Genomic DNA, 144,179 nt, shown 5'->3' with positions numbered 1-144,179 from the left:
CATACAATGTAAAAGTGATGAGCCACGTTTGGTACAAAAATGTCAACCTTGGATCATCATATTCATCAGTGCTTTATGATGCAGTCATAGGCTTGTTTATCAGACCAAAGTTTGTTAAAACATTTGCCAACTTCAGTTATTAACTTTTTTACGACTCTCACTCTGCTGTATGTGCACAGCCACTATTGTATAATTAAAGTTGGGCGAAGATGGTGGTTTTCGTTAAATGTTAATGAAGTAAACACACAATGTCTCCAGTTCCAAATCACCGTTTTAATATTTAACCAAGACCCTAAAGTGCTCCGAGTGCCTGAACATAAAGTTGTTTAAAAGATGTCCTGGTCCAGGTTTCACAAGTAATGAAACAAATGAAACATATTGTCAGAGGATATTTTACTGGTATGTTTAATATCATCAGTTTGTGCCTTTCATGAATAAAGAGTTAAATGTGATCCTCCTGCTAATTTCCCCACTTCTTAAAACACATTTAGTAAATGAGTCATGTATGGTACGAGTAGTTTTCTGTGTGTGATGGCACTGTGTACTTTTGTTTAGCAGCTCGGCTCAGAGCCGACATGTGGCTTTATTGCCTGAAATAATACCAGCAGTTTTGGGTCTCACAGTGCTGCGCTCTGTCCAAACTGCCATCGGCGAGACCCGACTCAACGTCCCGCTGCGATGCTCAGAGCCACCAGGAAATCAGTCAGAGACTTTTTTGCAGCTGGCTGGAGAAGAAAGACAAAGTTTCCTGAGCATGCTGTTCTCTCTGCGGTCTCCTGCTACACATTGATCCGGACACAACATGGAGCAGTCACAGTCCAGCGGCATGTCACTGGTGGTCTGTGCACAGCTGCGGGGTTAGCTTGGGGAGACCTGTTTTTGTGCTGCAGTTTTCCTTTTTCTCCCTAACCGTGGTGCTCCTACTTTCCTTTCACCTTGACGCATCGGGCCACCGAGATGAAAATATCTTTCTTCTTCTTACTTTCTAATTTATGAGAGGGAAAGACTGAAGGTCAAGTAAACCATGTGTTTGACTTCCTTGTGTCAAACGCCGGACTTAGTTATATGTAAATATATGGACAGGGGGTGGAGCGGGTCGTCAAGCAATCCGAAGGTCACTGGTTCGAATCCCCAGCTCCCCCAGCAGCATGTTGAAGGTACAGGTACATTTTAGGTGTCAGCTGAATGCAGCAACAGGCTCTCTGTCTCTCTCTCTCTCTCTCCATCTCACTCTTTGCAATGTGATCTTTAAATTATTACTGCGATTCTTCCTCGTCTACATGCTAATGGACAGATGGACTCACAGATTTATACACTTAGAGCCAGGCTGTGTGTGTGTGTGTGTGTGTGTGTGTGTGTGTGTGTGTGTGTGTGTGTGCGTGTGTGTGTGTGTGTGTACGTGCGTGTGTGCGTGTCTGTTTCTGAGATGAGGAAAGACATCGTCAGGTACAGATGACAAACTGGGCCTGAAGCAGTTATTGTCAGATGATCATCTTCCTGTCAGCTCAGTGAAAACTCTTCACTCGGCTGTCTGTCCATCCTCCTGTTTCCTTCGCACCTCATAGCACTTGTGGCAAATTTCACCACAGCTTTTCACTGTGAAAGGAGTTGGCAGTGGATCCTTTGAGTCCTGTGGGTTGCGAAGTGAGGCCCTCCGTGGATCTGATTGGTTCCGTCATGTCCCGCAGATGCTCGATTGGATTGGGATCTGGGGGATTTGGAGGCCAGTGCGATGCCTTGAGCTCTTTGCCGCGTTCCTCGGGCCGTTTCTGAGCAGTTCTTGAACCGAGAGCCGAACTACTTCTCTTTTACAGTGAAAAAGGTTGGTTGGGTATCAAATAAAGTCGTCGCTTTGGTGCTTAAGCTTTCATTCAACCCATATATTTGGCATGAGCCGATTTAAAAAAGGTACAAAAATGTAGAATAAACTTTAATGAACTAGATCCAGTTTTGGGTGAGGCCTACTTATGTTGAGGGCTGGGAGTCAAAGCTCTCTCCTCAAGAGGGTATCATGCTGACTGCGAGGAAGCCCTGAAATAGATTCAAACTCAGTGGAGAGCTTTTATTTCCCAGCAGACCTGGGTGCATGTCGAGATCTCCCAGGAGGAGCTACAGTAAAGGAAGGAAGTGCTGGAGAGATCAACCAGAGAGCTCCTCCACCTGCTCGGCTCGATGGTGTCACAATCATGAATCTATTATTTAATAAGTGGATGAAATGATCTTTCTATGCACTGTTGAACTGGTCAATTGGAATTTGAGATTAAAAGAGGCACCCTCTTTAAACCACCCTCATTCAGATCCGTGTTGAACGAGGAGCGCTGAGGGCGGAGGGCTTTCGTACATCTCATTTTGCTTCTGCTGCTTGATTAATGTGGCCCTTCACTTCAGATTGGGTTTTTCACCAAGAATTCTGATGAGACAGTCAGATTTCCACTGTAACATTATTCCTACAGCACGCTGAATAAATGCTCTTTTCACAGGGCCCATTGTTTTAATGATGGATTGCATGCCGTGTCTTGAGAAAATTGAATACATTAGAGATCAAGTTTTAACGGGATCATTGCAGTTTTGCAAGCTCTGCTTTTCTACAAACACCATGACAGTTGGAGAACATTAAGCCGCTACCCTTGGATTTTTATGAAGCCTAATAACGTTGAATTAAGTGACTCTAATGTCAAAGTGTCACACAACAGTTGTGCTTAAGCCACTAAGAATAAATAGCTTGCTTTGGCATTTGCCATTGAGCTTGTACTGCACAGTTGGTGGCCAAAGAAAGTGGAAGATATAACTACATATGAACCAAACATGTTCCTCATGAGTTTGTGGAGACTGGAGACGATGCTGCCAAGCAGCTTTAAACATTCTAGCCCTTGAGGCTAACGCTAGCTAGCATACTACTGTTGACAGAAACTTAAAATCTCTCCTCCAGTTCATGCTGAAGTATAGAAAACCTGTGTTGACAGCATCTCCTCTCTCATCCAGGCTCGTTTAACCGTCTGTTTTTGTTTTGTTTTTTTGGTTGCACCACGCTAATCTCCGTTTTGTTTATGTCTGCTTCCCCACGAGATCACGTGAGAGGGAACATGTGTGCAGCTTCAGTGTGCAGAGCCACGAAGCCAGAGCGCTGAGGTCACGCCACCCGCTGCTGCACAGGATGTGGCCGAAAGATTCAGAAATAAAGAAGCAAAGTGGCCTTTTCTCCGTCTGCAGTTGGAAGCCCGACACAGCGAGTTTAATATGGAGGCAATACATTGTGACAGGTTGAGTTTGAATGTAGTGGTTTGGTTCACAATGGACATGACAAGCTGTCCTTATATACATTATTGTAGTCACTGAATACAAACCCGGTAGAGAAAATACCACTTTGCCTTGCGTCATGATGTTCTTACCTGCTGAGTCTGTCATTTTCTATATCAGGACACCTCCTGCTGTATCCATTATACATATCAATCTTTCATGCAGGGCGTAAATGCAGAGTTAGCGTAGCTTTAATGCAAGCGCCGACATTTCGGTTTACGTGCTCGCTATGAGAAACAAACAGGAAAAAAAGGGCTTAAAAGCTTTCTTAAAAACCTGCAGAGAAAAAAGAAGCAGCTCTGCAGAATGTAACGCGTTTGAAGATGGAGCAATTTACGAGTGAATAGAAAGTGTATTCTTTATCAGAACAGCCAGCTGTGGCCCTGTGTGAAACACTGCCAGCCCGGGGAGCAACAGCTGGCAGGGGAAAGTGTTCAGCTCCTGATTTCCCTGATAAGCACCTTTAATCACAGGGGGACAGCTAATCAGTGAAATCACCTGTGTGGTGATTGGTTTGTATGCAACCGTGCAGACTCTCCGCTCTCCACAGGCTTTACACAATGAGATCTCTTCAGAAAATAAAGCTCTTCGAGGACCTGCTTTGTTCACATCGAGATTGATATGTACCAAACTGGGTCAGGCATTCATATACTGTCCTAAAATCTTACAGTGACACATTTTCTTTCGGTTTGTGCAGAAAGTGCAGACATTTGGCTTAAAGCTTCAGGGGGTTCACATCTATATTGGGTGTACAGTGACTTGTAGCCCTTTTGATGCACAGTCCACCAACAATCCTCAACATACAGAAACAAAGAAAAAGAGATTTCATGGCCAAACAAACACAAGATAAAAAGCTCATTACAAGTGAGGCAGAGCGTGAGCGGGGAAGATAACAATGTGTGCTGATGTGAGTTGGGAGAACTTAAACACTTATTGATTGTAAAAGATTTAACATCAAACACTAAATAGTCCTCGTGCAATTCATTACCGACACGCACATTTATTAGCAACAATCTGGTGACCTGAAATGAGGTAATCATATGTGAAAAGGACTATAATGGTCATAATGGTCATAATGGTCCACAGGCTTTGTGAAAGAAAGTAAGTTGCGTGTGATAAAATGTCAAAAGTTATGTGAACATTTTCATTCATATATGAAAAAGCCAATCAACTGAAAATATCCAGTTCACATGTGACTTGATATTTATTTTCACACCTTTTGATTTTTAGTCTACATGTGAGCAGTGAGGGAGTTATTTTGTCATGCTGTGTGGCGTCTCGTTTTCCCTTCTGATTGTCCTAATTAATTTCACCTGTCGCTGATTAACCTCCTGTGAATTTTAGTCCATGTGCTTCCCTCTTTTTGTCAGTTTCCCAGTGTTTGCTCCGTGTTCCTGTCTGAGCCGCCCATCCTTCACTCTGTTTGAATGTGGTTGAGTTTTTCAAATGTTCTGTTTCCCCTTGGTTCGTCCTTTTTTTTCTGTTTTTGAATCAGCTTTTCATTAAAGCTTGCTCTTTGTTCCACCATTTACCTGCCAGGAGTCTGCCTCTGCCTCCTTTTTCGCTGCAACTTAACATTCATATGTGAAAACATTTAAGAATATTATATAGAATATAAGTCCACGTGTGAAATTGTGTTTTTCTCCTGTGAAAAGGCTTTTAATGGACTGGGTGATGTTTTTTCTTCAGTTGTCCAGTCGCAGAGATCACACCTTTACTTAATTCTTCCCATATTGTTCTTGTGAATGTGTGGAAACCTCCATGTTTCTCTCCGCAATTCATAAATCTGCAAACTGAGATGCCATTTTGTACATTTATATCTATATATTCCTTTCCTCAAACCTCAAATCTGGACTCTCAAAACCTCCATGTTGAACTAAAGTTTCTGAGAGTAGAACTTGCTCATATGGTATTTTTTTATCATGTTTAAAGTTGCTCGTGTACGTCCCCCCTCCATCTGTAACTGTCACATTAAAACAAAATGGTAATTGTGGAACCAGAACACAGCTTTATTAAAAATTCTGTATTGTGAGGCGTCAGCTTTGTGCCGCTTCTGTCAGCCGCAGCAGCTTTTAAAGGCTGCGATAGAGTCGACCAATCAGCAGAGGAGCGTCTGACCTAATGTCAAGCTGACAATTTGATTAATTAAATGCAGATTCCCGCCGCTTTATGACTGATAAGACTCATTTCGCAGCCGCTGCTGAATAGACGCTTTGATGCAGGTTTTGAATTTCTGCTTTTAGTGCATCATGATTTAGTCGGAGTGTGTGTGTGTGTGTGTGTGTGTGTGTGTGTGTGTGTGTGTGTGTGTGTGTGTGTGTGTGATAGATTTGTGCCCAATTAAATTTCTCTATCAATTTATTTTTCAATTAACCAAAGTTAATTGATCAGAACTTAATGAAAGTTCTCGGCACACCTGGGGGGGGAAAATAGTTGCGAGGGGCTCCCAGTTTTTGGATCAGAGCAAATAGATTTTGGAGAGTGGGACGAGTTTTAATTCCCCATCCGCCACAATCAAAGCTTGTGAAACGAGGCGGGCTGATGGAACGGCTGAAGAACAATGACGGGCTGTCTCTCGCGTTAGAAAAGAAAGAGGCATCTCATCAAGTTCTCAATTAAAATTTCACCTCAAGGGAAAATCTCTGCATTATTTGCAGGAGACGTATGAAACGGACTGCTTGTTTTAATAAATTAAACAAAAGCAGGAACAGTCGTTGCAATTTGCTGCGTTGGAAACGTTCTAGATCTTGAAAATTACATTTACATGCTCCTAACTTACCACACCAAACTGTTTGAGGGAGAAATGTCTGTTAAAAGTCCGTAATCACCAAGTCGCAACCTAAATCCTCCTCACCCAACTCAACCTGCAGTTGAACAAACAGCCTGACTTTAACTTCAACAAACTAACAAATGTGTCTGTAAATGACGACAAAGCTTCCATTTTTCGCCGGATGTGTTCTCAAAAGATACCAGACACTGCTCCCCTTGCTCTGCATCACTATGTGATCATCATACATTCATTTTGGACCTTTTGACCCGTCAAACCTGGAAAAGCACAGGTGGAATTTCTAACATTAACGATGGCTGCATTCCATTCAGGTGAGCTCGTTCCAGGGCGCTGGTTCTGTGCGTGTTCGCTCACTGACATGGCGTACTGGGTCACCCGTGCTTTTTCCTGCTTTGACAAGTCAAAATGTCTGCCTCGACAATGGTCTGTTCTCACAACAACGCCTGTTGGAGTGACGTGTGCTGAATCTCACATTATATTCCTCATGTTAGAAAAAGAAAATAGGAAAAGGTTGTTAGCAGTGTACGTGTCTGCAAACCACAGGTATGTTTCAACTTTACCTTCCTTTAGTTTACATTTCCAGTTTTATCTTGGGACGATGCTGTGCTTATGGTCTGGTTAAGTTTAGGAAAAGGAAAACCTATTATGGCACCCAAGAAATCATCTAGAGATGGTCCACATTCACGTAAAAAACAGCTGGTTTTGGTCACCAAAAATGCAGAAAGAGCCAATAGATTTCTTGTTTTCTCCAGAGGGGGAAGGTGACGGGCTGTTATTCTCTCACACATACCTGTATGAACTCGGCACACAGCAGAAGGACACCAGCTGCCCTCCCCTCGTGCACCGTGACCTTAAGTCGGGACTCTCCCGGTTGTCCGTCTCTAATGGAGTCAACACGACGGCCATCTGTCAGACAGCCTGTGAGCTGTGATGTTGTGTGGGTGGAGAAGCCCGGCTGGTGTAATGAGCCATAAAAGCGGTGACAGAGGAGAAGCCGTGTGGAGGGAGTCTTGCATCCATCTCTGTCTGCAACAGGTCACCTGGTGACCTTCACGGGGCCCAACCCTGAAATTTCATGCGCTAAAAGACTTTCCAAAAGAGCGCGCTCAAGATGAGTGTATGTCGTCATATTTACCTGTAAACGAGATAGTCAGGGCGCTGCCTCAAATAGATCATTTTCAGCGTTTTCGAGTGTCCTTCAAGCCTACAGTAGCAGATCAGAGATTGTGGTTGACTGTGCAACAGATGAAGTGTGGGATGCACTCACCATTATAAACTTTATGAAGCACCTGTCACCATGGATACGGATGGAAAGCTGAGTACTGTTTAACTGTAAATGATAAAAAACAATCAGTATTATGCTACAAAAGTTTGGAAACAGCTTCACGTGAACATCCACAGTTTCTCCAGGAGCTTTAAACCACATCTCAGAGGCTTAATCAGCACACGGAGTTGACTCCATTAGCGTGTGACGCACAGGAGCTTCTGTCACATAAAAACAGAGGTTCATATGGAGAAACCTTGTCTCTGTTAAGAGATTTTATTTATTTAACCAGGAAGCCTCTGGAGATACAATATCTATTTTACAAGAGAGACCTGGTCAAATGGTGACTACACTGAGTCACATTAAACATTTATTCCAGTAATGGATAAAAAGCACAATAACATAGATCTTGCGAGGCACGAAGGAGGAAGTGTGAGTGATTAAAACATGGTGGATGGTCTCCTGACATCCAGACTACTGATCGATGACAGTGGGATTATTCATGTTTTCAGTGTTCACATTATTTGCATATTTGGTGGTTAATACTTATTAACTCTGCCGTCGTCTCAGGCAGGTAGTCAGTTCATTCCCCACACCTGGTATCCCCACGCCCATCTCCTCACCTGTGGCTCATTCTCTCAGTCAACAGAGAAAAAAAATAAAAAATCTCCAGACGACCATATTAGAAATCATCTCCGCCCACACAACACTCCTGAAAACGCATACACCATAAGACGGACATGCTCGTGCCGTTGTCATGAGGAAGCAGATTGAATACTTTGGTCGGTTGCTTGGTTACAGAAAACACAATGAACGAGGTCGTGAAATACGACTGCTCTCCAGGGGATCTTCAAAGTGGAGTAATGTTCTCCGGGATAATGCTTTTTTGATTCAAATGTGTCAGCAGCTGTTTTTGTCTCTCTCTTCCATCGTTGTAATTTAAAAGTTGTACTCCAGGTCACATTTGACACTGATGCGACACTGATAACACCCAGTCAGGGAGAGAACGGTAGGTGAAAGGTGAGTTTTTGAATGTCTTTTTCAGTGACCTAAAACTGTGTTTACATGTTTGCAAGAGGGCCTGAGTTTGATTTTATTGTTACATGTTATATCACTGACCTTTCATTTCAGATCCAGGCAATCAGCGCCCCACACCTGGTTTCCCACACCAATCTCCTCACCTGTGGCTCATTCCTTTGTTAGTCCCTCAGCGTATATACTCGTCCGCTTTCACCTAATTCCCGTCAGACTGTCTCCAGCATGTCGCTATTCAGCGTGTCTTATCCCTTTCTTAGTCTGTTCTGACGCGCCCGCTCCTCTTTAGATTACCTGCCTTTGACCTCGGCTGAAGTCTTTTTCAATCAGCTGAGCTATCCTCGCTACTCTGACTGCGTCATGAGTGCCGGTGACCTTTAACCCTCAGTCCTCACTGGCTGGAGGATGTTTTTAATATATTTCTACCCTGTATACAGTCACAAAAACACACAAACAACCCCAGCGAGATCCCACCCACACTCACACGGGACTCCCTGCACCTTCCTGACCTCTCTCTGTCTTTGCATGGCCTTGCCTGGAGGCAGGCAGACACACACCGTGCATTCATTTCACCAGAGCAGGCTGTATTCAATGCAGAGCAGGGAGCAGAGCGATATGAGGCGGTATCATTATCCCTGAAGGCATATTCTGCTGCAGAGTCTTTGGGGCTTTATTGGGAGTTCATAATCTGCTGCTACTGCTTCGAGGCTTTTCTCACTGTCATGTAAAGAAAGTAGTTACTTTCTTCTTTCCCCTCTTCATTTCCTGGGAAAGCAAAGCGGCAACCTTTGGGTCTCGCACTTGTTTCGGCCTTTCACCATATCGCTCTCCTTGTTAGCACGGCTGCAGCTTCATTTCATCTCTCAAAAATACTTCAAGCATACAAAAAGCTTCATCACATGTTTATGATGATCACTTCAGATGGAAAAAATGGCCAAAAGTGACCAATTGGAAGCTGTTATATTATTTTGGTGAAGATGGAACAAACAGGATACAGACAGACATTTAACAGACTGCAGATGTGGTTTAAGTACTTTTTTCTTTACCCCTTCACACTTCCTCTGGTTTACCGTTGTAATCAACTGTAACTGCTGTGTATCCAAGCAACTCTCAGGTCTGCATGTAGAGAGGGTTTGGTTTTTGTCTCCAGTAGATGATTAAAGATGAACAGTCTCTCAAATGTGTGCTGACTTACATCTCCTACAACATTCATAGTTTTTCTTTCAAATTTAGTTAAAGACTTGATTTGAAAAATAAGAGGAAGAGATGGAAGTATGTTCAATAGTGAATTTGGAGCAACAAATAATTTATCCTGTTTTGAAATGTGCCATGAAATACACGTTTGCCAAGGATTTTACAACTCGAGAGTAGCAGTTTATCAAAGATCTGAAGTTAAGGAGTGAAAATATAAGGCAACACACCCAACAGTCACATAAGTGACATGGTCTTACTTGACTTGAAAATTGTCTTTTAATTTGATAAAAATCGTTGATAATTCATGGCTGTTTTCAGGAATGCAAGCTTGATTGACAGGCGTCTCGCTAAACTGGTGTTTGTTTGTTCTAGTTCCACTAAATGAAAAGGGAAACACCAACCCAATCGCCAGAATGAATGTTCGCTATATACGTTTCTGCAAAACTACAGATAAGTTAAGTCTGAACGTGTATTTATGTTGCATCTTTGTTTGTTTGGGTTTCATTTTCTATTTGTCTCTCGTCACAACACTGTGCATATGCTCTGTTTAGGTTGAGGCACAAGAACCACTTGGTTAGGAAAAGTTAAAGGTTTGGCTTGAAATACCTGTTATGGTCGCCACGATCACAGGTTTAGGGCACAGATGGAGATGGTCCCGGGAAAGAGAGCCTGTTTTGGTCGCCACAAAAATGTCTGGTAATGTCTCCACGTGTCGTTACAAATATCCAGAGGTCAGCCGTTCGGCAGCCTTGTGGGCTGTAATAACTCCGCCAACATACCGTCCACCTCCTGATGTCAAAGTCCGGAAAGTAAAAGTCAATCGTGGACGTATCTGTGGTCTGCAGAAACGTTACCTGCTAACATTATATCCTGGGGATGGGCTGCACAGTCACCAGCTGTAAGATGAGTATTGCTGAAGGTTTCGGGGTAAATGAGTTTTCAGAAGCAGTCCAGCCTTCAATGGGAATCAGCGGTATTTAATAAGAAAGGATGACTGACAGCACTTCTTGACTCTTGAATGTCACTGATGTGCGGTTGCCCTCATGCAAACTGATTAAGATAAAATCAATCATGATTTTCATTTCATAAGACTTTGAAAAGTTTGCGGCACAGTGCTTCACAGCAGGGGGCAGATAAGCAGCTTCAGCGTGTGATATTTTCTGTTGTAATGGTCTTTCTCGGCTCTAATATCATCTTTCTGGATCCAGATTTGATGGAATGTGAAGCATCCGTATAACTCGAGCTGAAAAACAAGAAGCTTTTCCTCATTTATTATTTAGTCTCTCTCTCTCTCCTCGCTCGCAGCTGCTTTCAAGTTTAGCAACACTGGCGGGCTGTGTTTACGTTCAGCTCCAGTCTATTATTTATGCAAGATAATCGAGTGTGTGAGTGAGCGGGTGGGTCGACACAATAGACTATGCATGTGCTGCGTGGCTGTGGACGTGTATTACTCGTGTTGCAGGGACACGCGCACGCTCACATTGACACTCTGACATTTGTGTTTTCTGCAGGTTATCCAGAGGCAGGAGGAGGGAAGGTGTTTTATCTTGATGAGGTTTGTCAGCGGCACATGCACTGAGGTCGACCCTGACACATCACAGTCGGCCGCCTGCTCTCTGGTAGTCCATAAAGGCCACTCTCCTTTCAGTCCATCAAAAAAAAGACCTGAAGTGTGAATGTACTCGTTATAAATGGTGTTGTTTAGACACTGGCTAGCACTGAGAGACCTGTGGAAGAAAAGATATTAGTTTTATTATTTATTCACTCTCCTGGTTTCAGGTGGTTCTACTTGTACTGTTTCTCCTATGTGCCTTTGAGGAGATGTCTGGTTCTTGTAGAGGCGTACACATCATATTGTACCCAAGAAAGTTTGTGTATCCAGCCCACTGCAACAGGTGGAGCGCTACATGAACAACCTATCGCTCAAATCAATGTTTACCTTGCCGACATGTCAAATACCTCGCCTAGCTTGGTCAGAGGCAGAACGCTTCAAAGTCTGAATGTCGGTGTTCGCTCTCGTACACAACATATTTCAATCTTCAACCCATCAAGATTTTGGCCTAGTCCCCGGCCTCCCTCATACAAACATGATGCGAAGGGTGTCGCTGAACCAGCCATTTATAAGGATATCATGAAACTTAACACAGTTGACCTTTGCTGATTTGAAACAGTGCTATACCAGGCTTCAATTGCCAACCTTGAAATTCATCAGTCTTTACATAAAAAATCACATTTACCTGAATAATCTGTGGATTTGATGTTGTTAATCCAATTGAGATGTTAATAGCCATTTTAAATGAATTAATAAATGTAATTAAAAAATAATTAATTGAGAGGGTGTAGTCAGTGGTGTAGTGGTCACTGGAGAAGTGGGTATACTCTCAATTTTTTCCCTTTTTTTAACGCAGCCCAGAAAAACGGCCTGTTTTAGCAACAGTGACATGTAAGACTACTCTATTTAGCTTACCCTAAAATCCATCAGTAGTATTTGCTTATTGTCACATAATTTCTGCTGCTTGATCTCAGGGAGGAAGGATTATGAAATTACTTAACCAATACTGGCCCACAGACTAGTGAGAGACAACTATGCATTTTGAGTGAACTATTCCTTATTCCTTAGTCCATCCACACTGTGGATGGACCAAGGAAGGTAGTTGACGTCTTCAGCCAGGAGGATGATCTGAACAGCTGTTCTATTTGCACTTAAAATGTTTTTTGTCTTTTCAATGTAATTTTCAATCTATGAAATCAATCTGTTTCTTTATTTTTGCCAAGCTTCTCTCAAGTTTCACTCTTTCAAATAATCAACCATCTACAGAGCTTTTCAGTACGCTATTTTTCTACTTCTTCTCATCATCATTATTATTATTAAAAATAATATTGTTTACAGTGAGCCTCTTATCGTTTAACAGAAAAATACATCATACAAGCAGCAACTTTTGCAGCCTTGTCAGTCTGATGGCGAGTTATCACTTTCTGTCATCACTAACATACTGTTAATAATCAAAGAAGCTCTGAGGCTTTGTTCTATATGTTATAATACAAGATTTCAGCATTGAGCTACAATCAGGCAACATTCATGACTCTGTACAGTCAAACTAACCAAAAGCTTATTATTGATCATCAGTATAAAGTTTCAGGGCGCTCCTGTAACCATGGTAACTCACAGTGCCAGAGGGGAGGGAGAGACGCTGAATGAAGCCGTTTACACAGATACACTGCAGACAAAGTCCAGACTATAGTTGTTGTTTCACACATGTAGCACACAACAGGAGACTCTCCGTGTCAGACGAGTTCTCCCGTGCTGACTAAACTCAACTGATAACGTAGCAGCGCGACGAGTCCTTGCTAGCTAAGCAGCTAAACTTTAGCGCCGCTCCGTGTTGAGATCCCGCCCTGTGTGGGTCTCTACACTGTCATTGGTCAGGCGAGCACGCTGTTAACGATACCATTGGCTGTAGAGTGTGACAATCTGTCAATAAACATCAGCCAACTGTTCTCCGATCTACATTGATCTCACAATCGTACTGCCATGCTGCTATTACTAGCAGCAGATCTAACGTTTGCCTCGCCATAATCACTTTGAGTGCGCTTAAAAAACGTGGAAATGAAATTAACTTGACTTTCAGGGGGGTCCCCCCCCCTCCCCTATACAACGGTAGGGGAAACACGGGGGATTTAGAAGTGGGTATACGCAATGCTGACTGAAAAATAAGTGGATATACGCCGTATACCCGCGTATACCCTGGACTACACCTCTGGGTGTAGTCCTTTTGCAGCCACTCAGTTCAAGGTTATACAATAATGAGATTGTCCATGACCTCAAGATTTCTTTCTCTTAATGTTACAAAGATTTTTGATAAATCACCAAAGAGTAAAGCTGTCAGCCAGCCCCCCGTTTCCCTTTTTTCAGAGCAAGAGATTGGGATTTATTCAGAGTTTGATGTTTTATGAACTGACTAAGAAATGACACGCTTTCACAACAGAGAAGCCGTTCTATTAAAACCACCACATCACTTTTTAAGGTATTCTTTTTCAAACCAGATTTAAACTTAGATGTCCTCCTCCTCCTCCTCCTCCTGTAAAGCTTGACAGAACAGAGTGTTGACAGGCAGCTTGATATTACACTGAGTCTTGTCAGGGAGGACCGTACCTGTGAGGTGTAAAAAAAAATCAGTGCCTGAGTCAGTGTGACTGCAGCTCTGATCCTGGAAACCCAACAGGTACCAATCAACCGTGTCTGAACAGCTATCGATCCTCACGGCCCCAAAACTGTCAGTGATATTTGGTCTTAATTTTAGGCACACTTCTGCATTGCCCCATGAACTTTGGGCCCAGAGAGCTTCTACCACTGATTCGACTAGATAATCCCCAAGTGTGTTCAGGCATGCTCTGCTGCCTCGAGGTTTCTCGGCTTGGACAGTTTCCAGTCTGAGCTTCTTCCTGCACTGCTGACAATGTTTTCCCCTTTTCGAAGGTTTGTTGTTTGAGATTTGTTTTTGTTTTTCATGTTAGTTTTCCATGTTGTAATCATTAATAATTCATGTTCTATTTTATTATACTGCAGAGAAAGAAGAGGAAAGCTTTATTCCAGAGATCCACATTGCAGCACTGTTTTTTTTTTCTACTCAAAGTCATTTCACAAGAACAAGATATAACAAATTCTAGCAGATGACACTGCGGAAAATGCAATTTGTGGGTTTGTTGTCTCCACTCAACTGTAAAGGATTCTTTAATTTGAATATGTTACTTGAATGTTCGCCTTACATTCGACTGAAACATTTCCTCCAGGCCATCGACTACTAATCCCTGATCATCGTAACATCGTGATTCAAAAGGCTCCCACCAGAGAGCACAAGTACAGTAAGTGGCGTGTCCCCTCAGAGTTGCCGTAGGGCAAGAGTTGTTGTTTGTGATATGTGGGGAGAGGAAATGAAAAGAAGTGTGTTGCTGCTCAGTGCACTAACCTTCTGTCTTCATGTCTCGTTTATTATTTTCTTATTAAACCAACTCAGTTAGACGAACCCAAGACACTGGGTTAAATTTGTGGCAGTGTCGCGCGGGCCGCTGTTTCTCTCAGTCATGCTGCTGTTAAACAAGGTTTTCTTAGCTTAGCTTCCTTGGCTAGTTGGCCAACGATGTTTTATGTGGAACAAAGCTATGTGGAGACAAGGACACTTTTAAACCTGGCTCAGGGATGTATGTCGGTGGCAACGGGAGATGGTTCCCTCTGCAGGGTGAGACAGTTGGAGATTCGTGTCAGAGCGACGTATCCAAATGCACAAAAGCCTGATTTCCACTCCCAAAATCGTCCGTAAATGGATGAAGAGATGTTTTGTGTAAGTATGCCAGAATGTGAAACTGAGAAGGATCGCTGAGGAAGTGAAATGAAATGCTTTTATTTTGTGGCCATTGTTCCACCGACACAATGAAAACTATTGAATGTCAACATGTGACAGAAGCTATCATCTCTGTCAGGTCCGAGCCAGAGAACATAAAGAAGATTTCTGTGATCAGAACACACAACAACAGTATGAGGGCTTCAGGTGGAAGACCCTGAACCTGCAGCTCTTTGTACAGCTGATGGATGTTCAGCAACTCTGCTGGGGAAAAAAGACATTGTGTGGAATTGCTTCATTTTCTGGATGAAAGAAAAACATACAGAGTTTAAATCTTGTGTTGAATTGTATTTTCCAACCACAACCGGCTCGAAGTACCTTATTGAGATTGAAAGTGAAGAGGCTGCTTCCAGTGTTCAGTCTGCACCATCCTCCGCCCCCACTGCCCCTCCACCAACGCATGTCCTCATAGCTGCTGTGCCACAGAGTCACAGAGGGACATTAATTGATGCAGCTCAGCACAACGATGGAGCTGAGAGTCGCTAATACTTTTGCAGCAATAGTTTTTCGACTAAAAGACTGTCGTATGGCACAAATACTGTATATAACTGAGAAGCCAATCATCCAGATCAACTGCTGTCCTTTGACTTGTGAATTATGGCTGTAGCCCGGCCGTTAAGGGACTATATATTTTCTTTAAATACCTTTTTAAGACATTATGAAAATGACGATGTAAACAGAAATCTGATGCACCCGATATTTGTAATAGTAATACCCTGTAGTATGACACATCTGTAGTCAGGGATATGCAGGACTCATTCATCAACATCAGGAATAGTAAGGATTTGTCATGGTTTGGGTTTTTGTAGATTATATCCTCATGTCTTTGTCTTTTCCCGCCCTTTTCTTCTTCTCCTTGTGTTTTTCCTGTGTTTCCTGCCTTGTGTTATTCTGATTGTACTTATTTTAGTTTGTTGCTCTTGGATCGGTTCTGTTACGTTGCCAGACATTTGTTTTTACCTGCCTTTGAGGCTTGCGTTTTTGAATTTTGGATTGATGCACGGCAGCTTCTGATCATTAAAGCTCGCTTTTTAGCTTTTCTACCTGCTTGCCTTGGTGTTTTGCATTTTGGTCCTTTTTTAATATAAAACCTGACAGGATTGTGTTGTTTCTTTGTTTGGCACATTAAAACCGTGTTAAGGAGAACGTGTATCTTTTAGGACAGACAACCACAACACCATTTAAAAAAATATATATATTTGTTCACATCTGAAGGCACAAATACAGACACACTATATTGTGCACCCTCCCTTCACGTCAAACAGGAGAGAAATTGGTAAAAATCATTGGTTGCCAAAGTGGGGACACATCCAACCAGTACACAAACTGGGTCAAATCCACGTCTGTTTTTGCTTCTGCGGCTACTGAGCGAGGTCTTTTCACTGTAAATGCACAGATCACCAGCTGAGGAAACTGTTAGGTGCCCTTTCAGTTTTATTTTATGACTGAATGTCATAAAATGATGATTGCATTTCTTCTCTAAAGAGACGACCGGCCGTGTGCATGTGTGTTCAATGCTTCATAACTCTTAATTCACACTCCTGAGATCAGAGTACGTCAAGTGTTGTGAAATGACAGACATTTCAAGGAGTGAGTCTGAGATGTGTAATGAATACTGTCACAGAGGTTTGAGAATGTGGGTGAGAAACACAGTGCTGCAGTTTGATTTCCAGACAAAGAAACAAATAATTTCATGGGATTAGTGGTTTGCTCAAGAACACTTGAACAGGACACACACACACACACACACACACACACACACACACACACACACACACACACACACACACACACACTGGCTGAACCAGGTTGCAGTAATGATCTCTCACTGGGAGTCTCTTCCTCACTAAACATGCCGACAGCTTTTTTGAAAAGCAACGCTGATGTGAGAATCCATCTTAAATTCATGAGGACTAGTGCTAATATTTAATATTTCAGAGCGTAAAAACAGGAGACAGCTTGTGCTGTGAGCTGTTTGTATATTTGTAAACACAGTTTATGGAAAGAAAAGCCTCGATGTGACAGATTATTAAAAATCTGTCAGACTGTCACGAGATGCATCTACTTGCACCTATTTGGGCATCTATTTTTCATCCCAGAGAGGATCAACAAACCCTCCAAACACACCGTCTTCTCTCCAACAATGCATCACATGAAACCTGATAGAAGTTTACGTGTTTTTGAGGGTTACTCCTGGGCAATTTTAACTTTCATCCATCACAGTTTCTCTCCTTCCTGTTATACATTTGAGGCCATTACTGGAGCAGCTGGAACAAAGGAAATTGCACCAAGTTTGTGCAGAAAAGTCATTCGGTGTAGCGCAGTTATTGACTTCATAAGACCAAGTGGAGCGACCCCATTGTCCTTCAGCACCTCCTACAGCCAAATTGAAGTGATGTCAGTGTGAGACGAATGGTCAGATACGACTTCTAGCTCGGGAAATGTCGAGTTAATGAACAGAACCAATTTCCAGCAAATTAAAATTCATTTGCATGAGGCTCAAGTGCATCTGGCGGATACATTTCCATAAGCCAGACAGGGCTTAGGGGCAGCACTTGAGGCGTTACTGCGCTTGTAATAACTGAATTAAAATTTTATTAGAAGCAGCTAATTTCAAGTGAAGAAAATTACTCTGACAAGTCGGACGGTTTTCGGGACACTGAAGGGAGGGGAGGCGGGCACATTAGAGAGGCTCTTCACTCTTCACGCTTCTTTATGTGACAGATTCATGCTGACGAACATAGAGTGAAGGTTACACTGTGTGTGTGTGTGTGTGTGTGTGTGTGTGTGTGTGTGTGTGTGTGTGTGAGAGAGAGGTTTTTAGTTTTTGATTTAATGTCTGCTATGAAAATTGCTCCATGAAGGATTAATGAAATTTTATGGGCTGCATGAAACTGAACTAAGTAGGTCATGTTTACAATATATAAAGTCTGAGGATTAACACGCAGCCAACATTTCCAAGGGAAGCTCACTGGGATCGCAGATGGGAAAGAAGTTGGCTCAATTTGGGAAATTTAAATCGGCACGCATCAGTATTTTTTGATCTAAACGTTGAATCAAATGTATCTATGATGTAAAAACTCATGGGGGAGAAATCAGAGAGAATCATCATCGACTTTTTCCCAGATTACCGAGCTTTTTAGCCTCATTTAACTCAATCATGTTTAGGTTTGGTTCAGTCTGTTTTCTCATCAACCTCATGAGAAGCTCTGGAACTCATTCAAACACGACCTGCCCGACACCAAAATGGCAACGTATGAATGTATAATTTAGTGGACAGAGCCGCTGAAGAGCCAAAATGAAGCCCAACGTGGATCGTGCTGGGTGTCGCCATCTTGGCAGCACCTGACTCCGCGTTACTCGATGCTAATTAGAACTGGGCACAGAGGTGGAGCGTGGGTGGAGCTAAAGCAAGCCTAGATAGTTAAACAAGCCCACCATGGTAGCGAATTTCCATCACTCTGCTCTCCTCGACGGATGTTTATTCCTCCAGAAGCTCCGACCACGCCCCTAATTACATATAACTTTAAGCCTTAATATAATTTAAATGAGTGAGTTGTATATATGTTCACACTAGTACAACTGTCATGAGCACGGAGACCAAAACCGTTTTTTGTACCAGGCTGTAAACATGTTTATTTCTGCTGTAAAGTTCGGGCATTTCAACACTGGTTCTCCCCAAGTGGCCATCTGAGGACCTGCATGTTTTACATGCACTGGTTTCATTTCTCATCCCTGGCGTTTGCCGCTTGATAGAAACAGACAATATTACTGACTCGCTGATGAAGCGAGTGGAACATTTAGCTGCAAAAAAGCTAGATATTGTTCTCAGGAGTTGGTGGAGACCAAAACAGAGCTAAAGTAATTGTTTGACTTCAATTTATGAGGTGTATGGAAACACGACTTAATAAATAATAATATTGCTTAGTGTTTTCTTGCTGTGTAAAATGGGCATTGTATGGCAATAACCTTCAGAGTGAAGGTTTGTGTTGGAGAGAAGCCCTCTTATCTCTTGGATAAGAGCCCCAGAGATGAGTTTTCTGAAACGCTCTGCTCAGCGTCTGCTTTGCATGAGTTTCTGAATAAACCAATGTGGCTAACATGTTTTTTTTTGTTTTGTTTTGTTTTTTTCATGCAGCTGCATTTAACTTAAAGAGAAACCAATATAACGGAGCTGTTATGGCAGATGAAACAGTCGGTTCATCCTTGCCCAAATCCTTTTGAAATTGCAGGATGTGATTGTTTCTTCTCCCAGTCCTTCTTGTTCAGCAGTAACTGGTGCTATGAGTCATTATCTATGAATGTCTCATATCTGCTGTTCACTCTGCACACAGAGACTGTTTTTGTGTGCACTTGGCTGGTTGTTCATGTTAAAGCTATCAAAGTGTATCTGGATGCGTCTGCTGATATAGATCGTCCAATTCACAAAATTACAAACTAGACTGCCATGAAATTTACCTTTTGATATTTGTGATCCATGCAGCAGTTTCGAGAAAAGTAAGTAGTAAGATTTCCATACAGTTTGCTGGGAATATTCATGCCTGCCAGCAGAATGTCAACTTCTTTGACCTTTCCGCAAGTGTAAAAAATAATCTAATAAAAAATCTGACTTACTGACTATATTCACGCCTCCCATGCAATAAAAGCTTTCTATTTCTGACTCGCTTCTCTCTTGACATTGTCAGGACTGTTGCAGATCCATCTTCCATTCCTGAGATGTTTGCACTAGCTTCATACTGTTGGCTTGATATATATTAAAAAATAAACCCATATAGATTAATAAGTCTATCTTAGATCTATACTTGAAGATCATTTCCGATGGTGTGCATATGTTCAATTCATGAAAGATGTTGAGCATACAAAAGAACCCAGCTTAAGCGATATCTAAGAATCCTGTTTGACTTTCATACCTGTAATCTTTAAATCTCAAATCAGTTAGCCATGGACCAAAAGAGAAAATCTAACTTTTTTTTTTAAGATCATGTGATGGTACAGAAGATCGAAGCCAGACAACATGTATTATCCTGTTCACTGAACAGTTGGTTGACAAACAAAGACTTCGTATGAGCTTTATGAACAAACACTCCTGGTCCCAAACTGTAATAATCCTACATAACCAGCAGGAGAGTCACTGATGTCAAGTCTAGACCAACTGAAGCCAACGTGGGTTTACCAAAAACTGCAGTTCCTCAAATGGCCACTTGAGGGGCCTGTGTTAAAATGGCCGACTGTACGACAGAAATCAATATCAGCGTGGTACAAAAAACGTTTTTTGGTCTCTGGAGCTAAATTCTGTTCTAGGGTACATTTTTATACATCTCACCTGAACCCTCCTGGCTTCTTGTTTAAGTCATATTAAGGTTTCAAAGGCGTGGCCTCTTTGACTCACCTTGCTGGTGTGAACTTGCAGACAGCTGCAGGAGCTGGTTAGCTCTGGAGGAAACAGCCATGGGCAGAGCCTTGAGCTTCTGGAGGAATAAACTCAGAGTTAATTGTTTCAGGTACTGCCCAGATGGCTTTGTCCACTATTTTTACAATTAGACAAGATAATTTCTACATCAAAGTATGTGGTTTTCTTCTTATCTCATATGAGTTCAAATGTCATTGTAACTCACTGATTTGCTGCTGCGTTATGACCCGTAGTTCAGTATGTCTTGAACAAACTCCAAGAAAAACTTCAACTCATTTCCTAATTAATTCAGGCTTAAAACTTTTCCATTTCCTTTTACTTGATTACAATTTGGGCCATTCTGCACTAGTAGTAGATTTGCAATTAAATTTACCGAGCAAATTAATGTCACACAGAGATGAACCCATTTGATATTGATGATCATGATTTTAATATTATCTTTTATTACTGGTGCGGCTCTAAGAATGACTCCTTGTTTGTATTGTAGGGTGTGTTGAACATTGCAGGATAGTTGGGCTTCAGTCTTTAGTTTTCTTTCTACCTCATTCCCAGGTGGCTAGTGTTTTAATGTCAGTCCCATTGCTCTAATTTGCCGAAACATTTAACTTAAGCGCTCTGTCCAATGTTCCGATTGTGAGCTACTTTCTCCTGATTAGCAAACTTCCTTTCTTGTTTCAGTCAAACTCCTTCATCGTGTAGCCAAGCATATAAGGAGACAAAATGAGGACATGATGCTTTTTTCCCTGTGCTGTGGTCTGTAAAGGATTTCTGTGACCCTTTTCATTATAGATTGTCTGTGATGGCCTTCCTGGAGAACATGAAATACCCTATATTAATATATTCTAGTCTTTTTTTCCTCCTCCTGTGATTGATGCCATTGTTGGGGGAATGAGCACCTCTGTGCTTTGAAGCCCTGATATGAAATAAGTAATTACCCTCACTGAACGGATGAGAGGATGAAAACGAGGACCGGGCATGAGAGTGTGGAGAGCGGTTTTGTGTGGATTGATCAAAAATCAGTGGGGTGTTGCCTTGGTTACAGGACACACAAAACACAAATCTATAAATTATTTCAGTTTTCTAAAAAATGTAGGATGAGGTTATATCAAGGGATTAAATAAATATCGATTCCTTCATTCTAGAGCTGCTTTTCTGTGACAATGGTCAACCATCTTGCTGAAGAAGTGAACGCAATCTGGACATGCAACCGGTTTAATATTAATATATTTCCGACACCGCTCTGTAACAACAAACTCCACAGATTTTCTTCTCTCAAATCTCAAACATGCACTCGCTACAATATTCTTAAATGAATGGCACATCACAGACTACAAATAACGTCACCATACCAGAGGGAGCAATGCAACGCTTCACGTGATCTGGGGAAGCAGACCTAACAAGTCAATGAGTGAGGAGATGCAGCAAACACAGGTTTTCTGCTCTTCAGAGAGAACTGGAGGTGAGATTTCAAGATTCTGTCAACTGTTGCATGCTAGCTGACGTTAGCATCAAGGATTTGAATGTACTGTCGCCTGGCAGCACCGTCAGCTGCTCCGGGATGCCTCTCTTATTTGGTTGTTGTGGGCGGAAAGTACCGATAAATGAGTCTGTGAGCAGTTCGGGAGGCTTCAGACTGGATCTGTAAACCTCACATTACCAGATGATCTATCTGTGATGAACATCAGCTGAATGATGCACTGCCACTGCACTAGTCATTATAAAACCCATTGTAGAAAAAGCACAGACCATTTTTTTATTACCAGAAAACTAGAAAAAGACCAGAGTGCTCTTCCCCCTCACCGCTACTCTTTGCACCTACTTGTGTTGCTGAATGCATTCATACCAGTTGTAAGGAGACTGCTGAAAGAAACTGTGTGAAATGTATAAACTGCCACCTGAAGTAGTAGACAAAGACAGGTTTGAGTGCAAATGGCTACACAGACAGTAAATTAGACCACTTGATCACAAAAATACCCCCCGGAGAGCAGCGAACATCACAGCGCCTTGATATATACACGGCTGTGAGACGTTGGATCTTTCTTTTAGTTGTCATCGTCCTATCAGAGAAAACTCCTCGAACATCCAGATAAATGCTTCAAATTTAGGATTGAGGACGCCACATGCCATGAGATGTGACTTTAAACAAGATGAAATGGGATTAAAATGATAGACCGCCTCAGAGGTGCAGAAAGAAATGCGTTTCCTTTTCAGTGAGTGAGCACTTCTGTGTGATCTTAGAAACTCAGATTTGTACCGGGAGGGCGTAGTCGGGATGGATATGAAGCCTGACAGTGAAGTGAAGAAATGAATGGTGCTGCTTTCTTCTGCAAAGTGGACTGATTCTGCAGATGTCACTCCAGAATGTACTGAGAGGATTCAGAGCCCCCATTTAAGACTCGGTCTGTCATATTAAGTAGGATTCACAAGTTTTTAATGTCTCCTGTGTTGTTTTTTAAGGAATGACGTAACTAAAATACTGAATTTTTAGGTGGAGCAAAACAAGATCCAAAAGTCTAAAATCTCACTAGTAGCCCCAACGGCTGCTAACTACACCTACAGGACTGAATAGGTCGATTGCCAGTGATTCCCAAAAAGACCTAACACAACAAAAAAAAGATTATGGCAGTGTATCAGTGACAAGGGTACTGGACCTTCATCGTTCAATCACAGTTGGCTAGGTTCAGGCAACAAAACTACTTTGGAAAACATCTTAGTTTGAGAGATCTCTTGTGTGAAAGTCCCGTGCTTGTTCTCCTGCTGCCGTGATCATAAGTATGGCCACTAGGGGTCGCTGCCTAACAAGAAACATAAACATAGGTCGTAATAAGCTGCTTGCACAGTCAACCCCAATGTTTTGGGGTTTTTTTATGACGAGAGTGGGGTGGACAATATTGCTATTTTTAGAGCCTTACTAATGGTGGAGGCCAACTGGAAAATGATGTCCTGAGGATAGTCTTTTAAGAGACTGATTGTCACAATCTTTGTAGATAAACTTTTTGCTCTCCTGAGAATGAACCTCCTTGATCTGGATGTTCAAACTGCCTTTTGGATTATGATTTATACTTGTGCAGAGTGTGACGTTAAAACCTAGCAGTGGTGCTAGACATTAGCTTCTGCTGTGTTAAAAATTTCAAGGGTCTATTCTCTGGGGATCATAAGCGAAGCTAGTCCCATTGTCTTTTCTCTATTTTTGGTTTGTGTTTTACATGTTACTGCTTCTGTTGTACACTACCAGAGAAGTAAACTAAAAGCATTATTCCTCCGATGGCCACAAACACCCAAAGTGTGGGTGTCAAGTGGAAACTGGAAACTAGATTTTGTTTTGTTGTTAGTTTTCAAGACCGTTTCTCTTCCAAACTGTTGAGTGAAGCAACAGACTGACATTGATATCCTCACAACACCAGCTGGGAATTTTGATTAGATAATTAAGAAGCGTCCTCTGGGGATCATGAATCTCCTCACAAGACTTTAGAGCAAGATATTCACAACAGCTAAAGGATTGAAGGACTGAACATACGGACACAAGTGCCAACTGACATTTCCACCCTTAACAACGGTGTCCTACTTTTTGACTGTGAAGATGTTCCCTCACTCGCTCCACCTTCCACGTGCCATTCAGTATCCAAAAGACTGTTTGCTCACACAGCTGGGATGTTTTTTATCCGTTCTCCTGTTTGTTCTGTTGTCTTCATTCACTGTGAGCTGCTCTGCAGAGGAACTGGAAATGGGAACAGGCTTTGATTCCCCACTATCTGGCATATTCCTTCACACTGGATCTCTTCTCAAAGCTCTCTGATTCCTTCTGGCATGGCAACAGTGGGAGTTGCTGACTTTATTTCTCTTTGGCTTTTTTTTTCTCCTTCTTATCTTTGTGGAGCAAGTTGATAAAATGTCAAACTAGAGATGAAATGTGAGAAATAGCAAGGTTATTACAGCTGTTATAATCCTGTGAATGTAGGTCACAGTACAGTAAAAGCTTCCTGCTGCCAAAGCTTGTAGGCTTTTGTCTGCTTCCTTCAGTAACGTGACCATGGTCATGTTTGTCTCTGGATATTCAGAGATGCAAACATTAGTAGCATCCTTCTCAGGTGTGTGTGTGTGTGTGTGTGTGTGTGTGTACTGACATTGTAGAATACAGGATTGCACAATGAAATGCAGATGATATATGCTGAATATCTGTCTGTAGATTGCAGATTTGTACGTGTCACAGTCTACGTACCATATTGACATTTCCATGAATGTTACGTGTTTATTACCTGACTCTAACGTTGGGCGGTGGAGGTGATGGTGCTGGAGTAACGAGCGACAAAGTTGCCAAGCCGGTGACCACAGCTGGAGTCGGTGCTGCAACATTTGTAAACACGACACTACTGGATATTTAAAGAGACCTTGGGACAATTTTCTAATTTTGCCTAAACCTAACCAAAGTGGTGTGACAAGAGAAACATTGAACCTAAAGAAATGTAAAGTTATGACCAACGTAAAGTTATAACTTATCTGTGGTTTATCAGAAACGTACTCTGCTGACCTTTATTTTGGTGACGTTGGTTCAAATTATTAATAACTCTGAGGACCCTCTTAGGGATCACGGACCCCCTGTTGAAGACCCCAGGACCTCAAGCACAATTGCTTTGCAGGGACAGAATACATCAGACTGTAGCCTGTGAAGTTACTTCATATCTGTACACTGAGAAGCAACTTACAGAGACTTTAAATTTGCTCGAGGTAGGTGATCCATCACAGTAGTCACTATGTCATCTTTTATTTTGGTCAAAATTACATTTCCGCACCAGCATCCAATGGTACCATAATTATGATCAAAATAAAAGCAGACACTCTCATGGCAACACCTGCTCACTTCATCGCACCAGGCTTTGTGTGCAGCACAGTCACTAATTTATGTTTGCAGAATCAAATATAAAAGGAAAGAATGAGAACAGCTATATTTGTGTTTGGTTTGGCTTTATCAAAGTCAGCTGTGTGTGTGTGTGTGTCTCTCACTCCTTATGTTGGCTATGATACACACTTTTATCGTTTGATCACTGAAAGAGGAAGAATAAACAAATTAAACTATTGTCCTGCTGTCAGGCATTTAAAGACAAGCGTGGCTGCACGTCATTTTCATATCAGGTTTGAGACTTGGCCAGTTTAGCGTGGACATAGTCTGAAAGCCTGCCTCAACAAGTAAAATGTAGCTTAAAGTCCTTGTATTTGCTCTTCAGACGTGCTCTTCACTGTGATAAAATACTCAACTCAGACACGTTTTATACCTTTTGACTTGTTTTCAAACTGCAGTTACATAAATAAAAGAGGAATGGCGGCCTGGAGGGTGAAAAAAGCACTCAAAACTAAATTACAGCAGTAAATATTTGATTGCACTAAATGGACTGAAAATGCAAAAACACCAGTTGAAACCTTGTTCTGTGATGTAAACTCTAATTTCCAGCTGACGTTCTTTATTGCTTTCTCTCAGCTGAAGAGTCGGTTGAAGAGCAGTTTGGCTCCTGTGCGCGAGCTGCTTTGGATGTGTGCCTGGCGGAGGCAACCTGAACAGAATATATAGCATGCTGTATAAATCTGTACAAAGTCGGAGGTGACAGCGGCATTTGTGTGTCGCCAACAAACCAGCGAGGAGCTGACTGCAGCACAATGAGCTGCAGTTTGTGCTCGTCGCTGTCAAGACGCCGCTGCTGTTGTTATTCTGCAGCTCCAGCCTGTGATTCACTCACCCGGGCTGAATGGCTTTATGTAAATATAACAACAGGTATTTAACTAAGTCACTGAGCCTCAGACAGACTGTGGAGGGGGAAGAAATCATTCGCTTCACAGCAGGGACATGCAGAGCGAGGGACGCGCTGTTATGTTGAAGGACTGAAAACAACAGGTAGGAAAATGTGATTTTCTGATCTTGGAGCTGTCATGTCAAAGTCATACTCTGAGCAGATACGAGGGATCGACTCTTTTCATGGTTAAAAATGGCAAGCTATCCCAACAACCTCAACTAATTTACATACTGTGCTTATTTACCAAGTACTCCAATGAGATCTGAGTCTTGTCCACATGCTAATAACTCACAGACGCGCTCCAATTCTTAAAATACACCAACAGAGCTTCATGTTGGCTGAGTGGTGTCACATCATCTTGGCTGCAACTTAATTAAGTCCTGACTTCAGTTTTTTCTCCACAGCTAATGAGCAAAAGTGTTCAAATTAAGAGAGAAGCCATCATGTCAAAGAAAGCTCAGTTGATCAGTTCACGGACAGCACTAATAGAATTATTGCTGGCATGAAAATATTAAATTCCAACAAAAATTCATCCCTTTTTGCAGTCAAAAAATTGTCAGTGGTTTTAAAAAGGCCATCGCCAGCGATGGCAGAACAGAGTAAGCTACCAGTTCCAGAGTTATACCACCAAACAGGCCGAGTGGAGAAAAACTCTTGAAGAGGCAAAATGAGGCAAAGAGAGCTGCCAGGTGTGCAATCGTGGTGAGAGAGGTGGGAGGTGGCATGCTAACTGGAAAACAGACAGGAAGTTAGCTAAAAAGACAACAACTTTTTCAGCAACTTAAGCTATTTTGTTAGCAGAGGTGTGAATGAATTCATATTGCAACATTTTGCATCTAAGATTACCATTTATTACATCTGCAGATACATTTTTATCTGTTTAAAAAATACAAGCTACTCGGCTAATTAGCTGTCTAAACTAGCCTGCAAAAAGCCTGATGTTAGCAGGAAGCTAATGTCAGCTGAGGTTCAAAGTCTGAGGCTCAGCCACTGGATATTTTTAAGAAGATGACCGGTCACTTTCTGGTCAGGATCTTTTCCTAACCCTAACCACAGGTGTTCTTTGTGCCTCAACCTAACCAGTGAATAGACACAGCGTTGGACATGTCATTTACAAGCACTTTTATTTCACTCACACTTTAAAACAGCAGCCAGTGGATGTGTTACACCACCTAAAAACACCCTTGTAAACCAGCTCCAATCTGCCTCTTTAAACAGCGAGGCGTGTTAAAGGATTTGACCCGAATACGTCCACCCAGCTCCCCGGTGACCCGTGCCTGCCGCTGCGACACCGCCAGGGCAGCAATTTTCCATTAGCGTGTGACAGCGAGGCCGTTTATAGCAGCAAAGCCCTGTGGAGAAGCAGGTTAGCTGTAATTATTCAGCTGATAGGTTATGAGCAGAGCAGGCTCGTCACACCTCTCCTGGCTCCCCGGACCGAAGGGATCAGGAGCTTTTGGATATGTGTCGGACTGGCAGGAAGTGTCTCCCCAAGAGAGGAGCTGCAGCTTCACCAGGAGTCACACATGTTTCATTTGAGGACTCTGTCAGTCTTATCTCCAACTCCCAACTAATACCCCTATTAGCCTGGTTAACTCACATGCTAATAAGTGTCTTTTCATCCTGACCTATTTGTGCAAACATATTCTCCAGATATGAAAGATGAAAGTTGGCATTAAAAAGGGAAAATTGGTTTCATTTTTCAGTCGGGGCAGGATTCAATTAGCATTTTTTTTTGTTTGAGTTTTTGTCTCCAGCTCGCATCTTTCCATTTCATGCTGCTTGATGTTCATATCACACATCATCAAAAGGAGTGGGTGCAATTTGCAGGGTCATAATATGATGGAGGTGAATGTGGAGCTGGATGTGTTTAGAAATGGATTTTAAATGACAGCGGGTCTCTCCCCCCTTTTGTTAAATTGCCTCGACACAGTGCATTACACATCCAGCCGCGGAGTCTCTCAGTAATTGTGAAGATTGCGAGCCATCTCTTCTGATTGTCTCCGCGTCTGTTTAGAGCTCGAGATGTCAAAGTTTCAATCACGCGTCTTTTTTAAACAGCACTCACGATGAAGCGAAGACGGTGAGTGAAAATAGTCTATTTACTCCAAACGTGTTCCTGCCTGTCACTTCAGAGCAGCACAATGAGCGACGCTGGAAATCCCACTGTTGTAAATTTCACTGATCATTATCACATGCAGCCATTCAGAGACGTTTCCTCAAAGTCTGTCCTCTTTTTTTTTTTTTCATAAAACCTGATCTCTGTTACTTCTTTTACTTTTTTAACTGCAAATTACAAAAGCAGACGAGACTCTGATGGGATTCAGTCGCAGGCCAGGCTGATGGCATGTTAATTAAAGGAGCAGGAGGACTTGTACTGACTCGAAGCGTACGTTCTCACTCTCTCTTCCACTTCTCTAACTGTTGAACCGATCAGATTTTGCCACAACCTCGTTGAGCCAATTATCTCTTTGCTGTCAGACTTTAAAACTTCTTCTCTCTCTGCTGCTGTCAGTTGTTGCCCCTCCTCCACCCTGTTCACCTCCAGGTTTCATCACATCCAGATGAAAACCTGGAGGTTTTGTTCCTTCCACTTTACTTGTCCATCACTTCGCCATCACCACTTTCTACGATCTATTATGGAGATATTCCTCTGCAGAACGGACGTCCACTTTTCAATTCTATGTTCAACCAAGTCTCTCCTGAGTAAAATTAAAATCTTTAGTCTTTTCACGGTGGAAATGGTTGTGACAGATTTAGTTTGATCATGAGGCATCTTGATTTTTGAGTGTACTGTTGTTGGATATGAATAAATATAAAAGATAGTCATTACAAAAAAAGTGGAAATATTGTTAAGATATAACTTTCAAAGTATAAATGTAAACATTTCTGTACATAAGCACACTGAATTTAAAACTATGATAGATATGGTAGTGTGTAGTGTGAAAAAATGTACATATCTTGGAGTCCATTGATGTTGCCTGCCTCTTTCCTATGAACAGTCTGTGCCATTATATATTAATTGTTGCATGTGTTTCGATTTAATGAAGGTTCTCAGTCATCCAGGTCAGGGTTATTTAAGATGCCGTTGTAGGCAACTGGATGTGTTTCAGTTTCTTGAAGACGTTTCACCTCTCATCTAAGAGGCTTCTTCAGCTCTAACTAACTGGAGGGGAGTCGCAGGCTTTTAACCTCTGCGTGGGAGTGTCCTTACAGAGTCGTTGAGGACACGGGTGAGCTCTGAGTTTCAGGGTCGTTAGGGCCACTTGTGGGTCGTTGATGTGGGTTGCTAGGGCCAGGTGAGCCCAGGCGTGAATGGTTGTTGAGCTGTCTGTGGCGGGAACTCCCCTCCAGTTCCTGCGACTCCCCTCCAGTTAGTCAGAACTGAAGAAGGTAAAAAAACGTCTTCAAGAAACTGAAACAGGTCCAGTTGTCTACAATACAGCACTCAAAATAGTCAAAACAGTATTGGGTGAGTAACTGTGAGTAGTTGTATTCTCAAAATATAGTGTTTGTCTAATAATTCATAGTAAAGGAAGCACAAGACTGGATGACGCATGCAGTGGTGAGTCACTCAGTCTTTAAACTCCGGCAGACGTTTCCTGTTTTTCTTCGTTCTCTCTCTCATGCAGGTGTCTCTTAAGTAGATGGATTTCCGATGAAGTGGATTTCTGAAGGCTGACGATAAAGACGTGGGGTCTTGAAAAGCTTTTCTTTTAATGTAAGCACATGTTAGTGTTTGTCATATGTATAGAAGTCTGAAGCTGCATATGTGTGTATTCATGAAAGGATGAATCACAGATAAAAGCATGTGTTATGTTGATGAAAGAATTGAACTTCCTGAGGTTTAATATGAAAAGTCTGGCAGCTTCTTGAGTGCAATCACAAGCAAAATCACCAAGTTTAGAGCAGTTTTATCAGCAGCTTCAACTTTTTGTCTGTTTGTCCTTGGTGGTATTAGACAGCCGAAGAGATCCCCCGACTAATACTCGAGGTATTGGATTTGCCACTCCGGTTCATGAGTCCCTCTGTCAATAAAAAAGTTAAATGAACTTTGGGCCTCAGCAGCTGCTGTCCTTTTAAAAATGTTGACCTCAGTTTTATCACATTTCCAATAAGATGTCTACGCTCACATACTGGAGTCGAGTCCCGAGTGGTCAGCTGCAGTGCTGGAGCGGACAGCGTGAGTGATAATTATAACTCTGGACTTTATTTTTTAGAAAGTTATTTACTTGATTAACTGTTGCACAACTTGTTCAAAGAAGAAACTGTTCTTCGGTAATGTTTTCGGTAATTTGTCCTCACTGTTTAAGCATCCAGCAGTTTCAACATCATCGTTCACCTGGAGTCATATTTTGGGCTACCTGATGAAATATGTGTCCGATGTTCACTGTCTTTCTTCACTTTTCTCGACCAACTCCTGTAGGAAATATCTGCCTCTGTGGCTGCTTAAGTCTCCACTAAGACACAAGTAGAGACTAGCTGGTGAACAGTCTGCTGTTTGGTTCCTATCTACAGTTGGTTTCCTCCACTGAGAAAAGTTAAAGCTCTGCGAAACCAAGAGGCATCTGCAGATTCAGGTGATTTCTCTTCAGGTTCATCACTACAAGCGACCCTTTTCCCATTGTATTGTCACATTGGTAGATCTGTTATAGCAGCTTAAAGTTCTTACAGTCCATCCTGTGATGAACATGACGGCATCGTCAGCATGGCAATCCAACTTTAAGTTGAGTCCGAACCAAAAATATCAACCGTATACAAAAAGTCAGGGCATCAGCAAACTCATATTGCATAGTTGTTAAAATATTTGGGACGACCCACCAGCGAAGCCAACAGACCAAACAGCAGCACTGTTAGTTCAGTTTTCACTTGTAGATTATCCTTATTGAAGAAACATATTTCCCACAAGCCTTTAAGGAATATATTTCATTAACTTAACTGTGAGGGTGTGTTAACTGTCACTCATGAGATGGCACAAAATACTCCAAGCATCAAAGTGAAAAACTTGAGACGGCATCATGAGACAGAAATAGACTCAACCTGTGTCATTTTGTCACTTTATTACTCAGTAGAAAAATAGACATACTATGTATATTTACACTTGAAAGATTTTTGTTCCGTCAATAAAAGGCAAATCCTTGCAATGCATCTGCACACTGTACAGAAATAATTGTTCACAATATGTTTTCTTTACAGCTCCCCCAAAAAAAGTCCAACATACAGTACATTGCTGGAATATGATAAGGCAACAGTTGAAAAAGACAAGTAGATAAGAGGCAAAAGAGGAGAGAATCCGTTGAATCCAGCAGAGTTTGTCGATGAAAGGCGGGAGCATCTTTGCATTCTTTGAAATTCTTGACGTCCAAGCTTCAGTCTGTAAGAGCTCGGTGTTTTTCAGGACAATCAGATTTCACCACGATTCTCCCACCCTGCCAAGGAACAAAATACGCAGAGTGAATTAAATCAGTGTTTGTAGGTAAGTGAACTTCAGCTGCTGCTCAGGCTGGCGTGTCTTTTGTTTACCTCCGTCCTCATCACGAGCTCACGCTGTACGATTTGTATTCTGGATGTTGTCGTGTGGTCCGACCAACTCTTCAGCTCTCAGCCAGCGCGCTGGATCACTGCTGTGCCACGGGGAATGTTTTCTGAAGCAGCACGTTTTTCACTTGTTGCTCTTTATCTGGACAACAGAGGAACATAAGGCCAAGTTAGTGGACAGCTTACAGCAGCTGAGACAAACTGAGGTTTGTTCTCTTAATATAATAATATGATACTTGATCATGTTAACAGAAAGTATTTGTGCATTTGACAACAAATTAAAGCTAAAATAAAGATTAATACTGTATTATTCACCTCATCAAAGGTGACCATTGTTTCATGATCTGTTTCTTTGGAAGACGCCCGACGTCACCGTCCAGTTGGCCTCAGTTGGCGCCCTGGTTGAAGTGATCCAGCACGGTGGAGTTGGTTCTCTCAAACAGCCACTGCTGGCTGAGAGAGGACGGGTCGCACGTGTTCATGAAGACCCGCCGCTCGCTCGGGCTGCTGTCGATACAGCTGTTACTGACCGGGTGGTACAGACTCTTATCCTGGAGGAAACGAAGCAAAGAGAACGATTGTATTCATGAAGAAACGGCAAGCTTTTATTTTCACGGGACATTTATTTTCTTCTTGATACTATTTTTACATTCTTGTAAATAAATTAAACCAATAAAGGAAAAAGAAACACATTAATTTCTAAAACCTGATCAGTTGGATTTAGTTCAGATGTCTTTGCATCTCGGTCTACACAAAATACAACTTCCACTGAATCAGAAACCAACATAACTCTTCAAAATATGTATAAAAGGTGTTTTTCTGCTGATCTATTCTGTAAATTCGATCACTTGCGTCCCTCCTCGTTTGCTCTTGCTGAGCTTTTCTTTATCTGAATGGAGAGACGAAGGACAGAGAGTGTGATACGTTGAGTATATTGTAAAGCCACTTGAGGCAAATAGTGATTTGTGATTCTGGGCAAAATAAATAAAATAGACTTGACACGAAAAGAAAACCTTTCTAGTAACTGATGTCATAGAAGGACACATATTTTCATTAAGTGCTGTACCGTCTTGCAACATCCTTTATGTTTACTTTTGAAAAATAAAACTCTTTCAGCAGATGGATGAAGTCAAGAGGGTTCATCAAGACGTCTCTTAATGGAGTCTTTGCCATCAATTAACAACCGGTATGTACGGCTCTTTCTTTGGATCAGTTGTGGTGACGGATGTTATGACCTTGCCTAAACAGGCCGGATGTTTGGGTTTCTTTCTTCTATTCGATGTTATGATAAAGAACAAGGATGTGTTTTTCTGTTTTTCAACCTTGATCTTAATAAAAATGTCTTTCAAAGTCTGTTGTGTATGCATCCCTCAATATTCCCTCAAATCCATTTAATTTGATTTTCTACAGATGGTCACCATTATGTTGAAATGAATCATAATTTGCCTTAGATGATGAAGCCGACCAGAGAAATCAAAACATTAGCACAGTTGGGCGACTGAAAAGAGGATACAGCCGCAAATACCATCATTTTCTACACATGAACTCTCCGCTTTCCTCTATCGTACCTTTCTGTAGCGCCACAGCTGGTTCCCCTTCATGCCGTGACAGTCGTACAGGGTGACGAGGCTGTTATGGGACACGGCATCGAAGCAGACCTTCCTCGTGTGCATGGGGTCGCCCACCCGGATATCCTCCCTCCAACCGAATGTTAACACCTGAAGAGAGGGCGCCGACTTTAACACGCATCGGACCATTAACCTCCTCCTGCTCCTCCTGAGGTTTCTATCATTTTTTATCCCATCAAAGTGTTTCAAAGTGTTTCATTGTGGAGTCCGGAGGGTACGAGGCAAATGTAAAACTCTGCTGTCCCTCAGATGAACAGTTATGAAACAACTGGCCAATGGGAAAACCATTAACCTCTGTTTGAGCAGGGTCATGTGTTACGGTCCTTTCAGATAAAACATATTCAGCACAGCACTCCAGCCATAAAGCACGAAGGCAGTGTTGTACAAAAGACCTCCCACGTCAGGCTATTGAGACCTCAGGATGACATTTTGCTAGAGAAAATGTGACGGATGACCCTCACCTGTCCATGACTCCAGGCCACCTCGCCCCGTCCTTTCACACAGCTCTCCAGGCGGATGGGGCTCCCTGATACAAAGTGTTTGATCTCCATACACATCCCGCTCCCCACGTTCCTTATCTACACAACACACACATAAAAAAGGACATGGAGTCACAAAAACAGGGAGGCTTTGCTCTTAAATTACAGACAGTTAAAGCACATGCCCCATCAGATATTGTATAATTCATGGCTGGATGAAAACCTTCACGAGCTGCAAATCTGAAGCCTTGGTTTATTACAGATCATATGTATCGTGGCCCTTCATGGTGAACGTTTACCACTAAATTTCAATTTATGTTGCTTTAACTGTGCAACTTATGAAATGACGTGAGTAATACTGACAGGGTTCACTGTCATCATGAAGGTCTGCAAGTGTGTGAGACCACAAGGCAAACATAAGCTACTGAAGGGCAGGCCTGAAGACTACAATAATAAAATCCATTTCATTACCTCTATAACCTTTACTTCTACATACATCTGTGGTTAAATAATATTTCTGGCCTCCACCATTCAAGTAAGGTTCAAGATTCTCGAACTTCTTGCAAACACTGTCAGTCTACAAGTGCAGTGAAGTGAGGACAGTTTGGATACAGCCTTAAATCTACAGAGGGAGTGCGTCATCTTCCTCAAATCTAAGGACACGAAACCACAATGATTCTCTCTTTCAGACGATTATACACTTATTAAAACATAATTATGAATATTGCATTTCTGCCCATAAATCCATCTACGCTCCAGAAGACGTATTGCTATCGGTTTGCTCTTTGTACCCACAGCAGTTCAGTGTTTCTGGTTTTCGTCCCCTGGGCGTGCACCCCATGCAGGAGGAGAATCCAAAAAACCCAGTTATTGCAAACATGTTTCATCATGGTTTGTTGTCTGTTATTTCCACTGGGATTTACAATCTCCAGCTCCATGCACACCCCTCTGATTCCAGCTTTGAAAAGTTCAGACTAGTGTTTCATTTTTAATAAGTCAAAAAAAATCTGTGTTGAATTGAACATGACACTGTCACCTTTGTATCCAGGTCCCTTCGTACCACCATTCAGTGTTGGTGCTACTTACACATCACCACTCAACTCGATCCATTGTCCTGCCACATTAGGTTGCCTCGAATATGATTCATACAGGCAATTTTATTTCTGATTTTATAACTGCAATGCATGACCCATTGACACACACATGCAGATTAAAGGAAATGGTTCATAGATTTGTGAACACTGTGCTCCAGTGACTTGACATCTGAATGTATTAATGATAATATCACAAAGAATGGATGATAAGCTCATTTCAACCTGTTTCGTTGGGTTGCTGAAGGAGCCTGAAGGCTTTATAAAAGTTTTTCAGAGACTTTGAGAGGAAATAGAAACTGCTGACATTCAAACAAAGGATGAAAACACTGTTTAAACATTGGTTAAGGAGCTGAGGAGCAGTCGCTTCTTCATGCTCGTTCCTCTTCCTTTGATAATTTTATTCCTCTCACTTTTGTCTCGATAGTTTTTGTTATCACTTATATTAAAAGTAGGCAGGACCTTTTATCAGTGAGTGAAACTTGAGTTCATCACCTTCTTATCAGATTTCTTCCACGCACCTGTCAGTCAGGTGTGTGTCAGAGCAAACACAGTACACATCTCTGAAATGATTAAATGTGCTGTGCAAATAAAGTTTGTTTTTTTCTGATGTGGTTCAAGATATAATATGAAAGTTTTCTGCATTAAAATGTCTAAAAATACAAGACCTTTGTTACATATACTTTTGAATCTGTCTGCCTGTAACCTCGGGGAGAGAGCCAGAGAGTGAGGAAGGAAGTTAGCGAATGTGACCAAACACACCACGAATAAACCTTCAAACCTTTAGCTCGTCTGTGAACATTTGTGCCGGAGTCACGTCAGATAGATTTTCATCTGTAATGGTGGTTGTGAAATAATGTGTTCACAACCAGCAAAGAAGATTTTCCAATCAGAAGTTGGACCATGGGATCATTTATGTTACTTTATTGCTCATTCGCTTTGAGCTAGCGAGAGACGGAGGCACCGGGGGTGTTTGTGTGTTTTATACTCAAGTCACTTACTAAACTCAGCACTCAGCAGAGACTCTGGTTCTCTCTCTCCTCTCTGTAACGTTACATCCATGAAGTAAAGTACATTTCCCCTCCAGCTCCAGTCAGCAGTCAACATTACAGAACACCCGACAATGGAGGTCACCTCCGCGGATCGCTGTCGCAGTCCGGGTGATAAACGGGAGTGAAGATAAATCCACTGTTTAATCCGCAAAAGGTAAAAAGTCATCTCCGAGCTTTCCGCCATCAGTAAACTGCTCCAGATCAGAGCAGAAACGTTCATGACTCCGGGTGTTTATTCCTCCAGAAGGTCTGGTTCTGTAGAGCTGGTCGGCTCTGAGTAGCTGAGCAGCGGCTACTCCGACCCGATCCGCCAAAACTCTGTGTATATTTCTCATATCTTCGTCGAAATGTGAATCTCACATCTATGTCGGACCTAATGTCCTCACACTTATCAAAACAATTCCATAAACCAGTCCTTACCTCTCCCCACGCTGCAGCAGGAGGCTCCACCGGCGGGTAGTGTTTGGGTAGATCCCAGGCCACCTCGCTCATGAACCACTTGAAGTTCTTGCAGTTGAGACGGTTCCTCAGCTCCTTCTGGGCCGTCATGTCTCCCGCTGACAGGTGGCGGTACTCGGGCCGACGCTGGTACACGTATTCCGCGTATTCGTCCATCCACACCTCCGCCACGCGCTTCAGATTCTGACAGTAAATCAAAGAAGAGAGTCAGGCGGATCGTCTCATCAGCTTACATTTCTCAAGTCTCCCAGAATGTCTATGAGCCTCCGTCAAATAAACACAACATCCCACAGTCAGTTGCTGGCAGTGAGGGTGATCTTGTTGAACCATGATGGGCCAGTTTGTGATCATGAATGTTTACATTGTCTGTTGGTAGCACCACAGATTGATCTCAGCCAGCAACAGTATCAAAAACTACCAAACATAAAGCAACACTTTTCTACTTTGTTGCAGCTGATAAAAATGTTTCATCAAAATGCATTTGGATCCATCTAAATTCAAGCTGACCACATCTGTTGATCTCCCTGAATGCAGTTTTAGTTGGAGTACTGAAGCTCTTCAATAAAAAGAGAAACCAAGGTAAAACCACGATAATGAAACCGCCAGTTCAAATATGTGCAGAGAACAGGAGCGTTTTATGTAAATACCCTCCTTTATCCGCACAATCAGGCCGATTCAGATCCATCAGCATTCCTCTGAGGTCCTTTTTTAAGACTGCTGGTCTGAATAAAAAATCAAAACAAAGGCCAGCGCCTTTCAAATGCACACTGATCCAAACTGAGCCAGCTTTCAGGCTGCGGCAGAGACATACATAATCAATGGCGCTCAGCTTCTCACCAGATGATTTAGCGCTTTGGACAATTTCTCATTCCATGTAGGTACCTTTTGAAGAATACGAGGAACAAAGAATCTTAAGCTCATTCCTCACAGTAACACCTGCAGAGGCTATAAGTCGTAGGTAGAGGATAGGCTGCGTACTGCTGCCTCTCGTCTGGTGGTCCTTTTGTTAGTGGAGGCTGAGCTGACTGTAAAGTGCTCCTGTGCACAGAGGAGAAAGAGGAGAGTACTTCGTGGAGGACGCAGGAAACAAAAATGCTGCAATTTGTTATACTGCACCACTTAAAGACCAGCAACGATGACACTGGGATGTGTGTTACTGTACAGTGTTTGTGTGTGTGTGTGTGTGTGTGTGTGTGTGTGTGTGTGTGTGCGCAAGTGTGTGGTGTTTATGTGGGTTTGTCTATTTATGAGCTTGTGCCTATCACGACAGAAGTTCACCCACTCCTCCTCGTTAGCCGATGCATTCAGTTACGAATAGTACTGTCACAGTTCAAGGACGCAGAAGTTGGTTTTCCTGTGTGTGTGTGTGTATGTGTGTGTGTTTGTGTGTGCATGTATTTGCATGAAACAGATGACAGCTCTCTGTCCTCCAATGGCTTCATATTTCCAGAGCTGAAATTTATTCAAGCCATATTTCAGATGAGCAGGAAGCAAAATATGCTTTTGTTTTTGCTGTAATTTAAATGCTGGGGAGCCTCTTGTGTAATTACTACTGAATACTAATAAAGTTAAACCAGTTTGGGCTGATAAGATGTAATTTTTTTTTTAATTTTGCAACAGCATAATTGGATTATGCTTCACTTATTGTTTGTTTAATCAAGAAATGTGACTAATAAGAGCTTTTTAAAGAGAGATGCAATTAACTACTGATATAAATGGAATATTGCAAATGTTGTCGTCCTGGAGGAGCTTTGCAGTTCCAGTAAAAGCTGAATGAAACAGTCATCCTGCTTAAAATGAAACACTAACAGTAACATCTTCCAGGGAAGATTTACCTGCCTGCCTCTGTGTGTGTGTGTCTTGCATTTGGATCCATTTTTTGATAATTGTAACAAAAGGACAATATTTAAAGGAATGCATAACAGGAAGTGGAAGATCCTGTGCATGTCTGAACCTCTGTGGCATTAGTTTTGACTGTCACCAGGGTCACAATTCTCCTGTATTTCTCAAAATGAATGCCAGATCCCCCAGCCTTTTCCCTTTTTTATTCAGCATAACTAGTTTCCAGCACTGTACAGCGTGTAGTCTACTGTACCTTTGCGCCTCGTCCTCAGTGAGTGAGATACAGACAGAGAAATTGAGGGGAGAAAGACTCAATGACATTTCATACGTCCTGAAAAGAAGAACCCCTGCTTCTTCATGTTTTAAATGAAAGGGCAACACATTTTGTAAAATCTGCCAAACCAATCTTTCTGTATATTGCGATGGTCGCGATGACATAAATCAACATAAAAATGCTATTGCACCGTAATTCAAATTGTTTTTTAATTCACATTATTTAAGTCACCAGAAAGCAAAACAAACAGATCCTTGAGACTTATTTTTTTCTGGACCTCAGACTCTGTCTTTGATCGTGAAACCCTCCTATTCTTGAGGTCTTAAGGTTCAAAGCAAGTGTGCTTTTAAATCCTGCAAACTCATTAAAGTGCAATATAAAAATGCTGGTGTATTCTTATAACTGTAGAGGACACCGAATACAAAAAAACATGGTCTGCATTGCTTTTGAATTAATTGGTTTCCTGTCACATTTTGTGTTTTATAGTCTCAGTGTGGATGTTTGAGTGGTCCGGGTTTGGCCTGTCTCCATCACATGATGCCACGATTTCTTTGTCTAATCAACCCAATTTGACACTGCTATCGTACCATTGATCCAGACGATCCTTTCTGATCTGTGGTTCACTCACTTCCCTCGCTGTGCATTAAACACTGTTTTGGTGGAGCTCAAAGGAAAATGGCGGACAGCAGACGTACCATTCGTTTTTTCAGCCCCCCGAGCTCACATGATTACAGCACATATGTTTAAACAGCAAAAACAGATCTATTATTCTCTGATCAGCCCTGCTGTCAAAATAACGTCCAAAATAATGTAATTCATTGTTGTGTTGTGACTCAGATGTGTCGGCACAGTCCTGATGCTGAACCTCTGTGTCAGACTGCTGAAGAATACAGAAAATCTGTGACTGATCTGCTGCATTGTTTGCAACCGTAAAGGCACACTGCGTGAAGAATTACAGTACCTTTGCCAAGCTGATCCCACCAGGGACCTTGTAGGGGACGTACTTCCTGTAGATGTGTCCTACCCTGGAGCAAGGGATGTCCTCCATCCGACCACCACACATCCACACCTGCACAGAGACACACAGAGAGAGAGAGAGAGAGTTATTTTAAAAGGATGAATCTCTTTTGCATTTAGAAGCTTTTGTCCGTCTTCACGTTCAAAGGCAGAAAGTTGTGGGAAAGTGAAGTTAGGAGACGATCAAGGAGATGAGCAGGAGACTGATGATTAAGAAGAAAAGAAGGCATGAAGTGCGGTGGTTCTAACAGGCTTATAAATCCTCTGAGACTAAGAGGAGAGAGGAGCGAATTCAGAGGGAGAGGCAATAAAGATGAAATGGCAGGAAAAGTGGAGGGAGAAGAGAAGACACCAACAGAGTATTATGATATGACGGCGACCTGACTTCACCTGAGCAGCAGAGTCAGTCAGAGACAAGCTGAGCTGCCTGGTTAACTCATTAGTTCAGTATCTTTAAACAACTTTTCAGGAAAATAAGGTGAGACATCCTTTGAAATACTGAACTCACAGGAGATTTTAGCACACTGTGAGGCACCCTAATGTGCTTATATTAAATAAAAATAAACCTTCCTTTATAGCAGTTGCATCTCTTTTCTTTTCCTCACCCCTGTCTATCTCACATAACAGAGCAGCAGGCTCCTCATTTTTAATCCCTCAACTATAATGAATACAACAGTCATGATTCTCTTTCTTGGCTCGCAGTGTTGAAAATAAACCTCGAGAAGGAACGGGAGAAGAAAAGGGAAGACTTAGAGACAGCGGGCAAGATGGAAAAGAGGTTTTGTTTTTGAAGACAATGGCAAAATGAAAAGTGGGGGGAAATGAAAAGCTGGATTTAAACACGAAAACAAACAAGCCAAGTACGGGAAGAAAGAAGTGCGGGCTTCTGAATTGTTTCTGTTAAGTCCTTTAATGTGTAAATACGAGTTTTTGCTGTCTGACGGCGAGAGGCAGGCTGAAGCTGCAGAGACGTCAAACCAACGGACAAGACGAATGAAACATGAAATCTTCATACATGACTCCAAGCCGTGAACACACAGGGGTATAAAGGCAGTTCAACCTGCCACGACCTGACTTCGTGTTACAGTATCTGCAACAACAACTCACCACAGGGGAATAATTTCAAGCACCAACGGACATTCAGCGATTAAACCATCCAGACATAACCAGCCAACCAAGTCCTCATGACCCCGTGTTGACATCATTGTCACTGCAGCACAACCTCAGTCTCTCTGGTCTGCTGCAGATGACTCAGATCCCACGAGTGAACACAGCTCAGCTGATGGAGAAAAACTACAGAACAACACAATTCACTCCAGCTGCGTGAATAAAACATGGCTGCGAGACAAAATCCAGCATCAACTGAAACTGCAGCAAAAGCTGGAGTTGTTTTTTCTATTGGTGCTTTTCAATAAATAAAACATAAACACACGGCGTTCAGTATAAAGTGTGTGTCAGCGGCTCCGGTCATGTATTTGCTGCCACTACATGAATAATAATGACTCAACCAAAGGCCGGCAGCTATAAATGTCCAGATACAACATGGGTTTAATGTGTTAACGATACTATTGGCTCCCACATCAATCTTTAAACAACAGTTACATATATAATGCTAACCAGAGGGGGGAACTATCTCGCCAGGGCATGAAGGTTACCCAGTACAGCACAGTGAACTGAGGTTTTAGATCAATCAAATGCATTACACCGGCTCAAGGGGCATATACAAACATAAGTAGTCAGGGGTCATAAACTAGAGCAAAACTTCCAGCGTGTCAGAACCACACACACAACACCAGCGGACCACAGATCCACACAATGCTGCACCAGAAACAAAGACACTATCAATAAAAGGAAGTCACATATGTTAGCATCCAGGCCGATGCCTGACCAACGTTAAGAGGTTAACCCACACAATAATCTTCATTTAGTCTAAAAGAAACAATAAATCAACATTCAACATCGTATTATTTAATGTACCAAGTGTAAAGTGATAAGCTCAAGTTAGAGTCGCTCCTATCTCCTCAAAAAAGTCTGGCAAAAGTCAGAAACTAGCTAACATTAGCATTCATCTGTAGACTTAGCGCAATCTAATGCAGAAATGCTGATGGTAAGCAGGTATGGCTACTAAACTAGCCAGTTAGCTACTTAATTAACCTATACTGTGTACATTGACTTGCACGACCAGGTGAACCAGGCCTGCCACTGCAGTGATTGGAGTGAAGAAGGCAGACAAGAGTTCTGCAGGACTGAGTCCGAAAACCCAGATTAAGTGAGCATTTTTGCTTTGATTTGGAGTTTAGCTGGTTATTAAAGCTCGTGTTTCGTTCCTGTTTTTCTTTGTGTCTGCATTTGGTTCCTCAACATTTACAAAACAGTTACATTTCCCATTCTGTTGTTTTAACCTCGTTTCCCCAAATCTCCCCTGTAACTTGAACCATGAGATGGTTTATACTTATATTACATTTTCACTAATCATTAAATTAGTTTTCTTTGGCCACGGCGTGTTCGATGCCGGTGCATTATCACGGGAGCACCAGCAATATTCTGGATTCTACAGCAATTAATTTAAAAAAATGATGTACATTTTTTCCTAACTTCTCAATGTATGTTTTAATAAAAGTTCTCCTCTGCCGACTGTTTGCCAGTTAGCTAACTTTTACTCGGAATAAGTCCATCCATGGAGGTTTAATTATTTCTGCCTCCAGAGCAGCTCTGTCTCTGAGAAATGTTTGCATAACTGGAACCCCAATCTGCCGGAGCAATAAAAGAAAATCTGCCATCAGCTTTATGCCTCGCGCTGTCCTCTCCCTCTCGCTCCGCATGTGAGGTCATATTGCCTCTCTGTGCCTGGATGTGCTGACATTATTTCACTGTGTGAGCTGGAAATGCTTGATGTTCTCATACCAGCGCGACCAGGATGGAGCTTTAGATCAACTGTACCAGTGGATGAAGTGATTGTGTTTCACATGCGAGCCCGGCCTGGCTGTCTGTGGGAGCAGCAGTTTGGTCGTAGGGATTAGTATGAGAGCCTGTTAATCTTCTCACCTCAGGAGACTGGCAGTCTGCGCTGTATCAGCTAATGGGGATCTTAATAAAAGGGAAACTAAATTGAATATCTGAGGGAATAAAGTAGACTTAAGAGGCACAGCTAGGCACACGCTGATAGCAAAATTTAATAGTATGATAATCTCAGCCAAAATAATAACCTTGGTATGGGATATTATCTCAGTAATTACTTAAATAAGATGAAAAGCGTCAAAACAGTATTAAAACATAAGAGGTCCTCGTGCCAGGCTGAGCCCCCGGTCGTGACCGGGTAGGTCGAGATCTGTCACTCAAAGCTTTCAATGTCAGAAATCGTCACCTTTTTGTCCCAAAAGCAGGATTATCCCTCACACTTCAGGGTACGAGTGGAATAACAATCCTGCATCACAACGTACGGCGGTCCTGTCGCAGACGCCTCTGATGTAGGAACTGATTTATAGGCAGAAGCGTCACACAATCTGAATGCTTTGTGATCTTGGGAACTCATTTCCAGCACAATCTTTTGGCTTATAGTATCAAACATATGTCAAGTCAACTTTACATGATCTGTGCCATTTTCAACAACCAGCCCACCCTCATCAGAAAATTACCAAATAGGTCGACTGTAAAAGAAGCTTATTAAGTGGCCTCTAGCGACCAAGGAGGCCGCTGTTCGAACAGCGTTGGACCTATTCGATGGCTTATACAGCCAGAGACCACTGTTCAAGACTGCGTTTCAACATTTGAGCTGTTGGGACATTTTCCAGCCGTGTGTAGCGACAGGAGCAGGTACTTTAAGCCAAAACATGATTATTACCGACATGACATTATCGTGTCTAAACAGACCATAAGAGAAATGTTTTCTCTTATTCATGGTTTTGCCAGAACCTACATTACCTACAACTCAGGAAAGATTGTCGTCATGGTTAATAGAAAACACAATGAGGAAAAAAAAGAAGAACATCCTTTTTCTATTTTCTAGAACTGCCACGGCCTCCATCTGTCAATGGCTGTGACACTGAACCTGGAGTGATCCAGCCAGAGGGGACCATTAGAGACAGAGTCAGACTGTCCTTGCTGTTTTAAAGAAATAAAGTCGTCCAGAGTTTAGATTCTCATTACGCTCTCATGAGAATGTAACTGAAGCCAAAAGAAGAGGGTATGATGCCGTTTCTTGGAAACAACATTAATTATCAAGAGGAAATGTTTAATTAAAATGATTTGTGCGACCCTGAAACAAAGACAAAGGGCTAAAATGTGGCAGGAGGTGGCTCGTTACGGGAAACAAGTACAGCACATTTCAGAAATCTTAAACAGAATCGTCAAAATAAATTAATTTGTAAATGATCTGATCATTTGTTACCTTGAAGGAGATCTCGTACTGTTCTCCTCCCCAGATCTCCAGACCCGTGTCGTATCCTCCCAGCTCCCAGAACCACTTCCTGTCCACGGCGAACAGTCCTCCTGCCATCACTGGTGACCTGCAGGACACGCAGAATACAACACACCTACTCACTACATGCAGAACATTTCACAGGAAAAAACTATTCACAGGAAGAGCTGCAGCATTTATTTTTCTCTTCGCACCTGCAATGAAAGATTTACGCGCTTATTCACAAAACCTGCGAGTTGTTGCGCATCTTTCAGCTCTTTGTTTTATCAGAGCCAAAGGACGACAGATGGAGAGAGAGAAACCAAGGTGACAACCAGCAATCATCAATGGAAACATCAAAATATATAAAACAGGATCTTTTAGTTCATCACGAGAGAACTAGGATTACGGACCTGTGTGGTGTGTGGTAAGGGCTTTTGTCTATTACAGTCTCTTCCACTGGACATTTTGTAAAATGTTGTTTGAATATGAAAGGACGGAGAGATGTGAATGTTTCCCAATGACTGAAATCTCCAATAAACACTCATCAGCTTGACTGGGTCTTTATCCACTAACTCGAATTCAACCTGAAAGCACACAGCGGATAAAACATTGGTATTTGTTTACTGCCAAAAAGGATCAAAATGACTCACTCACAGAAATGTCTCATATCACTCCTGAAGCAAAATCTATCTTTGCAATGTATTTACATGACTTCTGGTTTGCTCTGCCGCCTCCTGAAAGCTCCACTGGAAGTAACATATTTTGCGATATATTAGCAAAGTGGGTTATGCTGTAGGAGCATCCGTGCCAACACTCCTGATGTTTGCAGGATTCTCCCTGTTTTTAACTCCTTCTTCCTGCTGTTGGTAATTTATTCTGTTAATCTCCCGATCCGATAGTTCCTGTGTGTCGCGGTGCCTGGAAACCAAACCCAGAGGTTGCCATGCCACATGCAAACGACCCTGCCTGATGTGCGTCTCATCTCTGCACTCACTCAAGTTTGGATGAAACAGGTCCCGAGAAGAAGAAATATGGCCTTTATTGACATTTTCCTCCTGTCTCACTTGCTCGTCCTCTTGCCTCCACTTTGCAGACTGTAGTCCTGAATCATTTTACTGTTCTGCTCTTCTGTTAAAGGTCTACCAGGTAATGATGACACCTAAAAACACCCACACAAACACTTAAAGTATGTCTATAATGGGGAACAAGGGGTGTCGCTCAGGTTTGGAGACTGCACAGCAGTATGTGGGGATGCTTTCTATTTTCCAGATGTAGAAGTTAGCTAGGGAAGATGGAGCGCTTCGTGGTCCTCAGAAAAAAGAGGTGCTGCTGGGCCTTTCTTGACCAGGTGAGAGGTGTTCAGGCTCCAGGTCAGGTCCTCAGATAAATGGATACAGAGGAACTAAGGGAAACTCGCTCCGTCTCCTCCTCATTATTAATCCTATTTGGGGGTTGGTGCGTTGAGAGTAGGCCCCCGAAAATCTCCATCTTTGTCAGTGCAGCAGTGGTTGGAGTGGCCTATATGCATGGAGTTGTTTAGTATGACTCTGGGTCATGGACTTCAGCTGCTGTTCAGTATGAGAAAGCAATGAGCCTTTCAGAGCCACCTTATTAAACCTACAGGATAAAAAAGTTGATATGAAAAAGAAAAAGAAATCAGAATAAGAGCGAGCAATCTATGCACAGAGACGCACACAGTAAAGCCAGAGTTCATGCATTCGTGGTGGCGTTATTTCTCACCAGATAATGAAGACGCTCTGAACAGTGCCGAACCAATTAACCTACTACAGAGCACCGTGGCTTCTGTCTGCTGTGACAGGCTCCTTGCTGTTGAGTGCAGGGCTTGTTAGCTCTTGTATTGCTGATTGTAGCTGCAGCACACCTGAGGCAGAAAAATAAGGCCAGCAGGTGCAGACGCACATTTCTGTTTGGTGTCTTGTAAGGAACAAACTTTCTCCACCACATGCCTCACTTTAACCCCCGTTAACGTAACCCTGATGTTGGCGATCAATCAAAACATTTCTTTTCATCCTCGAAAAGAAATGTTTTGCTCCTCAGTGCAGAAATATCACGATCGCACTCGCAGGTTGTCATTGTTACGAGCTTTTCATCAGGTGGAAGTCGGCGGCAGGCGGGCAGGCAGGCAGCCAGCAGGTAGTCTGTGCTCTCGCCAAAGTCGTCCCTGAGGAGGATCAATTAAAGGCAAACAGGGCAGCTACTGTACAGTCAGCAGTGAGAAACACTCTGGGGCTTCGCACGCCTCGTGAGCAGTGAGCACAGATACGAGTCCCGCGGTGATAACAGGCCGCTTTCTGCAGTTTTCCTTCTTCAAGGGTGAAAAGGATGAAATGAAACCAGCAGTGATTACAAAAACATCTGTGCTTCCCTCCAACACCTTTTTTTTTTCGCTTCACACTCGTGCAGCTTTGTTTACAGTGCATGTTCTTCATTTTTCAATTAAAGTAAAAACAATTTGCATGCAGTGATGAATATATTTATGTGTGTCGTGCCCTCTGTGGGCCGAGCTGTCTGACGGCTCTCTGAATGAGTACGAGGAGCTGTACAATATGCCGGAGTGATGAATGAATGAATGGCTTTGTTTGCTGTATAATGACATTAACGTACTTTCTACTTTCTCATTGACAGACATGCTCTGTATTCAGTATATGCTGATAAAAGACAAATGCACATGACATGGACATCTGTGGACATCTGAACAGTACACTCCACTCTTCGCTGCAGCCAAGTTTGGCCGCTGATGTTGGGTGACGAAGATCCGACTCACTGCTGGTGTTCCAGTTCAATCAGGTGTTGGACGGGTTGAGGTCACGGCTCTGTGCAGGCCAGTCCACTTCTTCCTCAGCAAGCCATTTCTCTAATGGATCTAGCTTTGTGCACGGGGGGCAGAGGCTGACACAGTAGCCAAAGAACTGTACTCTAGTAACAGTTTTGTTGACTTTGCCTGAAACAAAAGCCTGTAGCTAAAACAAAAAAATAAATGTCTCTTAATCTGTATCAGTATGAACTTGAGCACAAAGATTCAGTTTGAAGCAGTGCAGAATAATGGACTTAATTAACATTTCAGCTTTCGTGCGCCGCCTTAATTAAGAAAGCTCATATTGCACTAACAGATAAACAGCTCGTTGTGCGACTCTGGTTGACCTTGAATTATATTATAATCCATTGTGAATGCACAGAAAAAAAACAGCTGGAGACAGGAGGCAGCGAGGGGCAGGTGAAGGACCTTTTAATTTGATGTTTGTCTGCAACATAAAGTGTTTATAAGTCTACAGGGTGCAGGTTAGAAATATTAATAAAAGGGAAAAAAACATCACAAAAGCGCATTTGGCACCTGTGTAGGTGTTACAGTGGGCCTGTAAGTAGGAGAAGCACCGAGCACCATGTTTAATTCATGTGTTGACACAGTCTCTACAGTCGGAAGAGCACTGCAGTGCACCAGTGAAGTGGCTGCTCAGGCGGGTTCGCCTGGTGTACGAGCACTTGGGATTTCCCCCCTGCAGGGCTCTCAGTAGAAAAGTGAAAAAGAAATGAATGCGGGAATGGCATGAAATTTGAAATATCCACCACCCACACGATGAAATCGAATGACTCCAGTGCTCCTCTGACTTTTCCAGCTATCAGCTGGTCCAGATGACACTTATTTGGTGAAATATCTCAACTATATCTAACTACCTCTTTGATGGATATGGGCACTAATGGTTTCCAGACGGATGACTCCAGATGATGCTTAGCGAAGGTTCAATCAGCAAGACTATCTTAATGTTTAACCGAACTGCTCTTTAAGCCTCTTTTTCAATTAAGTCTCTCCACATGAAATGACTTTGTTGATCCCCTGACTATCCCCTCAGCATCACCACAAGATTCACATCTGTGTTTTTCAGCAAAATGTCTCAACAACTATTGGACTGATCGCTATAACATTCGGTACGCACATTCGTGTCGGACGCAAGAAGAACTGTAACAACTATGATGATCCACTGACTTTGCATCAAGTGCCATCATCAGGTCAACAGCTTAATGTATCCAATACTCTGGTTTGTCATCAAATATCTACAAAACTAATAATATTTTCATCAACCGCAGCTGTACTGTGCCAACCGACTGAACTACCATCTGTCAGGTGTAACGTCAGGTGGAGAGAACTAGCAGCATGTGGCTAGTTAGCAGGAGCGTCGGGATAGTCGATTAGCTCAACAGGTGCTGCTTATGTCTTGATATGTTGTACTAGAGGTGAGAGCTGTGCACACGGCGTCACTTCATCAGACTGAAGTCCACAGATATCAACTGACATGCATAAAATGATGCAAAGCTACAGTATATGTGTTGCCCGTTGTGTGTTGCACCAAGGAGCATCAACTCCTCCAAAGATTGACATATTACGTCCGGACAGTTATAATTAAACACTATCAGAAACAACCAGACAAAGAACTGCGTGAATTCATCACACAGAAGCTTTAATCAGCGCTGAAGGGAAGATGACGCTGAATTAATGCCTGTTGCAGAAGGATGTAAACAAAAGATACCATCATTAAACTCAACTGGGCGTCTTGGTGCGTCGCTCTGTTCCGTCCAAAACAAAAAACGCTGCTCTTATCGTGATGAGTCATCTTTCAGTTAAAGAAAACCCTTCAAACTTTAAAGTTGACATTGAAAAGAAACAGTGTGAATGTTAATCTTCTCTTCAAGGAAGAAAGTCAACTCTTCAAAGTGTAGGTTCATCTTTAAGTTTGATGCAGCAGAACACCAACAGGCGATTTAATCTGAGTGACAGTGTGTCGTAACTCACTCGAACGGTTGAATGGGGTCGTCCCCCTGCAGCTCCGGAGGGATGGGGATCCGTTTGTAGTACATTTCCCAGTCGAACGCCCCTCGCATGGCGTCCCCCGCCTGAGTGTCGTAGCCGAAGTTGTCGTGGTCGATCACGTCGATCATCGGACACACGATGGTCTTCCTGTTCTGGGCGATTCGGTCTGAGGGACACACAGAGAGGCAGATGTTCACCAAAAGGTTTTTCCACTGCTCCTCAGTGAAGAACCACAGAAAAACAAAAACAGTATTTCTATTATTACAGGATTTAGAGTCGTGTTTGTTTGTCTATTTGTGTTTTTTGTGTACTGTGTGTAACAGTGTGTCCCTCAGGTAAAGAAGGGAGCGAAGAAGATGTGTGTATGTGTGTGTTTGTACACTCTCTCGACTGGAGAAGGGTTGCCAGTGTGTTGACGCAGGTCACTCAGCGAAAACAAGTTTGACAGGCACCTGATGTAACGGCTCCTCTCCACTGCTCACAGACAGAAACGTTCCTGCTGCAGCTTTTCAGCAGGACTTATTTTTTGAGTTACCTGGAATTTTATATTTTTTATAAATAATTGCTGGAGTCAAAATGTTTTTGCCATCATTTTTCAGTTTGAATTATAGAAATCGACTTGTTTTGATCTTCTTCGCCCACTCTGAATATATCCTTTCTGGAAATAATCTGTCTGGATCTGCTAGCCTCGTCTGCGAGCTCATCTGTAACACAAAGTATGAACATGTTCAAGGTCATTTGAGTGAGGGTGCAGAGCTGTAGATCGTATACAGATTAAGTCATCCAAGTGTGATTTTGATCATTAACGATTATTATTAGTAGTAGAAGTATTAATATTGAGCAAACCTGTACTGTATGTGTCAAAATTATTGCTTGGTCAGTGGCCTCAAGCTTCAAACTATGTGGCTCTACCTACCGTGAAGGGCTCCACGGTCACATTAGCAAAAACATAGTTCATATATTATGACAAATGATGACTTTTTGACTTGTACCTTTAATTGCTCTTTCACTAACAAAGACCACGCCATCATTTAGCGTAAAAGTAATTTTATTCGAATTGATAGAAGGCTTGATGAGGGTAAGGAAGGGGCTGGAGGTAGGTGGATGAAGGGAACACAGTCTGCTTTTTGTCATACTCACAGGCAGACACACACATTACTTTTTCCAGCTGCTGTGGGAACAGCTTGACATGGAGGCAACGTGGGTCATAAAGTTTGTTGTGAAATGGTTCCATGTGGGACGGCGCCACGCTGGGAGACCGAGCTGAACATGGCTCCTTAATGGAAAAAGGGTAATTGAGAAAGTGAGACTGTTTGTGAGCAAGTCCATCAGCCAGAAGATGAGGTGCTCAGTCTCACAGCAGGGGGTGCTGAGTGAGTGTGTGTGCTTGTGTGTGCGAGTGTGTGTGTGCTCTGGTACTTCAGCTAGGAAGGCCCTCTGCAGTCCGCTCAGTCGTTAGATTGAACAGGTTTTCGCTGTGATTTGTCAGTCCGCAGTTTGTTCCAGTGATATTCGGTGATCCAAATCCAAAAGTGCAAACTATCAACAGACCTTGTATTTCTATTTTGAAGTTTTAAGAACAGCTTTGCTACAGAAACATGTCTGTCATTTCTAGCTTGTCGCAGGCTTTATCGTGCACCTGACACTCCTCAGAGGGATCTTTGTCCCGTTCTGCACTTTAAGCAACAGTGTTTTGTTCCCTTTTTTCTAAAACCTTAATACAAAATAACATCTATTTGTTAAGGCGACCTTCAGCAGACTAAAAGCATCAAAAAACACTCAAAAACACAGAGTAGTCCTGTCAAGTCATCTGACTTTACCAAATAGTTGGTGCAATTTAGTTTGTCCCCGAAATGAAATGTTAAAAATGCATCTTCTAAGAATCCTGAAAGTGTCGAATATCAAAGATTGTTGCAGAACAGGAACAAAACCAGTCGGTGAAGTCTGTGAGGTTTGTAGTGAAACTCACAGGAACTATGTGCTCCTGAAAGTCTCAAAAGATAGAAAGTAAAAAAACAAACATAAAAGCTGCCACTTCGTCCTGTGACTTCATGTATAAGGATGACCGCTGTGGTTGTTTTTGTTTTTTCTGGTGGGAGTTGGGAGAGGTGACATTTTTTTCTTTTTAACAAGGTTCCCAATTTTGAAAAGTGAGGGCAGTGTTGAGGGAAATGAGGACACTTCGTAACTCCTTCAAAGTGCTGTTTAATGGATGAGATAAAGTTTAATGGGTTGTGGTTAGGGCTATCGGCGGGGTAATGTGTGATGTTAGCGAGGGCCCTCACAAGTATAGACATACAAAAATGTGTGTGTGTGTGTTTCTGTGTGAGTGATTGACAGAGCAGTACAGAAACAGAGTGATTGTTCCTCACCGAGCAGCGGAGGCAGCCAGTTGACGTTGGCCTCACAGTGGGAGTCCAGGAAGGTGATGACTTCTCCTTTCGCGGCGCCGGCTCCCAGCAGGCGCGTCCTGATCAGCCCCTCCCTCTTCTTGGTCCTCAGGATGCGAACCTTCGGAAACCGCACCATGTACTCCTCCAGCGCCACCTTCAGGTGCTCTGCAGAGAGGGCAGAGGAGGAGGGTGAGATGATCAGTACCATGCTCAGTGTTGTTAAGAGTTATTATGTTGACTGGTGTAATTTGCTTTGTTCTTTCACATTTACTGCATTTCTTGGTTTCCCAAAATACAGAGAATCAACCAACATGTCGCAAAATATGCGAAAAATGCCCTATTTCACAATGTTATAGAAAGTAAGAAAACACTCCTGGATCCATCCTGGTATCCGGATCCAAACCAAAAAATGAATGGGTTCTATTCTGGGCCAAGATTTAGTAGTTTTCGTGTTATCCTGCTGACAAACCAACCGACCGACCATTCACTATCTTACTGCACATTGATTTTTTTCCTCAATCCTACAACAAACTTAACAGTCTATAATGATCACGATGAACCTGTCAACCCCTTCTAGCAAAACCGGAACAAGCAAAGAAAACCTGTAGCACATGATGACCCAAAGGTTTGTCCTGATCGTTGGAGTCAGTTGGACCGACATTTCATGTTGTTTGGGAGCCGTGCTCCCTGTGGCTGCTGCTGTAATCCATTCACACCCATCACTACGAGTCAAAGACCTCCTGGTTTAATGGTCTCCCTGAAGATGAAAGGCTTTCTTTGTTATGTGATTTAGACGAGACCTCCAGTTCATTTTAGAATGAACGGCCATGAAAACACTTGAGAGATGTTTTGGAAGAGAACTTTTTTCGTGGCAGATTTTAGCAGACCTAAGTTAAAGAGACGACGTCCTTTGGTCGCAGGTGAAAAGCTCTGGGTCGTGAGTAACTTTCAGACAGGTATGTTTATCTTAAAAGCCGACATGGGGATGTGTATCTAAGCCCGATGCTTTTGTGAAAACGGCGAGGACTTATCGCGTCTCAATTAAAGAGGACGTTGCAGCTTCCTCTGATTTTTTTGAGGGTACGTGAAAATTGGATTTTTCACACTAAAACCTCATTCTCGAGGATAAGACCGCGAGCCCTGAGTGCTCAGAGTGGTTTGAATAGAAATCATTCGTGAAGCAGTCAAAACATGAAATGTAACTCTGACAGGTTCTTTAGAAAAAGCCACAGTGCTGCCTGTTGACAGGAGCAGGAGAGAGAGAGCGCCGAGGCTGTGAGGAGTTGAAAAGTTGACCTTTTAACTTCATCCGCTGGAAACTTTATTTACTTTCATGCCAATCACAGCTCCGGCTGAGCTGACAGCGAGGAAGAGAAACAGAGAGAGAGAAGGCTACCTTTTGAATACACATGTTGACAGACAACAACAAAAGGAAAAATAACTTTTAATTCTTTCTTTCTTTTTATGAAAAAATGAATATTCCTCAAACTGAGGCCTTCTTGTTTCCATCCCTCCATCCATCCTCACTCGCTTCTGTTCTGACTGTTTCTTCTATCTGGAAGCAGTGTGAATAAAACTGTATTTGTTTGTCACAGAGAAACATAAAACACTTTTTGCGAATGAAGAGCGGTCACATCTACGAGCAACAGGGACGATGTGACAGGAATCAGTCATTCTGACCTCAATGTTTTTCTCTTTGTTTGTCTTCTGCCTTTTATGGACACAGTGCTTCCCATTTATCTTCTCTGGTTGGGCCGTGCTACAACTTTTTTGGTGAGTTGACGACACGGCTCACGAGAGGGTGGAGCCATCCTCAAAGGGCTGACACACGAGCCTCGTTTCCACCGAGCAGCTCAGTTCGGTTTGTTTCACGTAAGCATGTTTCTTTTTGCAGCAGACACCAGCTCCATTTCAAGCGGGCTACTTCACATGTATCAGGACACCGATGAAAACATTTTGAAATGGAGATTGATTTTGGGTTTCCATCATGTTTTGACGGAAACATATTGATGCCATTCAATCAGTGAGTCGGCTCTCGGTTTGCTCGTTCTTTGAAAAGGTCGATCAATGCGACCACCACCAGTGTGATATTTCGTCTCGTCCAGCATCATGAAAAGCCGCGCTGCATTAGCTTCTATCAGTCTCGGTTTGCACTGTAACCATGGATGCACAGACTGGGTGACTTTTGATGCAAAGGAAAAAAGTCAAAGTGATGTCTAAACAGGTTTATCCCCGACGGGCATCAAAGTCGCACTGATCAAAGCGCTATTTGTACAACATCTCTGTGCTCTGACTCCACTCAGTTATGACTCAGGTCTGATTTTTGAAGCAAAATCCATGAGACAGGTGATAACAGCTAATGTATGATTGTTTGGGGGGAATAGCTGCTGTACTTCTCTCTCTACACAACCTTTGTTTTTAACCACAGTGTGCATGAGGATGCAGGTTTGGTGTTGGACACTGAAACAAGGCGTCAATACAGCAATCAGTTCTGCAAATACCCATCGCCCACCTCATCCTAATCCCTCCGAGATGAGTGTTTGTTTAAAGCCATGGACTTTTTTCATCTTTTTCGATCTCCCTAAATCTAATCCTCCCATCGCCAGTTTTCAGATTTATGTGACGTCTTTGTCCTCCTCAGATTCCAGATTCCAGTGAAGGTCAGCCATTTTTATTTTCAGTTTTTTCCCGTTTACTGTGTTGCTCAGCAGGCTGACCGACACGCCGTAAAGTGTGACATTGCAACAAAGGCAGAAGGTCTCCGTGAGGTCAGACCGCGAAGAAAAAGGCGAGCAGTCCTCCCCGCGTGCTCCCGCAATAAATCAACTCATTAAAAACTGACCGTTACGAGCCTGACTCCGGCTCTTCAGAAACGCTCACCCCACACAAAGTGACGCTTACATCATCCCGCTAATGACAGGAAGCTAGACAAAATTAATCAACGAACATTAGCCCCGTGTGTGAAGAGAGCTTGTATGAGGAGAGGTTTGGGGGGGGGGGGAGAAAGATCAGAGCATTTAATTATGATTGGTTAATTTTCGCTGAATAAATTGCAATATAGCTCATAGTGTTTACAGAAAGCAAGGAGGCAATTAATCACGCTAATGAGAGCGAGCTGATGTCGGCAAACACATTAGTCTTTATTAGGATGTGAAGCGGAGGAGATTGGGGGGCTAAGGCATCATGGATGTCGGGGTCATTTCGAAGCGAGGAGCGGAGGGGTGAATCCCTCATCACACACCAGTTTGGTGGAAAAATCCACCTTAACTCCCACCACACCATCCATCCCCGCTCTGTTTGTCTACCTCCCTCTACTCCTCCACTCACTTATTTCTCCTGTGGACGGTGCTGGAGCCGCCCGGCATCTTTCATCTGCTCACATGGGGCCTAACTCAAACACGAATTAGCAGTTAGCAGATGAAAGGCACGGCAGCCGGCCTCGGGCTCGTGTCAAAGTGTCGGTGTGTATTTAAAATGTCATTGATAAAACGTACATGTGTTTGTAGCTTCTGCTTGTTGTCCCACTTTCATGCCTGGCATGTGTACTCGAACTACACACAGGAGTAGCGAGTCAATTCAGGTTTTCTGACTGCAACATTTCCCCCCTTAGCATGTCGATTATACATGTGTGAACACCTCCTTTATGTACATTGAATTTCAGCTATTAAAACACACATTCGCCTCATCATTTCCATTAGACTTCACTGCTACAACACAGCCTCATTTTCAAACACAACACTACTGATATCAGTGTTTTCAGTGGCAACCTCAATTGGATATAGCTATAGGCAATCTAAATGTTGACATCACAGGGATACTGTTGGGGTAAATAGAGAAATAGAGAGGCAAAGTCACGCTCCTTCTGGCGGACCACTATGGGATCTTATTACGTGAAAAATAAATCGCCTGTGGAAGCGAATGGTTAGAGACAAATGATCTTTTGATCCTGTTTGAATTGTGTCATGAATGATACATATGATGTTTTATAAAAGAGATGATTTTTCAACTTGAGAAAACAGCAGTTTGTCACAAATTAATGGCATTATGACTGTGAAAATATATAATTAGAAAAAGATTACACGCCCACCAGTCAGGTAAGTGATGTTGTCTCATCTAATGTTCACCAAAACACATTACTGAAACCTTTTAGAGATGGACCCGTATATTAGCAAGCTCACAGGAATGACTATCCATTCACATAACTGCAGGTGTCATTATGACCATGTTTTATCATGATTTTCACCTTTTTAAAGACCTTTTCTGTGTCAAGGCGCCGGCCACGTTGATGTTGGGGACGTATGTTGAGTAAGATGATGAAGTTCACTGTTTTACAACAAAACAAATGGTATTCTACTTTCTTTACAACAAACTGTGACTTTCTTCACTTGTAAAATTATCTTAAATTGATCATCTGATTCGTGGCAAAATAAAAAAAAATAAAAAAATCATCAGTCTTTCACCACTGACTACTGTGCAACATCACCCCATGAAAAAAAGGTTAAAAATGTAAAACATTTTATGAATTAAATGTTATGTAAAACTAATGTACTGTATATGTAGACTTACCAAATGTACATAAAACAAGTTTGAACAAGTGTGAAATGAGCTGATTGCAAGAAGACTTCCTGCAACAGATCAACACAAACACACACACATTCATAAGCGCACACACACACACACACACACACACTTTTCCACCACAAACACCTCCAGCGATATCCTCCCTAATGCATTTTTTTTTTTAAAGAATTCAATTAGCGTTGACACAGAGGGGATCCAACATGGCACGCTGAGCTCTGTTTCCAGGGTGGTGGATTAATCCCAAAATGCTTTGGCACGCCACCAAGGAGTGAGGCTGCTTGTTTATTCCCTCAGCAAAATATCCCAACGACCCTTTGAACTCCATCAGTTCACTATCAATTTTCTTCCTGTGCCAACTTAAATTTTTGCTGCTATTGTCAAAGAACAGGGTTCTCAAGGGGAATGACTGTGCTGCATTGTCAGGGACAGGAAGTACAAGTAGGCTGGGGACATCAGTGAAGTCAAGCTGTAGCATACTTAGAGATAAACCGTAGTTTTAGTGTAGTCCAGTAACATCACGCTGATGCTGATGAAGCAACACCTCTAAACTCCCTCACATGAGGCAGCAACACATTTTTAACCCAAAGTGGGCGACTGTCACCAGACCTTGTATACAACTGCTTTTAATTCAGTCTTAACACTCCTGAGCCAACCTCTTCAGTCTGTGTCGGAGGTTACAAGTTGAGGAAGTCAACAGGATGACATCATCTGCAAAAGCATAGACGTGGTCCTGTGGCAACCAAATCTGGCGCCCGTCACGCTTTTGCTGCGACAAAGAAAATCACAAACAGAATAACTACAATAAGTCAACGTTTTTTCTGCTAGAACTTTATGAAGTATCATTTCGTTCTCTCATTAAATGAAGGAGCGAACAGCTGAACTGTCGGTGTTACATGTTGATCAAGGCAGTAACAGATTAAATCATGAAAAAATCTTTGTGTAAAAAAGGTGTACACACAGATAGCATTTGGGCATCTAACTTGAGAGAGCTAACCTTCACCTGACATAATAATAACAGATAATAACAGTATCTGTCAGACAGCCAGTTTTCTATAAAAGAAAAAGTGAATTGAAGAACGCTGTCCTTCCAGACTTCTGTAAGTTATTTTGAGAGACAAGGTCTTTGATCCCACATTACCCTTGTACAAGAAAAGGCATTGAGTATGTAGTTAAAGGAGCAATGACGAGACCTTCACCAGTCTGAACTAGGCAGGGAAAAATAGAACAAGTGGAACATCTTAGCTGTTATGAGTAACTGTATTGTATAGAGAGCTGGCAAGTTTCAGCTCTGTTTGAAAATAATTCTGCAGCCAAGCTACCAACATCATGCATCACACCTAATACAGAGACAGGTCGAAGCCAGTCTTGCAAGCGTTAACTCTGTTAGGCTCCAGACTTTGACAGTCTCTGGGGGCAGAAGATCAGATTGTGTTCAACTTCTCCACTGAGATCCTCTGATGTGCGCTAAACAAATAAGATGTGATCTACCTGAAAAGTGCTGAAAACCAAGAGACGCTGCCCCAAATCATGTCAAATGTAATCTCTATTACAAAGTCCAGAACTCCTGTTGCCTGGGTCCTATGAATGAGCCACTCCCTCCCATTGTGGGCTTTCTGCATTTGACAATGAGTCTGCAACATTACTGACTTACCGCACTACTGTAGCCTACACTGGATTTATGGTTGATAATGAAAGTAGCATCACATGAATTCAATTCAGATCAATTCAGTTTTGTTTCTTCATCAAATATCTATTGAAGTGTTTTGCAACATATTCACAATTATATTCCATAATGAAAACATTAAAAAGGTTTCTATTCAGGTAAGATTTCTATTCACATTTTCTATTTCATAACTTAACGTAGAGGCCAACATATACAATAACAAAGCTACAGTAGATGTTCTTTACTTTGTCCTAACAGGGTACATGTGACTCATCTGGCCCGCTGCTCATCAGAAGATGTTTGGATCGATCAGCTCCCACTGACTGCTCAACATCTCTAAATGGCAACACTTAATTAGCTCCTTTTGTCCTCCGTTGTCTGTCTCCCTCTCAGCCTCCCTCTTCATATCACTCTCTCCCTCGTCTCTCCGTCACACTTCACTGAGCACCATTACCTCATTATCTCCCTGCACCCTCACTCACACACACAAACACACACACACACACACACACTGACATGAATGAATAAACATGCTGAACTGTGTTCAGTCTTTCTGCATTGCAGCCTGTCTCTCCCCCCTTCGCACTCGCCTCCATCGCTGCCTGTCCCACAAATCGTCTTCTATCTCCTCATCTCCGCCGCTCTCTCTCCCCACCTCTCCATCATGCAGATGGTTGGGCTGCTGGTGTCGATAAGACCGTTCCAAGTGGCTCTGCACTGCTGACAGCAGCTCTGTCAGGGAGCCAAAGTAACTAAACATTAATAAAACTGTCCTGAAATTAAATTGGTCCGTTAAGTACTGATTAGAAACTCTGTTTAAACTGTTTTTTAAAGCATGTATGTTTATTTTTCAGCCCAGTTGCCAGGATAGAACGTTAGCAGGTAACGGTTCTGCAAACCACCAAGTATCGTATTGACACGTCAACGAAATGCGTCTCATCACATTCACATTACATGTTTACCAGACTCTCATGTTGGGAGGTGCAGGGGACAGTGTGAGACTCACTGGTTGCTGTAACATTTGCACTGAATATTGATGGTCCACAAAGGATAACTCCGATGAAGCAACCCCCCGTACCTATGACCTACCACCACCACTAGGTAAACATTTCTCCTTAATCAAACATACGTTTTGTCCTTGACAAGATTTGACACACCTTGCTGAGGGTATTCTTGGTCTCCAGAGGATGCATCCTGATGGACTTGGTCCTTTCATTACCTTCGCTCTGTGGTTGCCACAGATGAAAGGTAACGAAAGGCCAGGGTTTTAAATTGCACTTTGAAAAACGTAATCTTAAAGGTCATTCCCAGAGGATGAACCCTCTCCATTATAGATACTCAAAGTGAGATTTCCTACCTCACCCATGAAATATGTATAGTTGAATAAGCAGATCACATTGAGATTCACATTAAAGGATGAAGCCTTGATAACACTGAGCTTATGGTCTTTCCTCTACTGCCTCCTGAAGAAATATGATCATTTTAGCCAAACCGAGGCTCAAAGAATAACTGATTTATCACATTGTTGTTGGCTGGTGATTTCACTCTGGTTAATTTGGCAATTATCCTGTCCAATCTCAAGATGAACTGCCTGGAATATGGAGTTTTTTTGTTGTTGTTTTTGTTCTGTATCGTGTTCAGCAGCTTGATATCAATGCTAAGATCCAGAAGAAAATGCTAAACAGTAGGGCCTTAACAATGAGCACCCAAATACAAGGACCGATATCTGAAAATAAAAAAATAAAAGAGCTGTTGCAAAAATGTCCGTGGCTGCAGTCCATATGGAGCTGTGGTTGGCAGCGCTGTGCACCAGCATTGGCAGAGGTAACAATTTCCCTTTCGAATACAATGACATATTTCTACACAATTAGCAGTGGACCTTTTGTGGTCAGCTCTGTGGTGGCTCCAGGTTGGAGGCTGTGCTGATGCCTGCTGGGAGCTGTGCCGCTTGGGTGCCAAGCTGCCTCTATACCTTACTGAAAATACATCAAGTCACTCTGCATGAGAGCGTCGCACAGCCTGCTCCTTATTTGAAATGAAGTATTGCAGCCGTTTGTTCAACTGATCCCATCAGGGAGCGGAAAGCAGGAAAGTAATTGGACGATCAATCTGCCAATGGCAGGTTTCCATCACAGAGTGGCTGATAGTGCAGAGTGCCACTGTACACCCACTGGGTAAATATAGTGCTGTGCCACTGGCTGTGACTACATGACACAAGTCTTTTTAATTCTGAATAAAACTCAATGTTATTGACTAGTGCAACAACACAATACACAGTATTTACACAAGCGCTGAACAAAATAATGGAGAGTTTACGCCTAAATCTGATGTTTCACCATCGTCAATGAAGAATCTGGATTGAGCATTTGGCACTGTTTGATCAGGGTTTAATTACTGTGTGAATATCAGTTTAGAAAAATTGCTGGCAATATTAAACGATCAAGGCCAGGAGAGACACATTTTTATTTGATAGTCATGACAAGGAAAGGGTAACGAATCAAAATAAACTGGCAGATAATAGTAATGCCTCCTTGAAGGGCAGTCTTGTATGAATAGATTTGTTCTTACATATTACAAGTGATTTTAGAGAAGTTGTGACTTTGACCTCTTTTCTCGTATTTAGATGTTGCACTTAGGTCGGGTTGGGGTAGCTTTAAAACATTTCAAAACCGGTTTGATATGAGGCTTACTACCGGATCGGTAGTAACCACTAGCTGTCGCACATGACTCAGCCGCTCCCAATAAGATCATAATGAGAGCCCAAGAATGACTGCAGCACTACAGTCCATCATGGTAACTGCAACAACAAGAATGTAACTTAACTTTAACTTATTTTAAAGTTTAACATCTTAATAATAAATAAAAACTGAAGTGACTCAAGAAGCCCACGCATGTGAATCTTGCAAGTCAATGAGTTGCCGGTTCAGTCAGTTGGCACCAAATCAGCTGGAAGCTCATACACCGGACCACACTGGCAAAACTGGAAACCTACCCAACTATACTTCATTATTATACTACATTTCTTGCGTGGTCTAGACCTGTTGTATGGTTCATGTATACCCCTTTCACACTGGCCAAAAAACCCTCCGACACCTGTAAACATCTGGCTTTTAACTCCAATGTGAATGTGTACAACTGACATTTAGTCCCGGGTGCTGACCGGCTCTAGCTCCGATTGGTGGTGATGAAAACACAACACCTGGGTGAACATGCTTCTTCTCACCCCTTGTCAGGCGAGATACGTTGACATGTATTGAAGCCAAGGCAGCTAGTTTGATGCTGTCTTTCCACTGGTCTCAGTTCAAGCAGCGCAGTTGAGTTTCAAAGAGAGATTGGTTCGTCACTGGCTTCTGTGTCGCTACACAAGCCTTGCCAGCTGCCTGAGCGATACTGCACATATACAGCTCTCAACAGAGATGTGGAAGAAGCGGGACGCGTCACCCTCTAGCAACTTCCATCATCGGCGCCGGAAAATACGAGTGTTATTGATTAAAACAACTTTAACGTCATCTGGTAGTATCAGTTCTACACGATTTTCTGGTTAATTGGCATTATCACGGTACTATGTAATTGTCATTCGAAGAAAACAAATAAATGATGCATTCAGCTGGCATGCCAATGAAAAATCCCAACTAAATGGGGGGAATACAACAGCAAACAGCAAACAACTCACCACAGACTTATACCAACTGTCAGCTGTAATCACAGAATTGCCCGCAGCAGACTTTCCAAATCAAGTGCAGTAGAAAATGGTGTTAAGAATCCAGTATTATCTCTTAATACTGTCTATAAAATATGCATGAGTAAAGACAAGGAAACAGTGATTATGTATTTAAGCACTTGGCAGCACTTGTAAAAGGAAAGTTAACACACAGACTTACTCGAAGGCTTAAGCTCTAAATTAAGAGAATGCCTTTTTTTTTCAGACACTATATTCCTCCATAGTTTTCAGAGAACAGTCACGAGTGGATTAAACACCAACAACAAAAAGCAAACCAACTGTTTGGCAACTCATTTCAAACCTTTGAAGCCCCACTGTGGCATGGCCAGGGGAAATGAATGAATAACACCTTTCCCTGCATCATTAACTCCTGTCAGACTCCTGAACAAAGCCCCTCACTTGCCCTACTGGGGCTGTTTATGTGCCAGTAGACTCAAGCTGTGGGCGTATACTGGCCAGCTCCCAGGTGTCAAGGTGTGAATGTGTACGACTCTTCCCCACAGCTATGGCTGTAAACAATGTTTTTTTGCTGACTGGAATTCATTAATAAGTCCCAAAGTGAGTGTTCATGTGGTGTCAAAACCCTGGTTGAGATAATGGTGCGGTGAAAGAAACAAAATTAATTCCTCCGATTGTTTTACCACAGTTTGACACTGCTCTATGTTATTTTTTCCTTATTTTTTCGGTCACCACTGTGTGTTGACAAAGTCTTAAATGAAGTAGTCGGGGTAAAGCTTCAAAATAAGCCAGGAGAGGATTGTAGAGGAAAACAAAATGTTGACATTGAACGTTAAGCAGATGCATTCATTACGAGCAGTAATTGGCGCTGAACAAATTGCAGATGCTCGGATATAAACGTGTCCTTCTGGTGGCATTGTTCAAGATTCAAGTCTTTAATGTCATTGTGTATGACAATAAAAACAGCGAAGCATCTCCCTGAGCTGCACTGAACAGAATACAGGATAATAGTCGCAGTAAAATAGTTACTAAAGAATAAAATGGATACCAAAGAATACATTTTTGACGAAGATTAAAATAGGCATTGATCGTCAACACGTGCAGGACGGCACAAAGCAGTTACAGTGGATTTTAACAAACAAAACAGTTTCACTGTTAAAAAAAGAGGATTTAAAAAATCTACAGAAACTTGAAAGCACGATAAGCTGTTGAGCTCCACGCATCTAGATTTACTTTCATTTGTTACAAACAACAATACAATCATCTCACTGCATTATAGTGACAAATGGAAGTTGCACATTTGGCCATTTAGTTAAATAGACCAGCTGGTATTTGGCTTAATGGCAGAGCTTTGAAGCTGTGCCAAATGTAGCAGAATTAGCAAATCTATTGGCAAAGCGGTGAGCTTAAGGAAGTTACTGAACATCCAACAAATTATCTGAGAAGTTTCCACGGGTGTGTTGGTATTAAATTCCCTTAGAAAATGGGTCCAAATCAAAATCCATGCTGGAAATCCGAGCTGACTACAGTTGCAGGAGTCGGGGCAGAGGTGAGGTTTAACAGTATAAGCATTGAGTCCCTGCAGTGACTGAACTCATTCTAGTGGATCTGTGAGTCTCAGATTTAGGAGCTCTGTTGATCTGATCCAGGGAAAAGCTGACACGATGGAGCATATGAGGCTCCAGGAGGTACATACTGTAACACACACACTCTTACAAGCGTTTCCGTCTCCTCGCCTCCCATGCACTATTTTCTCTCCCCTGATGTGCAGAAGAAGGAGGCGGCTCTCTGTTCTTTTTCTGTACGAGTTAGAGCTGCTTTCCCCCGTCCTGTCTGGCCATAAATCCGTGAAATGACTTGCGCTCCACCAGCAGAATTCATTGCTCACGCTCATCCACCAATGTTAAGCTGCACAGACACACACAACCATTTACCCATCTTTACACAGCAGAGAGGAGGCTGCTGGAGTCAGTCTATTGTTATAATCACATTAGCAGAGTTAGTCGATGCTCGCATAATCATTTTTACCTGATAATGTGATGATATTAGAGTAAAGGGTTGACTCCCTTCTAAAGATACAACATGTTGTAATTCTGCGTTAAAATGTCTACAAACGACTCGACCTTTGTTTGTTGTGTATTTACATCATCCCAAATATTTCCAACAGAGAAATTCCCAGGTTTACTCTTGTGTTTGTTTGCTTTACTCATGCAGTATTTATCTGCCCCAAACAGCCAGTTTACCTTATTGTACACTCGCAGTGAGCTAATGTTAGCGAGCGACGGCACACACTGAGGGTGTGTCGTGGTCCTGTCATTTCAGTTTCATTGTGTTAGTGTTTTATGTGTTTTCTGGGCTTCAGTGGCATATTGTGCTATAATCCCCCCTCTCGTTCCCAGTATTTTTCAAGCCTATCAGCTCCGTCCCTGCTTCCCTCACCTGTGTTTATCCATCTCTCTCCACCTGCACCTCATCCCCTCCTTAGTCAAGTTTGTTATTTAAGTCCAGTCTTTGTCAAGTCATCGGTTGTGTTTCCCCCGATGTTCCCTGTGTCCTTCATCTACTGCACTTCCTGCCGGAAGATTAATTCCACTTTTTAATCCCAAAACTTTAAAAGTAGTCTCTGAGCTCTCCTCCCGTCGGCAAACAGCTCCAGTTCAGAGCCACTCAGCCCAGCCCTCCACACAATACCTGGCAAGCATCTAGCAGAGAGCCTTCGAACAGCAGAAGTTAGATATTGTACGTTTAAAAAGGCTTAAAACTCATAAAAATTCATCTATAAGCTGAAGGTCACTAATAAATAATAATAATAAAAAAAGTAGTGGACGCCACTGGTTATCTATATGTACAAATTAAACCAGAAAAGCTGTTAAATTAGCAATGCCATACTATTTAAGAGTGACGTGTGTGACGGATGGACGTATCCAACAGAAAACAGCAGATATTTGTGAAAACCAAGATTTTCTATGACTTTAAATTAAACCCATTTGCAAGTGAGGTCAGGTCTTTTCCCCAGTTTCTATAGTGACTGAATTATGTTAACTTATTAACAGTTATGATAACTTTCCTTGTTACCTGCTTGATACACTGACATCCAACTCACGTCAGCTCCACCATTCATCCAATATTAAACACCACGTTAAGACAGCTTTATGTTTAAGCGGCAGAACGTTTCAAAGAGAAATGAAATAAACGGAGGCAGTCTGTGTAAATCCCTGCAACTACTGTGAGAGAGGCGCTATTTATGTCTTGGCAGCACGGTGGGATTGAGATATTTCTCAAATAAACCAATTTTCCACATCTATCACGATGTGATATCAGATCTGAAAATGGCATATTCAGGAGACAGATTTCACATCTGTGGATTTACTTTTTTTAGTTCTCATATTGTAAATAGATGTGAGGCAAAGAAACGAGGGATGAGAGTGGGAACCAGAGATATAAAAGAGCCGTTGTCAGCTCTGATAGCAACACTTGCTCACTGTGTGTAGCTCAGTGTCACGCTCGAGCTGCTGGCTGTAAATCAGAGCTGCCTCCTGGTCAGATGTGGTAACAGAGTGTGAGGGAGGCAGCATCAGAGCGAGGGATAAACAGAGAGGCAAAGACTGAATGCTGAGCGTCACGGTGAACCGACCCCAGCTGAAACTATAATTAAAGAAATATGAAGGGAAGTGTGACAAAGGAAGGACTGACAGGCATTTATTATTTACTTTATAATAAACCTGAAGGACTGCGGCATGTTGGAGGGAGAGGACAACATCTGCAATCTGCCGCACAGAGCTAATTAAGAGAATAAAAAGAAAATGAAGATGCTGCCCACTGTTTCCACACTGTTATCAGGCAGCAGGGGGTTAATTCATGGAAATCCTTGTGTTAGAAGAAACAGTTTTGGTAATTTGGAAAAGTAATAGTCTAAATCAGACAGTGCCAAATAAGCACAAAGACACAACCCCCAGCCCTCATCCTACTAAACTAAAGCCAGAATGGAAATGACAGTGAAATGCAATATGGAGAATAGAAACACCCATTATGCTCATCGCATACTGCTTGATCAGCTGCGTTGCCTGTGAGACTTACTGTACGTTGCAGCCATGCAGACGTACCACGGCTGCCAGCTGAGGCGATATGCCGGACCAAACTTTTAGTAAGTACAGTACGAATCATATGTAACTTATTGTCACATGGGCCATTCATGGAGAGTGACCATGGAAAGGTCGCGCAGTGAACGTCCACTGTTTTTCAGAAGAAGCAAAGAGAAAAGAAGAAGAGGAGCCACAGGTGTGAATAGATAGATGGATGGTTCGGTGAATGGAAGGACAAGAGGTTACTCCCACAGCCACTTTTCTCACCATACCTTCAGGGCTCTTGTTGCTATGATACGTCTCCAGCATCACTGCCACCTGACAAACAGGATTTGTCATCTGCTGCTTGCTGTGAAACAGACGGCAGCTAAACCTGAAGGCAGCGACTGAACACATTTTTTCTTTTCTTGGCAGGAATATGGTAAATAACAGTTTTAAAGTTCATCATATTACATTTTAAAAGTCCAAATCAATATTTTAAGTGATTTCATCACACATGTGCTGCTCTATATCTCACCTGCACATCAATACCAGGCCTAACAATGGCAAAAAAAATGACACAGCCATGGATGTTCATAAAGAAGGCCTCGGCAGAGCGGAGTGTGTCTCGTGGCTGGGTCTCACAGATCGACAACAACTGGAGAAGTTTATCCACTGATCGTGGTGAGAACATATGATGTTCTCCGGCTGCTCCTCAACTCTGGACAGATAGCAGCTACTTTAGCGACAAGTAAAGCTAACTACTGCTAACCAGCAGTCTGCCAGCAGCACCCCACATCCCAGTGTAAACAGTAATCAACATCGGTGTGCATTATAAATAAAAGTATTCAATGATTAGCCTGGGGATGGGGACGGTGATGTTAAAGCAGAAGGGGGTAACCACACTTACAACCAAGAGGCCTGAATCCATCTACTGCTAATGGCCACATCGTCAGTGTCAATACAGGAAGGAAGCAGTTTTTACTGCAAGACTGCAGAGGATAGCGAGCGAGGCGGTTCCCTACAGAGGTCGACTGCAGCAGCAGCATCAATACGCTGATTACTGACGACCACAGAAAGGTAAAGAAAGATCCCAGGATGAGGCACAGAGAGCCTCTTCAACCTCAACAGGAGGATAATTATGTATGAAGATTGAAAAATGAGCTCCTGGCTGAAAGGCACTGTTGACCCTGTAGAGATCAACAATCAATACATGAATTAGTCTAATTTATACCTACAGTAGATTCAATGACGAGTCAAATCTACATATTTCTCAGTGATCTTGAATCACCCGTCTCTGATCATCAGTCCTTGTATTTAGTTGGTGTGTTTCCCTATTTCAGCAGTCAGTTAGTCTGCGTTTGCTGCCTGCGCCTCATCAGTTTGTTTTTACTTCTTTAAATGCATTTGAGACCTTTTTGCAAACCAAATGCCAGAAAAATAGTGAAAATACATCCATAATATCCCAAAGCTCAAGGGGACTTCTTCTAATTGCCTGTCTCGTCCATCCAACAGCCCCAAAACCAAAGTTATTGAATTTTGCAATAATTTAAAAACAGAAATTTTGCAAATCCTCATATTTAAGAGGCTTGAATCTGCAAATATCAAGTGTTTTTTTTCTTGATAAATTACTTAAACTCAACAACACATCTCTGCAGTTTGGATTTAAACTATCAGCCACGGGAATGAATGAATGAATGAAGAGTGACATGAACGGGTACTGAGGGGAAACGGCTGTTTCATTTCAGCTAACTGTGTATAAACAGATACAAACACTCACAGCAGGTTGATGCTGATATGGAAAATAAACTTTGGCCAACACTGGAGGGGGGTCCTTTAACGACCACATTAATAAAAACTGGAGGTCATTTCTATAATTACAACACGTGTAATCTTACTCACCTCGGAGGCAAACTTCGCAATGTTGAAGAAAAGTGCCTCACCATGAGTTAATTGGCCTCAGGTTAACAGTTACAAGCAGTTCTGATGCATAATGAAGTGCTCTAAATATAACGGGGCATTAGTATGACTGCGGGCTCTGTGGATGTTAAACAGAGCGAGGTAACTCGGCGTCAGCAGAACTGACTGGGAGGCTTTCTCGTCTGTGTGACTCACACATTGATTATGTCCTGTGAATAATAATTGGATCACGAGCTGCTGAAGAATCATCATATTTTATGTCAACCGTCGGTAGAGAGGAGGTCACGATACAACGGCACAAAAAAGCCACGTCAAGTGCTCATTTATGTGAATGCTTGCGGTTTGATTAGCTACATTAGGAATGCTAAATTAACTATGCTAGAACAAAATAGTTTGCTGTAAAATACTCTATGTATGTACTCCGTACCTGAACATACAGTCCTTGAACTGTATTCATTCCTACACTTTGACTTTCCGGCGCTGATGCGACAGAAGTTGGACCGTGTTAGGAGTGAGGTCAGAAGACTGTGCTCCCGTTCAATAAACTGACAAAGCGCAAATGCTTTCAGGATCAATTCTGTCCACCCCGCCCGTTTCAATTTAACATTTAAAGGACAAGTTATGCACGTATGCTGCGTTCAAGTCCACGTCAGATGTGGGGAAATGCCGAGGTGAAATTTCCAACTTCCAACCTCGAAGTGTTCCCAGGTGCAGGACGCCAGGAGTTGACAAAAAACTTGGCTGACCACGACAGACGTCATTATACATGTTATTTTACAGCACTTTCATATGTGGAAATGTGTCTGAATATTCCTTTTGTGAGCCTCACGTGAATACTGTCTCATGAGTGCTGCCATTGTCGTGTGATGTCAGACAACTGCTCCCTCGTGAAGTTCAGGGTGGGCGGATTGAAGTTACAAGGAGCAATTACGACTCTAAGTGGCCTCCAATTGTGCTTCTCTCAGTAGGAGGTCGAACATTTTCAAGTTCAACTGTCTGGAACGCAGCATTAGCTCTGAGTGTACTGACCAGTGATCTCATGAGGATTTACAGCATCATAGTCGAAGTAAAAAACTGTCTGAGAGCCTTCAAACAATAACACGATAACAATAACTGATTAATGAATAAAAATCTGCAAAAACAAACAGCAACTGAACCAAAGATTGTGACCGATAAGACTCCTGCTCAGGTTGAAGGAGGGCTAAACTGTGCTGGGACGTACATGAGGTCTCCAGATTTCCTCTTTCCACTTCAACAAGTCAGCATGCTGTTGTGTGTATGCATTTTATTTTAATGTTTGTATTTGCAGGAATCTTAGGTAGGTGATTTGTGTTTTAGGGCCTTTTTTGTTTAAATATTTTAAGTGTATTGATTAAAACCCTTTGCGATTATTTTTATGGGCTGTGTTCCCACCCTGTAGCTAACACTACATTAACTTTGCTGGGAAAGGACTAAATCCTAATCTTCGTTGGTCGATTTTGGAAAAGAAGTGAAGAAGTGAGCCACAGCTACAGCGAGACACAAAAATGCAAATACACAGACTCATTCACACCCCCATACAGCCAATTCATTTTCCTCCTCTTTCCACATTCTTACAGGAAATTATTTCTCAGCTTGCTAAATTAATGTGTGAACCAGAATGAAGCACCACGCTGTAAGTCTGAACCACACTTTATAATAAATCACTTTTTCTCTCTTCTGTAACACACTTTGCTCGTTAATTTATTTCGCAGGGGTTCAATGCCGAGCATTGATTTGTGGGATTCTGCACAGAAACTGTCCTGGATTATTCTCTCTGACATTGTAATACCAGCTACTCAACCAAAGACCAGAACTGATTGAAGTTCACTTTGTCCTCGTGTCTCCGAAGCCTTAATTACAGCCGGGCTCATTTCTTATCAAAGGACAGTGCCACTGAGAGGAAGTGTTAGAGCAGACGGCCTGCAGAGGTTAAATCCCTCTCCTGCAGCTGTGTAATGTTCTCCCATCCATCCTGACGACAGAGGGCTCGGACCCGGCCCGGGTTCCAGGCTATTTCCACACCACTGAGTTGTTCTTTACTTCCAGCCCGCGGGGACGAGTGGCGGTGGAGGGGGTGGGATGATGTAAGAGAAGGTTTCCTGTGTTCTTTGTCTGAGTCATTATGTAAAAGTTAACCTAATTGGGAGTTTGTCAGGGATTCATTTGCACTAAAAGTGCAACACAAGGTTTAGCTAATAAAGTTACGTTGACATATCTTTATCTACATACTGGACTTTACTATACGAATTAATGTTTGTTTTTTTAATTTACCAGTAACAGGGCTCTTTACACGTGAAGGTAATTACATGATTATGATGCTACTGGTAATTTTCCTCAATACACGTTCCTCCTTTCCTTTCAAAGTGGAAATGCCTGAGGAGGACCTGTTTTTCTTCAAACGACAAAACGGAGCACATATGTCTACTCACTCACTCATAGACACCAGCCGCCTAAAAAAGCCTGATTTTGTTTTTTTTAATCAAGATCTGATCATTATTCCTCAAGAAAATAACCAAAAATGTCCAACAGTGCCCTTTCTTGCAGTGTTATGGGCCAAGACCCAACGTATTTTGCCTCAGAATACATGTGATGTGTTCATGTGCACTTAATAACGGCAGTGAGGAGACACGACCTTCTGTCTTTTTTTCTACTGTTCAGATGATGAGCAGCTCTGGATTTCCATGCGACACTGTTACAACCATAAACATATGCACTGCATTATTCACAAGGACACGTTGTCTGGAACATCTTTAGTATCTTTCTGAGAAGCTTTACAAGCTCAACAATTGTCCAGATATTTAAAACTAACAAGATTATTCAACTATGATGCTGCAGTTTTTGAAATCTAGATTTCACCGGTTTTTGTTTCCACTTTGTCTCCAAAAAACCGCGCTGAGCGGCGGCGGCGGCGGCAGCTGTGGGAGGGTTTCGGTCTCTGAGCTCTGATGGGTGTTAACCTCTAAATGAGTCTGAGGCAGCGGAACATCTCATTACCGTGGAGACGAGAGGTAAACACATCCGTCAACGAGGGACCGTGACAGAGAGCACTAATTAACAAGGAATTAAACACTTTCTTAAGAGGCGCTGGTGAAAAGAGAGTGAGAGAGAAAACAACACGCAGACAGGTGCACGTACATGCACACACACACACACACACACACACACACACACACACACACACACACACACACAAGCTACACAACAATGGGAGGGAGAGGTTCGCTGTGAAGCTTTTAAAGAGTCACAAACAAAAACCAAAACCCGCACAGACCGGTCTTTTTGTTTAAAATAAAAAAACACAATTATGTTTCCATCATTCCTGTGCAAATTGGGCCGCCATCATTAAATCACCAATTACTGCAGTCCTCATCACCAGGAGACAAAGACATGAGCTGCGTCTACCGACATCTTGACTGTTTCCAGGCTCTTTCCTCACTGAAAAATATCTGCCTGAGCCCAGAAGTCATTTTCTGTAGCTTGTGTGCATCCAGGTTCATCTGTTATGGATGATGCCGTTACTTAAAGAAGTTGTGGTTCGGAGAATTTGAATTTTGCATTTGCTTTCCCAACACGGGTCGAAACAGCAGGGATGGAGTTTTGAGATCTGAACTTGTAACTTTTTCAGGTTGTGTCTCGATGGTTTGTAGCCAGAAAGACATACCGCCATTACAGTAACTGATTCTCATACTGCTGAATGACCATATTCATAAAGCTTCTTAATACAACCGAATACAAAAAGGTTGGGGTAACAGGAACCGACCCACAATAAAGAAATGTTGTTTAGTTTGTTGTTGAGATGTTGCTAAGTCCTCATTATGACAATGAAGGTGTTTTTCGCCAACTAAGCAGATTACTGGCAGTCTGCTTGTCAAGCTACTTGATGTAGTTTCGCCTATAAGCAGATGCAAGGTAGATATAGGGCCGAGCCAATCTGCCATGTTTGTGTGCTCTTTGCTTGGGTGGACGAAAAATTAAAAAACAGTTTAAAGGTGTTTGATGGTTGTTGGCAGCTGATACCAACCTTGATGTGTCTGTCAGCTGCTACTTGCTTTTGTGTGCCAATAAAGACGAGTTGAGCTGAAACTTGTAGGCGTTGAGCCCATTCATCGAAGGCTTTTTAAAGTTTTGCAAAGGAGTGTGCCTTGGTACTTTTTAGTTGCATCTTATTGATCACAAGTCTAACTTCCAAAGAGCACCTGCTTTTTGAGTCCATGCTGCTTGTAGTCTGTGATTTCATTAAGACAGGCCTCATTCTACGTAAAAATATTTTACTTTTCATCACTGTGAATAAACCTTACCTTCACCTGAGAGAACAAATGCAGCACTCGCTGGATTAGACGGGTCAAAGCATGATTTTTCGTTATAAAGAGATTCACATTGAGGTTGCTGCAAGAGGCTTCATTTTTATCTTATCTTTATAATATGTAGTTTAAAGAGTTTTTCACAGAGAGAGACCAGTGTGTCATAATGAGAAATTCCCAGAAGTCCAATGATTGGACTGGTTGAGTTTAGCCTTGTTCTCTTTTTGGAGGTTATCCCATGCTAATATAACAGAAACCCAGCCTGCTCAGGGTTGGTTGGCTGTATGAGAGTGTACAGAGGTCAGAGACAGACTGAGGTTTGTTTAAAAACCCTCCTGGATGAAGAGTTCAGGAGTTCAGAGGCTTCAAAAGAGTTTTGAAAGACAGGATTCTCATCCCCTGGACAAGGAATCATTGTGTCTTTGGTGTCGATCAATAACTTCATTTTACTGACATTTTGGCATTTTGTCTTTTGTTGGACTCAAATTATCTTCAAGTAGGTCCGACTGAGAACTTTACATTTGATATTTACCATTTTTCATGCTGTATGTTTGGGGATAAGAAAGAAAAATGGCACATGGTTATTGGCTTCATAGAAAACCGATGCAGCATTTAGTTTAGTGGTGTGTGTGTGTGTGTGTGTGTGTGTGTGTGCGCGTCCTCGGTACCTTTGTCGCTGAAGTCGTCGACCAGGATGACCTCTGCTATGAGCTGTGGAGGAGAGCGGTTGAGCACGCTGTGAACGGTCCTCAGCAGCGACGACCAGCCCTCGTTGTGGAACGGGATGATGATGCTGGTGTTGGGCAGCTTCTCTGCGTACAGCTTCTGTTTGCAGCTGCACAGAAACAGAAACACAGCACTTAATACCAACTATGTTAATGTTTTCTCTCTGTTATTGATGGAAAGAAGAAAGCATCTCTTTCACATCCCTCATCCAGCATGTTTTGGTCTCACCCTCGTCTCCTCAGCAGAACTCGGGTCACTGAGGTGACGTATGGATTCAGCGCTCAGATAGATTTTCTTTGTGCGTTTCTACTCCACCTGCTGAAATCTACGTCCAATCTTCTCTGAAACCATTATTCAAATCCATCTTCTATCATTTGTTGTTGCAGTGAAAATTATATTTGCTTGCCTCTCAGAGAGAAATGAATCAATTTTAAAACACCATTACTTTTTATACATGCATACACATAAATCACCGGTTGAAATTGTCTCCTTGTGTGTTGCATTAAGCACAGATGATCATATTCTTGGAAAAAAAAAACCTGTTCCGCACTGAAGAGTTTCAGTTGACGTTAAATGGGATGGTGTAAAAACCACATGAGAGCAATCATCTTTCAAAAAAACAGATCTTTGTTGGCTGCTGGCAGGACAGTATTGTTAGTCAGAACCATTACAAGCACCATTAAAGAATCATTTATATGGCTGTTAGGAGATATTACATAAACATAGTACACAAACAATTACATTACCAAGTTTTCTGATGACACAGCTATACTCTGTTTTGTTGGCAACAGATGTAGACACTGCTGCCTAGAAGCCCAGCTCCCTCCCCCCAGCGGGGAGAGCGTTGAGCAGGTAATAATGCACAAAGTACTTCTGTGTTCATCTTGATTCTCAGATACAATGGGCTCATCGTGTGGAGTATGTTATTTCTAGAAATCAATTACCGTCTGTGTCTTCTGCAAAGGCTCAGGGTCCTCTGAGTGGATACAAGCATTATGATGTGGTTTCTCAAGGCAGTCACTGAATCTATTATTCGGCTCGGCATCACAACATGTTTTGGTGATGTGTCCGTTGAACTCAGACCACGACTGCCTCCATGTTCTGTTCAGGAGATGTTTGAGGAGACAGTGAGGAAGCAGAGCCTTAACATCTCCTGGGACTGCTATGGTTAAGGTTTAGATAGATTTACACACAAAAATGACTTTGTTAGAAATCATGGCGTGGTTAAAATAAAGGTTGGACGGTATGGCTTTTTTTTTATCTTCTCAAAAGCACTTCATAAATATTCAGACTGGGCTAAAAAATCAAAAATCACAATATGTTGGACCAAATTGGCCCTGCTTTGATATTGATATTGCAGTACTGAAGGGATGACTATCGGCTCTTTCAAAAATTACTTACATAATGAGATTTCTGACCAATGATCATCAGTAATGTGACTGCTATGACGAAGTGGATAAAAGCAAGCGTGAGAACAAGTAAACCAGTCTGGTAAGTTCAGAAAATTATGTCTTGGAAGCATTAAAGTGCTTGCAATGCACAAAGACAGCACACAAAAAAGAAGAAAACAACCACAGGTATAAAAACAAGAGCAAAACACAATACTGTATAAGACAGATGTATATAAAATCATCCATAAGCTAAAACAACCATTATGTCAGGCAGCAACACAACATATGCAGACAGAAAGGCGAATCTATCAAAGCTAAATGAAGGACAGCTGCAAAACAGAGGTGCTAGAAATGGGGTGATATTAAATAAGGTTGATTAAATAAGGCATTACAATAGTCCAGGTGTAGTGATATAGATGTGTGAATTGTTTTTAAGTATTGATGAAAAATATTGAGAAAAAACAAATGAAAAAAAAAAGGTCCAATAATTGACCCTTGAGGGACGCCACCTGTCACCTGACTGTGCCTTTAACTTGTCTTTTCATCAAACTGCTGTCATTTTTCTTGGACTTCCATAGTTTTTATTTGGACAAGAAGAAGCAACAACTTTTAATAATTCATCCCGCGGCCGCTGAATAGAAGCTCAGTGCAGCTGGGTGCAGTGATACCTCTGGCATGTTCGTCCTGCACCAGAGACGGCTGTAATTTGATTATTTTTGCAGCACATACAGCTGTTATCAGCCGCAAACACGTGCTCCGATGACGGGTTACAGCGATCACCTTGTACATGATCATCGTAGCAAGCGGCGGGAGGCTTGCAGAGGAGCTAATCATGGGAAGCGAGTGATGTTCCCTCACTGATGGTGGGAGAGGGAGAGAGAGAGAGGCAGTGAACTGTGTCAGTCGATCAATGTCTGTGTTGAACATCAGCCGCCGTGTTATTCATTCAAATATGAACGCTGGGAGACAGGCAGGCAGAGAGATCGACAGGCAGTCGGCTGGTTGCTCTTAACAAACCCTGTCCAATTCCACAGGGGGATGGAGGTGTTGGGGTGTGTGTGTGTGTGTGTGTGTGTGTGTGTGTGTGTGTGTGTGTGTGTGTGTGTGTGTGTGTTTGCTCCAATTAAATCTTGTCAGCGTGCAAAAATCGAATGTGTCAGTCGCAGGTCTGGGACTGGTTGCCTCTGAGGCACAGACAACATGCCAATCATCAAGAGGCAGTCGCTGCCTACTGGGAGCACCGGGTGAAGGAAGCCGTGGCGGAGGGGGGGAGGCAGCCGCTGGTCAGCAGGTGTGTCCGTCTGATTGGTCACAGCAGGGCGACAGGTGTCTGGCAGTGACGGGGGGCTACATCAGTGCTCAACATCATTGGTTTATTCAGCCTATTTACATGCTAATAATTCAATTATAACCACACTAGAGCACGACTATGATTACAGCACCTGTCATGTCAACACTTGATGACAGCTGTCATACTTAAACACAGCAGCAGCAGATGAGAGAGCAGACATATCAATTAATTTCTCATGCTCTTAAATGCATATTGGAGGAACCTGACAAAAGATGGCCGTGGCACCAGATTATAAAATGCTTATGAGCCATTTCAGAAGGCGCTAATAAGAAATTAATTCTGTAATTTAGTTTGGAGGACTTTCGATTTATCCCCCCTCGCTCGAGGGATCTGACATGGCCAGAAGAAACACCTCTTAAAGGGAGACACTAAAGGTAAATATGAGACATTTGAACTAATAGTGAACACAATGAAACTTCCCAGTTGAAGACTTACATTAAGACAATATTAAGTTTTCGTGAAATTATATGTTAAAATATGTAAATTGTAACCATATTATGTAATTAAAAACGCCCTAATTTTCATACATTCCTAGAACAGAAATCTAAATTTTGGATAAAGCCAGTTTAAAAAGTCTATTGAGAATATAGACGGGAATAAAACTGGAAAGTTTGGTGTATGTCAGTACCACTGAAATCAAGATTTCTCCAGATTTAACCATTCTGAAAGAAGTTAGGGAAGCAAATTAGCCCAAAATCCTGTTCTCCTGCTAACATTGGCTGTATCGCTACGTACCATGATGAGTTCATGGAAAGACTTGGTGTATGTTATGTAAAAATAACACTGATAACAGCTTTGAAAGTTTATATATTTGAAATGCTGTGCCATTGTGAGGATCAGCAACACTTCCTTCTTGACTTGAGACTTTACTTGTACTTGTAGCTCAGCCATCTGCACGTACGACTGCTTTAAAACCAGGATTCACATGGTGGCGTGTATCTACATCAGTCAGCCGTAGAACCAAACAGCCCCATACAAAAAAAAACTATCTAACTATGTTTAAATGTTTTGAGATGCTGCATAGAGCTCCTGTCAGTCAAGACGAGTCCTGGCAGGAGGTGTATCAGGTCAACGAAGGCCTGGTTTTATAAACACTGAATAAAAGAGTCGGTCCTCCTCGGGGACTCTGGCAGAGAGGAAGCGTTCTAAGCTGCTTTCCACATGAAAGAGAAGCGAAGGTCAAGTGTCACAGAAAAGTTCTTGTCAGGATAAAGAAAAGCTGTGATTAAAGGCCTTCTGCAGTGTCATCCTGAAATTGGAAGGGTGCACACGGTTCACAGGAGTCTGGACCGGTGCTGGTTTCTGACAGAGAATATACTAAAACTTAAAAAAAAAAAGATTTAGAGGTTGTTGGTTGCAGTGGCAGTAATCCTCAACAAATACTGCACCAGACGTTGACGTCTGTGACCGGCTGCTCCCACGAATATGAATACACAGAGACGTAATAACTTCAGCTTCTCACAGACTGAAGTTACAGTATTTACTTTACCACCGGATCAGGTTTAATCATAACTCTGAATATAACAGAGTTTATTGAAGGGATTTAAAAGATTCAAGACACATTTGTGCAAATACTCCTATCATTATTACTACTACTACTGCTACTACTACTACTACTACTACTACTACTTTCAACATGTTTCCTCATCTTGGCTCTGCATTTTCCCTAGCTTCATTAGAGAATTAGAGAACTGACCTAAAAAAGTTGCTGGCATACGACTAAAACACACATCATGAGTGAAAATATGAATGAACCTCTCTGAATTAAAATGTTTCCTTAATTTCTCAGCACTCATTTTGAAATAATGTCTGGTCTGGTTGAGAAAATGAAACTCCACCAGCAAGTCAGCTGCTTTCAGTGTTGACTGGACATCACGCAGGAAGTTTCTGACATTATTAAGGATTTCTTACCTGGAAGTGCAAACACACACACACACACACACAGGACTCACTTTGGATGGCGGATGTCGGGGAGGGAGCGGTTGAGGGAGATCCGGTTGCTGATGTAAATGTTGAACCCGTTCTCCCTGTAGGCCTGGTCCACCCGGTCCGTTTCTGTCAGAGGGAACGGCTTCCCCTGCTCGCCGTTACCTGCATCCAATACACACACACACAGAGATCAGTGAGTAAAACTAACTCTTCATCTCCTCAATATTTGAAGAAGTAACTGTTTTCCTCATTGTTTGTTTAAAACATCGTTCTAAGACGTTTTCTAGGTGAGAAAAAATATTCTCCAAAGTGAGCTATAGTGTGGGAGATAGGTTTGGAGCCTTGTGAGGCTTGCTGGAAGATACTGTATATTATAGTATATTATAGTATAGAAGAGCAATATGTGATTAGATAGCAGGCAAACTAGAACGATATTTATATGGGATAAACCAGGCAGACTACAGGCAGTTCGAGTCTGCGTTTCGGCATTTATAACTGTGAAACTACTACATGGCTGAGACCTCTCAGCCATGTTGGTGGCAGCAGAAACTACATATCTCTGATGGGTAGGAGGATCATCTACAGCCGTGTTTCAAACAACGAAACCAGGTGTTTTTAACGAGACCTCAGGACATTTCCAGCCCAGTTTGTGGCGACCGAAGCAGGCATTTTAAGCCAAAACACAATGTTGTTGTGCCTAAACCCGACTGACCTAATGAACCTAAAGAAACGTGAAGTTGCAGCATAAACAAAGTTTGAACCTATCGATGCTTTTGCAGAACATTTATCCTGGGTTGTATAAAGAACAATGGGCTGATGATTGGTGGACTGAACCAAAACTGCGTTCATTCAGCATGATGGCATGAATACTGAGAAGTATGTTGTATATAACTCATCTGAAAAGAAAAGATCCCTTTGTTCCAAGCTGAGGTATTTTCACAAATGTGCTGTTTGACTTGATATAGAAAACGAGGTCCAATTTGTTTGCTACTGCCCTTTTTACTGGGAACATTGTTTAGTAAGCTAAAAAAAAAAACAACAGATATTGATCTTGTAAATAAGCTGCACAAATATTGAGTCAGCTGTTCACACATGAAGAAAAAATGATTAGCTTGCTACTTGAGAGAAAAAAACCTCTTTATCAGTATAAATGGTGTTTATGCAGCAGTTCTTTCTTCTTTTAAATTCATGTTATTACACATTTGTATGTTATATAATGCTTTATGTGGAAGCTCACAGAAGTAGTTTATAATGTGGTAATCTTACTTTAAGCATCACCTGACAGCCCTCAGCTTCCATGTATGACATGCACCTAATCCGTCTCTATTAAACCTTTTCCACCTGCAGAAAATGCTCAAAACTGAGCTCATTTCAGGAGAGTGCATCAGATAACACCGTGCTGCATGTTTCATTAGCCGCTCATCAATGCACTCCACACAAATACACAAAGATCCGTACGTGAGGCTGATCTATAGTCAAAGGAGAGCCTCGAATTAAAGTGAGCTGCCTTGTTCCATTAGGCAGAAATGATCCGTCTATATTCCTGAAGGTAATAACTGTGGAGAATAACTCCTCACTTTAATGGCTCATTTCAGAGATAAACTCTACGACTTAATGTTGTACCTTTTTTTTTCCCTCGCATAATAAACCAGTTGTATAGATCTCCTAAATTATGTTTTTCTAGCCCTCCTCAGGCAAATATGCACCAAACACTTTGAAAAGTGGCTTACAAGGTTCATTTTGACTGAATTACAGATTTCCTCAGTGAATTAACCGACATCTGAAATCCCTCTCTGAAAACACACATTTTCTTCACCGCTGGAGCTCTCATCATTTTGGACTGTGTACGCATGTTTTACATGAGCACATATTTCAACCCCTCACCAGTTTTGGGATGCACTGAGGTCTGGATGCAGCTCTGAAGCAGTGGGGGTCGCATGTGCTGAGTATTTTTTCAGAGATTTGGGCACCGAGACTGACTCCCACTCTCTGTTTATGCAGCTAAGCCATTCAAACTCAGTCTGCTAAAACATTCAAACACAAGCTGTGTCTCAAATTCATTCGACGTATTTCTCAGCAGGTTTTGAGTGTGAAGTGTTTTCTGATTAACGTCTAATGGGGCAAGTGCGTCATTTTCTGTTATAAATCAAATGAAGCACAGCTATGAAGTTACAAGTGGGCGGTGGAGCTCGTTCAAGAAGTGTTTCTTCCCAAATCTGAATTCCAATTTCATTTTTATTTATTTTTTTATGTGATTGTCAATGTTTCTCAACACACAAACACATGACTCTCCTGGATGATTCATCAGTACTATTGGTTTATATTATGGCCACTGTTATTTCAACTTGAGAAATAATACTTTACATGGCAAATGACCAGTTTCAATGGATCATAGTTTAGGTTTATTGTCATAGACACACAAAAAGTACATTTTAATGTAATGAAATGCATGCCCTGCTAACTCAGCACTGTATATCTTATATATTTAAACAAAAAACAAAGCTGGAATTACCACCATGTCTTATTCATATGCGTAACATAACAGTGCCTGAGGAATGGTGTAGAATAATTGGCAAAACATTTTAGCAGAATATTACGATGTCAAGTGTATTTAACCTGCGACCATTTGCATATCAAATGCCATAACTTCATAATTGTTTACTACTGGACATTTGTGTAAAACTAAGTGGACAAACGTGTGTTTTGTGAGGTCAGAGTGACCTTGACCTTTGAACTTCGGCCACCAAATTTTAATCAGTTCATTCTTGAGTCATTGTGGATGTTTGTACCAAATTTGAAGAGATTCCCTCGAGGCGTTCTTGAGATATATTGCTCACAATAATGGGACAGGCAGGCGGACGTACAACCTGAAAACATAATGCCTCTGGCCACGGCTATCACCGGCACGGAGGCATACATACCACAAATAAGAAATCAATAAATTCACTTTGCTTTATGTTCAGAAGTCTGACTGCCTGGGGGTAAAAACTGTAAAACCTTTGAGGCGGCTGGTTGAAGTTCTGATGGTCTGTTAGCGTTTGCCTGAGGTGAGGAGTGTGAACATGATTAGTTTCAGTACTTGTTTATCTTTTCTGTTGGTGATTCAACCAGGCGCTCTCTCACATCCACACTGTAGAAATGCTTTATCTACAAGTCGCCTATCATCGTCAGCTGACAAGATGAATGGGACACGTACTTCTGGAACAAGTTGAGCGTTAAATATCTCAACTCTATAGTCTCCAAATCTGGTTCCCTCCATGGTGCTCAAAACAAACCCATGACACTGTTTTATCCCAAAAAATTATTCTATACGATCTTGTAGAGCAGCACAATCGCCAGAATTAGATTAGTTAAAATACCCAGTTTTGTCACCAGAAATATAGCCACAAACTGTGGTCTTCACGTGGTCTTGACCAGGGTTTTGCTGCTTGTCTAGCAACCCAACAAGAGAATAAATGTTGCCAAAGTACATTTCTGCAAAACCACAGATAAGTTAAAACGTTTCTTTATGTTGCAGTTTTGTTTCTTTAGGTTAAATTTTCTCTTGTCGCTGTGCTCATGCTCCGGTTAGGTTTAGGCACAAGAAACACTTGGTTAGGTTTAGGAAAACATCATTTTGGCTTAAAATACCTGTTTTTGGTGGGAGATGTCCCAAGTCCTCGTTAAAAACACTGTTTTGCCACAAGCACGGTTTGAGACGCTGCAAAGTCTTGTTAAAAACACCCGGATTGGTTGCCATGAACGCGACTGCAGATGTCCCAGAGTCTAGTTATAGACACCTGGTTTTGCCACAACAAACCACTGTAGACAGCCTGACTTTTGCTTAAAAAAATCCTGTGGTTTCACACTTACAAAAGCTGAAACACGGGCCTGAACCACTGTCATTGGCTTGGCAGCCCTGTCGCCTCTAGCACCACTACCGTCCCCTCCACCTCCTGTGGCTTGCTAACATTTTCTCCTGGCCACCTTTCAACTCCTTCCTCTCCATATTAGAACGTAATGTCTTATAGATGTCATCTGAACGATGTCACTCTATCTCTATTGTAGAAATGTTGATGTGATTTGATGATAGACATTCAACATGTCCATGTTTTGCAGAAACAGTTGTTATTATGACACCTGGGCTGTTTAGAGTCTCAAACCCCCTGCTGCTCTCTCACAAATCAGCTCAATTTCCACTTAAGTACCACCTAATGCCAAACAAAGGCCTGTTAAATCTGTTTCATTTGTAGTAAAAAGGCAAAGGTATGTTTCCCATTCGAGGCCTGGGGCTAAATCAATACTTATTGTGGAAGATTAACTGTGTTTAATTATGAACTCAGAACTGTACTCAGAGAATTGATCCACACTGCCTCAGAGAGAGAAAGAGAGAGAGAGAGAGAGAGAGAAATCCACTTGGTAGGAATTAAGAAAACAAAAAAAGACAAGGCTGAGCTGGAGAAATGCAGTGTGTAGTTGTGTGTGAGTTTTTGTGACCACATGCTGAATCAGAGCAGATCTTCTTAACAAACATTACATTGCCCAAACGAAACCGCAGCATCAGCAGAGAGTTTGGACGAACCTGAGCGAGCGGCATCTCTCCTCATCGCCTCGTAGTCGTGCCAGTCCGTCCGCCGCACGCCGTCCAGTCCCACCTGGGCGACCTTCCTCATCTGGTTCAACCCCTGCAGGATAAAAACCAAACCATCAAGGCCTCCATCGTGTCTTTATAACGGCTTTGACTGTTAGTTTGTGGAAATATAGCACTGACAAAACGCTCCAAAGTTTAGCAGGATACTAAGATGTTAGAGCATGAGAGGCACCTACGAAAACTTGATTAACTGAAGTATTGATGAAAATTAAGAACGTTATTCTTTTATATTACAGTCCTGAGTTATCTTGAGATGTTTCCTTGAAAAAACGGCCTGATTCCAGGTTTGATATTAAAAAGTATCAATACAGGAAGAGACCTGGATAATATAAACGTCATCCATGAATATTATCTATTCAAAATGTTTAATTTAAACGCCTGAATAAAAAATATAGCTCACAGCTGTAGAGAAAAAAACAGACTTCATCTTCCTCCTCGCTGTCAGTCAAAGTCTGCAGGAGTGTAAATTTTCTTCCTAAAGTGTGCTGCTGACAGCTCGGCTACACACACATTTCATTTGTATGACGTCTAGAAAATGACATTTAATTCACTGCCGTTTAAACACATGCACACACACATACACACACCCTCATCACCACCAGCTATTATTCCCTGCTCAGCATTAAAATGCAAAAAGCAGCCATTTATGAAATTCTCTGCGCTCGGAAATGACTTTCAGTGACTCAAGATATTATAGGATCGCTGCACAACGGTAAATTAATTAGCTCCATGGGAGGATACAATTAGTGGAATGTTGTTAATACAAACGACACGTCTGACTGCATGGGACGCTATTAACCAGGCCGTTAGCTGATACCACAGTACAGTCAAACAAACCACCGTGGCGAGCGATGGAAACGTGCGCGTTCATGTGTGTATTTCGTTCCTGCAGGAGCTGCTTCCAGCCTGGGTGACATTTCAGATATCAGCCAATCAATCCTGCATAAAACCAGAGTGAGATACTGTGTCAACATCCCATAATGCATCCTAATTGTATACAGTATATACTATATGCTAATCTTAATACTACACTGTTGTCTGAGGTGACTTTCAATCAGCGCACTCACTCCATTTTATAATAAGACATTATATTATATATACGTATGCAGCGCCTGCATAAGGAATAGTAGTATTTACATGTAACTCCATGAAAATGCTGTTAGTTACAGCTGAGTCTGTGTTTTCAAATGCCTGCTCTGGTGCACACAGGTCAGTGAGTTCAGCCACTCTCTGCCTCTCAAAGTTTAATTAATTGTGGAAAATCAGACACCTCATTGTTCTGTGTCAACTACCACTAGCTAATTATTCTGATTGGTGGTATTAGCGATGTGGTCAGTTATAAACGGTTTGTATGAGGAGGTCATTGAACAGGAACAACAACAAAATCCTGCCAGCTGAAATGAAGGACAGAGATGTACTCAGCATTGATTCGGGTCTGCAGGAACAGCAGCTGTCGTACAACCTCATCCTGCTCTCCTCCTCTTGCTTCATATTTCCTCTCGGTGTGTCACACTGGAGCTGACATGAAGCGAGAGTCCTTCTGTGTATTTCCGACAAAAAGGAAGTGACTGTGCCAGCAGATGTAGAGGACCTTGCAGGGAACAAACAGCCAGGGGAATTTAACTCCCAGAAAAGCTGTCGTAATCACTCACCACTAATATGCACGAAATGAGACTGGACACCACATTAACCCAGCATTCTAGTGGAACATCCATTTCCTCCCCACCATAGAGGCACATTCATTTTCATTCAATTCATTTCACTCCAATTGAATTCAGTTCAGTTCAGTTTGAATTTACTGTCATTCTCCGTCACACCGGTGCACAGCTAAAGGGAGAACTTTTTCTCTTGAGATTACAGTGGAAATCAAACGAGAGCTGATAAATATCAAGAAACATGCGGTACAAGAAATCCATACGTGAATATGCCAGTGCACAGTTCGATGATTCATTTTCTGCAAAATTAAGTTTTGGTGTCAGTCTCTAAGAGCTAGAAGTTGCTTTTTTTTGGACCTAATCACAAAATCATATGAGAAAGAATCCACTGAAGAAGCGTCAAAGATTAATTTCTACACCCACAGTGAGGCAAAAAGACAGGAACGTAATGCAAACATAACACAAATAAACAGTGATTCATGTTTTTAGTCAGTTCTTCATTTTATTTTGTGGCAAGGCAGCTGAACAGACACACCTCTCCACCAAAGCTGTGCAGCATCTGACCTCCATTCATGCCCAGATTTGGAGGACGGTTGCATAGCCAGGTCTGATTATCCACATTGGTCAAATCTGATCAATTTCCAATGTCACTGTTTCGGTCTCAACAACATATCAACTACCCAAACATACAGGAATCAATCACACAGCAGTAAATCAATCTATTGTTGAGAAAGGTACAAACAAACCTGTTAGCAAACCGAACCATTATTTCTCTTATGTGTCACAATGCCTCAACTGCAGTAAGGTTTGTATAGCGGAATGGTAATTCTTTTAAAAAAAATAAGAAATATATAAAAGGATGAATAAATAGTAAGGCATAAAAATAAACTATTATTATTCAGGTGAAGTGTTGGGAATGAGTGCAGCAGTGGATACTCCTGCATGTTTTGTCAAACAGCAGCAGGGTGAGCAGACTATCATTATATCACTATATCACTAATGCTCAGTAGATGGTACCACTGATGATCAATCACCCACTGCAGAGCCTTCCTGTCCATGATCGTCGATTCCCAGGAACCTAAAACTGTTCCCCTGCTCCACCTCAGCTCCACTGATGTAGACAGGTGGGGTTTTTTGTTAAAATCAACAATCAGCCTTTGGTTTTGCTGATATTGAACAGTAGATTGTTCTCTGTGCAGCACTCTGCAAGATTGTTAACTGCCTCCCAAAATGAGCTCTCTGGACGATGATGGTGGTGTCATCTGCAAATGAGTTATCTTAATGTCTTAATGAGTGCAGTCATGGACATCCAGTATGAACAGGAGGGGGCTGAGCACACAGCCCTGGGGGTCTCCGGTGTTGAGCAGCTGAGTGAAGGAGGTGTGACTGCCAATCCGAACTGTGTCTGTGGGTCTGTTTGTGAGGAAGTCCAATATCGAGTTGCAGGGTGTTGCACTCAAGCCCAGAGTGCTAGTTTGCCAATCGGTTTCATGGGGGGGAATTTCTTAAATGTAGCGCTGAACTCAACAAAACAGCATTCTGATGTTGTTATTTTCAAGGCATGTGAAGACTCAGTGGAGGGCAATGGATATGGCCACCTCACTAAACAAAACCCTCCAGAGTTACTTGACCATTTATCATCCGCTCCAACACTTGACACAAATCCAATTCAACGAGGCAGGTGCTTTAGGAATTCAAATAAAAAAGTAAATTTACACTTCTGTGGGCATGTATTGTGTCGTATCAACCAGACAAACAATACCCACCTCATAAAAGCAGGTGTAAGTGGCACTTACATTATACAAAAAGGTAAAAACAAACAGTCAACACAGCCATCTTTGGTCTCCTCTTTGTGCTTCCTCTGCCTCCCCGCTGTGTGCTCTGCTGCTTCCTTCCTAATGGCCATCATCACAGGGACGAGGCTTCACGCTGCCACAAACAAATTTCTGCTCCGGGCACTTTTCTACTCCGTTTCCATCAATATTCAAGGTGCAGCATAAACTAGCTAATAGGGCATGACAGGAGCGACACAGTCAGCCACGCAGCCCATGTTTTATCTCCATCAACTGTTCAATCATTAATTACAAAGCAGTGAGTCAGATAAGTGACGGGCCTCGATGGAAATTCATATTTTTATCGAGAAAAACATTCAGCTCACAGCAGAGATAGCGGGAGAGGGGAAGAGAAAGAGAGGGAGGTAGAGGAAGTGGCCAATTTCACCTGCGTGAGTGATCACTAATTAACTTTCATGTAGCCTTTTAACGGCCTATTCATCTATTCATCTAATGTTTGCTGCTCACAAAGTATTTGTCCCCGGGTGGGGGTAAACATTATGAGTTGAACAATGAAGTCTCTTTATAGAGTTGTGTGTGTGTGTGTAAAAGTGACATATTGCCAAAACACAGCCTTGAGTTGACTCTTTCAGCAGCATGGACGGAGAAAGGACCAGTACTAGGCTTGGCGGTTTGGAGGATCATGACTTTACATACTTCCAAAACATTTTTGAAGAAAGCAGCTGGCATTTAAAGGTGAAGTGAGCAATTCTTGAGAAAGATAATGGTTGGTGAGTCTCATTTCCAGGTCAGCAAATACCAACGCTTTGGGCAACCAACGCAGCAATGACACTCAACAGTGAATCTATCTGTATTGGACAACAAAGCAAATGACACTGATTACAAATTAGAAAGCAATTCAATTATATAAACACGCATTAATGGAACTGGTATCCACAAGCAGAACTTGCCTAAGTAATGAAGTTTCATAAAAACAGACGCAACAGCTGCATGCGTTAGTAAAAGGCTTTTCACTTGGAAAAAGTCACTAACCTAGGTCTTAATGAATGAATGATACGGCGCACCAGTCATTTTAAAAACAGGATTAGCATCATATTAACATTGAAAACCGCCATTAGGTTAGGTTTAGGTTTAAACCAACCAATGAAGCCTACATTAGCTTTTAGCTAGCTAGCTCCAGCTGGTAAAATGGGCCGGTGAGTTTGCATTTCCGCTGACAATATTACCAGGAGTTACCTACAAATGAGAATCCTACTTGAGTTAACTTCAGTTCACCTGTCACTATCGTCAATATAAACTGTAACATTCAGGAAAAAAAACGCTTGACAGGTTAAGCAACAGTAACTAGGTTGGGTGGAGCTAAGCGAACATTCAGCAACACTTGAGAACGAAAAAAACTCCCCTGTTGAACATTTTTCAACTCTTCTTAAGACCTCTTATTCTCGGCATGTCTGCTGGCCATTTTGTGCCATTTCTCACTGGCTTCAGTAAATGTCTTAACACGTCACACCTGACCAAACGTGAAAAGGTCTTTAACAACCCCAGAACCAACGAAAGCCACAATGAATTGAAATGTCATGCTAACCTCTGAGGCATCACCTTTTTCTGAAAAGAGTCACCTTCGCCTACACTTTTCTTCAGTGGATGTACGAAGGCACAAGGGAGAAAACTTTTTCTCCTGAGAAATGAGTGAGTGCAAAAACTGCCAGTGACCTCTGAGGTCTCACTTGTACCTTGTACATTTTCCACTGAAGCACTGTAGAAAAAGCTGAAGCCACTTCAATACTCTTCAGAAAGACTCTCGGTCTTTCTGAATAAATACCACAGGGACACTTGTTCTATTGTTCTCTGTACTTTATTTGTCATATTTTCATGTATTCCTGGCCGTTATGCTTTATTACAGGTTAAGCCACTGCTGGCTCTATCTACAGGGAATTTTCCACAAAGTGAAGCTTCGCTTTCCTCTCGGCCGTGACTTGACTTTACACAAAGTCGTCTTGTATCAGTCTGAAGTGGCATTAATAATACCTGAGATCCTGCTGGTTCAACGTCCAGCAAGACGTATGCACTGACTGTACGAATATCATGAACTCTGTATCCAAAGTACATACACATTTTTTAGTATATTCATTATCACCACACTATTTAATTTTTTATTCTTGACCCACGGGTCACACTATCCACTTTATGGACACTTGTTAGCGTTGTTTTTGTGTTCATAAAATAAGATTTTGCCATTTCATAGGCATGTTTTCCTCACATATTACACAGATATCTGAATGTCTGTAATCTGTTGTGTATTGTCGGATCGTCTTTCACATTAATGTGCACTATCATACATGACTTATGCAATTCCCATCCGTACGCAAAACCTTTGGTGTGCAAAACCTTTTTTTCTTGTGCTAAAAATATAAGAAAGACTCTTCTGTCTTGGGGATAAATACTTTTGATTTAGGGAACAACAACGTGCCTTTTCCTCATCAAGCCCTCATAATTAAACAATGAATTATGTTGTTTGTTCTCTATGATCAGCAGAGCGCCAGCATTTGTCTGTTCCTTCTAAAACTGTTATATATTTCTGTAAAAAAATAAAAATAGCATTATGGTGAGAAAACGCTTGTGGTTAAGGTTTGGTTAGGTTCAGATGCAATAACAGCACGGTCAGGTTTGAGTAGAGATCATGGGTTGGCGTAGAAATAAAGACTTCAAATGTTTACATGATTAATGTCGGAGGATCTTTGTCACCATGTTTACAATAATAAGCACCTTGTTGTCCCAGCCTGTCTACTACGCTCCATCTATGGCTAGAAAGAGTTCAGACTCCACACATCTTCGGTCACAGACTGAAAACTGAACTGTTTCTAAATGTCGCACTTGATGAAGTTGATGGACTTGCATGATACTTCCACTTTTGGGTTGTATCCGTAAGGTTGAACACACTAAAAAAATGTGATGTAATGTTTTGGGGCAGTTTCTATCATTTATGTTTTATTACTCTACAATAAGAGAAATTGTGATACTGCTGCAACAATTCAGAGAAAAGAAAAAAAGTAAAAGTGTTATAAAGGAAAAAAGTCCACATTGCAAAGCTGCTTGATATCTTTTGATAGAGGCTGGTGACTCAAAATCCAAAGCCGTTCCAAAGGTTGTTGCACCTTTGCACGACATGATTCAACGCTTTGTTTGTCTCCACCTGCTTTCAGATCTGTTATACTGAACAAAGAAGAAAGTGAACAAGGTGAGATAGAGGACTACTATTGGACTGCCTCTGTTTGGCGTCAAGGAGAAGCCGGTATTACCAGCAGTGCAGAAAGTCTGATAAGAACAGAGAAGCCCATTCATTCTCCGAGGAGGATGAATCAGACCACCTTGGGTCAATACTTCCCTTTTCTGTTTCCTCTCCTCCTGCTGAGTGAGAAAAGGAAGCTTTTCTGTTCTTTTTTCTTTCCCCTTCCTGTTCTGTCAGATCGCAGACGGATCCACCTCCAGCCCCAGAGACACAATTACCTGTCTTTTCTTTTTCACCTCATCCCTCTGCTTCTCCTCCAACTTCAGACACTTCACAGACAAGTCAATCTGTGCTGGAGGCCCACAAATCCCCGGCTGCCTCTTCTAAGAACAAGAAACTTCAGTGTGGACTAACTGACCTACTCCTGCTTCAGTTCAGTGAGAGGCCAGGCTAGAGAGAGATGGAGAAGTTTCAGGACTATTCATTAATATTCATTCACAACTCTGGCTAGAAATGTTCTGTTGCTGTGTAGAAAATCAGTAGAAGATGCATTCATTGATGTATTTTTTTGCCACGAGATGGCAGAAAAACTCTTCCATTAAAGTCAGTGTCTGCTCAGATTGTCCCTCGCCTTTCATTGCTCTATGGAGTACCTCAGGGCTCAGTCTTCAGCCCTTGATTATTCTCTAGTTATATGTTACCTCTCAGTCAAGTCTTTTAAAGGTTACAACAGGAGTTTCAATTTTTATGCAGATGACTACACGATCTATTTCTCGTTTGAATCCGACAACATAATACAAAACTGTGTCAGAACTTTCTTCTGTTGGAGTCAGAAGCAATTATCATGGGTCCAGAGTGAGTGCTTCTCATCTCACTGGGGGTCTCCATCAGGTTTCATTGAATCCTACTGCAGCAGCACTACCCACACTTATCCTCTGCATATACTGAGCTCCGCCGGCATTTAACTGTTAGTAATTCCTAGGTCAAGGTGAAAAACCAGGGGAGACCGAGCCTTTGGAGTCAGGGCCCCACAACTTTGGACAGCCCAGTCACCAGGAAAACATGTGCAATATGTGTCATATCACATTCACAGTACTTGTTAATTATATGACTTTCACATGAGAAGGTGGAGGAGAAGGCAGAGTTAGAGGTGAAAAGGCTGCCAAGGCAGTGATCACAGTTTCAACATCTGTAAGTGTGAAACCACAGGATGTTTTTTAGGACACCCCGGAGACAATTTCCAGCCGTGTTTCTGGTGACAGAACCGGGTGTTTTTAACGAGACCTCTGGACATCTTCAGCCTTGCTTGTGGCAACCAAAGCAGCTATTTTAAGCCAAAACACAAGCTTTTCCTTAACCTAAATGAAATGGTTTTGTGCTTTTACCCAAGCAGGGTATAAGCACAGCATTGTGGCAAGAGAAAAAATACAAATGTGACCTAAAAAAGGTAAAGTTGCAACATAAAGAAAAGTAAAATGTTTAACTTTTTTTGCTTTGGTTTTGAAGAAATGTACTTTGCCAACATTTATTCTAGCAACTGGATTGACTTCAGAGCTGGTCAGTCCTCCATTTAATTTGTTTTTAATAGGTTTTTGGTAAATATTGTATTGCTGGTTATATTATTCTACAAATTCTAATGTTGTAATTTGTAAATGTATTATTATTATTACCAAACTTTCTACTAGGCAGAGCAAAAATATCATCTCACTTGACTCATTAAACATACAGTCTGTTGGACTACACCTTCAGAGAAGCAGCACATATGAACACTCTTTTCTTCACTCTGTTCTGATGTAGATGCAAATCCCTCCAGACATCTGCTCTCCATCCTGTCTGAGCCAGACATGAGCTTGAGGCGGAGGACCTCCAGCCGGAGGCTCCTGCAGCGAGGCACTCTAAACCCCCCTCAATGAGGAGCTCAGCGAGGCCGCTGCACAGTCCATTATCTCCCAAAAGGAGTCATTATCAGGAGTCCCGCTGAGAAGGAGAGGGCAGGCAGAGAACCGGAGAGAGGCCTGGACTTGTGGAGTCCTCCGCCTCCTGCCGTCTCACACTCTCTGCTCCCATACTGATGGATTGTGATGTGGACACTGGTATTACAAAATGTTTGGACCACCTGCTGCTCCCATGAGATGGCCAGAGATCTGTCCACATGTCAAGCCAAGTCAGTTTTATTTATGTATCCCAGAATCACAAACCAGAATGCACCTCAAGGGGGTTTTACAATCTGTGCAGCAAACAACACCCTCCATCTGTGGACCTTCAGTTGAGAAAAAGAGGGTGTCGAGATGAAGGATCCTGCTCCCTTTAAGTTTAACTATTAAATCACAGTAATGAGCTCAGGGATGCAACGCAAGGACATTATAGGGTGTGTTGTTGTTGTTGTTGTTTTCCCCTAACTACACCAACAGCAATGAAAAACTGCCACGAGGCAGTCAAAGTGCAGCTGTTCTTCTGAAGAGGTGCCGCACCCGCTGGCTCTTCTGGCAGCACTTCTAGCGAAAGGTTTAACTTTCCAGAAAATGTCACATCCAGCACTGTTTTTTTCTCTTTCTGTCAATTACAAGAAAGGAAAAGGTTTCATGTTTTTGTACAAACAAGGACAGATAGAGAGAAAGTCATCGCTGCAAAATGTGAATCAGGGTGTTCATGTCATGGTCCTGTCATTTCAGTGTCATTTTTTATTTATGTCTTACGTATTTTCTGGGTTTTTGTGGCATCTTTTGTCGTTTCCCTCCTGTGTTCCTGTGCTCCTCGCCAGCCTGATTTTCCCTTCACACCTGTCTTACATCTGTCTCACTAGCCCTTCCCTCTTCCTAGTGTTTTTCCCGGCCCATCATCTCCTTCCTCACTGCTTGTTTCCCCGACTCATTGCCCTCATCTTTGTTTCTCCACCTCCCTCCACCTGCATCCCTCGTTAGTTTAGTTTGTATCCAGTCCTTTGTTTTGTCTTTGTTGAGTCATCTGTCGTGTTTTCCTGTTCCTTGTGTTGCTGTGATCCAGGAAACGACTCCATTCATTGCACTTCCTGCCTGCCGTCTCCTGCATTTTTGTCCAGCTCCTCTGCTCCGGCGTGACAGATTAATATGCTCGATACAGTTTGTCTCTTCAACACTGTCACTTCATTATTACAACGGCTAAACACCTTTACAAGAACCCTACTTTCGCTATCTCTAGAGATTTTTAAAATGTCAGTCAAATCGATCCTTAACTTCATTTGTGTCCCTCTTTATGGCAAACAGGAGTGAATGGATGTGGAGAGAGAGTCTGTAACCATGACAGTAAATAAAATAAAGCATACAAAGAGAAAAAGTACACTTAATGAATAATGGAGAGGCGACCACATGAACTAATAAAGAAAAGATCGACAAGGCGTAACATCTGCGCTGGATTATCATCAAGGTTATTGATAATATCTGTGTATGGCCACGACCCATCTTTCAACACCATTAGCTTACCTCAACGCTTCGGTCTGCTTGATATTTAATAAAGTAGATTATAATTTATATCTGGTGACACACAAATGAAAGGCGAAGAAGACTACCAACGACACACACACCAAGAGGACAGACACACACTCACATGTGTTTGTGCACAAATAAAAAGAAAGGACCGCACTAACACACACTGAGGAGGGCGAGCGGCACACAAACGCACCTCCAGCTGAAAGCAGTCCTGCTATCACCTGCTGACAGACTGCACAGAGCCCCCAAACAGCTTAAAGGTTATTAATAACACTTGTTGGCGGATACAGCGCGGAAACATGCAAATATCTGAATTTACACTCAAATTACTGCCGCTGAACACTTTGATACATATGCACACAGTTCTGCTAACAGACAGTCAGAGTTTTAAAGCTTAGAGGCGAACACTGTGAGGCTGACCTGAAAGAGTCAGAGCTTTAAAGCTTCCTTCCTCGACCTCGTAACAGCATTAAAACGCGACGATTAAACTCAGTGCTGAAGGAATTTGGTTTGAAGGTTTCGTACGGGCACAATATGAAGAGAGGCCGAGATGAACTGCAGTTCCTGACTGTCCGACTGAGTCGCAAGGACAAGCGACAAAGAGATGACAGTTACCATGCTTATTATTAGAAGGTAGTGAATACAGAGACGGTTGCAATGTCCGAGAAACAGTCCATCTGAACAGTTTTTATCAGGTAGCCAGGATGAAGTAAAACCTTTTTTTTTATTTAAAGCAGTTTTCCAATATTTTTAAAAAGCACACAACATTGAATTCACCTCCATTGTGTCTGGGTCATGGTATATGTGCCTCTCAAAACCTCAGCACATTAAACCAAAAGATCTGGGACACTAGAAGAGTTAACTAAAAAAAACTGGGTGAATGGCGCCTCTAAGTCAACCTCAAGGAGAAAAACACGGAGCACGCTGCCTTCCTTGCCAACAAAGACTCGCACAAAAACACATCATGAGCTATAAGCATGTTGTGATGGACCTGCAGGATCACAGCCATGCTGGCCGCGGTCCAAACCCATCTGAGCCGTTCAAATAAGCTCTTTATTATCACGTCTGAGGGGGACGAGGACAGGGGAACGACGGGATGGAGATACTGTATGGTGGCAATTAAGTGCTGAGCTGATGCGCTGCCAGCTCAAAGAGAAGCTTCCTGTCTGTTCCCAGCGAGAGGCGACGCTGACAGAGAGGCCTCGCTGCTCTGAGCCGGCTGCACAGGCCAACAGACTTCAGTAACACACAAAGCTTTTTAGAAGCAAACTCATTTTAACTTCACGCGGGAGAAATCTGTCTTTTTCATCCCCGCCAGTTTAAGAAGTGCAAAAAGGATATTTTTCATTTCACATACAGAGCTGGACGACAATTCAACTGCACAGTAAATCAGCTTTTTGTGGATTTGTGTTGTGTACAGTATGTTGTTCTGCATGTTCAGTAAAACACACCCTTAATTTCTTTAAGGATTAGATCCATTATTACTATTCTCTCTGAGTAAGAACGTTGGAAATATGTCCACCACTGCAAAATATCTAGAGGAGGTTTGGGTCAACAAAGTGCACGACTTTATGTACAAGAAAAACACGAGTTTTTAATGTATTTTTAGTTGTTTAGACCTGAATAATACATACGGCAGATCAGAAAAAAGCACTGTGCTTCCGAGCAAAAACTACAGCATTAGTCCGTTTTATGGCCAAAAACAAAATGTGTTTACACCGACATAAGAGAGACCTCGAGCAGCTGTAGGAGTCTTGAGTATAATCTCTATAAATTGAACCAAACCTCAGCCAAACCTCAGCCAAACCTCAGCCAAACCTCCACCATACAGCAACATCAGATCAGCTATTTCACTATTGCACCAGTGAATACTTTTTTTTGGAAAGGCCCTGCCAAAATGATGCTGCCGGTCAATACAGGCGTCAGATCTGAAATATGTGTCTTATATTGCACTGATCAAAAATCTAAACAAAACACTGCTGTTGTTTTGCCCCCATCTGTTTCCTGAGTTGAAGTAAAAGTTCTCAGACTTTTTCCTGTTTACAGGAAAGGCTGTTTTTTTTGCAATTTTGAGCAAAAATGCATTAAAATCCTTGTGTGAGCGTTTCTTCTCCTTTGCCAAGATAGTCCACCCACCTGACAGGTGATGCATATCAAGGTGCTGGTTAAACAGCGTGATGAGTGCACAGGTGTACCTTAGACTGGTCTCAATAAAACATCTACCACAACTGAAGAACTGATTTTAACAAACTTGTGCTCAAAATTTAACAGAAATGATGATTTTGTGTCTCATATCTTTAAATTCAGCTCGAGTGTTGAGTTTATAATCCTTGTTAAGTTTCATTGTGATGGAGGGAAGTCACAAATGATGTATTTTGCTGAAACATTCATCTTTGTTCGAATAGCCATGTGGTTTATTTTGGGAGATATTGTTGAGGTATGAGGACTCGGTGCTTGACCTCACATTATAGAGTCTCGCAGTGCAGTTGAAGATAAATCAGCAGTGTGGACGTATTTCCACATGAGTCAAGAGGCAGAGATCAGTTGTAGCGATGAAGACCACAACAAACTGCGTCCCTTTTGTCAGTGTCATGTTTTTAGAGCTGCAAATGAAGCTCTGAGTCACATGACAGGAAGTAGCAGCGGCAGCCCTGCAGTCCTCTCCGTCAGCAGGATTCAGGGCTTCATCATCCCTGACTGCTTCTTAGCTCTATTCAACACGGGGCTACTACGGGACAACGTGGCAGACACTGACTCACCTAATCCTCCCTCAGCATCCCTCCATCCTGTACATCTCCCCATCTACAGCAGACTGACTCGGCTCTGGAGTCGTGCTGCGTTGTGCTGAGGAGCCGGAGAGACGGGTCGCTCCCTCCCTCCGGCTCAGCGATCAATGCTCAGTATGCTTAAGAGGAGCAAATAAATTGGTTGAACACAAAGAGCTGTCAGTGTGTTGCTGAAAGGCATTTAGCTGCACCGCTGTGTGCAATGTAGCCCGAGGCCATTTTGCTTTAAGTAAGAGCAACTAAAAAATCCAGCCTTTTGCTTCTTCACTTCTCACCTCGTTTCACAGCAAAACTTGGGGAAAATCTAATATTCACAATATTATTATAAAATCAACTCCGCTCTCACACTGAATACAGACGAAGTGCTGCTGCTGGGCTCCACTCAGCCCGAAACACTGAACAATTTCACACTTCTGGCTACATCTTAATCAGTCGATGTTTCATTTCGCTGATTGTGGGGTGTGGCAAGAAGTTCAACATGCTCGAACAATGAGGGCTTTTCATTCAGATAATTATTCTTCCTCCCATCCTCGCTCCTCCATCCTCCAGCTCGACCCACAAATCAATCGAGGTCCAATTCCTTGAATGAAATCTCGGAGGAGAGGAGGAACGAGGAGAGGGGGCTTCAGACGGAGAGAGCCACAGGTGTCCTATCAGCCCTGTCCGTTCTGTCGCTGGTCCGATCTGATGGGTCAGCGAAAGCAATCCTGCTGACTACTCAAAAAAACAGTGAATGGATCTACAACCGGTAATGCAACAGCAGTCGATACTAAATCATTTCTACACATTATAGGACCGTTGCGATGCCATTCTTCATGATCAATGGCATTGTTCTCAAGTGAGCGAGGACATCTCATTTAGTAAATACGTTTCCTCCATCCTTGAATCTCCTGCTCGCGTCTTTCTTTCACATCCCCAGTTGGAGGAGTTGAATGAGAGACGAGGGGGACACACAGGAGGCTTCCTTTATGAGCCCACGCTATTCAATCAGGCTTTTCAGACCGATCGGCCTCCGGCTCACGATTTTTGCAGCGATGGTTTCAGGGTCTGTTCTATTTTCTCCATGCCGCGAGCAACCCTGGCAAGAAAATACACTAATCTATAACAGTTATATGTAAATGATATATTATGTTTGATATAAACGACCTGATTCTGATTAATGATGAAATACATCCCATGCTTGCCCTCCTCTCCTTTCTTTTCTCTCAAACTATTAAAACTTGCATCTGAAAAATTCATCAGTAACTTTCAGACAAACTGTGTCCCTCTGACTCCCTCTTACACATTTTCAGTCTCCATGAAACAGCTGTGTGAAGCAGTCATGCTCTCTCCAACCTCAACTTCTGCTGCTACATTTCCGTAAAAACAATGTACAAAATAAGAAAAGTGTGAGTTTTGCAGAAATGCACATTGCCAACATTTATCATGGCCATTGGGTTTTTGGGTTCAATTTAAAATTTTATGTTGACAGTGCTGTGCTTATGATATTGTTCAGTTCAGCCACTTGGTTAGTGCCAGGAAAACATCATGTTCTGGCTTAAAATACCTGGTCCTGTCACCACAAACACAGCTAGAAAGGTTCTGACTTCTCATCAGAAAATAGCAGTTTAATGTTGCTGCAAATACAACTGGAAATCGTCCCAGGTCTCCTTTTAAAAATATCCTGCCGTGTGACCGTTTCAAATGTTGAAGCGTCGTGGTCACTTGTCCAAAAACACCCGGTGGTTTCACACGCAGAAATGTTGACACGCAGTCTCAAACTGTTTTCCTGATACCTTTATCTAATACTGAGCTTCAGAGCACTGAAGAGATGATGCATTTAAAAATGATGGAGACACTATGAGTTTCTGAACATGTGGGTCACTGGTGGATTAAGAAGTGGATTAAGCTGCAGGAGTAGTTTGACGAGTTTCAACGGATGTTTGGAAACTTTCTGACATTTATCTGGCGTGACAGGATGTTGTTGTTGGAATTCGTCGTACCTGCTGTGAATCCAGACCGACTGCTGCTGTGGATCTCCATGAAGGAGCGAGAGGGAGAATCGCAAACTGTAACTTCCTGAAGCTAAAATGCTCCGGGGCACCAAACAGCAAAAAGAAAAAAAAAAAAATAGTGGTGAAAAAGTGCAACCAAAAGCCTCCTGCCTGACTTCCCTGGGTAAATAAATCTTTAAACAACATATTTATGGATGCCGTTCATTTATATTCTATTTCATCTAATGCATCAGCGGGAGAGTTTGTGTATGAATGAGACCGCGGCTCATTCTGTTTGTGTTTAATCCACTCTGATCTTATTCTGATGGTTTAAGCACTGTGACGTCTACAAGAAGCAGCAGACAGAAAAACCAAGCAGGGGAACAAAATATCCGCTACAAATGTCTCTAACAAGACTTATGTGGGAAAAAGGCTGAATGGGATGAGGGTATTGATTTTTATCTACTTCAGTGAAGCCATAACAGCCCACAGGGAGCACTCAAACACAGAACACAAACACACATATTGTTTCTTCCCTTTTTCTCATTTCTCTCTTGTTTCATTTGTCTTCTGCTATTAAAAGTTTACAAGAGAGAAAAAAAAAAAACCAGAGCGGGGAGATGAATGCTCGCAGTTTCCAGCCGTGTAAAAGAGGTTTAGTGTTGTATTAGAAGCTAAAAAAACAACATGACAAATGTTAGCGCTGCCTGGTGTTAAACCAATTTCCTCCTTCGCAACAACAACCAAGTCCAACCACTCAACATTTTCTGCTAGCTCCAATAAATACAACATAACAACTTCTAGCTAATGAAATGCTAAATGAAAAGATATTCACGGCAGTTTTTCAATTTTCTTACGACCAATACAATCAATAACTGCACGAAGGCTCGTGAGTCATTTATTATTCTCTAGTGTTGAACTGCCTGAAATCTCTTCTCTCATTTAAATCTACAATTCACTGTGCAGGAGTGACTTTACCTTGAATATCCATCATGTACACGCTAATCGAGGCAGAGCTGCTTTCAAGTACTCGTCTGCATCTTTTCAATGGAATGAATGCAAACTGTCCTCAAACGACAGTGTTACATCGGAGATGTTTAACCTTTTATAATGCGATTTAAGATTGACTGCATTCCTGTAAGTCTTTTTATCAGGTCTCTCTCAGTCAGGGAGTCATTTTTATTTTCCTACTTGAGGTAAAGTTGGCATTAGCAAGTACTGATGACGGGGTTAAAATGTATACGTTTGCCTTGCCTTTTCAAAACGGTTACAAAACTGTAAAGTTCGGCTCAGACACAAAAACAACTTGGTTGCATTTGTTGTTTGGAATAAAATAAATACTTATGTTTGTGGAACAATCGTGGTCATGCTTAAACGTCGACTAAGCGCGACCATCAATCAGCTGTCCTCTGTTTTAAAGTCCAGTGTTTTGTTGACCCGTCCAGCCACCATGATCTCATCCCAACATGGACGTCGTTGATGTTAAAACAATGTCTCCTGACTTCATTCCTCCTGTCACAATTACTGCTGCTGCTGCTGGAAGGCTTTGTCACTTAACGTGAACGTGTCATTTTGGAGCACTAAAAGAAACAGCTCTTCTTTGGGAGCAAAGTCTTAAATATTTCCCCGAAAAACCTCACATCAAACGGGCCGAGGAGAATTCTCTTCTGCAGCTTGAGTCTAATTACCAGAGATCCATCCATCAAACCGGCCACCAGCCTTCTGCACAGCCCTCGTACAGAAGGAGAGACGTAATAACACCACTAGAGAGGAGGCGATGCAACATTCAGTCCTGTGCAAACCGGCCACAAAGCAAATCCTCCAAATTGAACAACAACAAAATATGATTTTTGTAATTAACTCCAGAGCGACACGTATTTTTCTGAGCTGGCATTCCTTGTTGGAGGGACGACATCAGTTGTCACAAATCACTGTTATAAAATGATTAAGGTTTGGTTTGAATTACAAACTTTCATCCAAAGCACTTTACAATCTGCATCCTATTCACACGCCGGTGGCAGTGCGACACCGTGCCAGCTGCTGGCTCGACGGCTGGGACTCACTTTGAGGCTCAAAGTTTGGCCTGAAGAACGTTTTGTCATGTGGCGCAGAGGGAACCGAGGATCACAACAGCCAAACCTGCAATTAGTGGACGACCCGCTCCACCTCCTTCCTAACTACTTTGTGTGACTTCCTCTGCAGACAAACACATTCAAAAATCACTTTAGAGTCACGTTTTTTTTTTCACTTTGTTTTGTGAAAATCCTCCAGGAGTCTATAACCGCTACTGAAACACAATAAACACGAATATAATCTCACTCTCGTACTGTTTCAATTGCACTCAGAAAGGAAGATGTATTATACAATTAGCCTTCACGCCGTTGAATTCTCGGGGGATATTAAAAGCAATCTGCGGGAAATGTTCTCTCCGGATGTTTAAATGAAATCTGTTGCCACATTACAAAGCACCTGAGAGAACAACAGCAATACGATTTCAATTTCTACAATATATAATAGTTTGGCACAAAGGTATTCTTTGGGAGGACTCTCATATTGGATAAATGAAAACAAATCAAATGAAAGGATAAAAAAAAAAAATCCATAGCATTACTGATTTTCGTGGCAACTGAGGACTGTTTTCTTCTCCCACAGATATTGAATGCATTTCTTTACAAAACGGGGAACAACAAACTTTTTATATCAAGATTGAGCCATGAAGACCTTAAACCAGTCAGTCAGTTGTAGAGCTTATCAATCAATATCTCTCATCTGCTCTGCTCTGAGGGAAATCAAGGAAAGAGTCGGCAAGAGGAAGCTGCTGGTGCTGAGCATGCTGGCTGAACGACCTGCCTTCAGCAGTGTTGAAAATGGGAACAGCGCAGGTCTTTGTCATTTTCAGCTCATTTAAAGTGGATGAAGCTGCTGTTTCACGCGACGACTGTGAGTCAGAGTTGGAGCCGCGGGTGGCGTTTCTTCTCGCACACCTACAGTATAAACAGACACCTGGTGACAACCTGGTGATGATGTCAACGATCCTCCAGATGTGATGTAAGAGCGTAAGAATGATGAATCACTGACGATGGTTGAATCAGAGCTTTGTAGGGAGAAGCCGAACAACATCCAGCGGGCTGTAAAATCCCAGTGGGAACATCGATGTATGCATCTGGAAGCTTTCTTCTCACTTTTAAAGACCAACAACCGATCGTACTCGCGGTACTCAACCTTTTCAAGACACGAACATCGACAAAAAACAACCCCCCTCCTCCGACACTGGGACTCATCATCCTGAAAGTGCCAAAATGAAAAAGAGAGTTTTTTTGTGCACACACACTTTGACTCACAAACGAACCAACAAAATCCAACCCACATCCATTGTAAGGAAAATTACATTACTGGTACAGTCAACATGTACTGTAGAAACTATTCCCCAGTCTAAAATATGTTTATATTTTCTTTTACTTTTTTTCTCCGCAACTATCTGGCAACCCCCAAAGTCATGACACAATGGATTATACTCCCAAAAGCTGGTTTTACAAATAGCCAGTCTGAAGTCTTGAGTTCAGGATGTGATAAACTGCGGTGGCCGTCTCTCGTCCAGATATTTCATACATGAAAAGATCAATTAATCCTCACAATCAATACTGCAAATAACCAATGACGGGCTTAGTTGATCCCCATGGCAACAGCTTCAGAGCAGATGTTGAGCACGAGCAACCAAATGAAGTAGTTTACAGCTGCTTCTTCATAAAGGAGCGTCAGAAACACTGTGACTGATTCAGCTCACCCGGCAGCGACAGCTCACCCTGAGAGGAGACCATCAGCACAACTAACACTCTCCACCCTGTTCGTTTATCGCCTCCAGCTGCTGGAAACTGTCTCAAATGCTTCTTTAATCCCCCCCAGATTTACACCAGGAGTTATAGAAAAAGCAATAAAACACCAGACTGTGTGGACTGACTGACCGGCTGACTGACTGACCGGCTGACTGACTGACTGACTGACTGACTGGACAGCTCCCTGTTTCTGTATGAGCTCCAGACAAAGAAGCCTCTCTGGGCTGAGCGCTCTCCATGGTGCTGAACCTGCACCGACGCAGGGAAGAGTCCCTCATAAAGTGTCTCACACTGTCCTCAATGTCTCTTCTGAAGTCGCCTGGATGAATTGTCATGAATGTGTCAGGTGCCTCTGTCTTTGTCGAGTCCACAGCAGAGGACAGTTGATTCAATTAAGAATAAAACAAGAAGATACATTAGAAAAAAAGACGCTGCAAATGTGCGTTTTTTCCCCCCCGAGACTCCCTAAAGAAGACCCCAGTTTGAGAGACAGTATCACACCCTGACCTGTATCTGGAGGATGCCGCCCGGTCCGTCCACTGAGCCGGGCGAGCTGTCGAACACTCGGTCCCGGTACAAAGACCACAGCCCGACGTTGGGGAAGAAGAGCAGAGCCGCGATGAGCAGCCCGGCGACCTGCAGCAGCCTCTTCTCCTTCCGCCTCATGTCTCCGGGAGGACGCGTGTGAAGCAGCGGCGGTGACGACCAGCGAGTCCAGACTCTCCGCCTCACCGAGCGGAGACAACTTTCACTGTGGTGCCGGAGGACGGGCTGGTTTCAAGGCGGCTGAAGTACCGCGACAGACGCGACATCCGGTCGTGATTTTCAAAATAAAACCCCACAGACTGACGCTGCTTTAGGCTACTGTGAACCACTGGATGCTGTCATCACACTGCTCTTAGGTTAGTGTATTAAAGAGGTCATATAATGCTTTTTGGGTTTTTGCCTTTTTTGGTATTGTGCATGTAAAAGGTCTGCATAAAGTCCACGCCCATGGGAGTCACTCTCTCTCACAGGAAACACTGCTCCTGAAGCGCCTGGTTTGGAGTCGAGCCTTTACTTCCGTAACTTATGTGCATCACTATGTTACAGCCGTTATAAAAAAATATATTCTTATATATATATTAAACAATATATACACTCCAGTCAGTCAGTAGACATACAGCTGTAGTGTCGTTATTTTAGATCACACTACCTTGCTCGCCACGTCCCGCCCCACTCTGCCTCTGATTGGCTACGTCCTGCCCGTTAGGTAATGCGCATGTGCAGCTCTCACTAAAGATTGAACAGAGGCGAGATGTTTCACTCTGTCGCTAAAACAGAGCGTTCAAGACACAGTGTGACAGTGTGTTTTTTGAAAATTAAAGTATGTAAACCTCTTCTACTAGGACCTATGAATGAACCTGAAAATTAGCATTATATGACCTTTTTAAAATCTTGAACAATGAATAAAAAATAACCTGTAAAGAACTAAAAATGTCTGTAAATATCAGATCAATGAGGCAAAAATAACCCGTCCTCCAAGCAGTATGTACTGACCGTGACCTACTCACTATAACCACTAATATATAAGTGTAAAATAAAACAAAACAAATCTACCGTACAGAAAGACCACAGTCATGTAGATTTCTGTACAGACCACACAACACAGCTGGCAGCTTAAAGTCCACAGCCTCCAACCCAGCTGTGGTTGAGGCAACTACCCCTAAATGCTGTGAAATAGAGCTGAGCTGGTGCGAAAACACTCGACCAAATTACACAGTGTGAACACTCAGTGCCCCGTGTGTAATTAGACTGTGGGAAGTCACAAAGACGATGTCTACAATTTAAAAGGACTCATAATGTCAGTCAGGGTTCAATGTATTCTTCTCTGTTTGTTTATCGAACTCATCGGATGTTTTACTAGCTTTTTTACACACACTGTATATCGGTACATGTGTTTGTATTCAACCTCCTCTCTTGCAAAAGAAAAACAGAATTTATGCTTTTGTTTTGAAGGACAAATCATGTAACTTCCTGATGATTTCTGATCCTCTCCCTCAAGCTTGATGCAGTTCCTCAGTTTGAAAGAAGACTTGGAGGAGCAAACTTTGTTCTCTGAATCTGATGCTTGCTTGAACTTCATCACCTTTGTCAACAACATTAAAAAACATGTTCATCTACCAGTAAAGGTTCACAACACAGAGAAAAGAAAGCAGGTGAGTTAATGATCCGGCTTCAGACTGAATGTAAACCATTCAAGCCTGAAGGATTATTACTGCAGACCACTGCAGCCACTGCTTTCCATTAAACGATGGTCTCTATGACTGTTTACGAAACACATTAATCTTAAGTAGAAAACACAAATAAATGGCTGAAGCACAAATTAAGTATGTATTAAGTATTGTAAACATATTAGAAAAGGCATAAAAAGATAAAGAAGTCAAAAGTAAAGTTGTTTAAAGTGCAACTAAACAGCAGCTAAAAATCTTGTTTTCGTCGACCCTGCATGGTTTAAGTCCGCAGTGATGTACAGGTAAACTGCTAGATGCTGTGACATCACTATGGGGGTGTGGTTACAGGTGCATCAGAGCTGACCACACCCAACAGAAGTCAAACAAACCAGAGAGGATAGAAAAACATCTGCTATCCAGCCTGGTGTTACGTTACTCTTTAAAGGGAAACTGGAACAGACCAGTAGCGACAGTCATTTTGTTGCTGCTGCTTTCCAGTATGTGTCACTGTCCTCATCCCAGAGTCTCTTTGTATTCACTCCTTCTTTTTTATCTGTTAACAGAGAGCTGAAACTCTCTCAGATATCTCTCTGTGCTGCCATGTGGAGCATTTTGTTACATTTCTCTCTCTTACCCTCCTCCACCGCCTCCCTTTTCCCTTTTCTCTTATGCAATTTCTCTCACGGCTACACTTGCAGACAGGGAATATAATTACTGCATTATAAAGTGCATTGTCACTGTGATCCATACTCCTTACTTAATTAACACCACCGATGCTTGACTCTAGTCGCTCTCTGTGAGAGCTCTCGCCATGTATTATTCCAAGTGGAAGCCCAGCAGAAGGTAAGTGTCTGCAGTGCCCTTGAGCAAGAAACCCTATCGCTGATCTCTTTTTTTAAAGGTTACAGTCTGAATTATTTTCCCAAACGATCACAAACTCAGTGAACTCTGCTTCTGGCATTGATCTACAGGATCCCACACTGAAATATTTATTATTTTTTATTCTCGCCTGATACTTCTAATGCAAAAATAATCCTGCAGATGACCTGTAACTGCGAATATTAGCTGGAGAATACAATGGGTTCACAGTAAATAGTCTAAAAAAATCAAATTTAATAACGATCACAGAAAGTGCACGCGTTACATATGTTATGTATTCAGGCGCCTGCCAAACAAAAGGCTATTTTGTGGCCTCGATATACCCCAGCCTGGGAGTGACAAGCGCATTAAACTCATTATAATTCTTTATTACGTTATTTAGACTAACTTCATGCATATAAAATAGTCAAAAAAACAAATGCTTAGGTGGAACAACAGCCTACACATTGAGCAAAATGCATGAAACCATACAAACTTCAATAATTTCGAAGTTTAGGCTTTTAAACAACCATAACAAAGATATCTTCCTGGATGTGAAATCTCATTGGCTACATGATGCATCAATCGTCCGGTGGCTGGCATGTGAGTGACTCAGGAGAGAGGGGACGAAACAAGGAGTGGGTCTTCTGTCTAGGCAATCACACATTGGCTGTTGTCGGCTCCAGGACGGGCATAGACGCTCGTAACTGGTCAAATGAGGCATCAATCAAACATGTTTTTTGACAGAATAAAGCATGAGAGGCATCAGCGATCGCAGTAAGTCACTATTGTGTCTGCATTTATACTATACTTTGGACGAAATGTTGTACTGAAATGGATCCCCTGAACATTTGGGAATAAGAGAAAACAGCTTTTGTTGGATTTGGATTCACCATTGAGACACCCAGACGCTTCACTGGCGAGTTGCCAAAACCTTGTAATCGCTTGTTAGTAGGCAAATTTGTTTGTTAATTGATCGTGCCTGCCTGATGTGGTTTTATCTTGAAGTGGTTTGCATAAATGGAATAACAAGAATCGAAGCTGTCTAATGATACATGCATACATGTGTTAGATGCTAAGCTGTTTGTGCGAATGAACCGGACGGCCATCGGAAAAAACTACGAGGGTAGAAAAAGAGCTTCACACCGTTATAAAAGTGCCTCACAACATTTCTTCTCATATGTCTGTTTCTGTTGATGGAAACTTTGTGTTTACGACCTGTAGGAGCAGATTTTTACAGCTCAGCTCATCGAGACAGGATGACACCTCAGTAATTGCTTATCAGGGGAGTCACGGCCCGGCCCGTTCTGGATGAGCTCTGCTAATGGCGTTCAGCACAGAGGAGTGAATCATCGGTCTGCCATCAGAGGATATTAATACAGGCATTTCCTCTGCTTTGATGCTCCTCAAATTACCTTGATTTTTTTTTTCTCTCTTTCCAACCTTTTCCAAATCCATACTGAGCCTGTGACACGAGCAGGAGCAGTTATAAAGCTTAAATCCCCGCCACATTCAGAGGGTTGCGGGGTTCATCCATAATTCATGCAGGAGGACGCTGAACAGATTGAATTGTCACAACTCGGGCTGGTACAGATGGAGAGAACAGGAGAGAGGAATGAGCTGTTCTCTCTCTCAGAGCGTCCAGAGCAGGATTAGCAGGGGCGAGAGAGACTCCAGCTCATCCTGGGTTCAAGTCCACTCTTTAAAAAATGTGGCTAATCTTCATTTAACCCGCACTCATTCTTACTCTGTATGTGCACGCCTGTCAAATACAAGGGTTAGGAGATTAGGGAGATGCTCGACTGGGTTTAGACATGAGGATTTGTTCATGGAGTGTCAGAGGTTACAGAGAAGAGGCAAATCAACTGCCACTAGAGACAATAAAGAGTCAGGGGGCAGCTTGAGGTTAAGAAGATGAGGTCAGCGTTTAACAGACTATGAAGCAATGTGAGTGAAAATTACTTTTACAAAACTTAATTTATGTCGATTGATGAGCAAAATTAAATGCAGCTCCCACCAAATCAACCCAATCCACAACACCGTGCTAATGGTCTGGTCAGATTAAGACACAAAAACCACTTGGTGAGGGTTTGGAAAAGATTTAGTTTTGGGCTTAAAATATCCAGTTTTGTTTTGAAAAGGCGATATCTCTGGTTCTGCTCAGTCGATTTTAATCATTTGTTTGAAAGCTCTCCATAATGAGTCCATCTGTGGTTATAAAAGTGCAACGCTAGACCAGTAGACTGCTTTTCACAACCTTGTGTCTACTCTACCCAGGATGTAATCACAGGAGGCAATTTATCAGATTACATGCATCTTCCTTTTTCACATATGCAGCAGAACTACCCAAGACCTGTAAACACACTTTAATGTGTAAAATTGGTGCAGTTACCCTTTAAAGTGCTATCATGAAGAATGGGAACGCTGATGGCCGACTGTCCACTTTTTCCTCCATTTTGTCTGAAGTTGGTTTTTGTAGTTCTGTGCAGTAGATGTGTGATGTACTCGTGCAGCTGGTTGTCTCCAGGCTGTCGATCCTGCACGTCAGAGAAGCTTCTGTGAAGCTGGGTGACTTCTCAGTAGCTGTTGACATGAGCATGTTTTTAAATGATCAATTCACAATCATGTGCATCCTGTTACATCTCCAGTATTTGAGTCTGTATGCGTCCATGGGGGTTTTGTAGTTAAGGACTTATTGACAACAGAAATTGATCCAGTTCTTGAGACAACAGTTAACAGTTTTTTTTTTAAAAATAAAACGTAACAACACTTGTCTGATGTTTGGTTTAAATTATACTGCCTCTAAATGTTGCCTTTGTCCTGTTCATTATGTCCATATTGTGTCCGTTGTCAAGGAGACACAGATTTTTGCACTGGGATCAATTACAGAAATGTCTCTCTCTCTCTCTCTCTCTGTCTCTCTCTCTCTCTCTCTCTCTCTCTCTCATATATACCTTAGTGTTGGTTAATGATGCTTACAGGTGTGAGACTGAACGCTGGTGTGATTAGATTGTAAAGAAGTTTCTTTGTGTACCAAAGAAGAAAAACACATTTAGATCCTGTTTACATCATCACATTTATGTGTTTCTTTGTTATAGTGTGTGTGAGATCATTGTAACACCTGAAATTATAAATATGCTTCGTTAACCTGCGCCTTGTACAAATTATTTCCGTTCCTGCTTAACGCCACAATGCTGGTTTTAATTGAGCTGAACTGTGATTAGCTGAACATTACTGCTGGCATCGTTTTTCCTGGAGACAAAACAGATAAATGTGTGCAATTATTTTTGCTCCAGCAGCTTCGGCCAAAACTCCCATCTCACCTTTCTGTAAATGGGAAACTGAAATTGTCCCCGTGGAGAATTAAGGATGATTCTCTCTGCCTTGCAGCATGAAATGACCGTAATGTACACTATCTGTGGGGATTTGATAAGGGTGTTGATCGAAAGCAATGACTCAAAAATCTGCTCCAGGTGGTAATTCATCCGCTCGTCATGCAACCTCATTGCTCAGCCTGCAGACCCCGTCCTATTGTCAGGACGAATCAATGCGGTAGGGTTGCTACAAAAAGTAATTTATTATCGATTGATCTCTTAATTATTATTTGTAATAACCATCTAGTGAATAAAATGTCAACCGAATGGCGAAAAATGCATATCACCATGTCCAAAAGCCCGAGATAACACCTACATGTCCTCAATGTCCTACTAACAAGGTGGAAAACTGAAGGCATCCAGTATGGATTGATACAAAACGGAGAAAATTAGAAAAACTCTCACACTCAGGAAGTTGGAACCCAGAAATGTTTGATGCTTTTGCTCGACACAAGAAACTGAACAAAGCAAAGCAGAATGTACTGATGACCTGTTGTCACAGTTTGGCCAAACGGACATCAAGCATCTCTGAGTGACCGACCGTCTGACTTAAACAGACAGGACCAGAACTGCTCAACCTTCCTTCTACCATGAAGGTTTAGAAAGAGAAGAGACTTCACATACCCTCCATCCTGGGAGGAAACAGCCTTAATCACTGTAAACATATCATTTTAAATCATATAAAAATAATGGTATAATGCATCGAAAACAACTTTTCTAATTATAGATGCAAAACAATGTGTTCGAATGCCTCACAGTGGTTTGGTCCACTGCACCCCCACACACATTATAGTTTGCAAAAGTGAACTTAAAATAAAAGATTTGTATAACGTTTTTATTTACTTCCACTCGATAGAATAAAACACATTTACAGTTATAACCAGACTGCATTTCGTTCGGTCCATTACCTCACAGTTGAATCTTGTGCGTCAACACGGCCACAATATTGGCACCTTTTTAACAGCTGGTACCACCTGAAAGTTTCAGTAATTAAGTCGTAGTAATCAGAGTTTCATCTGTATACATTTAATAATACATTTAATGTCCTCCTCCAACAGTGAAATGATATAAACACCTCTGGGGTTGTATAATGTGTGTATGATGATTGATTTAAGTACACAACATTTTGAATTACTGGCCACTTAAACCCATTTTCAAATCTCATATGAGATGTCAAAGATGGCAAATGTGTGGCTCTAAGGAACAGTATATTAAAAATACACATACCATTCAGCTGAAAATGACATGCATGGTTTTATATAAGACGTATTTAATATGCAGCAACACCCTCAGAATCAGCTGGACATGTTACAGGTTAATATTGACTCGAAGCCTTGGGGTTTGTGCTCGTCTTCCAGCACTCACTGTTATGTTTTAATGATTGTGCAGTGATGCTATTCAAATGCTGTATTACTGCCGGTGGTAAGCACATTCAAGGTTGGAAAGAGATGCATTTAATCACTAATATAGCCTATAGCTGAAAAAAAAAACCCATAATGAAATCCCCATGCTGCCTTTGCTTTCTTTCTTCTGGTGATAAAGAGGCGGCGGGAACACTCTATACACAATTTATGTGTGAAAGTGCCCTTTCTTAATGCCAGCAAAGGTCAAGAAGTGGTAATTCACCAGTGAAATTACCGTTGCACACGGCAATACGCAGTGAAATAATATCAGGCATGACTGGTGTGCTGAGTGGAAGAGTGGAACCGACGCTGAATTGTTTTATGGTTCCACTTCTCATCTGATGCTTTCTATATAATTACTCAGCTTTTCTGGCTAAATCTGTAACAGAGCAATCTATCATATGAGTGAGCAATGTGGAGAGTTCAGGAAGGAGAATCATCCCAAAGAGGAAGCCATTAAACCTCTGCAGGCTCGAATCAGACTACTCAGTGTGAGACTGGCTTCCTGTTCATATCTATTCCAAACAAGCTGAAGTTACACTGTGAGTCAGCCAGGATGGATCAGCCTTGTTTCAACATTTGTAAGCAAGAAACCACTGGGTATTTTTAACCTCCTTGAGACATGTACACCTGTGTTTGTATTTTAAGCCAAAACGTGATCTTTTCTGAACCCTAACCAAGTGTGTTTTGTGCCTAAACCTAACCAGAACATAAGCAGGGTTGTTGCAACATAAAATTAAAAGCTGATCAATGAGAAATCTAAATCCACGTTTTGCAAAAACATTCGACTACACAAGGGAACAAACATATACACAGTACAGGCTTTCAGTATGGATTCAAGTATGTGTGGAGTGAAGTGTCCTGATTGTCAATATCATTACACATGTTGTGTTTGCACCAAGGACTCCCTTGAAGGCAGTATTGACGGTGAGTGGATCAACTATTGAATTGAATCTCTTGCTAATTAGTTTCCTCTTTGTTGACGATGCAATACTATTGGACTTGTTTGGAAAGCCTTGTTTCCCAGTGCTCAGGAGAGATAAGTCATTTCATCAACTTGTGTTTTTACAATCAGTGTTGGGGGGAAGAGAACATATTGGTTATACATTAGTGCGGATACAACCAAACATTAAAGAGTAATACTTTACTCGAATGCCCCATTTAGCACTTGAAATTGTTCACAAGACACTGAAATGCAACTGAAAGCAGATAAATGGACATTTACATGTGTTTATTTATGTATTTGTCTGGTCAGCGTACTGAATTACAGTATCTGTATCTCAGCTGCCCCAAGAGGATTTTTCTTCATCACAGAAATGTGGATGTGGATATTGACACATTTCACTCAGATGATATCTGTTGTACATGAAAGTACATTATCTATACCCAGCCTGGTATCACTGAACAGCCAATCTCTGAAGTCATTTTGTGCACCACCATTTCTGCTTTTTCACAAGTCGTTTCAATTATCTACTGACTCATATTGTGCAGAGACGGCATGTCTTCTATGCAGCAAACCGCTTCCCCCACCTTTTAAACTAAAACAAAATGTCAAATTATTGTTGTACACCCTTTACGTCCTCATATCCTTTTGGAGGATCAAAACAGATGAGCGATGTAGAGTTGCCACCTGCCATGTATAATCATTTCTTTACTGAAATATAAAATATACAGTCCCTTATTGAAGTGACAGGGCAACATTTCTCCCATATTTTCATGCATACCTTCCTGTAACTCATATGCTACGTTCTACATGCTTGCAATGAGGTTCAACAGGCTGTGTCTGCTGACCAGGACGCTGGGTTGCCAGGTCAGTTGTGTTGGTCAGCACGTCTTTACAAAGTCTACGTGGCGTTAAATGACACGCGAAAAGTGACCTGCGAATATACACCCTCTCCTGAGATCACATTGCTGTACCAGATAATGGTTGTAGTCGAGTTCAACCCTAATAACATCGCTATAATCATACTAAATAACATATAATAGCACATATGAACAAATCCCCACAGTGTACTATTTACAGTGTATACATGAACAAACCATTCATGGGTCAAAACCTTTGAAGACATATTGAGTTTTATAGCTTCATCCTACCAGCTAACTAATCCCTCCCCTCTGAGGGTTGTCACTAGGCTTTGTTGGTAATTAAGGAAAACCACAAGACGCAGCAGGCTGCGGGGAAACAAAGCCATGCCAGCTACAACACTGCATCATGCAATAACTCCTGGAAGCAGCACATGAACGTCACAGATTAAAATCACATTTGTCACATTTGAATTCATCCATTTATGAACTAAAAGTCTTCCAGGCCGACTTTATTATGAGAACACCAGGCACTCTGATTTGTGGTGTGTGTGTGTGTGTGTGTGTGTGTGTGTGTGTGTGTGTGTGTGTGTGTGTGTGTGTGTGTGTGTGCCCGCCAAATCAAACATTTTCCACGCAAAGGCTCCTTCTGTGTTGACAATAATGGAGTGTGCTCTCTTTGTGTATAAATTAATTATGTGCCATCAGTATTCCCTCAGACTCGTGGTGTAACTGGCAGAGAAAGAAAGATTAGGCTGTTACATTCCCAGAGCTGTTCCTGGACTGTAAATCTGTCTCCTCTGGTTCCACAGTATCCCTCATTTAAACTCTCCCTGTGTTTGTTTATGCGCCCTGACAGCTTGTCATATACTGATCCTTCCCCGAGTAACTTCTGCTGCCTAGAAGACTGTCTAGTCCCAGTCGTGGGACAATATAGGACCCGTTATCCCAAATTTACAGTCTGCTGAGTCCATTCTCCGACTCCTGTTGCCTGTTGTTGGTTTTTTCGTTGCCCCCCTCTGTGTCAGTTCTGACCCCCCAGCAGTTCATAATGTGCTCTTGCAGTGATGTGAAATTGCTGACCTCAGGTTTTTTGGCAGACGTGTTGTTTGCTTACATGAGTGTGTGTTTCACAAGTCACATTTCTGCTTTTTCTGTGCACCAAAGGCTCAGGCCCTCTCTCTGATGCATGTTTTTTCCCAAAGAATCTCATAAATTATGCCAGTTTGAGTTTTGTCCTCAGGATATACAAGTATGATCTCATATTTCAGTGGGGTTTGCTGTTTTTTGACATTCTCAGTGTTTACCCTGACTACCTTGTGCAAGAGAGTCTGTTTCTTTTTTAGGTTCCTGTCTATTTCTTCAGCCAAGAATTGCAGAAGTTGTATCTGGGGGAGTAAATGCATTTACTCCTGAAAGTTTGTCTGTCTCCGTAGTTATCTTTGTCTTTTCTTCCTTCTCTGCCTTTACCAAAAACTTGCACCTTGTTGTTTGAAGACACAAGAGAGCTTTCACTCATTTACTCCCCCCGCCTGTGTTCGTGTGGAGTTAATTGGATTGTGAGGAAAGCAATAAAAGAAAGACAGGAATGAAACATCGAAACCTTCTTAAACAGACAACAGAAGCTGAATGAGAACATCTCGCAATACTCAGTATTGATTACATGAGGAATCAATACTCATGGGTTGGGTCAGGCCCATCTACAAACTCAGCCTTCATTTTGATCTCAACAATACACCTGGAAAGTTACCTGGAAAGTTCCTGCTACGTGTCTCCAGGACCCAGTTTAACTGACACCACACAGTCACTGGCTGGTTGCACTGACACATGAGTCTGTATCCAACCTTTTTTCTGGTGTTGTAATTGATCTCTTCTGCTTAGATGTGATCAGTCCAGTATTATGTAGTACTGACATATTCATAAACGTATATCATATCAACATTTTGAACACAATACAACAATTATCTTAACTGTAGAAGCCGTGGTTGCTAATAACTTTTGAGCCCCGTAATATGAGACCAAACAACATCATTTTCTGAACTGTTTTCTAATCACAACCACACAAAGTCAGGCTCATTACATCTGCTATAATGAATATTTAAAATTGCCATGGATGAAATGACTGCTACGAGTGATAAGTCCTTTTAGGCAAATCTTGTCACTTGGCAGCCATCTTTGCGTTGCCGGGCGGTTATTTCGGTCTAACAAGACCAGGCCCCTATCTAAATGAGAGCCACAACTTCATATCCAATAGTCACCAGGTCATAAAAACTGCATGTATATAATAATCAGTCAACACTGCCTCTATCTGTCCATCTGCTGTTTGGAGCATGAGTAGTGAATGCCAGATACTAGCCAGTGAACGCTGTGGAGCATTTAGCACCACAGTATTTTCCCTCTTCCAGTTGGTGGAGACCAAACAAAACTCCAAGTGAATGTGAATGTTGCTTCATATCTGATTGCTGGGACTGTATGCTATAAGTTGGCCATATCAGTGTCGTTTCAAAATCAACCGAACACACCCTGAGCTCCAGAAGAAAAGCAGATGGCTGTCTGTTTCCAGCATAGCCAGACAAACCCTGGGATAAAAGGATTCACTGCATCAACATTGTAACTTAAAACATATCAGTAACCACCGCTTGAAAAAACATCATCGTCTGTAATGTAACATCTGCCCTGTATTAAGTATAAGAGATTATGCCTATTCCCTTTTTGCCTTTAATTGCTTTTTTCACTCTGCTTTTATTTCTTTATGCAACATATATTCACTTATCTTCTATTTTCTGAAGTGGAGCCTGAACCGAGGACTTTACTGTGTACTTCAACATCTTAAACCTTGAATACGAGTATTGATGCACCAGCTATCGAACAGGTGCTACTCTTCCATCTCTGAGCTCTTCAGCATCCATTTGCATGTTCTCGGTAACACTGAGACCTTTTCCTGCTTTTAACTCACTAATAAAATCTGCTTTGACTACAGCGGATCTTGAGTCGGATGCGACGGCTTCATCTGAATCCATTAAGTACAAAAGTGAAAGTATCTGCATCCAACAACGTGGCTCTTCCGTTGCTTTTCTCTGCTTTGAATTCTCTCAATGCTCGTCCAACTCCAGCCATCAGTCTCCATTTTCAAAATTATAACCATGAATAAAATGCAGTATTTCCTCCCCTGCAACTCTCATACTTTGATATTTTTCTGTGTCTCTCTTGTTCATCTCCGTTTCCGCTGTTTTTTCCTCTTCCTGCTGCTTCATCAACCACTCTGAGCGATGATCACACCCAGCCAGCCAAAATATATTCATTTCCCTGCAATCCAAATACCTTCATAAAGCCTCCCCATCTTCTGTAAACACAGCCAGCCCGGCCACTTCCCCTCTCATTTTCTCCCAACTGCTCCCTTTATAACTTCATCAGCCTCTAAATGTCTCTGCCTATGAGGGGAAGATGAAAGTAGGGGAAAGTAGTTTCGAGCAAGTTGACCTTCACAGATGACAGATGAGGAACGCTGTGTTTAAATGGCCATACAGGTGATTTTGCATTTTATCTTATTAACTTGCGACATTTTCCAAAGCACATATGTGTAGATTAATTGTCCACGTGTAATCCCCCTCTGGTTCCCATCACTACACCTGTCGAGCTTGCAGTCTTGCATGCACAGTTTACGTTAAAAACAGATTTAATCAGCTATAGGTAGCCAGCTAATTAAGCTAGGAATTGTTAATCAAGCTCAGGGTTGCTCATGTTGAGAACACAGCTTGACTTTTGCACTTTTCAGCCGTCCTGTTTTATGAGGACTCTTTATATTACTACTCCCTCTTTTGCTGCTGTAATAATTTATACAGCCACTAGAAGTCGCTGTTGAACGCAAAATGTAAATATGTGTCATTGTAATCTGCTGGCTGTTTATTTGGGCCACCAAAAGACTGAGGCTGAATCTGCATGTCCCACACAAAAAGTTGACATCCTCACCTGCTGATAGTCTGTAGCAGACCGTATCACCCCATTGAGAACAGAACTGCACATGTTGCACTGAATTTTTATGTAGTAGTCGCCCTCACTAGGAAAATACTATAAAGTGGAAGTTCAATTGTGAACTTCACTTGATTTATCTATTTAATGTTCACAGTAAATCCTCAAAACAAAGTTAACCCGAGGAATGCTTCTTGGTCTTCCAAGTCACGCTGGGTTAGGTTAATAGTGTAGGAAATAAGCTAGTTAGCCTGACATGCTAACGTTTTCAGCTGACATCAGAGCAGATGAATGCGCCGTTTGATCCGCTCCTCACACCGTGACAGGCCTGCCATATCCAACTGAGATTACTAAGATATTATTGGACGATCGCTGTTTTGGTGAGCGGTTAAACAAACAGACAGTTTCTTGCAGTTTAAATTATTTATCATGCATTCATAAATTGAGATGGATTAGCATGTCAAGAATAATGCAAAAACATTGAATATGCCTTTTTAAGCTGAGACACACTGTATCTGTGTATTCCCTCTATAAAGATGTAAATGTAAACCAGTCTGGAGGCTCTGTACGCCTCTGCCAAGAAGCAAAAGGGAGGAAACAAGAGTGTCTCTTGGATTCAGACTTTATAAGTCAGCAGCGAGCAGACTGAGGGAATAAAAAGATGAGAAATCAGATCAGATCATACTGCACAGCTACACCTCAGTGCCTTCCTGCTCCAGCACCAGCAGCGCCTTGTCTTTGTAATCGAATGGACATACTTGATATTTTCAAGTCAAAGAGAATGGAGTGTGTTCATCTTGAGCCGCGATCTATTATTCATTTAAGTCAAATAATGCAGGACCTCATCCAACACTCAGGATGCCTGCGGGGGCCAAATGCTGGGACAGCAGCTATGTTTCCATCCAAATGACTGAAGTGAAACAACTTAAAGAAAAGTTGTACAACACAAAGTGAATGCTAATTAAATGTGCTCTTCTCTGAGCTCATCTAAATTATATTTACTGCATTTCTGGAGTAAATACAGAGGCTGTCGGTCTGAATGCAGAGTCGTGGTTTGATGTTTTGAGAACGTCTCGTGGTTTTTCACAGAAAAACGTTTCAGATTGCCATAAACCATTTGTCAGGCTGATCACACTGAGATTAAGTCATTTGTCGGGGTGTTTATCTTTCCTTCTGATACCAGCGACACATTTTGATTCAGAATCAACAATCTGATGTCTCTGAGAAACAAATATGAAGCGATCAGTAAGTCTATAATATTTAAGTCTGCTTTGTCTTAAACCTGCTGTAGAGATCGGGTGAGTTTCCGTATATATACTGTACTCGTCTCAATCTTCACAATAAATGTTTGCGATCCACATTTCTGCAACCAGACATACGTTAAACCTTTACATTTCTTTATGTTGCACCTTTACGTTTCTTTCAATCAGATTTTCAGTTTCCACTGTGGCAACGCTGTGCTCATGAGCTGGTTAATTTAGGCACAAAAAACACTTGGTTAGGGTTAGGACAAAGACTTTTTTTGCTTTAAAATACCTGGTTTTGTTGCCATAAACACCGCTGGAATTTGTCCAAAGGCCTCCTTAAAAATATCAAGTGATGTGACGCTCACAAATGTCGAAACGCCGCCTCGAACTGCAGTCGTGTGCCAGCATTTTATACTCAGTGGGTCTATTTTCTACCTCTAGTTCAGAAATTTGGGCTTTTTCATGTCAGTCAATGTACTTTAATCTTTATCAATTCATTATTTATCAGTAAATACACATTCAAATGAAAAACACCTTCTGACAGGATGCACATTTGCTTCAGTAGCAGATGATGTTGCCGAGCTGGAGCCTCCTGTGGATTAAAGAAAAGGTCAAACAGGCTCGTTCTCCCAGTGAGTCTAAAGTATCTAATGTCTTCTGCCGCCCAGGAAGTTTTTTATACATTGTCACACTTTTCCAACTTTCCAGATTGATTTTCTAAAAACCCAAAGTGAGTTTGATTTACGTCGCTGGTGTTTGGTGTGTGTGTGGCTGTGTTTGTTCTCCAGCCGTCAAACGTGTCCGACAAAACGACCGGGACATCGAGCAACAGAGCTTTTTAAATGACAGCCGGTTGTGTACATGATGTGAACCCTCGCTGGGCGGATGAAGCTGACAGCTCACAGCTCGAGCCGGCTAAAGGGAGAAAAACAGATTAGATGGCATTTTTATGGAAAGTAAAATAAAATCGGAGATTCATCTGTGATTCCTGCAGCTTCAGTCAAGTTTTTGAATCAATGCTGCTGTGTTTTATCTGCAAATCTGTTATTCTGCGATGTGCTTTTCATCACTTTCTTGACATCTTTATCGACTTTACGAATTGATTTTCTGAATAATTTCAGTTATTTTACAATAATACTAACGACAGTACTAAAGCAAGTGGTTTTTTCCATATTTGTTCACTTTGAAAAAGAAACAAGAAGAGCTGGTGTGAAATTTGACTAGATCTCCCTACAAGTCCTGCTTCTCGTTCTGACTGAAGCTGTGAGTGACTTACAGTATCTGCTGTTAAGTAGCTTCTTTTGCATTTCCTCAGATCCTCGTATACATTAAGCAGAGACAGAGATATGAACTACTCAGGCAGATATGGTCAAAATTAATTCATGAATGTGGGATTTTTCCATCTTTTTCTTTTTGCATTTATTTCCCTGCTGACTTTTTTGTCACGAAAGCCGAGCAAAGCGATCGTTTCCATACTGATTGACCGAGAAAGATATACAGATCGCTGCCGTAACTGCTTATTCCTGCAGCTTTCATGCTGCGAGCCGAGAACAGGCTGAAATGATAGTTTATGCATTTGATGCCGCAGACGCAAGAATCCTGAGAGCTTCAAGAGATATCATCAGGGGGAAAACATGTTCACAATGCCGGCGATGTCTGTGATCTTCTGTATTTACCTCTGATGTAAATGTAAATGCGTATGTTGGAGAAAGATGGACATACAGCGAGTCTCCCTGCACAAATAATTTAAAAGGCAGTTACTTGCTTCAGTGCTGCCAACTGTGCAGTGACATTTGAGGGGAAACGATGTTTTGAAAAATGATAATTAAAGTTTGTGGTAATGTGTTTGAAAAAGAGAAATATCTCAGTATTCTTTGTTTTTGGTATCTTTCTTAAAGAGCTGATTTCAAAGACAAAGTTATATTTATATATATATACATTGAAGGAAAATGGATAGTTAATTGAGATAACTTCTTACATCAGTAAAACAACCTCAGATTAACTTAACTAACTCATGATTACAAGCGGCTTTTGCATTAGTGTCACTTGGCAGGACCAACTTGCTGTCTTTCACTGTCTATCTCGATCTCAACCGATCAGATAAACATTAGGAGAGCTGAGCCAGCTGCTGAATCAAACTCTAACTGAAGATTTTTTTAATGAAATATACTCTCCAGTTCTGATATAACTGATGCTATAGCAGCTATGCTAACATGTTTTCATCAGCCTCAGACATTGTTACCAAAAGTCGGTGAAGACCAAAGTTATAAAGAAGAGTGGATCCTAGATGTGTGGCAGAAGCAGAGCTCCAAATGAATGCTGATGTTGCTTTGCTTCTGCTGGATGTCTCAAAAATTTGCCTACACAATCACCTGAACAACTTTATGACAGCCAGATCGCCAAAATATATGTTAGCAAAGAACGTTTCGGCAAAACCTGGAGAAGTTAAAGCTTTGCATTTCTTTAGGTCCAACGTATTTCTGTTTCTGCTTATGCTCTGGTTTAGTCAACATAACCACTCGGTAAGGGTTAAGAAAGCATCATGATTTGGCTTGAAAATACCTTTTGGTCTCCACAAACACGGCTGGAAATTATCCGGAGATGACCTTTTAAATATATGTAGTGGTTTGGACATATCTGTGGTTTGCACAGACATTAACTGCTAACATTTTATCCTGGTGAATACATCTGCACATGTGTGACACTCGTCTTCCAAGCAGACTGTAAACAGAAACACTACATGTCCGTGGTGTCCGCAGTCGTCTGTCTACACGTCTCTTTGGGATTTTATTCAGGCCCTGAGACCCCAATTGGCCCAAAACATCAATTAATGTAGATTTAAACGAGCTTAACCCACTTTAAGGCCTGCAGCAGGGAAAGGTCTCATGATCAGCTTATGCATAAATCCCGAACAGTGTTACAAATGAGGCTCTAATGCACTATGCTACTTCCCACACACACACACACACACACACACACCATGCAATTCATTCCACATTAGAGGAGAAATGCGCCGCTGTATCTATAGATTTGGCTCCGGCCAGTCAGCAATCAACTTATTGATGATACAGTAGATTATTGCAGCTGATTAATGAGCTGCCCTCACACAGTGTGTCTCGTGTCCTAACTCACCACATACATTACATAGATTAGTGACGCCGGTTTGGCCTCTAGCTGAGCTCCATTGGCAGCCCGGACAACGGAGCGTTCACTGTCAGCCCACACTGTATCAATGCATCTGACCGAGAGCGGGCAGAAATCAAGTAATTGATAATACATTAGACTGCTGGATGATTCAGCTTGTGTCCCATTCATTACACCGAGCAGTCAGAGTGACACGACCGGACCGGATTCACGAGGAGATTGATTACAAATACGAGTTGACGCCTGAGAGGAAATATTCTTGTGTGTGAGTCCTTTGTTCCCCTGTTCAATATTCTGTTAGCACACATTAACCCTCCTATTGTGTTCAGGTCTGAACCGGTGACCCGAATGCTGGGAGCACAGGATCGTTGGGAACATAGGAGTGACTCCCCAGCGTGAATTTACAAGGAGGATGTAAAGACAGCGCTTCAGATATTCACAGTATAACGCAGTTAATCTCACAATGATGAAATATTCAAGATAAAGAGTTGTTGTTTGTTTCATTCAGTTCAAAAGGCATATACAGGTTCTTCTGAGTGACTTCAAGCAATAGGCTAGCTCAACATTTTGGGAAATAGAGTTAGATAGGAAGAAAAATCTGTCTGTGAAATGTAACGCTACAGCCAGCAGCTGGTTAGCTTAGCTTAGCATAAAGACTGAAAAAGGGGGAAGCAGCAAGCTCTATCCAAACCGATTATCGATTCAGCCGATGGTAGCCTATCACAGATATATTGGTAAATGGACTTGCATTTCTGTGCCGCTTTTCTACTGACCACTCAACCTCATCAGGAGCAATGTGGGGTTCAATATCTTGCTCAAGGATACTTCAACATGTAGCCAGGGGAGCCAGGGATTCAAACCAATGGCCTCAGGCCTCTGAAGTCAGTTTGGACATTAAAGTTTATTGTTAAACATTTTCACAAGTGTTCCACCACATTTAGAGGGATTATTGCAAAGAAATGTGCATTTATGTGTATTTTCTGTGAATATATGTTTGCATATCGCAATTTTCAATCGGGTGCTACAAAAAAAAACGCAGTCAGGGAAAGAGCACGTGTCGGATCACATGCTTCTGTGGTCGCAAAACTATCAAACTGATATGACGTGTATTATAAAAACAGGTCATTTTAAGGCTTATAAACAACATATGCTGTATCCTATCGGTGAAGACCGTCTCAACATGATACAATGGCCAAAATGTGCCTCACAATGGACTGACAAAGGAAGTGATTTCTACCCGAGACATGAAGAGCACTTCATCACTTTGAATGAACAACATGGAGCTGCTCAAAATGACAGAGGGGGCAATCACAGACAGCACTCGACTTCCAGCAGCTGTACCCCCTTCAATAAAATGCAAAAAATAAACCTTTGATGGAGGAAGAGTGACAGAGCTGCAGAGAAATGTGAAGGCAGATTGTGAAGTGACTTTTGAAAGGACTCGAAATACACCATTCTTTCCCACTTTGATTCCTCGTATTGACTTTCATCTTGATTAGTCACGTTTTTTTGCGCTCCCTTTACACATCTGTCAATAACATACAACAGAATGTGTCACCAGACTTGTACTCCGATGTAATACACAGTGTTTTTATACCTTTTCGCCTGTGTGTACATGTGTCTCCCTTCCCCCACGCGTTGTGCCAGTTTTCTGTCTATTTTGTGTGTGCACCACTGCTTGTGTTTGCACTGTACAACCTTCGACTTTGTGCCAGTGCATGTAAGCATCCATTTTATACTGCGTGTGTGTGTGTGTGTTAGTCACACAGTGTGTAATCTGGCTGGGGCATGCAGGAGTGCAGGTGCTGCTGCAGTCTGCACCGTCTCTGTTTGCATGTGTGTGGTTTTTTTTTTTCTGATGTGTGTGTCGGTGTGTAACCTGGTCGGGCTCTGCGCTGTGATAAAAGGCCAGCTGCCCACCTCAGCTCTCTGCCATATGGAGCCAGACCAAGGCTGCTCCTGGACGGAGAGATTAGAGAATAAATGACTGATAACTGGGAGCCAGAGGGGCTCTGAGAGCAGAGAGACGAATCGCAAACCTTCAGCTACTAAAGACAGAAATAAGTGAAAGTGGAGAGGTAATAGACAGACAGCGATTGGGTCGGTGTTGCATCAGCAAAACTGCATTGTAGCTATATAATTATGCATTGACATGGAGGCTGCAAATAACAAGCTTCCCTCCAGAGTCCCGGATTTATGCAAATGTTTATTTGATACATTCAAAACTGTATCATGTAGAACATTCAAAGCAACAACGTCAAATTAATTTTGATAGCATAATACATGTGTATATGCTGTGGAAAAAAAAAAATAGACCCGATTGCCAAGAAAATAGGTTCCTTCTGTGTGTTTATGGGTTGTGAATGCAGACAAATTGCAGAACGAACGTCCAAGATGGTCTCACTCTGAGTAAATAGTCGGAAGCTGTTTAAAATGCAACCAGTAACTGTAGACATCTACAGTAAAGCCTTTAAATACATCTGTGAAAGAGTAAATGATGCAATAGCTTCCGTTCACTGGCTAAGCTAACATGTTCATGTGCTGACAAATTTAAAGGACCAGTGCTAGCTTTGTCGGTTCTGGTTGCTGTAGAAACATGGAAGAGGACTCACTCCCTCTGTAGATATAAAAGGCTCATTCTTATTCAGACTCTTGGTTTCAGATGATTATACACTCATGAAAACGTAATTCTGCAGATTTTATTCCACCAGCAGATCCCCTAAATCCTACACACTGGCCCTTTAAACTGCACAGCTACACACTTCTACTGCTGAAGCTGATGGCACATCAAGATGTCCAGTCGATAGACACCATCAAGGTAAAATAAGAACACATTTTACGCAGGGTTGAGAATGTATTCAAACTAGAACGGCACTCAGTAGAGCACATACCTCCGGCCTCAAGGCCGTCCATGCATTATTCCCTGAGAAATGAATTAAAATGTTGGAAAACGCAATGTTGAAGGAGGTGAAATAAAGTTCCTGGATCCGTACCCTTATCTGGATACGCACCAAAAGTTAATGGGGTCTATTCTGGGCTGAGACCCGTCCTCCATCCAAGTTTTGTGGAAATCTGTCAGGTAGTTTTGATGTAATCTTGCTGACAAACCAACCAACCAACAAACAAGAGGACACGTGTGAAAACACAGTAAACTTGAAGAATGCTGCATCCATCTTTTGCATCCCTTTGCCAGCAGTTACAGTGGAAGTTGTGCCAGCTAATGTTTGCTAATTAGCCAATTTAGCATCTTATATTACTGATTTAGGCAGAAATATAGTTATAGTGGCTTGTCACCAGATGGAGGATGTCCTGCATGACACACGTCAAACGAACCCATCTTGGAGGTTCCTGATAGCCCCGAACCAGGCTGCGCTACACATCATAGTGTGGGATGGAGCCGATGTCAGTCACTCAGGTTCATACATGTGTTACAATGTCAAAGTTATAAACTCAGGGAAGGCAGGAGATCTTCAGAAGGTGTTTTCCAACTCGACAGAAAACATCCAAACTCAAAATAAAGATGTGCATGGATGTGAAACGCTCCGGGCGACACAAACTTAAGCAGAGACGCGTCTGAACGAGAAAAAAAATGATTAAACTTATGGCAAAATATTTGCTTTTACCCTGACGTTATAGTCGAGTATGTAATTACTGGAAGCGTGTACTTTCTCTCTGCTGATATGTTGTTAAGATAACATCGATGAAGGATCCCCCTGGAGCAAATTTTCATACATGTGGATATAAACGGATCGGTCTACAGGACTCGGGGATAAATTCTGTGTCAGAAACACCGTGGCTGCGTCGGTTTGTCTTGTTTTTTTAGCTTTAGCTTTCTAAACTGTAGTCTTTTCTCTCGATTTCATCCTGCATTTTCCCTTCACATACATAAAGATGAAAACTGGTCATTAGTTGCCTTTTGATGGTTACACAATGAACATGGTTGTTGCTATGGATACTATTCACTGTATAGCCCCTTACTCGGATCCCCATGGAGCTCTCTGTGGTGTTTCTTTACGTTGCCTCTCTTGTAAGAATGATGTGATATAAGTGTTTATAATGGCTTTATATCTGGTTAGACACCTCTATGCCTCCTACAGCGAGCCAGGAGGCGATCGACATGGATGATGCACAGAAAGGTCGCAGTGTGTTTGCTCCTTCTTATTTTCTGGATGATATTCAAAGGAGAGAGTTGCTGTGAACTGCAATTTCTGTTCCACCCATTTTTATTTCATAGATTTATCTTGTGTTAGTCTGTCAAGGCATATTTTTTATTGAAAGTTGCAGTCCGTTTTTATGACCTACAACATCACAGATGGGTCCAGGCTTATTTTCCTGTCGCAGGCTGCAATTATAAAAAGTGGTCTGAAGCTCCAGGAGACTCAATCACCGTTTGGAGCAGAGTTCTTAAACATATTTCTGGTTTGTCACTCGTTCTAACATTGTGCTCTGCAGAAAAGCCTGCATCATTATTTTGGTAATACTTGTCCTGATCTACAAGGAACATTGAGTTTAAGGTCCGTCTGTCAGCTCGTCTTCAATTTTCTTCCAGGACACATTAATTCACATCCACTTTCCTTTAGTTTTGTCCATATTTGTGAAAGTTTTCAGGGAGCTCAAAGGTGGGGACGAAACAGAAACTATCAGAGATCATAGAGCATAGAAAGAAGTTGGAACAATGGTGAACGTCTGAAAGTACTGGGAAAGATGTTCAGATCAGTTTCTCCCATTGATAGTGAGAAGAGTGTCTCAGATTGTCTCAGTTTTCGTCTCTTTCTTTAAAGGTAGGCTGAATCCAAATTTCCGGTCTCTGGACTTGCAGACTGAGCCCTCACTGGCTTCAATCATACGTACCATGATATGTTCACTGTCATCACGTCAAGTCTGCGAGTGTCTGAGACTGCAAGCAATTATAAGCCACAGATCGACAGGCCTAGAGACTACAATAATAAAATGCATTTAGAGTTCCTCTATAGTCTATACGTCCAAATATTTCTGTATTATGATGCGGTTGAATATCCTTTCCAGCCCACACGATTCGACTAATGTTATAATAAAGTCATTGTTTTACACACTCATAATAAGTTCTGTGATGTCACGCCCGTTTTGCAATGAACTGTGAGTAATTTAATCAGTGATGTCCGGTGAAAGTCCACATTTGGATGCAGCCGTACATCATTACAACCTCACCGTGTTTGTTGTTTGTCAGCCACCACTGACTCTAAGTTGCCCTCTAGTGGTTCTGTTGCTTAACATCCATGCCGACGCAAAGGACCCATGAAAGTGTGTGGGTGGTTATAGTTACATTGTTTGAGTCCTACTTATCTATTTCCACAAAGGAAGGGGGTATAAATGAGACTTTATACAGTTCAATGAAAGACACACACTGTCAGGAGTTGCCAAATCAACTTTATTGCCCCTGAAAGACGACCAGTCTTGACTTTCCAAATCCTGTCCGAGGGTCAAGTGAAAGCTCAGCTGAAGTTCCTTCAGTAAAAACTGGGGACTGTCGCAGGACAGATGTCGACATCCGTCCAAGAATGTGTAATTCATTAACATTTTTGTCGTAGCTAGGGTACTGGCCTTTAAATGTTACGAGATTCAGGTTTTTAAAAATATTATTACCTTGGCCTTCAAGCTACAGATTTGCTGGCAATCAACGAGTACTTGGCCGAGCATCGACGTTTGAGAGCCAAGCAAAAGATTTGTTTGTCTGCGACAACAAAACATTATTCTTGTTTTATTGTTTCATTTTGCAATATAGCAAGGGCTGCACATTACGCCGGAAAGCATTACTTTAATTGGCCCATCATAGAGAGATGTATGAGTGGGCAGGCGTGTCTGTTGGTCTTTGGAAAGATATGTCCATTCCATTATGACAGAGTCACCAGATTGCAGGATTTAAGTGGCTGCTACTCTCCTGCTGATACGTAAAAAGGTTCATTTAACCGATGCTGAGCATTTGTTTCCTCATTTCCTCCTGTGCCTCATCTCTGATTGGTGGATCCACAATCGCCTGCCAGTATGAGCCTGTTCCAGCGTGGGTTTTTTATATAACTGAGAGTTTGCACTTTGAATTTAAAGCCAGTCCTGGGGCACGTCTGAGGCGTTTGCAGGAGGTTTTAAATGTATTTTACATGTTTTATACATTTTGCATGTCTCACACATGAACAAGGGCAGCACATGCTGTGGACCACACTTCAATGCATCCAGCTGGCCACCAGCATGTAAGCACAGATGAGTGTATGTCAGAATCCAAGATGACTTCGTAGTGCACTGTAAATTTGATTTGGGCAGTTGTGCCTCCATTCGACAGCAGCAGCAGAGACACGGGCAGAAAATATGTGGAGAGAGAAGAGTATGACATGCAAGAAAGGTCTCCCGGTATCGAATCGTGGAGGTTGTGCATTTACAGAAATCGGTTGTAGGCCACTTGTGTCTGGTAGCAGTAGGTTCCTAGATTTTTCCAGCCTCCTCTGTGTTCATTAGTAAATCTAATAGTCCTAAATCTTCTAAAGATAATCCAAAGTTCACAGGAGAAAAAAAATGACCTCTGTGAGTCACGAAACGCCCAAAGGGTCGATGATAAATTATGACTTTTCTGTTGCTTCTCCTGTCTTCCCTTTTTCATTGTATCAAGTCAGACGATGTGACCTTTTCAGGCCTCTAAAAAGTTTTCAGATGAAACAACCTGAGACAGGAACATCACTCTTTGGTTGAACCGCTCGCACCTCATCGATCTGTTATCTGTGAGAAAGGTGTCACGAGTCAACATCGCTTCTTATTTCAGGGGCACGAGCCAGATCGGTTGGAAACCAGAAGCTCATCGCACCAAATTTTCAACACACAAGCTGTGATTCGGAACATGATGCCAATTTGCATTTCACAAATCAAAACGAATGACATGAAGTCCATGCAGCCGATGCATGAAAGTGCAAAACCCATGTAGGACATGAAAATGTATCTTCAATTTGTGAAACCTGACGTCGGCATCGTTTGTAATTTGCATTTGTAAAACAGGCCCCGGTTGCTGTAAGCGATCCCATGATTCATTTTAAGGGGCTTGAATCCCCTTAAAAGAGCCAAAGACAGTCTGAGTGTGAGCTTCCTCTCCCTCAGCCGTTGACATTCGCACAGAAATATACTTTGACTCACTTATAAATATTCTATTTGAAATAAACAATGGATTAAATTCAGCCTGCAAAACAGATTTAGGTCCCCGGGAGAAGCACTCAATTCATTTTAACATTACAGCACGTCATTACGGACCCGCAGGGTGACCCTAATTTCACAGTCTTTCCCATTTGCAATTCAGAGACAAAACTGCGCGCCTTTACTCAGAGAAGATACAGACTGACCTTCATTACTCAGCAAAACCTAGTTAGAAACCACAAAATAACCTTCCCACTACAGTAAAAAAACCATCCGAGCTCAGCCGACAGAACTCGAGTCTTTTAAAACAGTACGAGGCTCGGCTCTGGACCGACTCGACGACTTTGAATTCACATTCAGACTCTGCGGGACCGCCGAGAGAAATCTACTACTTTTGAAAAAGGACAACGGGCCCAACCGAACGAGACAGAATGAAAGTCATTCCCTCGTGGGGTGTAACCTCTCTCCAAAATGTCGTGCATGCATCTTTCATGCCGTGTTACACCCAACAGTATGTGGCACAGATTAGGTCCACCGCTTCTATGCAAGGACTGCAGGTGGTGAATATGTATGAGTGTATGCCAGAGTGAGCATGTCTGTGTGCGTCTGCCAGAGTGAAGAATTAACTTCTAAAAAGGCAATTTCTGCCTCCTCGTTCTGACTTTCACGAGTATTTATGAAACCATTTCTGGAAGTTTTTATGAAAGAATTTGTGTTTTAAGCGTGTTAGATTTAACATGTTAGATTGAAGGTGGTGTTTTGCCTCTGATGCTGGTATTTAGGTGCCAACAACTTCTACTGTTTTTGATTAATTGTGCCAAATTTATACACTTTACACAGAACACACAGGTAGAAGAACCAGGTACTTTGGGCTGGAGCACAATATTTTCCTAACACCACAGCAGCATAACGTTGATGCTGATGAACGTTAATTTTAAATACAGCGCACTACTTCCCGAACATCGGCACTGGACAAAAATCATGAGGGGTTGGGATGAAATATGACAGACATGATCCGAAGAGTTAAACTTGAATGCGTCTTATGTTGCAGGAGCAGTTTGAGAAGTTTTTGTTGAAAAATCTTGTGGATCCACCGTGACACTTTTCAAAACTTGTTTGATAATTAAAGGGATTTGAAAGGGGGAAATGCTTCGATGCCGGTGTTTACACCTGCAAATATTAAAACTAGCAAGGAGGAATCAAAGTCAGAGGACGAAATAAAGAGTACGGTGGCCGGGAGGTGCAAACCAAAATTACAAATGTGAAACACTTTTACGAAGCGTGAGACAAATTTACATTTTGGAAAACATTTTTGCATATCATAAAACACATTTACATTTCAGAAAACAAATTTACATTTCAGAAAACAAATCTACATTTCAGAAAACAAATTTACAAACACCGAGACAAATTTACAAGCGCTGAAACACTTTTACAAGTCCCAAAACAAACCTACAAATAACATCAACCGGAAAGGGAATGTACCAACTCCGGGGTTGAACCGGAAGTGATAAAAATCGAGTTGTTGTTGTTGATGGAGTTCATGGTGACCCTAGATGGACAGCCAAGGAGTGATGTTTTGCCCGTTTTGTGGCAAACACATGAGCCGCTTAACGCGGTTTTGTTTTTCGTGTGGTCGGTCTTTAGACTTTTTAACTGGCGAAGACCAGGCGGAAGGACAAATCGCACAGGGGACATCTCAACAGCCGGACAATGCTAATCAAAGTAAGTGTAGCATAGCGCTCGCTTTCTGAAGTAACGTATGTGAATGAACGTGAATTACCCTATTGGTTAACTATCTATTTTGAAATGGAGCTTTGTTTATTTCAGCAGAAAAACCTTGTACATCATACAAGCAGTTCCTGGAGTACAGAAGCTCCAAGTCAAAAGAGCGTCAGTCTTTTAACTACGGGCCGAGAGGAAGACGTCCGGCTAAAGATCGAAAACACGTCCAGGTAGGTTGTACTGTAGCTTATCAATACTCGACTGTCTGACTCGAGATGAATCCGAAGTGGATCGGTGTCATGTTAGATGTATGGTACAGATTAAAGCATATAGCACTCAAAGCAGGAAAACAGCAGCTCTCGTACAAGACGAGATGCTTTGCTAAAGCAACTGTGCACAACAATGTAACGATTTGGAGTGTAACTTATAGTATGTATGGGAAACGCTGTATAATCTTTTATATTAGCTATGCTTAATACATAGAATTGATCTTGTCTTTGTCATTTTCTAGATAAACATTGGATTGATGGTGCCAAATGGAACTGATTTAAGACCTCTTAGAGGGAAAACGCTCCCATTATTTGTAGATCCAGAGGTAGCAGCACCTGATGTACTGAGACAAGCTGTCCAGAAAATGAGAACGTTTAACAAAGACATGCAAGAGGGACAATATGTCCTTTTGTATCCAGACTGCTCAGAGGTGGTCCATGTGCCTGGGTCAGAAAGGCCATTCAGATTGGCTGAATATAAGAAGGAACTAGGGAAGCCATACTCCAGGATCACCTTTTTCATTTGCCTAGAATCACATTTCAAAGGAGGTTAGTGGATGTCATGATTCAATATTTTTACACATTTTAAACTCCTAATGAAGGTTACACCTACAGTATCTACATTATCTTGAATGAATTTTTTTGTTTTTACAGCAGCAGATGATACCTCAGACTCTGATTCTGAAATTGTCATCGCATCAACGAGTGCAGCTGAATTCAATCGAGCTGACACTGTGGTACATCAATTATTTATTTATTTTTTCTAATACCAATTTATGTATGAATATATTTATTGATTTATCTATGACAAAACTGACAGCCTTTCACCACTGATAAAACTGTATATGGTAAGGAAACAGTTATGGAAGCAATTACAAATTGTTGATACATTTATGTGTTTCCTCACAGGTTTTTGAACCACAAAACCAAAGTACTCCCAAACACAAACCTGAAGATGAAAGGTGTGTACATTTTGGCATCTTGCCTTTGTCAGGGCGTCAAACAGATTTTAGGAGAGGTCCTTCTTAGATGACTATTGTAGGCCTAAAGGACAGTATTAAATAATGTAATATCATTTTTATCATGTTTCAGAGATGCACCAGGACATTCAGCAACAATTCAGCCTGGACAGGTAATAGGGCAGACTGTGGCAGCCCAACATTTCTTACTTTCAGTGTTGTTGTTTTTTCAGACATTTTAATTTGTTTTTCAGATAGTGATATCTGATGCTGAGGATTCACCTGAAACAAATCCAGCCAAGACCTCTTGCTACAGGTAAGTAAAAAATCATAGTGAATCACAAAATTTCAATTTAATTCATTGGGAAGAAATGTGTGTTTGTAAGATGTTTTAAGAAATTGTAATTTCCCAACAGTAAATACACAGACCTGTATGCACCTGGTGTTGAGGAAGACGACGGGGAGCTGGTTGCAATCAATGTGGAGACTTTCCAACACACGGCAGTGTAAAGTGACCTTCTGACCGTGGCATTCCATTTTTTTATTGTGCAATATTGATGGTATTGAAGTGATTGTTCTGCGTGCAATGTAAAATTCATTGATTAGATCACTTTCTGTCATTACAGGGAGGAGATGAACATTACACTAACTGACATTGTGGCAAACCTCTCGCTTCCTATTGATCACAAAAGAGTCAGCCGGTTCAACATCTCAAGGGCTAATGTTTGGGATGGAGCCGTCAGGGGTTTCAGGCGTGCAACATATTCTGAAACCTGTGACATGCTGGTCAGATTTACTGACGATGCTGGTGTTTTTGAGGAGGGGATTGACACAGGTGGTCCAAGACGAGAATTTTTAACTCTGCTCATGAAACACCTGAAAGACCGGCCCATTTTCGATGGACCAGAAGGACATCGGTTCTTGGTCTACAATGCAAACGGTATGCTTGGGTTATATGTGTACTATACTAATGGTTGGCTCATGAAAATTAGACATGTATGTCACATGGCATATGCTTTTTTCCTCAATATCTTGAACTATTTTTTAATTTTGCAATATAAATTCATTCACAGCTGTTAGGGATGATGAATACTTCCTGGCAGGAAAGATGATCGCAGTGTCAGTTGTACATGGAGGTCCAGGGCCCCATTTCCTGTCAGAAGATCTTGTACATTATCTTGCCGGCCAACCTTCATTCAAATCAACAGTTAATTTAATAACTGATGAAGAAATAGGGAAAGCTTTGAGAGAGGTGAGAATAGCATAAAGCTACAGTGTGGTAGGACAGAGTTTTACATAGTTCCTGCATTGTTTCAAGACAAATTTTACTTCCTGTATCACATACATAGAATTGGCTTCATTTAAACGTTTTTGGTAGGGTAGGGTTACACCATGCTATGTATGTCACTGAATAAAAATACGCAAGGATATACAGAACATACAATTATTTACTTTTTTTTAAATGTCTTTCAGATTGAGAATGCTGCTTCAGTGGATACTCTGCAAGATTGTATCCTGAGACACAGCACAATGTTACAGACAGCAGGCTGTCTGAGACACGTGGTTGCAGTGGAAGAAAAGACAGAAATCGTGGCAGACTACGTCCGATGGTACATTATTGACCGCAACTCATCTGTAATTGACAGGTAAGATCGTATTTTTAATGATGTTATTTTCTTCTTTATGTATTCATGAAACTTTTGTTTGAAATTCTTCATGCCATGTATATCTATTATCAGTTAGTCACTGTGACTAAATTTGCGCCATAGTGTTACAACTGATAGCCTATGTGATGTCTGTCTCTCCATTCCCTGCCTTGTGCCAATCTACAAGTACTCATGCCACCCTGCCCTCTGTGTCATTCCTTTGTGTGACTGCATTTAATTCATGCAGTTTGTAACACTTGCCTTGCCCTGTGCAAATCAAAAGAATGTTGTTGTTTTTTAAGTAACACACAACCAACCCCAAATGTACATTTGTTTAGGTGGATTTTAATTGTTGGGAAGAGAACCTCTGATGCAGTTGGCACTGCACAGCAGTGAAACAGTGTTTGTGTTCAATTTGTAGATTCAAAGATGGTCTTTCAGCCCTTCAGTTTCTCAGTGCACTACAGCAACACCCTTCTTTGCTGACCCACATCCTGTGCCACTCTGAAAAGCGACTCACTGGCTTTGAACTTGAGAGACTCTTCAAGCCTGACCTCAGCCCTTCAGGAAGTAACAGGAGACTAAAAGAAAGTCAAACCTTGGCCTACTGGGCAGACTACCTCCTCGATTGTGAAGGTTTGTATGTTTTTTTGTAATTTATTGGAAAACCACATCACCATGATATATCTAAAAAAAAAAAACTATTTCTTTGCAGAAGGCGAGGCTGCTGTTTCTGTGGAGGATGTTTTGATGTTTGCAACTGGGCTGACATCACTTCCCCCTTCTGGGTTGGAACCATCGCCACAAATAGAGTTCCTGGATGACTCTCCATTCCCAATGGCAAATACGTGTTCAAACTTGTTGAAATTACCACTCCTAGATTCATACAGTCTGTTTAAGTCACAAATGGACTTTGGAATCCAAAATAGTCCAGGATTTGGCTGTTTATAAGCCATATGACTGGATTAACCCTAGAGCTCGCACTCTAACATTGTTGTTTGTTCTTTGTTGCTGTTGTTACAGCTACAGTCTATAAGTCTCAGTCTTTTTTAAAAGAGGTTTTTATAATGTTATGCTCCAGTATGTGAGCATGTTTTTTTTTTTAGGGTTAGGGTTAGCTTTTTGACAATTGTTTTTAATCCATGGTTCTCAAACTGTGGTCTGTCTGAATCACTGTTTTGGATTTAGAATGAAAAAAGTCATTCATTTTGTTCTCTATAATACAGAAATGTAATAAATACTCATTACTTTACCAGTGAAATAATGAAGCTGTGGGTGACAAATTCAGACACTTTGTGTACGTGCTCCATCCTAACCCTAACAATAAACCTCTCTTCAATTCATAGCTGTGTAATTTCTTTTAGTTTCAGATACAGTTCAGTTGCAGACTGCCAGTACTCTGGTTGCTGTAAATGATTGTGCTCCATAGCTAAGTCCAAGTACTCCTGCATGTTTGCATCCCCACATGGAGCTCTTGTCAGGCGAGCCTCAGGAAAGGCATCGAGCGCAGCGGCCTGTTCAATTTGAAATCCACAGTCTCTGGAGCCAAACCTATGTTAAACAGAAGACATAATTACATTTACTTTAAGATAAAAGAAAAAAAAATACAAACATCAATTTGCCACCAAAGTATTACCTGTGTGGTAAGTAGTAGAGCTCATTGGGCACTCCTCCTGGACATGACGCTGTTCTGGAGGGGCGAATCCTGTGACTGTTCCACAGTCTCACACACTCATCCAAGTCCTTCTGAATAACATCACCAAAGCAGTATCTCAGTAGACACTGATGCTCGTGGCTCCCGTTGAAGTATCCAGCATCCCTGAGGTCTGCAAATAGCTCCATCCAGAACTGACACCTATTGAAATTGATACAATAATAATGTTAAGCATATGTTTGAATGAAATCAAAGGTTACACATAATTAAATTATTTAATTAAAGCCACATACCTCCCCTTTCTGAATACGGACCACCACGACTCAATCCTCTGGTTGGTTGTGGATGAGCCATACATGTGGCTGGACGCTCCACAGTAATAGTCATTGTGGTGGTGGCGTAGGGTGCACTGAATTGCGGCCATGGTCCCGTTCTCCGTGCCGCAATCAGTCCTCAGTCTCATGGGAATAACGCCGAGGTCTCGCACACATGACAGAAAATAGTGAGCGATCACGCTTGGGTCATTATTTGTTGGTCCACATGTAAGCCACAGTACTTTTCTTGAAAATCCATCGATACAGCCTGAAAGAGCCAAACCATATGGCTTAAGTTTATCATATCCATCCGCGTGCCACATATAGTTCGGTCCCATGGAGTGGTAGGTTCTTCTTATAAACCTTCTGCGTGCTCTCCTCTCACACCCTCGAGGATTGAGCTCCCGGAGCAAATTCATAACATGATCTCTCTTCACTCGCAGATTGTACTTTTGTCTGAGTACTTGCCACATCATGCGGTAGCCAAACAGCTGTCCAGGTCCACGAAGTTCCAGTCGGATGGCCCTAATTATGGCGTTTGTAGAAGAGTAATCCTTTCTGCGAAAAAACCCGGCTCCATTCAGTTTGCTTTTCAGAGATCTCAAGCTGATGTGAACACCGTGTAAACTTGACATCATGTCCACAATTACAGCGTACGAGTGTCCCTGATTAAAATATGTTATGCACTGCTGCAGCATATCTGGTCCGTCGATCTGGTCCATGCCCCTTAAAAAGTCTAAAGACCGACCACATGAAGAACAAAACCGCGTTAAACGGCTCATATGTTGTCCACAAAACGGGCAAAACCTCACTCGGTGGCTGTCCATCTAGGGTCACCATGAACTCCATCAACAACAACAACTCGACTTTGCCGCTGCCGGGTTATCACTTCCGGTTCAACCCCGGAGTTGGTACATTCCCTTTCCGGTTGATGTTACTTGTAAATTTGTTTTGGGACTTGTAAAAGTGTTTTGTATAATGTAAATTTGTTTTCTGTAATGTAAATTTGTTTTCTGAAATGTAAATGTGTTTTCTGAAATGTAAATGTGTTTTCTGAAATGTAAATGTGTTTTCTGAAATGTAAAAATGTTTTCCAAAATGTAAATTTGTCTCACGCTTCGTAAAAGTGTTTCACATTTTGTAATTTTGGTTTGCACCTCCCGGCCACCGTAAAAGAGGGAACAAGTTTCCTATGTTGTGGAAGGAGATGGTTGAACAGTCCTGAACTAGTGTCTCTACTGAGTGACACCTGATCCTCAGCAGTTTGAAACCAAGCAGAACATGTGAAATTTGATGTTTTCAATACTGTAATACATAATGAAATGTTTATTTCTTTTCCTCCTGCTCAGGTTCAGTGCTCGGGCTTAAAGATGATGTATGTTGTTCTGTTGTTGTTGTCGTTCTCTGTTGTGGAAATTGAATTTGAAGATTGTAAAAGTCAGATCGTTTGTCACAGTCAGGTGCAATGTTGAAATTATTATGTGCTGTTGTTTATAATCAGTAGTAAATGTCAGTTGTAAATATTGATATAAATATCTTTTTGTTTATTTTATTATTTGTGTCGGGGGATTCTTGACGAGTTTGTTTTTGTTTTTAATGTTTATTTATGTTGGCTTTAATAAACATGTTTATTGCATATGTTTTTACAGTACGCCCACTGATGCAGCATGAAGCTACTGCACAATGTTAAACACATTCAAGTTAGTAAAAGTCATTTAATTTTGAAATAAAACTTGAGAAAAGGAGATTTACATTTTTTTCCAAGGAGATATTCTTGGCTCAGTCCCAACGGGAAGGTGAAGAAGGGGCCATTTTAGTAGGCCAGGTCTATTTTGGGTTATGGGAAATGGTGAGAACAATGTTTCTCCAATTTTTCATCTGACTAACAGATGGAGAGGGGGGACGATGGGGGCAGAGAGGGAAGAGAAAAAAAGAGGAGGATCGGGGGTGGAAAAGAAGAGAAATAGAGGGCACTGGAGCTCATCCACCATGCATCATGCTCAACAGCAAAGGGTTGGTTACAGAGTGGGAGTGAAGGGGGCCTCGGGTTCACCGATGCTCAGCACGGTGTGGATGTACGTTCACTGAGAGGAAAAAAATACAATCAACAGAGTCGACAGGCGAAAGAGTCGGCTTATAGAAACATCCTCAATGTGTCCCGTCCGCCTCCGAAATGTGCATATGTGACTCTTTTAACAGCAGAATGAGGTTGAGAGGCGACAGAGGGAAGTCATCTGCACCGTGGAAATACAGTCTGACCTTCGCAGTCACCTTCGGGTCTGCATACATATAGAAATAATTGAGTTGTTGTCAAGGGGGAAAAGGCTTCAACGTGACGGAGAGTCCCAACGAGAAAAGCTTTTCTTTGAAGTCCTCATCATCATTCGTGGGAGCGACTTCCAGCAGAGTTTTGACTGTTTCAGAGCAAACCTGTTTTCAAAGACAGACATTAGGAAAAGTCAGGAGGCAGTGATGTTCGATTTAAGGACTTAGAAAACCCGCTAGTGACCTTTAGTTTGTTTGTTGTTTTTGTTCGCCAGAATAACTGTTAGCAAAGTATGTTTTATGCGAACCGTGAACGTGTCCAGACTTTGTCTCTATGTTGCAACTTTCTGTTTCTTTAGGTTGAATTTTCAATTTTATGTTGAGACCGCGCTGTGCTTATGGTCTGGTTAGGTTTCGGCACAAAAACCACTCGGTCAGATCATGTTTTGGTTTAATATACCTGGTTTTACCACCACAGACACAGCTGTAAAATGTCCCCTTAAAAATATTGCTTACAAATGTTGAAACACTGTCTTGAACAGTGGTCTCTGGCTGTCTGACCTAGCTGTAACTGTAACAGCGTGATATGACACCTGTGGTACAATATGTCAATATGCATGGCAATTGTAATCTATCTGGGGTTTGCAGAAACGTTTGTATAGCTTGTATAGATAAAAAATAATGTTTATGTCAAGGTGGAAACGACTAGAACAAAGAGCGGTAGCTCACAGTGATGAACAAATAGAGAATTGTAATTTTCTATGAGCCTGTTTTTTTACATTTGGTGTTCTCAGTGGGTTTGTTTGTTTTTCATCAAACAAAGATTGAATCACATATTTGACGCAGAATTTATAATATCAAATATATACAATGATATAGTAGACAGCCCAGTCACCAGAGAATAATGTTGGCGACGATACATTTAAAATTGTGCGTGTCACACAGAATATTTGACATTTCTACAATACGTCTCATGTCACATTCAGACTACTATGTTTATGAGCTCACCTCGGGGTGTGATGAGAAGTGTCGCCAAGCCAGAGACCACTGTTCAAGACATTGTTTCAACATTGCAGGCCTGAAACCACTGGATATTTCTGACACGACACTGGGACACTTCCAGCTGTATTTGTAGTGACCACACCAGGTATTTGAAGCAAAAACATGATCTTTTCCGAACACTAACCAAGTGGTTTCTGTGACTAAACCTAACCAGAGCATACGCACGGCACTGCCATAACAAAAAATTGAGGATTGAAGCTAAAGAAACGTAAAGGTGCCACATAAAGAAATGTGGATTTTTCAGATTGCCAACATTTATTCTGGTGATGAGGTTGTATTTAATAGAGATGGAAACAAATGGAAACCGTCGTCACTACAATAATTACTAATAATGATTAGATCATTTGTATAATATTATATAAGGGGGATTTACTTGCATGGAGACAATGGGCACAAGTTCTGTACAGTGGGTGGTGAAGAGAGACGAGGAGAGGAAGTCAGAGGGAGAACGAGACAAAGATGGAAAGGATGAAGATGAGAGAAAGGAGCGAACGAGGGATGGGAAGTTAGAAAATGAAGTGAGGAAGTGAAGACTTCTAAAAAGTAAAAAGGGAGAAACATCTGCTCGAACCGCAGCAGGGAGCGTTTCATTCCCGTCTTCAGATTCCTGTTTAGTTTGTTGTGAAGGTTACGTCCTGTCGTACTATATGCACATGTGCGTCAGTCACGTTCCATTTTTAGCCCTGATGCTGTTTTTTTGATTATTTCAGCTCTTGTCTTTTTCACAGCTCAAAAGAAAATCAGAGGATAATGAAATGCTTTCAGGGTCTGTGTTTACAAGCGGTGCGCTGCTATTTTTCTGATGGATGTCAGATCTCGTTGCAGATGCAATATGTCAGTTGTTTGTGTGCAGTTAAGCAGCAGAGAGTTCAACAGGTTCGGTACCAATTTCCTGTACAGTTGTTATTATTGTTCTGTCTGCAGAGCCAATTCTGGTTTTTACTGCTTTCAAACTGAACTTTAATACTGATGGAGGCTGAAATATGACCTGCTCATATCATGCAATCATGGTTACTCATTAGAAACACAATACCACCATGATCTGATTAAAGATGATAATATGTTGAAACCGTATGCTGGTATGCACTTTGTTTTACACTATTTCATATGCAGAATGTATTCATGACTTCCATTGACCCAGTTGGCTGAATAAATGTTGGCAATGTTGTTAGATTTCTATATTTTGCAACTTAATATGTCTTTAGGTTCAATTTCATGATGTGACAACTAAAAAAACAAACTAAACACTTGGTTCGGGTTGTGATGTTTTGTCACCCCAAACACGGCGGGAAATATCCCAACGTCCTGTCAAAAACATAGTTTTGTTGCCACTAAAACATTTGCACAACGTCCACACATATCCTCAAACATACTTGGTATTGTTGACACAAACTCAACTTGAAACTCGGGTTTGTGGCCACGAACACGGCTTACAAATATTGAAACGCCTTCTTGAACAGCGGTCTCTGGCTCGGCAGCCGTCTCTCCTCGCTGTGACACCACCGCTGTCCACACACCTCCTGACATGAATTTTTCTTTGTTTTCGTTTGCAAAAATGTAAAATGTCAACATTTTCCTCTGGCGACAGCTGCCTCCAAACTAAATGACAACATATTGTCTGTGTCATTGTCTTCCAAAATGCCATAGTTGGTACCTACCGAACACAAATTACTCAGAGCAGTAATTACAAATCACAGTGGTTTGCTTGTTGTCTTTGAAACGTGGTTGTGTGCAGTACTAGATGGACAGTTCCTCAGCTCAAGTGGTTCTGCAGTGTCATGTAAGACAGTATAATTAAGTGTGCATGACTGACATAATAATAACACTTGTTAATACGGGATTAAATCCTTAAATATCCCACCAAATTTTAAGCTTGTGCAGGCACTTGGCACTGACTGACAGGTGCAGTTTATCTCCTCCTGAAAAAAAAGTAGAAAATAACAGTTTGGGAATTTTTCTTTGAGGAACTTTTCTTGAAAATGAAGCTAAAGCAAGTTGCATGAAAAGATCTTCTGCATAATGAAAAACCCTGAGACGACCCGAGTCTCTCTGGGGTTTAAGCCTGGCACAGGGATGCTAATTGGTCCCCATCTATCTCTTTCTCTCCCTCCCTCCATTAGTGTGTGTGGGACGATAAAGTGCTCCATCACAACGGATTCGGGAGGAAGCTGGAGCTTGTGATGAAGCTGCTTCCAGGGAGACAGACAGACAGACAGACAGACGGTTCATGCGGGGGAAGAGATGTGAAAGGAGCAGGAGTGAAATTTGGCAGTGAGCCGTGATTATAGTGACTCTGACCATATGAGTGCAGGTGCTAAAAATGGGACTGCGTATGTGATTTCTGTAGGGGAGTAAAGGTTTTTCCAAAGCTGAGATTGTTTCCTTTTAAAAACGCTCTGCATGACCATCGTCGTTGTATACGACACGTAAAGAACCTGAAACTTTTTGTCGCACTTTCTACGAAGTTCTGTGGTTTTGACTCGTTGCTGCAGTTCATCAGATTAAAGCATATCTGCATGTTTATCGCTGATTGATGATAGAAAGCGCGGCGTGTCCCCAGGCAACTCACAGCTTTGTTTCAGCCCCACGCTGCAAGGCAAATCTAATCAATTACCACGCCTCTGTGAACAAAAGGCTGTGTAAAAAAAAAAAAAAGCAGCTGCTTTCTATTCCACACATCACATGACCACGTGTTGATTTAACTTTCTTTCATCTTTTCTACATATTGCAAAGTGGCTCCATGGAGCCTAATGAAACGCAGATGGCAAACTGGTGGATAATTTAGATGAAAAAGCAACAGAATTAGCTTCTGTCGCGCAAGTTATTGATTCTGAGCAGTTTTAAAGCGAGGCCCATTTGTCATCGCAAAGAGCTTTAAATCTCAGCGGATTCTGCACATGTGAGGAACGATGGTGTTGATATAAGCTGCATATTTTCTGCGAGTTATTACATTAGCCATGCATAAGCAAATTGTGTAAACAGTGTCCTCAGCCATGCAGACTTTGACGGTCCATTTGTTTCTCTAAAGCAAATCTTGTCCAGTGCGTCCTCTTCCTTCTATTATCTCCTCTGCGGTTGTCTCGCTCACCATGTGTTTACTTCTGCTCGTTCTTGTTCTGGATGGCTGTTCGCTGTGGCTGCTTCCGTCTGTGCTCATCAGGGCTCTGATGTACAATTGAGCCTCCCTGTCTCATTTAACCACAGAGCATCTAAAGGCCATGATCTGTAACACAGCTGTCATATGTTAAAAGCGCTCGCTTTTAACAAAGATATTACTAATTTTGTCCGTGATTATCAGCGTGTCGTTACACATTTATAAGAGTGTAGTGGGAGGACCTCTCCGATGAATACTACAACTAGCTAAACACAGCTGTTAGTGCAATCAGCACTTCGAGCTCATTGATTCATTAAACAAAAATATGTAACCATCCAGACTCTGAGGGGCTGTAGACTGTAGGCTGTAGTACTTTCCCTTCATTTTGGCAAGGTTTTGAAGCCTTCCAGCAGAGATTACTACACATAGAAAACAGTGGGGACAAAAAAACACTATTATCAGGCCAAACATCTGCTGTTATTCTTAGCTCCTGAAAATTTGAGAGATAAAAGGATTTCACCAGCCAGCTGAAGTAGCAGTTCAGCCTGGTCCCAGACCTCTGAGTCGTACATCGCTGAGGTTTTCAGTGATTAACAATAAACAGGACAGCCTGACCAGAGTCACACAGGTGGTGGTCACATATGCACAGATTTTCAAGGCCAAACATATGTCATAGATGTTCACACACATACAGCTACAGCATCTATAGGCTACATACAGCACTCTTCCTGTTCCAGTGCCAGAAGATTTATATATGTAAATGTGGAAAACAGATAAATGGACACAATAATATACAGGTGCCAATTTATGTGTATTGATAACAACCAGTCCCTTTCAAACATAAAATGAACTCAATACCCGTGCTAGTATCGGAAAATACTAGATCTGGTGTTGGTCTTTTTATTTTTTAACATCAGTATTGGTACCGACCAATACTCAAGTTCAAGTATCGAGATCTGCATCAAAAAAGAAAAAGTGGGATCGGGAGATATCTAAAAATGACCACAATGTCGGGCTGAATAAGAAAGTGAAAACTGAAAATTTAGTCTGATTTTATTCACGTTCACGCTAGAATCAACTGTATGCTTTATTATCGTAGGTGTAACCAACACCAGAACATACAGAAGAATCAGAGTACAGTTTGGGCTTTACTTCTCTCTCTGTACCTGACTGAGTTCAAGAGAGTAGTTACCGAGCTGGACCGAACTCGACAAACTTCGACTCAAGCCAGCTGCAGTTAATGTACGCTGAAGCATCCTGTCACGCAGTTGTTGCCATGGTTACAGTTTTGCCTATTTACCCTGATTGCAGACATGTACAGTGTAGATGACCTTGAACAGGCATTTTACAACAAGGCTGTAAAAAGAAAACATGCAAATGATGTAAACAAAGTCGCCCATAACCGAAGACATCATTTCTACATTTTTGCCCATCTGGGTCCGGGTCGGGTATCCATGTTCTGAAAAAGAATTGCAGTTCTTGAAACTTTAATGGATGAACTAATAATAAATTGAAGAAAAACAAACACATTTCAACTCGAATTAAACTGTAGCGATGCTAATTTTAATTTTGCTTTAATTAGCAGAAACAGGTTAAACCTCCACGAGACTCAGGAGCTGTTTTTTGAACGTACAGTTTAGCTCACAGAGTCGTTTCTAGCCTGATGGGAGCATCAAACCAAATTATTCACAGGGGGTTGCTTGTAACGTAATTCTGCTCAAGGGTCATACCTTAATCTACAGATCAGTCAATAGAAGTTTGAACTTGACAAATGAGGCTTTCAGGGGAATTAAGAGTTAATTTGTTGGGAGAGGTCGATGTTAATGTTGCATCCTCCCTTGTACTTCATTTTTTTTTTCCTCGCCTCCTTATTAACTTATTCAAATTGTAGTTTAATGACGTCTCTCATGACTTCCAAATGTATTGTGAGATGCAGGCGCTAATCAGTGTTGATAATAAATTATAATGTCAACCACTTAATATGCTGATATATTCCCCAAATGGCCCGGGATAATAGATTGAGCCCTTGTGTGTTCTTGCCAAAGATCGCTTGAAAAGTCGCATTAATTACCAGCAATAAATTTGGTTCATAACTTTGATAATGACCTTGCTGCCTGTCTTCTTCTTGCGAGGATCAGTGATCTCTGCCGATAATGTTGTACCTGCTCAGGTATTACAGGATCAGCATAATGCTAATCATTTTATTAGTGCCTCAGGAATATGGTCGGGAATACCTGATTGATTTGAAGTCAAAAAGGTGAGGAGGGAGGAGATGTTAAAGCAAAGCGTGTATCACAATGATAAGGCAGCATCGTAGTGTTTCGTACAGCAGGATGAGCAGCTCAAGTGGCAATTAGCGAGGTTGACAGATTGGCCTCAGCCAAAAACCTAATGTTGAAGACTGGTGGTACCAGAATCTCAAGTTTCATCCGAATTTCTGCTCTGGGGTTTTTTATCCGCCTGCCTGTGCTGAGACAGAGAAACAAGGACAGTTTCGTTTGTCCTTTCCTTTTGAAGGATCTAGTGTAGTGTTCGTTCGAAATGTGCCTGTTCAGCTGCTTGGCTTCTGGTGTCGGTCATGGCTGCTTTCTTGAGAACTGCTGATTCAAACTACTTCACACTCCACACTGATTGCAGAGGCTTATCAGAAACGTTAAACACTGAAATTAGCTGACGCCTCGCTAGAGATAACCAGCGCCTACACTTGAGCCTGGTTCGTAGCTGCTAACGCATGTTCACTCTCAGCTGTTTCAGAAGTCTTGTTAAGTTACTGCTGGTAAGAAAAAAAACAATGTTTCCTAATTTTGCTGCCTCTTTCATGAAGCATTTATAATGACTAAATACTGGGGGACTTTTATTGTGAAGGATTTACAGGAAATGTGTTTATGACAAAATTAGCAGAGCTTTGTTAGGGTTAGGGTTCAACGTAAGCATGTCATTAAAGACCTTCAAGCGGTTAGTCCTGGTTGGTTGGTGGTCGGTCAGTTGAATTAGATGGGGCTGTTGGGCCTTGGCAGAGGTATGCGCTCTACTGAGAGGCATTGTACTTCATCCTGCATCACACTTTTATCAGAGCAGATTATAGACTTCTCCTTTGAGCATGCAGCCAGAGGTACTTTTATTAAAGATATTTTCTGTCACAGCATTTTTTGTATGCTGCAGTAACAATGTATCTTATACCATAAATGAAATGGTAATGTAAATATGAAGCATAACTCAACAAGCTCAGACTGATGCCAACAACAACAACAACAAGTTATTCATTTACAGACAATATTTTAAGCATCACAGTAATATTTCCTCGGTGAAATCATATTTAGTGTGACGTTCATTGTTCTTTCCCCTTGATGGAAACGCCACTATAATACAGGTGTTGTGTTGTTTACAAAATTAGCTGATTGCCAAGTGCCTCCACGAGAGAACATTAAGTCACAGCACCGTTCATCACTAATGCATAGCTGAGCTGGTTGAGATGCCCCGAATCAATCATCTAAATGGGACCGTGAAAGCATGGAGCATGCCATTAAATGAGTTGTATCGGCAGCTAGGCTCACTGCTCACCTCGGAGTGTAATCAACATCGCTGCTGGAAGGGAGAAAACACTTTAACATACAGCATCGGCTTAATCGCTGAACTTTAAACTAGTTTTCAAACTACAAGGTATAGTGATCTGTCTTGCTTTTCTTTCTGACATAGACGTGAATAATATCTTAAACAGATCAAGTGTTGAACCTGTAATTACATTAACATTCTGATTATTTCATTCATATGCACAACAGCAGCCAAATCAAAATAACAACACCTCATAAGTCAGACTTTGAGACCACACAGGCGTCACTGCTTTTGTCAGAATTGCGATCAGCTGTTAAGCTTCTGGTTCTGTTGTGCCTGTTGTTGTCTCATGATGTCCTGTGTTCTCTCCTCAGGTGTAACTGGTCTGCTGTGATTGAGGATAAACCAATAAAGAGCGGGCAGGAAGCTTGGCTTTCTCCTCTTTCCACCTTACAGCTTGGCAGCAGCAGTTGATCTGAAGACTGACTGTGGTTTAATTGTTGTTGTTCCTTTTGGTTTTTCTGATGGGTCTGGTGGTCCTCTTTTCAGGGCTTTATTTCTGGATTTATTTTTATGTTTTGTTGGGGTGGACGGTCAGTGTCCAATTCAGACTGGCCCCCTGCAAACCGGCCTCGGTGGCGTCCCTTCTTTGTTGTTCATTTTGACCCGTCCATCAGCCTTTTGTTTTGTTGTTTGAGTTAATTATGGTTGGTTTCTGGTTGTTCATGGTTCGTCTAATAAATGTCAGGTTTCTTTTTGCTGCAACTGTGACTCCAGTATTCATGTTAGACCTCTTTTGTAATAAGGTTTTCTCTGGGTTGCCAAAATTAATGTTGGCAATGAACACCATGCCTATGCTTTGGTTATTTTCTGGCACAAAAACCAGCAAAAGATCATGTTTCGGCTTAAAATATCTGTTAATGTTCAGTCTCGTTCCATCTGATTTTGTTACCAAAAATGTTGATACGCCATTTTCTGCATCAAAACTTTGAGAATACTGATATTTAAAACAGCTTCAAGGAACTTTGATTTAGAGTCATCATATTTATAAACACTATACAGTATATTACATTTTTTTGAAAATGTAATTACCTTGCTTATAGCAGTCCCTTTTGTAAGCATTTAAAAAGAGCTAAGGACACTGGATATTTGTTAGTGACTCATACGATCCACCAAAGACAACTTTCACCATTCATCATTTGGCTGGTTGTAATCTCATCCCAGGACTGTGGGTCGTTCTTTCAAAGGACATGAATGTGAAACTCATGTCGGAGCAGTGGGCGTTTTCCTGGGGTTTGTTTATTTCAGGTTGCTGGTGGAGCAGCAGGCGGGTCGGATCAGGCAGGTAATAATTTGATCAGCCGGGGCCCCAAAGCAGCTGTTCTACATGATGTGTTCTCCAACGGCACAAAACCGCTCCGTCTCATTGTGGTGGAGAGGAAGATTACAGAGCGCACCGACACACCAGTGTATGTGTTCATTCTGGATCTGATTCCTTTCCTTCCATCCCCGAATACATTACAACATAAGGGTAGCAGAAATGTACATTGCCAGCATTTATCCTGGTCCGTGGGTTGGATTCATTATGTTAACATTTGCATTGTAGTCCTGGTCTCCCTGAGGTCAGCGATAAGAAAAGGAAGTGTTTTTTATTACAAGTTTTAGGAAATGCAGACACTCTCACAAACTAAGCTAAGCATCTCGCTCGCTCTAGCTTCACATTTAGCATCCAAACAAAAGAGTTGATTAAATATTTTCATCAAGTAAGCAGGGAGGTGTGTTTAGAGGGGGCTGTTTTTAGCGGCCACAATACGTTCTACTAAATGAGGTGAGGTGTACTCAAGTGGTTGCAATCTGCAACCTCGCCGCCGGATGTTACTAATTCCTAAATACTGGTCCTTTAAGGGAAAGAAGTCAACAGTCCTATGTGCAACTATATCTGATGATGGGCTAAATATTCAGCTCAGTAAAAACTATGAATTATCCAGAAGACTCCACTTGTTTCTATGTTCAGGAACGCTGAGGGTCCCAAAGGAAAACCTTTTTAAATGGGAATTTAGATTTCAGCTTATAACTCTAAAGTTTGATGTTCTCTTGTCATGAATCCAACTTTGATACAGCACGCTTCGCTGCAGCTGGCTGCCTTCTCCCCCACTGCGCTCCTCCTCTCCTCTGTGAGAGGGGAGGGAGGAACGAGGGAGAGGGAGATCAATCACAAGCAGTCAAGTAAAACAAAGTGTCCCCCTGTTGCAGTGGAGCTGCGATGATTGAATCTGACGTGTTTTATTATAAGTCGCGGCACTTTGCTCTGTACTTCACCACCAAT

The 144,179-nt window shown here is 41.9% G+C and overlaps 3 protein-coding genes across 4 annotated transcripts; 1 reads left to right on the top strand and 2 right to left on the bottom strand.

Annotated features, from left to right (window-relative positions):
* Positions 1 to 31,213: 31,213 nt before the first annotated feature.
* On the bottom strand, positions 31,214 to 100,867 carry LOC311268909 (polypeptide N-acetylgalactosaminyltransferase 10-like). Its single transcript, XM_084372857.1, has 14 exons — positions 100,661 to 100,867; positions 81,352 to 81,454; positions 76,814 to 76,952; positions 72,062 to 72,228; positions 51,147 to 51,332; positions 48,757 to 48,940; positions 43,938 to 44,055; positions 39,495 to 39,602; positions 36,379 to 36,600; positions 33,798 to 33,914; positions 33,277 to 33,426; positions 32,024 to 32,259; positions 31,694 to 31,850; positions 31,214 to 31,599 (listed from the first exon to the last, which is right to left on the bottom strand). The coding sequence occupies exons 1-12, from the start codon at positions 100,817 to 100,819 to the stop codon at positions 32,095 to 32,097; spliced, it is 1,818 nt and encodes a 605-aa protein (XP_084228983.1). The 5' UTR covers positions 100,820 to 100,867; the 3' UTR covers positions 31,214 to 31,599; positions 31,694 to 31,850; positions 32,024 to 32,094.
* A 25,991-nt stretch (positions 100,868 to 126,858) lies between these two features.
* LOC311269424 (G2/M phase-specific E3 ubiquitin-protein ligase-like) lies at positions 126,859 to 131,255 on the top strand. 2 transcript variants are annotated; one of them, XM_084373564.1, is made up of 13 exons: positions 126,859 to 127,038; positions 127,147 to 127,268; positions 127,550 to 127,856; positions 127,962 to 128,044; positions 128,217 to 128,269; positions 128,400 to 128,439; positions 128,521 to 128,582; positions 128,683 to 128,772; positions 128,893 to 129,206; positions 129,340 to 129,518; positions 129,740 to 129,912; positions 130,334 to 130,548; positions 130,628 to 131,255. In XM_084373564.1, the coding sequence occupies exons 1-13, from the start codon at positions 126,870 to 126,872 to the stop codon at positions 130,861 to 130,863; spliced, it is 2,043 nt and encodes a 680-aa protein (XP_084229690.1). In that variant the 5' UTR covers positions 126,859 to 126,869; the 3' UTR covers positions 130,864 to 131,255. The 2 variants fall into 2 exon arrangements, with proteins under 2 accessions (XP_084229690.1, XP_084229689.1); XM_084373563.1 differs by having other exon boundaries at positions 127,144 to 127,268.
* On the bottom strand, positions 131,253 to 132,918 carry LOC311269425 (uncharacterized protein; the record flags this gene model as incomplete). The annotated part of the gene is made up of 3 exons (XM_084373565.1): positions 131,860 to 132,918; positions 131,549 to 131,767; positions 131,253 to 131,463 (listed from the first exon to the last, which is right to left on the bottom strand). Exons 1-3 carry the CDS (start codon positions 132,705 to 132,707, stop codon positions 131,253 to 131,255), a joined length of 1,278 nt encoding a protein of 425 aa, XP_084229691.1. The 5' UTR covers positions 132,708 to 132,918.
* Positions 132,919 to 144,179: the final 11,261 nt, after the last annotated feature.

The sequence above is a fragment of the Pagrus pagrus genome (assembly GCF_965226575.1).
Source record: "Pagrus pagrus genome assembly, chromosome: 14".
Classification (NCBI taxonomy): Eukaryota; Metazoa; Chordata; class Actinopteri; order Spariformes; family Sparidae; genus Pagrus; species Pagrus pagrus.
This window is presented reverse-complemented; position numbering and strand designations above follow the sequence as displayed.

What these genes read in the sequence shown, in the direction of transcription:
- LOC311269424 (XM_084373563.1), top strand. Translation starts at nt 126,870, where the DNA reads ATGGACAGCCAAGGAGTGATGTTTTGCCCGTTTTGTGGCAAACACATG. An exon ending in AAGATCGAAAACACGTCCAG is followed by an intron (nt 127,269 to 127,549) that starts GTAGGTTGTACT and finishes GTCATTTTCTAG; the next exon opens with ATAAACATTGGATTGATGGT. An exon ending in ACTTTCCAACACACGGCAGT is followed by an intron (nt 128,773 to 128,892) that starts GTAAAGTGACCT and finishes CTGTCATTACAG; the next exon opens with GGAGGAGATGAACATTACAC.
- LOC311268909 (XM_084372857.1), bottom strand. Translation starts at nt 100,819, where the DNA reads ATGAGGCGGAAGGAGAAGAGGCTGCTGCAGGTCGCCGGGCTGCTCATC. An exon ending in GCGGCATCCTCCAGATACAG is followed by an intron (nt 81,455 to 100,660) that starts GTCAGGGTGTGA and finishes TTTATCCTGCAG; the next exon opens with GGGTTGAACCAGATGAGGAA. An exon ending in CGACGACTTCAGCGACAAAG is followed by an intron (nt 51,333 to 72,061) that starts GTACCGAGGACG and finishes CCCTCTCTGCAG; the next exon opens with AGCACCTGAAGGTGGCGCTG.